The sequence below is a fragment of the Sorex araneus genome, chromosome 4 (assembly GCF_027595985.1).
Source record: "Sorex araneus isolate mSorAra2 chromosome 4, mSorAra2.pri, whole genome shotgun sequence".
NCBI classification, from domain to species: Eukaryota; Metazoa; Chordata; class Mammalia; order Eulipotyphla; family Soricidae; genus Sorex; species Sorex araneus.
This window is the reverse complement of record NC_073305.1, coordinates 37,700,877-37,816,219: the sequence shown is the minus strand read 5'-3', so window position 1 is coordinate 37,816,219 and position 115,343 is coordinate 37,700,877. Positions and strand designations below refer to the sequence as shown.

The window sequence follows — 115,343 nt, the reverse complement described above, 5'->3', positions numbered from 1 at the left end:
GGAGGGATAGCACTGCGGGTAGGGCGCTTGCCTTGCATGGGGTCGACCCAGGTTTTATTCCCAGCATCCCATATGGTCCCCTGAGTACCGCCAGGGGTAATTCCTGAGTGCAGAGCCAGGAGTGACCCCTGTGCATCGCTGGGTGTGACCCAAAAAGCAAAAAAAAAAAAACTGGATGCTTAAATGAGGTAAAGTGGAATGCATACCCTTCCGGTAACAGTATTGCAAATTGCAGTGTCTAAAATGGGTTGTGGGGGAGTGTCTGCCATAGAGGGAGGCTAAGGGGAAAGGGAAACTGGAGGGAACTGGACACTGGTGAAGGAACCAGTACTTTAACATTGCATGACAAACTCAAATTGTGAGCTTAGCAATCATGGTGACTCAATTAAATTTTTAATTTAAAAAGGTTTTTAAATAAAATTATTTCTCAAGGGACCCTGGGGAATGGCACAAAGGTCTGGAGCACCTACTTTCCATGCAGGAGCCCCAAGCTCCTTCCCTGAACCACCTGGTCCACAGAGCGGTAGTGGGTGTGACCCCAAACCAAACTAATGTACCCACTCTACCTCACAAAAGTTGTGTCTAGGGGGCTGGAGCAATAGCACAGCAGGTAGGGTGTTTGCCTTGCACGAGGCCAACCCGAGTTCGATTCCCAGCATCCCATATGGTCCCCTGAGCACTGCCAGGAGTAAATTCCTGAGTGCAGAACCAGGAGTAACCCCTGTGCATCGCCAGGTGTGACCTAAAAAACAAAAAAAAAGAAAAAAAAGTTGTGTCTACACTAAACAAATAAAAGAACGAGCAAGTCCCAGAAGACATCACATCACTGATCTCCTAGACCCTGTACCGAACCAATTCCACCCGGGGCATCTCAGATGGAGCAGGTGTGCTCTCCCCACCTGCTCCAGATGAAACCCAGGTGGCCACGAGCTTCCAGAAGCAAGGTCCACGTATGAGGATTCCAAGATTGACTCTAGGCGGCATGGCGGTCGCAGAGAAGTTGGACTGTCCCTCCCTGGCTTCCCACCCGCTTGGGATCTTGGCTGTCATGCCCACAATCTCAGCACACCAACGGCCTCGGTCCAGAGACTCCCAATTGAATCCCAAAATGGATTAGCACCCTACAGAGATGTCTCTGGAACCTCATCATTTACAATTTTAGAATTCCAGAAGCATGCAGCCATGAAAGTGGCTGCACAACCTCTGATGATATTCAAAGTGAGCAATAGAAAATTATCTGTCTGCTTCCTATGACGGGCAGACTTGAATGATGGGAGAACTCAAGCAAACTATAATGCCCAAAAGTAGAGGGAGAGTATGGGGGATATTGTCTTCCATAGAGGCAGGGTGAGGACTGGGATGGGAGGAGGGTGAGATATTGGGGACATTGGTGGTGGAATATGTGTACTGGTAGAGAAATGAGTGTTCAATAATTGTAGACTGAAGTTCAAACATGAAAGCTTTGTAATTGCATTTCATGGTGATTCAATAAATGACTTCAAATAATGCTAAAAAAAAAGAACAGGCCAGAGACTTTTCAGATGTATAAAAATGAGAACATTTTTCCTGTGGAAATATGAAATATGCTTTATAAATCACTGTAAAGTGAGTCCCAGAAGACATTGCTGAAGATCTCTCTAGACCCTGTACTGAGCCATTATATTATTTACCATATAAAATCATTATCACTTGTATCACTTGTCATTGATCTTCGATTTGCCCAAGCGGGCACCAGTTACATCTCCATTTGTCCCTGTCACGTGCTAGTATAGCCCAATGATATCTGCTTGCTCCAGAAACAGGAAGAGCCTCAAATCGTTCATTCAGGCTTTTGTCGAAGAAGTCTGACCATCTTTTTTTTTTTAATAAAAATTTTATTTTATTGAATCACCATGTGGAGAATTACAATGTTTTCAGGTTTACGTCTCAGTTATATAACACTAAAACAACCATCCCTTCACCAGTGCCCATATTCCACCACCAAAAAAAAAAGTACACCTCTCCTCCCACCCCACCCCCAAACTGATAAATTTCACTTTACTTTCTCTTTACTTTGGTTACATTCACTATTTCAACAACAACAACAAAAAACTCACTATTATTGTTAGGAGTACCCCACTAGAGTCAGTTCTGTTGTGAAGAGATATGAGGTCATGCGGCCGCGCGGTTTTGGATTTCTGTACTTTAGCAACTAAGTCCAGGGAGATTTCTTCCAGATATTGGATCATTGCAAGCTTGTAACTCTCATCTGTGGTCGTCATAATATGGCGGTCGCCACGCCCTTCATGCCCGGCAAGGAAGAGGTGAGAGAAAAATACCCTTCCCCTCCTGGGCAGGCATGGGGCCATGGCTTAGTTCTCAGTCTGGAGACATTCTGCAAGGGCTGCACGCGTGCGGCCCCTGCCCCAGGATCACATCTCGGCAGCAGGCAGGGCAGGTGCCGCCCACCTTCCCAAGAGCACCCTCCCATACTATTGCTGCCCTTCGTAACTCCCATCTGTGGTCGTCATAATATGGCGGTCACCACGCCCTTCACCCCCGGCAAGGGAGAGAAATACCTTTCCCCTCCTGGGGAGGCATGGGGCCGCGGCTTAGTTCTCAGTCTGGAGACATTCTGCAAGGAGCTGCCCATACCAAAAGTAGTTTAGCTGGCCTCTTGGAGTCATGGTCGTGCAGCTGCAGAGAGGCCGCACGCATGCGGCTCCCTGAAGTCTGACCATCTTGTTGGTGAGCGGCCATGCGGTCTTTTGACATCCTGTGGAATCCAGTCAGTAACAGCTCTAGTCCAGCAGTTGTCTCTGAATCACATTACATGTCTGGCCCATCTGATTTTTGACACCTTGGCAAACGAGACAGCATCCCTGATTCTTGACTGTCGACGGAGGTCGGAACTCTGGATTCCTTCTCACTTGCGTGAAATGTGATATTCCTAGTATAGCTCTTTCGATTTCTCTTTGGGATACTTGAATAGCGTTCTCATCCTGTTTGCATAGGGCCCAGAACTCTGAGGCGTATGTTAGTGCAGGAAGAACCGTGGAGTCGAAAAGATGTGCCCGGAGCTGGAGGCTCTTCATCCTCTTAGCCATTTCTTCAACGCTCTTGAAGGCATTCCATGCTGCTCTCTTTCTCCTGCACAGATCTGGCGCCAAGTCATTCCTCATGTTGAGTTCTCGATCCAGGTACACATAGCTACTGCATTCAGAGATGTTCATTCCATTGAGAGCAATGGAACATCAGGGACTAGTTCGTTTTTCATGAACATCGTTTTGCTGAGATTCAGCTGCAGTCCGACCTTTCCACACTCACGGTCAAAGTGAGCACAAAGCCAGCATTTGTGCCACTTGACTAATGTTTGGCGGTATGAGAACAATGTCATCAGCGGAGCGGGGGTGGTGTAGTTGCCGACCATCTATCTTCACTCCCATTCCTTCCCATTCCAGTAGTCGCATGATGTTTTCGAGGGTGGCACTGAAGAGTTTCGGTGAAATTGTATCACCCTGCTGCACCCCTCTCTTTATATCAATGATCACTTCCTTGTAGAATGTTGAGATCCTGTTGGTGAATCCACAATACAGCTTGCAGAGGATTTTGATATACTGAATTTGAACGCCTTGTTTGGCTAGAGCTTCAATGACTGCTTCAGTCTCAACAGAATCGAAGGCTTTCTTTAAGTCGATGAAGGTTAGACAGAGCGGCATCTTGAACTCTAGCGAAACTTCAATGAGTTTGGTCACCATGTGGATATGGTCGATCGTGCTGAATCCTTTTCATAACCCAGCTTGCTCGCATGGTTGTCCTTTGTCTAGTGTTCTGACTATTCTATTCAGGATGACTCGAGTGAACAACTTGTAGACAACGGATAACAGGCAGATTGGGCGATAGTTGCCGATGTTGTGGATGTCTCCTTTCTTGTACAACAGAACGGTCCTGCTGGTTTTCCATTGGGACAGAACCTTGCATTTGGGCAGGTAGCATGTGAAGAGCCAAGCCAATGTATTGACGAGTATTGGCAACAGATTCTTCAAGTGTTCAGGTCTGACTTTGTCTGGACTGGGTGCTGTATGTGTCTTGACTGACAAAATGGCATGTCAGATTTCAGAAGGGAGGACGTTGAAAATGACATATCCATCCTGTGGAATTTGGTATGAGGGCAGATAGATGTGGCTATCAAAGAGATCCAAGTAGAAGTCGTGAATAATCCTCTCCGTTGCTATTCTAGAAGATGTGATAGATCCATCAGGATGTCGAAGGGCAGTCATCTTGGTCTTGTAGTTGGCGAAGAACAGGCGAGCATTGTGAATACTTTTCCCAGCTTCTGGTAAATAATGAACTTTCAAATTAATTGAGACATTCATTTAAAATTGTTTTCTTATTAATCTTTCAATCCTCACTTTTAAAGCAAAATGTGTCTCCTCCAAGACTTTGACCTTGATCTTACAGAATGTTCGTTCCATGGTCCCCAAATATCAATAATGACTTGAACTATTTAGCAGGGTTGCAGGTGACTTAAGTGGGGGGCAAGAAGCCTCAAGGTAACAGTGCTTCCCTCTCTGCTCGACCCACCTCGACAACCCGGAAACACCTGCCTTGGGAAAGTCTGTGACAAACACCTGTGCACCAGGGATGCACCCAGTCACCCCACAAGGCAGCTGTCAAGCAATGGCCCGAAGTCAGCTTTCTGTCCAGCTCAGAGCCATCCCCCTGATGGATGAGGCTGGAGAGAGGAATTGCTCTTTGATGGAAAAGGAAAGTCAGTCCAAACCTTGGCACGAGAATTCCAGGAACATCACCTTCCCTTGCAGAAAAGAATTTCAGGAGGCGGCAAAATAGTAAAGCAAAATAACAAAAATGCAGGTAGGGCATTTGCCTTGCATGCAGCCAACCCGGATTCAATTCCCAGCATCCCATTTGGCACCCCGAGCACCTCTGGGAGTAGTTCCTGAGTGCAGAGCCAGGAGTAAGCCTTGTGCATTGCCAGGTGTGACCCAAAAAGAAAAAAAAAAAGTTAAATCTGGGTGTTGGGTCAGAAAGTTCGTACAGTGAGTAGGGTGCTTGCCTTGCACACATCTGACCTGCATTCAATCCTCAGCATCCCAGAGTCCCCCAGGACTGCCAGGAGTAAGCATTGCTGGGTGTGCCCTCCCTCAAAAAAAAAAAAAAAAAGTAAAGCTGAGTGTTTTCAGAAAGCCTTGGCCTCTTGACGGTCTTCTCATATTCTTGCCTTTAGGTCTTATTCCTCTGACTGTGAAAGAGCCTCCAATGCAGCACCGCTGGGAAGGACGAGTAAAGAGAGGCTTCTAAAATCTCAGGGCTAGGACGAATGGAGACGTTACTGAGACCGCTTGAGAAAATCCACAGTCAACGGGATGATGATGATGATGACAAAGTCTCTCCTATAGCTTCTCCTTTCTGAGGGTAAGGGGCCCACCCTTCTCTGGGTGGTGGCGCAATTTCTCCATCCCAAAGAGTATTTGTATCTCAAAGGGACATGTTCCTCATGCCTTCAGTCTGCTTCCGGGTGAGGCATTTTCTTTTATTATTTCCCAAAACTCTTAATTAGGGCCCCTATCAGCCTGCAACAAATGACTGAATATGATAGCAAGGGTGCTGCCAGCCGCTCAGACAAAGCCTTTGTGTATTTCTCAGCTCCACACCCAGTGTCTCACTCTCTCTCTCCCTCTCTGCTAGGGCCCAGTCACAATTGTGTTCTGGCCAGTGATGGCCTGTGTAACAGTGTACATCATGTTCCGTAATTAAGGATCTGGGTCTTATTCAACTTGCTGGGTCAAAACCCACCCTGTGAAAGACGTGTTTCTGCTATTCAGCTTTCCAGGCCCAATCCAGGGAGTTTAGCTCTTGCAGGATCACCACTAAACTGGGAGAGGGTGGACATGGCATAGCAAGACACAAGAATTCTATCAAAAAGAGGGACCCAGACCAAAATTTCTTTCATGTCAGAAACATGTTCTAAGAAAACCAAAGTGAACAAACTGCTATCACAGTTTAATGTTACAGGGCTCAATTCCAAATACAAGGACAAGTGAGGGCTTATGGTGCAGGGATGGTTAGGGGGAGTGAATCAACGGAGATCTAAGGGGAAATATTAGAAGGCAAAAGGTAATTTCTGGTCTGATATACCTGGCAGGACTGTTACCAAAAGTGAACCAGCCAGTGGGGGTAGCATCACCCAGAATTGAAGCAGGGCAGGAAGTTGAGTCAGATAACACAACCATTATAGGATCCAGACTAAGGGGTCCTTGCTAAATGGATTTAGCAAGATTCTTATTAGAACTGATGAAGCAAAGAAACCTCAAGTCCAGGGACCAAAGAGACAGTACAGCGCACTTTTAATACAAGTGAGACAGAAGCGGCTGTGGCAGTTCACTCCATGAGTTCATGATTCCCAGGTTCCTGCGCACTTTTTAAGAATGAAAATATTGAGTAATAAAGATGCTCAGACTCAGACTTATTAGAAAGGAGAAAAGGTTATTGGAGAGCCAGAGCAATAGTTCAGCGGGTAGGGCATTTGCCTTGCACGTGCCCAACCCTAGTTCAATCCCCAGCATCCCATATGGCCCCCCAAGCACTGCCAGGAGTAATTCCTGAGTGCAGATCCAGGTGTAACCCTTGAGCATTGCTGAGTGCAACCCAAAAAGAAAAAACAAAGGAAAGAAAAGTTTATTGGAAAGTAAGAGAGAAAAGAAAAGCTGCTCCCCAAGTCAGGAGGAACTTAGTATAGGACTAAGTTAAAAGGGAGTTTTGGATGTGCCCCCTTTAAAGGCTCCTTGCATTCCTTACTAGTTGACAAGTATTTACAAAATATGCCAGAAAATCACCAGGATGTCTAGCTGGTCTCTCTCCATATATAATTGCCCATTATCTTAGTTTTCTCATCAGCCTGGGCTCCAGGGCAGAGTTTTATGTTCCTGAGAAACCCCAGGAATGCTGAGACAGAACCTTCAGGATGAAAGGTGTGTCAGGTTAATGAGGGAGAGAGGTAACATCTGAAGAGAGAAAACTGCTTTCTCTCTCACTGGCCAGGAGAAACTGAGGCTTCCTCTTTCACTTTCATGTGCACAACCTGGGTTCAATTCCCTGACATCCCATATGGTCCCTCGGCAAGACTTAGTAATACCTCGACATTCTCATTCTCTTGCTTTCCCTCTCTCTCCCTCTTCCCCTCCTCCCCTCCTCTCCTCCCACTCCCCTCCTGACTCCTCTTGTGTCAGGCTCCACTAGGCAGATTTTCCTGAGGGCCAAGAGCACATCATGAGTCCCTCAAGAGCTCTCTTTCATTAAAAATATCTCCACCTGTTCAGAGTGGCCACGCTAGAGTTTATTGCTGGTGAAGTGAGTCCCTGATTCCCCGAGGAGTTACGTGGACCATTACTCCTAAAGAGCTTTGTGGGGGAAATATTCTATCTTTGGTAGCTGGAATCCCTGCTGGTGCCACCCTGTTGAGTAACTCTCTGGGGACTCTCCTCAAAGGTTCAAAGACACCACTCCAGAGATGGGGAAGAACAGCACCAAAAAGGGGAACCATCTCCCCATAATTTGTATTTGCTGGTGGCTCAGTTATCAGAATTTACTGAATCATTGCTCCTCCAGTTCCCAGCAGTTTAGGCTTGACTTTGGACCATCCTCTCTCCCTCCAGAGAGCTTATGTCAATGGAATTACCTATCACCTTGAAACCACTGCCGTGCTCTCCCAAGACACTCCCAATTCCCCAGTGCTTTGTGTTTATCTTTTATGTTTATCTTTTCCTTTTCCTGCACATAACACAGTTTCTCTTTCCCTATCTTAGAACTATGTGATCTCAGAGTTGTCACTGGCTATCAGCCTATTGACGCATTCTTCCATCCATCCACCAAGGCAATGACTTTCAGTGGGGACATGGCCACCACGGTGACAATCGGTCATAGACTGTGGTCATTACCTCATGAGTTCACATCTTTACCATAACTTTAAGGGATATAAAAGCCAGATTCTCAGCAAACTACACATTGAACTCATTCAGTTAGTGTTTCAGGGCAGGGCAGGAGTGATAGCACAGCAGGTAAGGCATTTGCCTTGCACATGGCCAACCCGGGTTTGATTCCCATGTGGTCCCCCAAGCACTGTCAGGAGTAATTACTGAGTGTAGAGCCAGTAGTAACCCCTGAGCATCACCAGGTGTGACCAAAAAGAAAAAAATTAAAATTTAAAAAAATTTAAAACCGAGTCTCAAGGCCCAAGAATTGGCTCAAAGGGCAGAAACCACATGGCGTTCGTGAGGGACCACTGGTTGAGTCCCTAGCACTGCATGATCACCCAAACACCACTGGAAGTGGGGCCCAGCACTGTTTCAGGAGCCCTTCCTCCTCATAAAACAGACAGACAAAAAACAGTAGTGTCACATGATATTTGAAGCCAAACGTGTAAGGCCTTTCCTTTTTCTTTCTTTTTAAGTGTCTGGGAAGGCAGGGGAGGTGGAGAGAGAGTACAGAGGATAGGATGTTAGCGTTGCATGTGGTCAACCCAGATTTGATTCCCATGTTCCCCTATGGTCCCCCTTGAGCCCCACCAAGTGTGATCCTTGAGTACAGAGCTATGACTCAGCCCAGAGCACTTCTAGGTGGGTCCAATTCACCCCCTAAAAAAAAGAAAAAAAGAAAAAACCTCTTTAAGCCCTAAACATTTATCATAAGCATGTTACTTGTTTAAGCCTCAATTCATTCCAAGGAAAATGGTGGGAGATTAATTTCTTTGCTTTTGTCTGTTGAGTCAATATCCAGTGGCATCTCTCATGCACAGGTTTGCAGTGACAACAACACACGGAATTCTCTTCAGGTTCAGAACACTGTTAGACATGCGTGCATATGCAGCTGTGTCATGTCATCCTCTCTTCATTGTAGTGTCTGTGGAGTTTCCTCCACTTTTGTCAACCTATGCAGCACTGAGTCGCAATACTAAATCTCTACTAACATGTCTACACACAAAACTGATAGTTCCCAGACTTTCCCAGAGTCCTGGTGTGACTCAGCAAGCTGACAAGGCACCAGAGAATGATTGACAATTTCAAGAAAAACACCACAGTTATAAACCTCTGTCCAGTGTCTTGTCCTCCTACAGCTTGAGAAAGTACACTACCCCAACAATAGACTTCTGTGTGCCTTCAGATGAAGTCAGATCTCTGCAAAGCCAGGTGTTCAGATGTTGCTGGAACAAATGTAAGAGATGCAGGAAAATTCGTAGAATGGGAAATGAGGAAGATCTCAAAATCTGATCTCCATCTTGAGGTGTTCAGTGTCCAGAAGGTGGTTTCATTCTATTAGTCACTTTGGCTATCTCAGTAAAATTGAAGTATTATTGTTTCTTTCTGTTTGTATTTTTAAGATCACTAATTAAAACATAAATGCTTAAGGCCAGAGAGATAGTACAGAGTGTAGGTTGCTTATCTTTCACTTGGCCAACCTGGATTTGATTCTTGGCCATCTGATTCCCTGAGTTGGCCAAGAGTGATTCCTGAGTGGAGAGGCAGGAGTAACCCCTGAGCACCGCCAGGTGTGGCCCAAAAACAAAAAACAAAATAAAAAAACAAACATAAATACATAGTTCACAATTTGTTTTCACCACTCCAGCCCCTATCTGGACTGGAGCGATAGCACAGCGGGTAGGGCATTTGTCTTGCACGTGGCTGATCCGGGTTTGATTCCTCTGTCTGTCTTGGAGAGTCCGGCGAGCTATAAAGAGCATCCACCCGCACAGCAGAGCCTGGCAAGCTACCCCGTGGCATATTCAATATGCCAAAAACAGTAACAACAAGTCTCACAATGGAGACATTACTGGTGCCCGCTCGAGCAAGTTGATGAACAATGGGACAATAGTACTACAGTGCTACCCCTCCCAATCTATAGTTTCTGAGATTCTTGAATTTTGTTGTTGTTGTTGTTCTATGGCAAGAGTGCGTTTTTTTTAATAAACATTTTATTTGGGGGAAAAGAAAAAAATCAAAATTCAATAAACTCTGGGACTTCCTTTATAGGAAAAGACTTGCGCTTTCTTCAGATGTTGTCTTTTTTCCAGGAGTATTTAAGCAGACTTTTTAGAAGCGCTTCACCGCTGGTGCTGGACTTCTGCCTCTTCCTGGTTAGCGCTCATTTTCCCACCCACTTCTGATAAAAAAAATTGATAATCCGGGTAGCTTAGATTCTTTGTCTGCTTCATTAATACTCCCAGGAAATCTTTGACATCAGTTTCACAGTTCCTCTCAGTCACTGTGTTGAGGTAAGTCTAACTGTCTGCAGGTCCAGAGCTGTCTGGACAGCACCTGAGCTAGTCTCCCAGGTCTGTCTATCAGGTCTCTCAATTGCTGCAAGGGAGATTTTAGCTTTATGATATTTTTGGCATTTTACGAGCTGCCTTACATGTTCTTTCTTCACCTCAACTTGGTCGTCCAAGAATGGAATAAAATGAGGCCCCTCTGTATCGCCAGTGTAACAAAAGGCCATCGATAAATATTTAGACATCACTGACACTCAGCTCCAAAGATCCTCTATGATTTAGGAGCAAGTCTGCACTCCTCAGATAAGGAGCTCTTTGATGCCATGTAAGATTTTGGCAAAACAAGGCAAAACAAGATGTTCAGGACCCTCTGATAGACTTCTCACAGCGTGGCAGCATTCCAGTTGGGTAGTCACGGTTTCAAAGTTGTTTCTTGGGGCTGGAACGATAGCAGAGCGGGTAGGGCGTTTGCCTTGCACGCGGCCAAGCTGAGTTCGAATCCCAGCATACCATATGGTCCCCCAAGCACCGCCAGTAGTAATTCCTGAGTGCATGAACCAGGAGTGACCCCTGTGCATCGCCGAGTGTGACCCCCCCAAAAAAAAGCAAAGTTGTTTCTTGCTTGTGGAAACCCTGGAAGCATCTCTAAGGAGCCTCATGTTTACTCAGAGGAGAATATAGGAAACTAGCAAGCGTGGCTTTTCCTAAACTCTTGATCCAGACCTCAATCTCACCAGTGACATGGGGGCCAGGAAAGCAATTGCAAAGGCCAGCACTCCTAGGAAGAAGTGCCCGAACCTCCCCATTACCCTCCTGGAGCCTCTCCACTTTCACTGTCACCTTCCCTTCTCCTCTCTCAGTGCAGTGGCAGACGCACTCGGCTTGTTAAACAACCCGCAGAGGGCCAGAGCTGCAGCTCAGGTGACAGAACACAGCCCTTGCGTGTGTGAGGCCCTGGCCACCCTTGGCAACACATGCCCCCCAGTCCCCAGAACAACTGCTTATGGCCCAGCAACTATTAAAACCAAGGGGTTGGCTCCAAGGCTTGGAAGCTGGCCCCACATGCTGGAGGAAGGGGCAGCTCGCATAGAGAAGGGAACACCAGGTAAAGCGTGGTTTGAGGACCCGCACGGGATGGGAGATGCACTCTGAAAATAGAATATAGACCAAACACGATGGCCACGTAGTGCCTCTGTTGCAAACCACAACACCCAAAAGGAGAGAGAGAGAACAAGGGGGAATGCCCTGCCACAGAGGTGGGGTGGGGTTCGGGGGATGGCATGGGAGGGTGGGAGGGATACTGGGAACATTGGTGGAGGGGACTGGGCACTGGTGGAGGGATAAACAAAATGCAAACATGAAAGTTCATAAGTTTGTAACTGTAACTCATGGTGATTCATTAATAAAAAGAAGAAAAACAAAGAAAAAAGAAACAAGAATAAGATACAATAGAAAAAATAGATAAATAAAACCAGAACCGAGAATAGCAAAAGAACCTGCGCAGACATACACACTGCCTCCCTCCTCCCTTGGCGATGACTGATGACTCGGAGGCAGAAACCCTGTAGACAGGAGGAGAGGCTCCTTAAGGGGCTCCAAAAGGGAACACACTCCACTGACAAGTCCTTCCCCCACCCCCGTCTTCCTGCCTGCAATAGGTGGTATTTCAATGGCACTCTAGTTCATTCAGGGGGAAAAAAGAAAATGAAGGAGAGCAGAGAGTTCGTAGGGGGGAACTGGACTTCCCAAAGCACTGGAGCCCCTGGGCTTCCTCTGGGATGCCTACTTCTGCAAGTCACTTTGTGAGAGAAGAAACTCATCTTAATGAAGGCTCTGTGATTTTAGAGTCCAAACCCTCATAGCCAAATAAATTCTAAATGATAAGAGTTGTTCTCCATGATACTGGAAGGGAAGCAGCAGAGCTGGAACTGACTTCAGTTGGAAATAAATATTCATGCCATAACATACACCAAGGATCAAATCAAATGTAGCTAAGCCAAAACTCTTGTGGTCACGTCAATAGGCAGTTGATAAAAATGCAAACATCTTCAATACGTGTACAAAGTGATTTTCCTATATTTAAGTATTATATAGGTTAGAATGCATTTTACATGTGTATATGTAAAATAGAGTCCAGCTAGCTACTGAAAGTATCCTGCCCACATGGCAGAGCCTGGGAAGCTACCCATAGTGTATTCGATATGCCAAAAACAGTAACAAGTGGGGCTGGAGTGATAGCATAGCGGGTAGGGCGTTTGCCTTGCACGCGGCCGACCCGGGTTCGAATCCCAGCATCCCATATGGTCCCCTGAGCACCGCCAGGAGTAATTCCTGAGTGCAGAGCCAGGAGTAACCCCTGTGCATCGCCAGGTGTGACCCAAAAACCAAAAAAAAAAAAAAAACAGTAACAAGTCTCACAATGGAGACGCTACTGGTGCCCACTTGAGCAAATCGATGAACAACAGACGACAGTGCTACAGTGCAGTGCTATTGCTATGCATACATAGTATTTTATCATGTGGTTAGGAATGTCGAACAGGAGCACAGCAGGTAGGGCATTTTGCCTTGCACACGGCCGACCCGGGTTCGATTCCTCCGTCCCTCTCGGAGAGCCTGGCAAGCTACCAAGAGTATCCCGTCCCCACAGCAGAGCCTGGCAAGCTACCCGTGGCGTATTCGATATGCCAAAAACAGTAACAAGTCTCACAATGGAGACGTTACTGGTGCCCACTTGAGCAAATCGATGAACAATGGACGACAGTGCTACAGTGCAGTGCTATTGCTATGCATACATAGTATTTTATCATGTGGTTAGGAATGTCGAACAGGAGCACAGCAGGTAGGGCATTTTGCCTTGCACACGGCCGACCCGGGTTCGATTCCTCCGTCCCTCTCGGAGAGCCTGGCAAGCTACCAAGAGTATCCCGTCCCCACAGCAGAGCCTGGCAAGCTACCCGTGGTGTATTCGATATGCCAAAAACAGTAACAAGTCTCACAATGGAGATGTTACTGGTGCCTGCTCAAGCTAATCTGTGAGCAATGGGAGGACAGTGCTACAGATTAGGAATGTATTAATATATTTGTTGCTTTAAAGTGCTGTAAACCTTGAGACTTAAAGCAACACGAATTTATCATTTTACAGTTCTGGGAGTCAAAATGTCAAATAAGATTGGTTTTACTGGGCCAAAACCAACATGGCAGCAGAGCTACCATCCATACTCTTGGAGACTCTGGGGGAGAATATGTTCCCTGATATTTTCCAGCTTGAATTTCTTGAGAAGTCTGCCTGCATTACTTGTGTAAGGACAAGTTTTAAATGAACCTTTAAAACAATCCCCATTGAAAAATCCCCCGTGGCACACCTCTCCAAGTTTCTGAGGGAGAATAAGACCTTGACTTCAGGAGGCCCCTTACTGCCAGAGGCCAAACTACCTCCTATTACTCATAGAGCCTCCTAGCTCCGATCATACAAAAAACAAGAACTTTGTTCTTTCCTTTGGAGAAAGCCAAATGGCTAACACCTATGGTCGGCCCAATGACCAGGTGAATTTAGGGTAAATCATGCATGACAGAGTTTGCAAGCAAAATATCTTCATGATGTATTTCGAAGTTCTGTGACAATGTCTTTTTCTCTCTTTAAAATAAATAAGGAACCAGCCCGCAGACAGCTCTCACGCGGTACTGCAGTCCAGGCTTCCCCCAGCCCCTCCCCCCGACCCCGCTTTCCTTCGCCACGCCTCCCTGCTCGCTCTCTAAAGGCGCCCGTCCTGCAGGTAATCAGCAGACCCTGAACCCCGCCCACCGGCCCGCAGCCGGGGACCCACCGTCCAGGCTTTCCCCAGAGCCCCTCACCCCACCCGGCTTTCCACATCCCAGAGTCCCAAGAGGCTATAGGGGCGTGGCCTGGTTCTCTGGCGTGGTCTCCAAAAAGGGGCGTAGCCTCCTGCTGGAGCTGTGGCCACTCACGGGGCTGCAGTTATTATTCTTTTATTTAAGCATAATCTGTATAACCTTTTTCTCTGAAAAACACACTGGCCATCTCAAACACTCTATGTCAAATAGTCCACTAGCTTGTACTAACTTGTCAATAACTATCAGTGAACAATAGACTTTGCACAAAATCTTCGTAAGTAGAGCATAGCCTTAAATCCTTCACTAGAGGCCCCACATAAATCCGGAGGAGCGCCCGAGTTAAGGAAGAATCCTAGAACAGGAACAAGGCTATCATCATCAATTTAGCACTGCCAGAGCCCTGCCCTCCCCCCCCCCCCCCCCCCCGCAGCAAGAGGAAATAGGGACAGACAATTAGAAGGATCCAACTTGATAGATACTTCCATAACAATATGAAGAAACAGCAAAAATCCCCTCCACGAAGAGAAGATGAAGAAAAGATCCCAGAAACCTCAACAGGGGCTACCCACGTATATGACCTCTCAGATAAAGAATTCAGAGAGGAAATCTTGAGGAGAGTCAATGTACTCCAAGCAATCATGGAACAGACATCCAATAAATTAAGGGAGGATATAAATGAAGCATTGGACTGGTCCACCAAGAAAATGCAGGAAGAAATGAGAGCAGAAATTTCAAAGCTACTAACAGAAGTCACACAAATAAAGGAATTGGTAGATGAGTTAAAAATCTCAGTAGGAGCCCTCAACAGTAGAATGGCTACAGCCGAAGACAGAATCAGTGAGCTTGAAGATGAACTGCACAAAGCTTATAGACAACAACAAATAATGGCAAAAAACCTCAAAATGGCTCTAGAGCAAATCAGAGTCCTAGGGGATGACCTCAAGAGGAACAACATAAGAATCATTGGAGTACCAGAAGCTCAGGGAAGTAACCCCAGTGAAAAAAACACAGTTAAAGACATCATTGCCAAGAAATTCCCAGAGCTGGAGAAGGCAGGCATCCAGATACAAGGAGTCCAAAGAGTACCAGGAAAAAGAGACCCGAATAAAAAGAATCCAAGGCATATCATAGAATGATGGATGCTGTGGATAGAGACGGAATACTGCAAGCAGCAAGGTCAAAGAAGGAAATCACATACAAAGGAGCACCCCTTAAATTTACAGCAGACCTATCAGAGGAAACCCTCCAAGATAAAATATATACATATATAAATAAACTATAATAAAATTAATGTAAATAAATAAATAAGGAGTTTGATAGTACAGCTATAGGGTGCTTGCCTTGCACGTGACCGATCTGTGTTCAATCCTGGAATCCCATATGGTCCCCTGAGCACCACCAGGAGTAATTCCTGAATGCAGAGCCAGGAAAAACCCCTGAGCATCACTGGGTGTGGCCCATAAACCAAACAAAAAATTAAATTAAATAAATAGGCAGGGAGAGGCTGATGGTGGCTCAAAGGGCTGGTTGGTGCACATGCCTGAATTTGGTGGCCCTGGGTTAGATCCCCAGTGCTGCAGGATCTCTGAGCATCATTCAGTGTGGTTCTGGGGTTCTCAGCACCCCTGGGTCAGAGCACTGAACTGTTAGGCCTACACAACCAAGTATTGCTGAGAATGGCCCCCAGGGCCTCAAGTAGAGCTGGAGAGGCCCCCTGAAGTCAAATTAAATATATGACAGGTACTGCTGTGTGTGTGTGTGTGAAGACTTGTATCTGCTCAGCTGTTAAGAGACTGTAGTCTGGCTGAGACAGAGAAGTTGCTGGAAGTAATCACTGGCCAGGAGGTTAGTGGTGCATAGCACAGAATAAGGAACACTTCCTCTTGCTGACTAGGCCAAGGCATCTTCCTCCACTTCATGCCTAGTGGCAACTGTGAGGTAAGAACTCAGCTATCCCCAGGTTCCAGCCCAGCTCCCATGCCCATGTGGCTGGGTAGCACACTGAACTGACACAGAGGAGCAAACAACCCCAGGTCCCTTATTCCTTGACACAGAAACCTGCTGGAATATAAAAAGTCCGACTTTGCCCTGGGTCCTCCTGAGCTTTGCTAGATTTAGGCACGTTTCTACTTCTGTTTGCTGCTAAAGCACCTGCCACTCCAGTCCTGTCACCAACTTCTGCTCTAACTTCAAACCACTGCTGAAATTCAGAACGCTTCCAGTAGTGCCATTAGTTTTTATTAGTAACTTCAGAAATGTTCTGTCTGTTAAAGAAATGTGAACAGATTGCACAGATAGAATACTAAATTGTCCAAATGGGCAAACCTCATTGATAACTGAAGGAGAACAACTTGATACTTGAACATTTGGAAAATGCAAATAAATGTATAATCAAATACAGGCTTTGAGTAAAGCTGTTAGGCCTCACATATGAGAAAGAACAGTGAGGGAAAAATATTAGCACTGAAAGACCAGGCATTCAGGCATTGCAAATAAGGAGCCTGTTGCATCTCAGCTTGTGCAGTGTCTTTGTCGGCCACACAAAGTGTGCTTTTGCGTTCTAAGTACAGATGCCCTCGGCCTTGTACAGATTTGCACATAGCTGTTCACAATCATAGCTATTTTATACCGTGGGATTCCAATCTCTTCTTCACAAATTATGAACATTTTGAATCTTTTTCTTGCAGTTGATAAGTTTTAAAAACACAAGGTCAGAAACATACTTTGGTTGAAAATAGAACCTTTATTTTAGAAAACCCACTGTGGAGGCTGATTTTTTATGGTATTTGATATTCATTTCTGTCTAGTTCTCAATACAATTTAATTTCAATGTTCAGGCAGATAACTTGGTAACTTTTATAATGAAAGAAATTAAATGTACACAAAGTTGGGGAGAATATTTTTTAACCTAGTTTTACTAATAATCAACACTTTCTCCTTTGGGGGGGGCGTGTCCTCACAGTACTCAGGGCCTACTCCCGACTGTGCTCAGGGATCACTTTTGGTAGTGTCAGGTATCCAATCAGCACTGATTGCATGTGCAAGAAAAGCATCTCCATCCTTGTACCTATCTCTCCAACCCCAACACTTTCCTGATTTCATTTATTCCTTATCCTCATTCACCTTTTCCTGATCCATAAACATTTTCCCTGGTGTGGAAATGGGAGTGCCAAAAGTTTTCACATCAAGCCTCAAGTATTTTTTTTCACAGCCAAGATATTTAATTCACGTCAATACATGAAGCCAACATACATGAGTAAACTGACCCATTTGGGGGCTGGAGAGATCCCCATACTAGGGGTATGCTAGTAAGGCACTTGCCTTACACATAGCCAACCCGGGTCCAATCCCTCACACTGCACATGGTTGCCTCAAGCAATTTTACCCACAGATCTTCTCTACATATTGCATGCATCTCTAACAAACCATGATTTTTTTCCCAGCCATATTCAGCTATGCTCAGGGGCTACTCACATCTTGGTACTTGGGAGAGAACCAGGACTCCTGCACTTTGCAAAGTCTGCTATCTAACCCAAACTCAGCACAGTGGTACAATCCTCTTAATGCTGACACACAAATGAATCTTGGACCCGATAAACTTGCTGCAGAGATGGCTCTGGACTTTGCAATAGGCCATTTTTTTCAGTAGAGGATGTATTTTTTGGGGGGAGGGGGTGTGTGTTTAAATGGGTAGAAAGATTTTTTTTAATTTATTCTTTTATTGAATCACCATGTGGAAAGTTACAAAGCTTTAAGGTTTAAGTCTCAGTTATACAATGCTTGAACACCCATCCCTTCACCAGTGCACATATTCCACCACGAAGAATCACAGTATACTCCCCCCCACCCCCCTACGTCCCCAGCCCCCCACCCCACCTCTGTAACTGATAAATTTCACTTTACTTTCACTTTATACTTTGATTACATTCAATATTTCAACAAAAAAACTCACTATTATTGTTTGGAGTTTCTCCCCCCTAAAGTTGGACCTGCTGAAAAGGAAGCATTTGATAATTTGTTTTCCATTACTGAGAATAAAGAGATATGAGGTCGAGCAGCCGCACTAGTGGCCGCACAGTTTTGGATTTCTGTATTTTAGTGACTAAGTCCAGAGAAATATCTGCCAGAAATTGCATCATTGCAAGCTTGTACCTCTCAGCTACTTTATATTCCACATACAAGTGCAATCTTTCTATGTCTGTCTCTTTCTTTCTGACTCATTTCACTCAACATGATACTTTCCATGTTTATCCACTTATATGCAAATGTCATGACTTCATGTTTTCTGACAGCTACATAGTATTCCATTGTGTAGATGTAGCAGTTTCTTTAACCAGTCATCTGTTTTGGGGCACTCTGCTTTTTTTTTTTCAGATTCTCAGTAGAAAGATTTTTAGTATCTGAGACTTTGATCACTAGAAAGCAAAGTAAAACAAATTCCCTAAAACTGTCTTCTTTAACAATATGGAATTATAATTTGTGTGTGTGTGTACTTAAGTAAAACATCTTTTGTGCAAAGTTTTTTTAGTTCTGAGGAGGGTTCAATTAGTGAGCCATGCTTGACATGTATTAATGACTCACTGGTAAACATAACAAATGGAAGTGAAATGAAAACCTATCTTAATAAAAATCATAAATATTTAAAATAGGGGCTGGAACAGGTAGGGTGTTTGCCTGGCACATGATGGACCCAGGTTTGATCCCCAGCATCCCATATGGTCCCTGAGCACCACCAAGAGTAATTCCTGAGTGCAGAGCCAGGAGTAGCCCATCTGCATAGCCAGGTGTGACCCAAAAAGCCAAAAACAAAAAAAAATATATTCAAAAACAAATAAATTGCATATGATTTATTAGAGAGAATGTTAAAAATGTATGAAGGGGCTGGATCAATAGTACATCAGATAAGGCATTTGCCTTGCACAAGGCCAAGCTGGGCTCAGTCCCTGGAATCCCACATAGTCCCCTGAGCCCCACCAGTAGAGATCCCTGAATCCTGGAGCATACCTATGGAATCCTTGGAAATCTGCCACCGTGACCTGCCTTGGGTGTTCATCGGCAATTCTCACACCCCTAAGTCTGCATGGGGACCCTGGAGCCTACAAAGGGAGCCCCTGTGGAGAGGAAGATTCCTCCCAAACAGCTTTCCTCTCAAGCTCCATTTCTTCCCTGCTCCTCACGGGGAAGTTTATATTTTCAAAGTTACATTTTAGTTCTATTCTCAGGAATTGCAAAGACAAAACCCATTATTTTTCTAACCACATAAGAAGGGAATCACTTTACTAAAAGCAGTACAGTTTGAGGAGTGGAGTTAAGTTTTAAGTAACTGAAAATACAGTAAAACATAATTGTAATGGTTTGAACTTTAAAAAAAGCTGAATTACTATGAATTACTAACTTACAAAGATATTTGTGATTTGAGTTTCAGGCGTACAATGTTCCTATGTCAATCCCTTCATCAGTGCCCACTACTCTCCACCCATGTCCCCAGTTTCCCTCCAACCCCCCAGCCTGCCACTGTGGCAGGCGCCTTTTCCCCTCCCCATTTCCCCATTTCCCAACTTGTTCCCCCTCACCGCTACCTCAGTGGCAAACTTCCTCCTGAAGACCAGTTCTCTCACTCTTCATTTCTATTGCCACTGGGCATTTGATATTCCCTTAGGGACCGTAGATACAAGGGCCAAGGGGATTTCCCCATAGCTGGAAGCCTGCTTCATGAGCAGAGGGGAGAAGGCAGATGGAATAGAGAAGGGATCACTAAGAAAATGATGGCTGGAGGAACCAGTTGGGATGGGAGATGCATGCCAAAAGTAGATCATGGACCAACATGACCACCTCTCAGTGTCTGTGTTGCAAGCCATAATGCATAATGCCCCCAAGTAGAGAGAGTATGGGGAATATTGTCTGCCATGGAGGCAGGGGGAGGGTGGGAAAGGGGGAGTATACCCGGGATATTGGTGGTGGGAAGTGTGCACTGGTGGAGGGATGGGTGTTTGATCATTGTGAGATTGTAACCCAAACATGAAAGCTTGTAACTATCTCACAGTGATTCAATAAAATTTTGAAATTAAATATATATATAAATATATATATATTCCCCTAGGAAATTTCTTTTTATCCCACATATGAGAGATAATTATGAGTCTGTTCCTCTCCCTATGACTGTTCTCATTCAACAGGTTACTCTCCAGATCTATCTATATTGTAGTAAGCTGCATGACCTAATTTTTTTTGCGGGGGGGGAGTTTAATAGTATTTCACTGTGTATCTGTACCATACCTTCTTTCTTTGTGCATTGTGCTTTCTTTTCTGCATTGTGCTTTTGGGGCCCTTGGCATGTGTTCCTGGGAGTGGAATTGTTGGGTAATTTGGAAGTTCAACTCCTAGTTTTTGTGGTTTTGGGGTGAATGGGGGAGTTGGGGGGCGGGTTTTGTTTGTTTGCTTTGAGGAATTTCCACAAGGTTTGGAAACTTGAAATGGTCCTTAACTCCACCAGACTGAAAGTACCATGCGAGGAAACTCAGCTCAAGGTTGAGCAACTTCGCACAGGAATTTGTCCTTGCAAAGAGCAAATGTAGAAAAACCTCTTATAGTGCAGTGGTTAGGCCCAGGAAGCTGGTTGGGTAGGCTCCTAAGAAATTTGAACATATCTCTAACCTCCTACTTAGGAGGCGACTAACAATCTGGGTAGAATTTTCTTGTTCTTGAGGATAAAAGACAAACTGGAATGGAGGGGATTTGGACGGTGATGGCTGAGGAACCGACCTTCTAAAAGAAACCCACAATGGTGTCTTCTGGTACTGCCGAGGGAGAGAGTCTTTGCACCAATACCAACCAACCCACCATTCCTAGAAAAATGTCCACAGGGAGCTATTTCAGTAGCAGGGAAGACAAATCCAAAATGGAGTCAGTATCCCCGTAAGGAAACAAAGTAAAGCTCTGAGATCAAGTCTTCCACAGCTACATAGTCAGTGATTCTGAGGAGAAGCAGGAAACCACTGCAGGTAGATAAAACTTACAAGAGAGGAAGAGGGGCTTTCCTCTAAACAGTTTTTCCACGGTATGGAATCCTCTAATTCTAATGCCAACTGCGTCTACACGCTGTCCACTCTGGATAATAACCAACCCAAAGTGAGCACAGCCTCCACAACTTCAAGATCAAGTCCAAAGAGCTTCCCCACTTAAAGCCTCCCCACTTAAAGATGCACGTTTCTAGAACATTTCACTACCAGTGACCTGGCTTCTCTCCTGTCCCCCCACCCCAGGTCCAACAATTCACTAGAATGACTCATAGAACTCAGGATGAACTTTGTTTATGGTTACCATAAAACATCCAGCAAAAAGGTGTGAAGCAGAGGAAAGAGATACATGGGGGATGAACAGTCTCCCCCACCACCTACCCCAAGCTTCCAGAGACTACCACCTTCCCAGAATATTGATGTGTTCACCAACCCAGAAACTGTCCCAAGTACATAAGGATTTCATCAAAGTGTCATTACCTACGCATGATGAAATTATCAATCCTTAGTCACGCAACTCAGTTTCTAGCCCTTCTTGCTTGTTATAAAAGGTGGAGTTGGAGATTAGGGATAGGGCTGGAAGTTTTATGCTGTGGGTTTCCTAGTGATCAGCCGCCATCCTGACCTAACCCTCTTCTACCTCTCAGGACAAATCCTTTGTGTCATTGCCAGGCACAAAGATATCTATTCTTTAGTATAACACCAAAAATGAGTAGAAAGAATTTCCTATTGGCCTCATTCATCCACATAAATATAGGCTGATGGCTCTTCTACACATACTAACTTTGGGCTGGTTATTATCAGGAGTGAACTGAGTGAAAACAATGTGCATATGCATTCAAAACATCTAATGTGAAGAGGAACAAGAAACCAAGGCAGGATTACCACCCCCAGAGGTCCAGCACATAAAAGGGGGAAATGACAGTGAGACACACTCACTCACTGAATGTTATTTGTGCCTCTGACCTGACCACTCTGTTCGCCTTAAGTTCAGATCAGCAACCAGGGCCTGCCACAAGGAGCACACTTCACACTCTCCTTGGGACCCTTCCTGCCCAACTGGGGTCTCAAGAAATGGGAGAGAGTGAGACTGTCATAACGCTTTCTTCATCAAAGTTTCCTTTAAAAAAAAAAGGGGGGGGGTCCAACCCAGGTTCAATCCTTGGCATCCCATATGGTCCCCCAATCCCCCTACTAGTAATCTCTGAGCATCACTGGGTGTGGCCCAAAAACTTTTATAAAATAAAAAATAACTGTCACTTTGCATCTTTAAACCCATCATTTTACATTGGCCTTTTTCTTTTTAAACCAGGCCCTTGTTGGAATAAAAACCAAACGTGTTGCATTGCCTTTAAGTGACTCTGAGCCTATCTCCCTGTTAAAAGACTTACAGCAAATCTTAAGAGATCATAAACACCCTTATATATTACTCACATGCGGGCTCATACAGGCCTCCCTGGCCCTTTAGCTCAAGGCAATGACAGAGCTGATATGTTGGTTCTTTAGCAATGACTGCTGAAAAGTCTCACAATCTACATCATCAGCATGCCAGTGCTTTAAAAAATAAATTTGCTTTTACTTGGAGGCAAGCTAAAGTATGTTCATTGAACATTGACGCTTATTCTCATTGTCGGGAGGCCACTGCACTATCTTCAGAAAAGGCAGGAGCAGTGACTACTTGTCTGTCAGCAGCTTTCACTATCACGGGCATTCCAAAAATTATTAAAACAGTAATGTGCTTGCATACACGTCAGCAAAAATGCGTGCCTTTTATTCTGCTTATGCTGTTAATCCTATTACAGGAATTCCTTATAATAGACAAGCTATTATTGGAAGAGCAAATCGTTCACTTAAAGAAATGCTCCTTAAACAAAAAGGGAGAATGTACACGGATTCTCCCAGATAGCAAATATCCAGAGCATTGTTTAAATTTTTTGAACCGGTCTGATAACATAACTCCTGCAGAAAAACATTGAGAAGTCCAAACCAACCCAGAAACAGTAATATAATTAAAAATAACTCAGAAAAAGTTCAGAAACATAAAGTTCTTTATAAAGACCCAGTTTGGGGTAATTGGGTGCCAGGTCAAGTAGAAAGGTAGGAGCGAGGTTTTGCTTTTGTTTCCACAGATAAAGAATGCCTCTGGTGCCCCACCAAAAGACTTAAACTTCTTCATGAATCCCACCAAGAGGAAACTGATACAATGACTTCAAAAACGGATGAAAAACTCCGGATCAGTCATCAGAATCTGGACCAAAACACACCCCCTGGACGCAGAAGTCTTCTGACAACACAGCCAGCAGCGATTCCAACATGGGGAACCACCAAAGCCCTGATTAACTGTGCTGATAAGGTATTGCACGACACAAACTGAAGGCATTTTTGAGGCATTCCAGGACCCTCAAAACCTTCCTCATATAACTGAGCTTGGCAGGACGCAGCTCTCCAGCCCTTTCCGTATGCTTTTGCTGTGTTTGTATCCCTTTTTTCTCGGGGGATTGTGTTCTCACAAGGTGTAGCTATGAACGTGTGCGTGTGTGCACAGGTACACGCGCACGTGTGCACTTTTAGCTTTGTCAAGCAAAGTCCTTCAGCCAATTCAGATATGCAAATTCCTGTTACTGGGAGAAGTTACGATTCAGCTGCACATTTCTGGGCTTTTTGCTTCAGGGCCTGAGTGCCTGGGACCGAGCTCTAGTGAGGCAGAATCCGTGACTGCACTTCAAACTCCTACCCGCTGGTGCTAAGCAGCAACCAGCAGGCTGTCAGATGGCTACTCTTAAGTTCTGCACCAGACACCCTTTCCTTCCCCACTGAAGAACCCCTCATCCTCTCCACCTCTTTTTCTGGGCCCACTTTGTGCTGGTGGATACCAGTCAGGGTCACTGCATTGTTCTGAGTTGCCAAACGTTTATTCCAACCCTATCCCCAACCCTGTTCTTGTCATCAGCCTTAAAGATTCACTTTGGACTTTTCATTTTCTCTCCTTGAACTTCCTCAAGATTCATAAAAGGTCTTGTCTCCTTCCATTTCGGCCTTGAGATAGGCCGTCAGATTTGAGTTCTCTCCTCTCCTTGAGTCCTGTGGCTCCCCACATAAGTACTGATTCCAGCACCACCCCCACCCCCCACTCCCTTCTCCAGACCCAACAGCCCTGTGAGCTCCAGGACGGACCAGAGCATCTGTTGAAATCCGGAGAATCTGCCCTCTGGCCCCACCAGGCCACTCTTCCTCCTGCTTCCTGCATCCGCTAGGACAGTTCCAGCTAGTAAACTCAAGCACCTTCACCCCTGGTTCTGTTTCCACCTCTCTGACAAGATTCTCAACTTCGGTATTTAAAAAAAAAAAAAAAAAGAACGAGGGGGCTGGAGCAATAGCACAGTGGGTAGGGCATGTGCCTTGCACGAAGGCGACCCAAGTTCAATTCCCAGAATCCATAGGGTCCCCTGAGCACCGCCAGGAGTAATTCCTGAGTGCAGAGCCAGGAGTAACCCCTGTGCATCGCTGGGTGTGACCCAAAAAGAAAAAAATTTTTCTTTTTTTTTTTTTTTTTGCAGGTACAGAAATCCTCATTTCTGTACCTGCACCTAATTTCAGGTCATTTCCCCTGCCCCCTCCCTTACTCAGACCCCCCCGGCCCCAGATCCACCTGAACTTTGTCCACTGGCCCCACACCCTACATCCTGCAGCTGTCCACCAGCCACGCTCTTCACAGGGTATGGGGGGGGCCCTGGGCCCTCTGCTTCCTCACCGAGTATCTCTTCCTTCCCTCTACTCTGGTCCAGTGCCCCAGACTCCCAAAGTTTAGGCTTCCCCGCATCCCTCCTACCCAACATCCTAGCCTTTCCCCGCAGATCCTCCTCCCCCAGCTGCCCCTAAAACCCTCCCAGGACCCTCCAAACAACTCCTTTCTCCTCCCGGAGCCCCGCAGCGCCCACAGGGCCACCAGGGACAGGGCGGGCAGTCTGGGGTCTGCAGCAAGGGATACTGGGATGCCGAGGGGGAGGCGTTAAGCCAGGTGGCTGGAGGCCGTTGGCAGTTGGCTGGACCGTTGGGAGGGGGGTGTGGGGGTGTCAACGGCTAGGGTTGGGGGCGGGGTCAAAGTGAAGGTTCTGCAGGCCTGGAAACAGGAGGAATCCCGCCAGAATTCTGCATCTCACGGGCCCACCGTGGCGACGATCCACGCTGATCAGCGAGAGCCTGGACGGCCCCGAGCAGCCGGGACAGGAACTGGGCCAAGCGCACAGCACAGGCCACTTCGGCGGCTGCCCAGAGAGGCCCTCGCATGGAGGCCGGGCCCCCTGGACTGTCCACGGCGCCGTCCAGCAGTCGGAGGATCCGACTCACCCCCAAGTCCAGAGCCACCACCTGGCACCTGGCCTGCCCTCCCCCCGCCCCCCCGCCTGGCTCTGCAGGGACTGGAGAGGCAGTGGGGGCTCGATTGCACGCAGTTTCCGGTGCTGCTGTTGCAGTTTCCCGACCTGTTCGAGCACAGGTTCCGATTTTAGAGGCTCCGATGATGGGCTTCTTGGTTTTTTATTTTGTGATTGACTGCCTTTGGTCCTCTTTCCTCCCCCAAGGGCCCAGCTGAGTGACCAGCTCCTGCCACCTGCCGGCTCAGCACCCCTGTGAGCGGCCCGGCCCCCAGAGCCGTCCCGTGGTGCCTCCGGAACCTGGTAGCCCAGGGAGACGACCCCCTCACGTGCCCACTTTCACACATCACACACTCAGAGCTCCAATCTCAGTCTTCCCTCTGCGCGCCTGTGTCCTGGTCCTGACCCTCTTACTCTGGGCACCCAGACTGGGGATGCTCCCCTACAGTTTCTAGAATTTGCCCAACCTTGCCTGGGGAGCCTTCAGCAAAGAACTGAGTCCTGGGAACTACAGAATCTTGGGGAGCACAGAATGAAACCATGGATGGGGTGGCCCCAGCTGCTGGCACTTTTCAATGGTTCTCTTTCCCCACCCCCACACACCCATCCACAGTTGTGCCAGGCGTGTCCTGCCCTGCCCCCTCCCGATGAGCTCGGAAGAGAGCCTGGACTGGGCAGCAAACAGTATAGAAGAGCTGTCCCCTCTGAGCCACTCCAGGGCTGCCCACTGATCCCCACAGACAGGGACTTCTGACACAGCAGTAGGTGCAATCAAGATGCAGGCTCAGAAAATGATCTTGAGGGGGCGGAGCAATAGCACAGTGGGTAGGGCATTTGCCTAGCACTCGGCCAAACCAGATTGGATTCCCAGCATCCCATTTGGTCCTCTGAGCACTGCCAGGAGTAATTCCTGAGTGCAGGAGTAACCCCTGTGCATCGCCGGGTGTGACCCAAAAAGAAAAAAAAAATGATCTTGAGTATGAGAGCTAGTAGGGGAATAAGGCACTGACTGGCCTTGCATTCAGCAGACCCAGTTGCATCACCAGCATCGAATAGAGTTCCCACCCCCCCCCCTTAGCACAGCCAGAAGGGATCCCTAAGCACGGCACAGGAGCAGGTCCTGAGCATAGCCAGATGGACCCCTCCCTGAGAGAAAGTGAGCATCTCACAGTTGACTTTGCATTAGAGAGTTGAGTAAGAGTCACAATCACTTGATGACAGTGATTCCCTCTTGCCTACTCCTCAACTCACTTTTCTAAAACCTGGAGGCCTGCAGAGATTACACTCAACTGTCTCTTTTTGCCTCTGTCACCCTCGCCTTCCTTACTTAGTCTTCCCACCCAACCCCCCCACCCCACACCAGAACCTCCAGGAGTGATCCTGGTAAGCCCGAGATTCTGGGTTCCCAAGTGGCAAGGCGGACAGAGACATGAACACGATAATACAAAAGCAGTAAGAGTTTTATTCCAGCATACCGGGGTCAACTATCTCACCCACACAGTGGTCTCTTGATAGCAACCCCGACTTCAGGCAGCAAGCAGTTTATATAGGGTTGGATTACATAAGCAGTACATGCCTTATTATTTCAGAAAAGAATCTTACTTAGTTACCAAACAAAGGTGTTTTGGCAAGTGCCTTGGGTAACAGTGGTTAGGCAACAATTAAACAATAATTTTTAGTATCAGCACCAATTTTATGATTACGAAGACTCCTCGTTCTTTGAGGGGTAACAAAAAGAAACATCTGGGGCATTGTGAGATTTATTAATTGAGCCCACTTGCTGAGCCCAGGAACTTTCCCAGGTGGGTTCAGGTTGGCTTTGTTTATTGCTGGGAAACTGAATCTGTTTCAGTTCCAGGAACTAAACCTGAGGCCTACCTGATTTTTCTCATTTCTGACGCCTGTCATGGCATCAGTTTTGCCCTTACAATCCATGAATGGTAGAGCAAAGAGTAAGGCCCTGAGCACCATTGCCCCAAAATAATAATATATAAATAATAAATGGAGTAGAAGGAGGAAAAAAAGAAAAAAGTCTCTGCCATAGAGGCAGGCTGGCCGGGGGTGGCGGTGGGGGCAGTAGTGGGGGGAAGTAGACACTGTTGATGGAATTGGTGTTGGAACATTGTACACCTGAAATGCAATCATCTCTTTGAAATTCATGGTGATCAAATTTTTTGATTATTTTTAAATTTGGGGGGTGCGTGGGGGCCAGATCCAGCAGTATTCAGGGCTGAGTTCCACCTCTGAGCCCACCAGAGATCACTTCTGGTGGGCTCAGAGGATCATATGTGGTGTCATGGATAAAACTGGGTGTGCTACATGCACGGTGATGCCTTATTCTCTGGCAATCTCTCCCCACTCCCGATTCTTTTAAATACACGTATACATGAAAGTATATGAGGAAGATAGAATTGATTAAGGCCTATAGTGAAGGTGTCTGGGCCAAGGAGCCCCTTTAAATACGCATAGGTGAACCCAGAGGAAATGACCTACCCTAATCCTACCTGCCTCAGTTCTCTGTCCAGATGAAAAGAGAATCTTGCTGTCTGCTTCTTCAGATCATTTTTCTTTAGCTACTAAATGCCCTCAGCCGAGACTTTGTTCCATTCAACACCACGCTCATTTTCTCCCTAGCAGTGATGTGGACCTCACAATAGGAGAGCCCACAGCTTAGCACTATTTCTGAAGATCATTCATGCACACCCACCCTTGAGTTTGGTTAGACAACAGAAATTCAGAATAAGGACCAAATGGTGATTTTTAGGATGTGCAATCTGAACCCTACGGATGTTCCTAGTTTTTTTTGTTTGTTTGTTTGTTTTGATTTTTGGTTTTGGGGTCACACCCGGCGATGCACAGGGGTTACTCCTGGCTCTGCACTCAGGAATTACCCCTGGCAGTGCTCAGGGAACCATATGGGATGCTGGGCTTAGAACCCGGGTCGGCCGCGTGCAAGGCAAACGCCCTACCCGCTGTGCTATCGCTCCAGCCCCTGTTCCTAGTTTTTAAAAAAGGGGTAAAAGGAAGCATTTCCTGTTCCCAGGTCCTATGCCACACCCAGTGTTGGCACATCCCAACCTTGGCCTTGTGTTTGAACACTCGACAAACTTGCAGTCCCTAGTCATGGAGGACATTTTCCCACTAGACATGATGGCCAGTTGGTGTCTGTGGGGTTGCAGGTGATTTTAATAGTTGTGGTGTCAACCTAGTTCCAGCTCTTTGATCTAGAAGATCTTCAAAGGCTGTCCTAGTTTCGGGTCTCCTGCTAGGTGACTTAAGACTGAGCAAAGGGTAAAAGCTACACAATAATGGGAGACTCAGCTAATTACTTCTTCCTTATAGGTGTCCCGCCCAGGATGTCGCTCTGCAGAAGAGAACTTTCCCTGCCTGTGGGAGGCCCACACTTGATCTGTGTCACCACAAAAATTAAGAAAAGGAGGGACCAGAGAGACTGTACAGCAGGTAGGGTGCTTGCCTTGCACACAGTCAACCCAGGCTCGATCCCCGGCACTCCACATGGTCCCCCCAGCCTGCCAGGAATGATTCCTGCGTGCAGAACCAGGAGTAAGCCCTGAACACCAAGAGGTGTGGCCCCAAAACAAAAAAAAGAAGAAGGAGGAGGAGGAGGAAGAGTGGAAGGGGGAAGGGGAGGAAAGAGAAAAGGAGAAGGGGGGAGAGGAGGAGGTAGAGGAGAATAGGGAGGAGAGAGAGAAGGAAGGGAGGGAGGAAGAAGGAGAGAAGGGGGAGGAGGAGAAAGATTTACTGGGTCAGAGAGATAGTACAGTTAGGAGTTAAGGTACTTGCCTTGCATCCCACCTACCCCTGTTCAAATCCCCAGCACCACATACAGCCCCTTGCCTACTGTTAGGGTCACTTCTGAGCCAGGAATAGCCTCTAAGCACTGCCAGGTGTGGCCAGCCTTTAACTTTAATTTAACATCTTATAGGGATCAACTCCACTCAAGAAAATCTTTTGTTTCCTCTTCTGCACTTTTATTTTCCCCAAAGTTTTTAGTAGTAGTTATTCCAAGGAGATTATGTTCATAGGAACTATTGGGCCATTACAAAAGCAAAAGCTATCTGTTGGCACAGTTCTGGGGAAATGTCAGTCAAATTTCATGACTGACTCTTTGAGATAAGACTTGCCCAGGTGTAACCTTTAGTCACTTTGAAAAGTAAAATGTGGGTTTTTGAGCTATGCCATCGTGGCTCAAATATATTTAGGACCCCCTCCCTGGAAAATGTCCTTTGTGGCCATCCTGAAAGTCATTATAAATACTTGGTCTCACTTCTATAGGTCAGTTTTCATTTTCTGTCTCAAAAGTGATTAACCCTTTTATTCTCGTCATTGATTTCATATTTATTTCAGTATGGATGCAAAATTCAGTTCACTCTCAAGTATTTTCACCTCTTTCACCATCCCCCCACCTCCCAACTGCCTGGTAATCTGTTTTGAAATCAAAGCCCAAGGGTCTGACAGCATCTGATACTATTCCTTTGTTTTGTTTCTCCCTCTGCTACAAATGAATAACATCATCCCTTATTTGTTGTTCTCCCCGACTTACTTTGCTTAACTCTATGTCCTCCAAATCTAAGTTAGAGAAAACAGCAAGACATCATCTTTCAGTTTCATAGTATTCCATTGTGTATACGTACCATTACTTCTCTATTCATCTGTCATTGGACATTTGGGTTCTTTGGGACATTTGTCCATATCCTGGCTATTGTACTTAGTACTGCAGTGAACATAGGTGTGCCCAGATCTTTTAAAATTGTTTTTGTGTTTTGGGGAATTCACATGACTGGAATTGCTTGGTCATTTTAGAAGCTGTATTTTTAGTTTTTTTTTGAGAAGTCTCTAGACTGTTTCCCATAGAGGCTCAACCAAATGACATTGTGCCTAAGGGGATTCTTTACAAGGCAAGAATCAGAACTCAATTGGATTTGTCTGAATTGTTTCACAAAAATAGGCTTTTATCTGGGAGGTATATGTTATGCACCAGGTTCCCTCTACAGAATTAAATTAAGAGGTCTTGTCAAAAATTTTGAAATCTGGCATTAGATTGTAAGATTCTGGAGCTGGAAGATGACTCAAAAGTCTGAATTTTTGTGTTATGAAGGAGTTCTGGTATCTGGTCCCCAGGGCATTACTGGGTGTGAGCTTCTGTCCCCTCTCAACAACCCCCCCCCCTCGCAAAAAGAATCTGGTTTCCTGGGCAAGAGTAGGTTTGTTTTGTTTTGTTCCAGTAGCATGTTTGGGTCTGTGCAACACTAAATAACGTTCTAGCCTGGATACAAGAAAGTAAGAATAAAGTGAGTACAAGGAGAAAAATGGAGGGCTGGAGTGATAGCACAGCGGGTAGGGTGTTTGCCTTGCACGCGGCCAACCCGGGTTCGATTCCCAGCATCCCAAATGGTCCCCTGAGCACCGCCAGGGATAATTCCTGAGTGCAGAGCCAGGAGTAACCCCTGTGCATCGCCAGGTGTGACCCAAAGCGCAAAAGAAATAATAATAATAATAATAATTTTAAAATAAAACATAAAAATAAAATCTAAAAAAAAAGGAGAAAAATGGAGCAGGTGGTCTGAAGACATAAAAATCAGTGGAAGAGGGACTGGAGTGATAGCACAGTGGGTAGGGTGTTTGCCTTGCACACGGCCAACCCGGGTTTGATTCCCAGCATCCCATATGGTTGCCGAGCACTGCCAGGAGTAATTCCTGAGTATAGAGCCAGGAGGCATCACCGGGTGTGACCCCAAAAGCAAAATATAAATAAATAATTTTTTTTTTTTTTTTTTTTTTTTGCTTTTTGGGTCACACCTGGCGATGCACAGGGGTTAGTCCTGGCTCTGCACTCAGGAATTACCCCTGGCTGTGCTCAGGGGACCATGTGGGATGCTGGGATTTGAACCTGGGTCGGTCGCGTGCAAGGCAAACGCCCTACCCGCTGTGCTATCTCTCCAGCCCCTAAATAAATAATTTTTTAAAAAAATTTAAAAAAAAAGAATCAATGGAAGAGGGACCAAAGAGAGAGAGAGAGAGAGAAAGAGAGAGAGTACAGCAGGCAGGGCACTTGTCTTGCAAGGGACCAGCCTGGCTTTGATCTCCAGCATCCCCCAGTACCAACAGGAGTGATCCCTGAGCACAGAGCCAGGAGTAAGCCCTGATCAGTGATGGGTGTGCTCCCCCCACCCCCTTGCCCCCGCAGGAAAAAACAAAACAAAACAAAACCGAAGAACTCAGTGGAAGAGCACAGGGCTAGTGTGCTTGAGGAAGCCCTGGGTTGGATCTCTAGCACAACTCTTCCCTCTCTTCCTGAACACCGCACTCGCTCCCACCCCCCAACCCCACACACACATACTCAACACACCAAAAAACTAAAACATAAAAAGAAAGATGAGAGGGGCTGGAGCGACAGCACAGCAGGTAGGGCATTTGTCTTGCATGCAGTAGACCCGGACCGGGTTCAATTCCCGGCATCCCATATGGTCCCCCCAACACTGCCAGGGTAATTCCTGAGTGCAGAGCCAGGAATAACCCCTGAGCATCGCTCGGTGTGACCCAGAAAGCAAACAAAAGAGAGAGAGAAAGAAAGGAGCCAAAAGGTTTTTAATGTAGACAGTGGGGATAGGGTCTATTCCCAAAACAGAAGCTGCAGAGGCCAGGACAGTCCCCTTGGGCCTGGGCAGGGAAGCGCTCCAAGAAAGACTTTCTCTCCTGGGACTACAGGCAGAGTACAGCTGCCTTGCACGTGGCCGACCTGGGTTCAATCCTTGGCATCCCATATGGTCCCCTGAGCACCGCCAGGAGTAAGCACTGGGCATCCCTGGAGTGGCCCAAAAAGCCCGCTCTCCCACTCCCCCCAAAAGAAAGACTTTCTTCCCTAGAGCTGGCCAGATGCAGGGGGGCTTCTCTGTGATCTCCTGTCGCAAAGCTGGGCTTCAGCCCGCCTTGTGCAGAGAACCGTGCTTTCGATGCTTCTCAGGGATGGAGAACAACACAGAGGCTGCCTGAGCATCATCCCATCCCTCACGGCGGCTGGGGAAGGACCAGCGAGAAGGCGCGAGCTCCGCCCCCTGGCGGTCCACAGGGGACACTGACGACGCTGGAGCTCCTTTCCGCTTTGTTTCTTCAGGGAACCCAGCAGGCTTTGGGTCTTTGATCTCATTGATGAGCCCTGCTGGCAGAGGGGACCTTTCTCTGTCTCTGTCTCTGTTTCTCTGTCTCTGTCTCTGTTTCTCTGTCTCTGTCTCTCTGTCTGTCTCTGTCTCTGTCTCTTTCTGCCTCTGTCTCTCTGTCTCTGTCTCTGTCTCTCTCTCTCTCTCTCTCCCTCCTTCCCTCTCTACCTTCCTCCCCCCTCCCTCCTCCTCTCTCTCCCCCAAACATAAACAGGCTAGCCCTTGAGGTCTTTACTGAAATGCAATTTTCCAAGTAGTTGACAGATGTTGGTAAGTACCGTGGGTGGTAATGAGTTGGAAGCTGCAGAGTCTTTTTGTCGTTGCTGTTGCTGCTGTGGCAGCTTAAAAGTGCAATTTGGGGGGCTGGAGAGATAGCACAGCAGGTAGGGCGTTTGCCTTGCACGCGGCCGACCCGGGTTCAAATCCCAGCATCCCATATGCACTGCCAGGGGTAATTCCTGAGTGCAGAGCCAGGAGTAACCCCTGTGCATCGCCAGGTGTGACCCAAAAAGCAAAAAAAAAAAAAAAAAAGTGCAATTTGGGAGGGCTGGGATGTAACTCAGGTGGCCCAATACCTGCTCTGCTTCCATGAGGCCCTGGGTCCAATCCCTCATACTTTCTGGTCCTCAGGGAATACCTCCCTTCCCACCCACCCACCCTCAGCTCCACAATAATAGAAAAGACAGGACATAACTTGAGGAAGATGGAGTAATTTTGTATTAAAATCAAAGTGCCCCTGGGGCTGGAGCATTAGCACATCGGGTAGGGCGTTTGTCTTGCACATGGCCGACCCAGACTCGATTTCCAGCATCCCATATGGTCCCCTGAGCACTGCCAGGAGTAATTCCTGAGTGCAGAGCCAGGAGTAACCCCTGTACATCACCAGGTGTGACCCAAAAAGCCAAAAAAAAAAAAAATCAAAGTGCCTCTCTGGGATCCAGAGGTAGAGTGGCTGCCTTGCAGGCGTGAGGCCAGGCTGTCGATACCCAGCAACCCCCGCCCCCTGCCAAGTGATCCCAGCAGCACTGGCATCTGTGGTATCTAGTGCCACAATCACAAAGTATCATATCCAGCACATCCCAACGAAGTATGTGCATACACACACATCGCTACCAAGGCTACCTGTCATGGAAACAACAATGAGAAGGGAAGGGAAGGAGGGGAAGCGGTTTAAAAACGTTTAAAGTAAGTCTTATTTTTGTTTTTTTGCCACACCCAGCAGTGCTTAGGGCTTACATCTGGCTCTGGGCCCAGGGATCATTCCTAGCAGGGCCCAGTGGACTATATGGGGTGCCAGGGCTCAAACCCATGTCAGTCAGGTGCAAGGCAAGCACCCTACCCTCCATACTATCTCTCTACCCCCTAAGGAACTTTTTTTTTTTTTTGCTTTTTTGGGTCACACCCGATGATGCTCAGGGGTTACTCCTGGCTCTGCACTCGGAATTACTCCTGGCGGTGCTCAGGGGACCAAATGGGATGCTGGGAATCAAACCTGGGTCGGCCGCATGCAAGGCAAACGCCCTAACCTCTGTGCTATTGCTCCAACCCAAACATCTCATTTTTTAAAAGTTGGGTGTGTGTGTGTGTGTGTGTGTGTGTGTATGTGTGTGTGTAATGTGTGTGTGTGTGTAATGTTCCTACTGGGCCAGGGTGATAGCTTGATAGCTCAAAGGTCTGAAACATGCTTTGCATAAATGAAGGCCTAGGTTCAATTGCCAGCTCCGCATGGTACCCCAAACACCAACCCCAATACCAAACTGGGAGTAACCCCCAAGCACCACTGGATGAGGGTGGGGGTGGCGGGGCCTGAGAGACCCACTGGCTTGTTGAAAACAACTACTAAATCATAGGCATGATGGCATCATGTCCGCAATTTACTCTCCAATGGTCTGCGAGAGGGGCTGCAGCGATAGTACAGGGGTCAATGCCCATGCCTTGCGGGCAGCCAACCTGGGCTCAGTCCCCAGCATCATACTTGGTCTCCTCCCCGAGCACCACAAGGAGCGATCCCTTAGGCAGAGCCAAATGGGAGCCCTGAGCAATGCTGGGTGTGGCCCCAAAACAAAAAACAAACTCTCATGGTCAAATTTTCCATGAGGAAAAAGTTCTCAACACTAAGTTTTGGAACTTTTCTCAATTTCAAAACTGTTACAGAAAAACAAATTATATCACTTGGAAAGTCTTCAGCAAAATTTTCTGACCTCCTTTGGCAGATCTCCTTTGTTTGGGAGAAAAGGCCTATAAATCAGTGCTTTAAATCATGTATAATAAGTTTTATGGCACAGTATCAGTTCTACTTCTCAACATTGAAAAGTAGCATAGTAGCAATAGGTCTAAATCAGTCTAAATCTTTTAAGTTCATATACTGTGATAAAAGTGAAAAGTACAGGGCCAGGAATGTGGTGCAGTGGTCAGTGGTCAAATGTGTGCTTTGCACCTGAGTCCCTGGGTTTGATCCCTATACCACAAATAGGAACCTGAGAAACGGCTCAATGGGTAGGGCACAGGCGTCACATACAGGAGTTCCAGATTCAATTCCCGGCACAGCATGATTCCCTAAATCCCACTGAAATAAATCCCTGAGCACTGGGATGGGAGGACCCCAAAACCCCCAAATAATAAAGCTGGCAATGCTACTAAAGTAAATAATGACATGGGGCTGGAGAGCGATTACAGGAGGTCATGTGCTTGCCTTACATGTGGCTGACCCTGATTTGAGTCCCTAGCACTACATATGGACCTCCTGAGCACTGCAAGAGTGCCCTCTGACAGAGCCAGGAGTATAATCCTTCTGAGCACTGCAGAGTATGACATTAAAAACCCACAGTAATGGGGCTGGAGCGATAGCACAGCGGGTAGGGCGTTTGCCTTGCACGCGGCCGACCCGGGTTCAAATCCCAGCATCCCATATGGTCCCCTGAGCACGGCCAGGGGTAATTCCTGAGTGCAGAGCCAGGAGTAACCCAAAAAGCAAAAAAAAAAAAAACCCACAGTAACAAAAGTCCAAATGGCAGCTTGGTTATCTGGGTGCTTTTTAAACAATTCGCGTTTGATTATGTAAAACTCTCAGTAGTCCTGGTTTTCACTCCCAAAATCCACATAAAATTTATATGCCAAAAGTTTAAGTTTTCATCAAACATACTAAAAAGTTTTTCACATCACATGTTAAGTGGGAATCAATTGAGATGTACAGAGCCCAGCAATTTATCTTTGAGATTTTATAATTTCCTTTCAGAATCTCTGCATATACCTGCAATGCTTTCAAATGCAATCTTGGGAACAGAGGGGTGCATGCAACCAGTGTGCCGGGTCCAAAACTCAGCGATCAGTGGATCGAGGAAAAAAAAAGAAATCTTCATTTCATCGATAGGTCTCTATGATTCAGATTCTGATTTAGTGGCAGCAGCTCCTTAACCAGGTAAGCCTCCATGCTGTTATTTGAAGACTGGGTTTGAGGTTGGCATCACTCTAGAGGCAGGATTTCTATCAAGGACCAGAAAGAGTACAAAGGACCGGTGCATATTCTCTGTATGCCAGAGACCTGGGTTCCATTCCTGGCACCACATGATCTTCCAACCACCACCAGGAGTAATGCCTGGGCAACAAAGTCAGGAGTCGCCCCTGAGCACTGCCATGTGTGGCCCCAAAACAAGTGATTTCCAAGGTGGTAGGGAGCTGAGCCCAGAACAGGCTTGCAGTTTCAGCACATGAGCCTTGACTAGGATTGTCTCTGCCAGCTGTGCCTCCAAAATCTTTACCAACTCCTTAAGACTAAGTGCATGGATAGTCTTACTTCTGGGTGCCATACACACGCCCTGCCCTTGGTTGGAATTCTTATCCACAAATCCTAAGGTCAATGTGTGTGAGCGGGTGGTACCCCCAAGAAAGATAGCGCAGATGCACGGGTTACTAAATGCTGACAGAACCGGTTCCCACTCATGCCAATTCCCTTTAAACGTCCTGTTGTTGTTGTTTTTTTCTTATGGATGGTAGGTTTGCCGTGGGAAACAGCACCGTTAGTCTGCCCTGAGGAGCAAGTATAAGATCTTCAGAGCCAGCCTCTTCAGAGAGCACCCACCACTGAGAGCTCCTCAGCATGGTTGCGCCGGCCAGGCAAGGCGTTTGGCCAGATGTACAGTACACCAGACAGAAGGCACCTGTGTGAGCAGGACTACACTTCTGTTTGCAGGCTGGTCAGATTTAGCTGGAATTCTTGTCTCTTACCAGGCTTTGCACAAAGTAATCAAAGATGTCACCCAGCATTCTGGATCTTTCCTACCATCTCCTGAATACCCAAAGGTCAAATGGTGGTCTGCCCTCCTCCCAAGTATTGAAGTATTGCAGGCCTCGGAACCTAACTGAACATTCCAGCACGGTTACACGGGGCACCAGCTCTGCAGTCAGGACTTACTGCTATGGAAGAAGGGAGAATGTACAGCGATGGACCACGGCCCTCAGCCAGTGCTTCCTTCTCTTCATGCCCCATCCCCACCCTGCCCCGCCACCTCCCCGTATTTTCTAGAAAAGTACAAGGTCCTAGATCTTGGGTAAGAGGACTGGGTGTTAACCTTAGTTTGCCTCAGCCTACTGGGGCAGCAGCTGAGGACAGTGTTGGTAACAGGGAGGAGCAGGGAGGGGTCCCTTTCCCCTGGCCTGCTTGCCAAATCTTCTGTCGTATTCCTACAACTCCTCAATTATTCAGAATTTCCAAAAAAAAATTTTTTTCCTCATATACTGACATTCCCATTCTCTTCTCTTCCCTCTAGACTTCTTGGGGAGCCAGGGGGGCGGGCTACACCTGGCAGGTCTCACTCCTGGCTCTGTTCAGGATCACTCGTGGTGGTGATAAGGGGACCACATGGAGCGCTGGGGAACAAACCAGCATCAGTTAAAAGCAAGGCAAGCACCTTAACTCACTGCACTGCCTCTTCAGGCCCTGAATGTTTCTTTTTTTATCCTCCTAGTTCAATTCTCCTTGCAATATTTTTTCTGTATCACACCTGGCGATGCTCAGGGATACTCCTAGTTCTGCACTCAAGAATTACTCCTGGCAGTGCTCAGGGATCAAACCCCGATTGGCCACATGCAAGGCAAATGTCCTACCCACTATATGATCACACCGTTGCTCCTTGCAATTCCTTCATAACTCATTTTTCCAATTTAGCAAACTCCACACCGCGATCTCCCCTTTTCATGTGTATTAAAGTGACTTCATTTCTAAATTGCAAGCATGCAGGGTATTAATGTTGTTTTGAACAATCTACTTGTCTATGAAATATTTTAAAATTCAGAGATTTTGAGACATCACAAAACCATTCATACATTACTTAGGACTTAAAAGCCTTTGAAACCCCACTGAAGGGTTATATTTGGCACTGATGGTCTAGGAAGTTGGAAGGAACTGCAGAAGTTAGGCTGGAGGGATTTGCTGCTGGATGCTGGCAACAATGCTGGATGCTCTGAGCTGGCCCCCAGGGGCGGAGAGGGCTGCTCTTAAGAACTTGTCTTTCAGGGAGGGTGCTGCAGAGAGCAGAAATGCTGACTGTACCCCTGGAGTTTTCTTACATTCCCTAAGTTATTTCCTGAACAATTAAGATCTGCACTCCTCACACAGCTGAGAATTAAGAAATTCTATGCCTCTGGTTAACTCAAAACTTAAAATGAAAAACAAAAAACAGCACCCAAAGATGGCAGAATCTCTAGCACCTCCACTAACTTCGTGGGACTGGGCCTCCCTTGTCTATCAGATAGCCTGATGTCTGCATTTCTTGCTTTACACAAGCTGACGTGGGGTGTTTCCATCCTCACCTGTATCCGTACTCAGAATGTAATCACCACACGGTATTCACTAACAGCTCTCTGTGCTTAAAAGTCTGAGTACTTAGTATTTGTTAGATGAAATCCTTGCCAAGGTAGAATAAATTTGACTAATCCAGGTGCTTGATTTATCAAATCAAGTATTTCCCAAGGACGGGAATGTCCGTCTCAGCACTGCTCTGAGCAGTTTAGCATGGGGGCTGGAAATTTAAATATTGCGGAGGGAGCAAAGTACAGGGGCTAAGGTGCTTTGCCTTGCATGTGATCAACTTTGATCAACTCATGGCATTGCATACAGAACCCCCAGAAGTTAACTCCAGAGCACTTCATACACAATATAGCCAGAACTCCCTCCTCCCCCTGAAAAAAAAAAAAACCAAACATCCTTACCACTCTAGGTTGCAGAATACACCTATCTTTTTAGTTGCACTACACTGTAAGCTAAAATGTATGAAGAGTGGGACTGGAGCCAAAGAACAGCAGTTAAGGAACTAGCAAGCAGCTGACGGGTTCAAACCCTATGAGCAGACCCAGAAATAGGCTCTGAGCACTGTTCTCTGGTAGACTGGGAGCAAATAGGGAGATTTAGCTTCCAGTAAGCAGAACAGTACTTGCCAGGGAATCCACTGGCAAATCTCCTTTGAGTTAAATGGTTTGAAAATAAAGAGGCAGAATTAATAAACTACTTCAAGCTAGCAACAAAAGCTGCCCACTTCAAAGTGAGATGCTCTAGAGATCTCATGAATGTTAATAGAGGTCAAGATTAAGACTCCAAACCACTTATATACAAATACTTCCATCATTCACCTATAGAATAAATTTAAGAAAATGGGACACACTTTTAGAAACTCATTTATTTTCCGTCAACCTTATTCTCACTTTCCGTTTGAGTCTAGAACAGCTTAAGACCACTCGGTGGTGGTTCCAACCCATTCCGTGGCCTGGGCCGTGGGAGCTGCAGACCAGTCTTCTGTGGCAGGCTGGGCGCTCCAATCTTCTGTGAAGAAAACACAGTAAAAACAATGAGCTCCTCCCAGAAATTAAGTCTTTTCATCACTTCTCCCACACACCCCCCAATCTTCCCTGCACTTTATCAGAAACACATTACAAAGGGATCTTTTCAAAGATACCTGAATTCAGCTTTGGACAGAAGCCCAGATATCTCACACAGGGAAAATATGACCAAGAACACTCAACTTGGATGAACACTTGTTCCACACCACCACTCGAGGCACCAGCAACATACATACCAGTAGGGAACTGCTGAATGGGCACAGAGGGCACCTGCACCCCTTCAGACCAGTCTGCAACCTCGGGCTGAGTCGCAGTGAACTCCGGCGCTGGGGCGGTCCATTCACCCTGGAATTCCTCCTTGGTCACGGCCTTCTCGGCAGCAGCCTGCTCTTCCTTCTCAATCTAGTTATAAAGAGGAAATGTTACTGGAATGGCAAACCTGGCACCCAAGGAGCACACATCTAAGCATGCAAGTTCCTTATGTCACCCCAAGGTAGTGAAGAAAGCTCACCTCCTCGGGATCTCTGTAGAAGTAGAGATCAGGCATGACCTCCCATGGGTGTTCACGGGAGATGGTGCCTCGCATGCGCAGGACCTCCCGGGCCAGCATCCACCACATGAGACCCACAGAGTGAGCTCCCTGCAAAAGTGACACGTCATTTAAAAAGTGACAAGACCAAGGGCATGCTTTTGCATACACGGGATCCATTCCATCCTTATTTTTGGGCCTTCGTACCGAGCCATCTAGCCTGCTTGGCCAATCATCACTGGCATTGGCGCTCCCAAGCACTTCCCCGCATTCTGAACCACACACCATCTAGCTAACTCTGTGAGAGAACAGACATGTACTTTGCAGTTTGCAAGTGTTTATGCCAAGACTATTCTATAAATGCAGGTTCTTGGTTTTCAACTCCAAGCAACAAAACTGTAATCCCTGGGCATCTCTTAGGCGCAACCAGACTGCTCAGTTGGCAACTCAAGCCTGCTTCATACACACAACCCACCTTTTTGGGATCTTAAAGCAGGATTCACCAAGTTGGTCTAAAAAGGAAGGTTACATCATCTCTAAGAAAGCAAGTCGGGTAACAACACATAAGAAATCAGGACATTTTTCCGTGCATTCATCATTCCTAAGCTCACAGATCAAAAATATTTGTAGCAAGAATTACTATCAAACCCCACTCATCGGGCCAGAGACCCTCGTGGTGCTAGCGAAAGACTTGCCCCTCGTGTAGCACACTACCTACACTTGAGAGTTCATCGACCATTCAGTGGCCTCAACTCCAAGCTCTAACAATGTGCAGAATCACACACCAATGATCTGTAGAAAAACCCCTTCTCAAACTCAAGTGCAGTCCACAAATTACCTTGTTGTTGCAAGGGATGGCAATGTCCACATAGCGCAGAGGAGAGTCTGTGTTACACAGAGCAATGGTAGGCAGGTTCACGTAAGACGCCTCTGTGAGGGGCTGGTGGTCAGCCCTGGGATCAGTAACCACCAGAAGTCTCGGCTCCCGGAAAGCCGCCTGGATCTGATTGGTGAAAGTTCCAGGAGTGAAGCGGCCGGCGATTGGAGTGGCACCCGTGGCAGCCGCGAACTTCAGCACAGCACGCTTGGAGAGAATTAACAGTGTGGAGTCAGAGCTCTTAAGTGTACATGTTGGTTCCCAGTCCTGCTACACATCTAGTGGAAATTCTACATTAAGCTTTCCCCATCCCCTAAGAATAAATACTAGGGCTGCCAAATAAGATATGGGGTGGTTGGGGATTGAACACTTACTTATCCCACTATTTTTTAAAAATCATGCAATTAAATTAACAAAGATTCTTATGCTGCTCCTAACTTAAAATTGTGAAAATTTTTAAATTTTTTTTTGCCTTTTTGGATCACACATACCAGGCAATGCTCAGAGTTAACTCCTGGCTATGCACCCAGCAATTAATTCTGGCAGTGCTTGAGAGACCATATGGAAAGCTGGGAAATCAAATCGGGGTTGGTAGCATGCAAGGCAAACCACACTGCACCTGCCCTCTGTACTGTCAATCCAGCCCCAAGGGAGAAGACCTCGTAAGTACCCTAACTTAAGTCTCCAGTTGGCCAATTTTCGGCCCACTTATTTCAAATATAAAAATTGGGAGACTGGAGAAATACCATTAGGTATGGGACAAAAATCCAAAAATATAAAACTCTGTTGAGAAAATATCACTAGCATTTTAAAGGGGGGGTGTGTTGATATTTGGGGATAAAAGGTGACAGATGTTTAAGACCAACTTAATCACATGCTAAATAAGTGACATATTAACCATAGTACTGGCAACTTGGGATTCTGAAGTGGCATCATTATTTTTGGTTACTCCTACACATCACTCAAGTCTATAAAATGTTTTTTGAAATAAAAAAAAAAAAAAGCTTGAGAGAGAGACAGTACAGGAATTAAGGGATTTGTCTGCATGCGGCTGTCCTTGGCTCAAACCTCCATCACTGCATGTGGTCCCTGGAGCAGAGACCCAGGACCACGGGCATCCGAACCCAAACCAAAGAGAAGGAAGTTTGTTACAAACCTGGCCAGTATTCCTGGATGAGATCACACTGACATCAGCTGGGTTTTCAATGGCAACAATGGCACGAGCTGCCAGCAGAAGCTTCTCCCAGGTTCTCTTCAAATTTATGATGTAGATGCCTAGGCGACAGGAACCCTTGTAACATCTAACACAGGCTGGTAAGCTGACATTCTTCTAACAGGCTGGAATGTGGCAGCGAGTACTATCAAACTCCAGTCATCGAGACAAGCTCTACTGGTGTTAGCGAAAATCCTGCCATTTATATAGCACACTTCCGACACTCAGAAGTTCATTGGCCAAAACTGGCCTCCACCCTGAGCTTTAATAGTGTGCAGCTTTGACCCAATAGGCAAGATCCATTTCCCCTTCCCTTCCACCCACTGGTCCCTGTTGTAACCTTAGGGAGCTGCTTCCTGAACTCTCCCCTCATGCCAGTTTCCCCCCCTGAACCTAAGACCCAGGCTTTACTCTCCCAATTAAGAGTAAACTGAAAGCTACCTTGGCCCAACAATGTTTTACACATTCTTATCACAACCATCTCTCCCAAGCCAAATTGCTTATTCCCATCTTTCTTCAAATTCAGCACAAACCCAACCAATACTTTATGCCTGATATCAAGACTTTTAACAACCGCGAATTTTGTGGTGCAATCTTCACTTCAAACATGCATTTTGTTTTTAAAACTGTCTTCTAGGCTGCAAGAATAGATAGTTAAGGTGCCTTGCTGAGCTTGCATCTGGTGCTATGGGCACCACCAAACATGGCCCCATAACACATACACTCACAAAAAAAAATCAAAAACAAAAACTATAACCTAGGAATGGAGTTTTTTAAGAAGCAGAGAGCTGCCCAAAGGATACTTAAAAACAACACAATGTTCTAAGAGCCACGAGAACAGCAGGGCCAGATTTTCCCTCGGCTATATAGGTAACGAGTCCAGACTTACCATCACTTTTCCTTTTGTAGATGTACTGTTCCATCTGGAAATCCAGGTTGGTGCCACCTAAGTGGGTGCCTGCTGCAAGGAATTTGAGGACATCCTCCTCCTTCATCTGCAGGACATCGAGGGCTCCGGACATTGTGAAATTTCCCTTTAAGTTACGACGGGAATCTGGAAAAAAAAAATCCGATAAATTAAATCCTTTCATTCCTCATCCCAGTAATTCAAGTGGAAATGTTAAATAAAGCAAGCAAGGGTGGGCGTTGCGTATGTGTGTGGATGGTGGTCAACAGGTGCATCACGACAGACTGTGTCAAACTCCTGAAATGCAATCAAGACCTCTACATCCCAGGGTCAGGCATGCAGGTCACGAGTGGGGAATGTGACTAGGGACGCAAATCACTGCTTTCAAGTGCAGCAAATCTTGCTGAGAAGCGAAGAGCCGGGCGCAAAGACGTTTAAGAGAGCCCCGGACGGGCCACCACGGCAGACAATGTAGCAAAGTAGGCACGTAAAAGCCAACACTGAGCTTCAGTCCAAGCATGCGGGCAGGGACACGGTTTGTTCTCCAGGTAGACTACAGGGGGGCGGCTCGCTAATCTCCCTAGGTGGCCGTGTCCCCGAACGCCTGCCTCGGGACCCCAAGCAGGTCCGGAGAGCGACCCGCAGGGCGGCGCGGCGTGGAGCCCGCTGCCCGGGCTCGGCGCCATCTCCCCAGGGCCGCGCGGGCCGCGCAGGCCGCGCCACGTGCGGGCCACCCCGGGTCTGGGCGATCCCGCGCCAGCCGCCGGCCGCGACCATCCTCGTCCCCGCGCGCCCCCCGAACAATGCTGGAAGTTCGTTCCGGCGTTTGGCGAACCCAAGAAACAGTAACACACGCTCACCGTGAACAACGCCGTATGGATCCCTCGCTGGGCAGCGCGGAAAGGAGCGGCGGGCGGAAGTGACGTCCTTATATGCATCTCGGCCAGCCAATGATAAAAGAGCTCTGGCGGAAGAGGGGCGGGTCTTCAAGGGCGCGCGCGCCGCAGCGGGCTCGCCCCTTCCGGTAGGGGCGGGCCTGCGGCGCGCGTGCGCACCCGCGCGGCCTTCTCGGCTGACTGACAGGTTGCCCGGTACTCTGGGGCTTCATTTACTGTTTAGTAACCCTCTATCCAGGTTCGAGGTTCCAAGCCAGGTTTGTGTATTTGTACGCTAGGGCCTTCCCCGACGTTGCCTTTTTGATCATGGAGTGTGTATGAAAAGTGCTCGAAAACCAAAGCTGCAGAAATGTTCTTTTCTTGTAAGGCACTTTAGCAATACTAAATTCACTTATGTGATGTGTCCCTGAAAAAAATTTAAAGATCGAGACGGCACGGATGACATGTGTAGGCAATTTTTTTTTTAATTTGGTGGGAAATACTTGCATTATTAAAGGTTAGTCAAGATTTAGTCCATCCAATTCAATAATCTCAAGCCATTTTATACTGGAATAAAAATGGAATAAAATGGAATTTATTTTATATTCCATTTTACAAAATGGAATAAAAATATTGCAACTTGAGGGCAATCATTTTCAGAGTATGGCTGTATTCACCAAGATTGTGAAGGACTAGCCAACAATCCGGTTTTTGCTTTTAAAATTAGATTTGCAAAAATAGCTCTTGGAATGGTTTTGAGTACATTTTGAGTAAGAATCACTGTGGATGGATTAAGTTTGGGATTAGGGGCTTTGTTTTGGTCTTTGCTTAACTTTCTGAGAAACAGATGATTTTTAAATTGAAGTAAAACCAACCCATTGCATTTTAACAGCTCATAAAGGAGTCCATGCAGCCAGGTTTTCAGCATTCACAGAAACTGCTGAAAATATCTGCAGACATTCTGGCTCTCAAAAAGAGAAAGATTTTAAATACTTGAGGGGCCTATACAGCGTGTAAGACTCTTGCCAAAACCCAAAAATAAATGGTTAAAATACTTAACTGAAAAATGCATGGCTGGTTTTTTATGGTGTTTCACTCACTGCAGGATTTCTCTGCCTGAACATTCTAGAAGCTCTCCCCCACAGTGCCATTTGAAACCTAAATACTTTGATTATTATAACAAGGAGGGCATTGTACCATATACTAATTAAGGTGTTGGATTTTTCTTTTTGTGATAAGCTTTTGGCTGGGAAATTAACTGAGAAACGTTCAAAGGTGAAAACTAGGAAACTGAGCTTAAGTGCTCTGGGCCTCACAGCCCCCTGTGCAAATCTCTCCATTTTTTTATTTGTGGCCACTTTGATAGGAATATTTTTCTGTGTTTCTCCAACTGAAGGGGGGCACTACACACTCCACAGCCTTGTCACTGAGAGTGACACCCCTGCACACAGGTTTCTGGGGGAGAGGAACACACAGTTAGGACTATGTTCACCACCAGAAGGTGCACTTGCCACCCCCGCGCTCATCTTCCCAGCTCACTCGCCGGCAGTAAGGGATCCAGAACAGCAGAGGCGTCAGGAATGCACTTGGTGCAAGGGGGCCACCAGGACCTGAACTTGCGGACATAGGCTTGCAAGGCCAGTGTTCTAAGCCACTCTCTGTGCCGCTACACTGTTCATCAGACCCACGCCCACTCTTGGTAAAAGCTTCAGAGACCGGTGTCTGTAAACTTTTATATGTAGAGTTTGTATTCATAAATAAACACGTGGGAGCAGAGAGAGAGGCTCAGTTGGCTAGAGCGGAGGCTTTGCATGCAGGAGGCCCAGGCTCAATCCCCGGCACCTCCTAGGCCCCCAAGCACAAGAAGTGACTCCCGAGCAACATCAGATGTGGCCTCGGATTTCAAAAACAAAACGTGGGCTTCAAACTTTTTTTTTTTTTAATGTAAAGTTGTGCTAGGGACGACAGGGAGCGTCAGAGGCTGTGTATATGACATCAAGTGGCAGCCATCTGTTCTTCACTCAGGATCCAGTGTTTTGTTCTTTGGGGGTTTGGAGGTCACATCAGGTAGTACTTGGGGGACCAAGTGGTGCTCAGTATCAAACTGGGGTTGGCCACATGCAAGGAAAGTGCCTTATGATCTCTCCAGCCCTTAAAAAGTATTTAGTGGTGGGGGAGTGTAGAGGGAAGAACCCAGCTCCGCCAGCAAAAGAATCATCAAGATCAAGTTTCTGTGCCGCACCTTCCATCTCCCCTTCTAACAGAGCTCCTCTTTTCTCTGCACCTCCCTGCTGCACAGCTATCTTACAGTCCACAAGCTTTACCAGCAGCATTGACCAGTATTAAAAAAGTTTTTCCAGGGGCTGGGGCTGGAGCGATAGCACAGCGGGTAGGGCGTTTGCCTTGCGCGCAGCCAACCCGGGTTTGATTCCCAGCACCCCATATGGTCCCCTGACCACCGCCAGGAGTAATTCCTGAGTGCAGAGCCAGGAGTAACCCCTGTGCATCGCCAGGTGTGACAGCCCCCCCCAAAAAAAAAGTTTTTCCAGGGGCTGGAGACATAGCACAGTGGGTAGGCTACTTGCCTTGCACACTGCTGACCCAGTTTCGATCCCCAGCACTGCAATATGGTCCTGAGCTCCACCAGGAAATCCCTGAACATAGAGCCAGGAGTAAGCTCTAAGCACCACCAGATGTGGCACAAAAAACAACAACAACAAATACAACTTTTCCGTACCAGAGAAAGAGTTCAACTCCCTGAGTACATACTTGCATTCAGGAGGCCCGGGTTCAGTCTTCAGCACTGCTGAGCACCACGGAGAGTGACCCCTGCTCACCAGCAGGTCTGGCCCGAACACCCGATCTTTCCCTCCTTTGCTCCAAATTCCTCAATCCCCAAACCCAAAGGTGCGGTCTCTCTCACCCACAGCTTTGCTCTATCCCCTGGCGCTGGTGTCTTGTATTCATTCCCGCATTAGAATCCCAGCTTTAACACATGGGAAATTGTGGCTGACTGAACAAGTTCACTTCAATAAACAGCCTTCCAAGAAATAAGAACTAATAATAGTTCAAGTTGCTGGTATCTCCCCTGAAACGGCCTTTGTACCCAGAAATCCTATAGGATGCGAATGAATAGAGAAGACATACACAATGTTTGTATATTACAAATCAATTATATTTTAATGCTCTATTTTAAAAAAACTTACATATGAACTTCACAGAAGAGCCTGGCAAGTTTCCCGAGGCATATTCGATATGCCAAATACAGTAACAATAACAGGTTTCATTCCCCTGACCCTGAAAGGAGCCTCCAATCGTTTGGAAAAATGAGTAAGGAGAGGCTGCTAAAAGCTCAGGGCTGGGATGAATGGAGACGTTACTGGAGCCTGCTCAAGTAATAATGAAATGACAGTGACAGTGACATATAAACTCAAAAGTATAAAAACTAAATACATGTGTATGTATCTATCTACATACATACATATGAAAATTACAATAATTGAAAAAGAACAGTTATCTCTGAAATGAAAAATGTGCAGGTCCTGGGTTGCTTCAGGCCAGCTGGCCCTCAATCTTCACAGCACTGTCACCAAACTATCTTCACACAGGCCCAGCGGCCACAGGCAACTGCCTGCAGCACCCCCAAGTTCAGAGACAGTCACAGATCCAGGATACTCATGAGAAGCTTCACCAAGAAGTTAGAGTCCAGCAGTTCACGCAGTCGGCAGCACTACATCTCCTTATATACAAAAGGGAGGACAGATCCCAACAGCCTCCCCAAGTTACACAGAGAGCGAACACACGGTGAGTTCATAGTTTGTTACTCTAGAAACACTACACACAGGTTTCCTTTGTGGCGGGACGGGAGCTGCATCTTAAAAATGCATGAAACAAAGGAAGCGCAGGAGGGAGAATGACGAACACTGCAGACAGAAGGGCAAAGTCAACAAGGATGGCACGGCCAAGAACATTCACCCAGCATTCATCAAGGCCCCCCGTCCTGTGAGACAGTGGTTTACAGAGAGGGCAAAGGACCTGGAGCAGTCAAGACCCAGGACAAGGGTGAGAGAGATAGTACAGCTGGCAAGGCGACACACCCAACCCGGCTTCCATACCTGGCACTCCATATGGTCCTTCACCCTGCCAGGAGTGATCCCTGAGCACAGAGCCAGGAGTAAGCCCCAAGCACACCCTGACACACACACAGAAAAATAAATTCAGAACAAGCAGGTAGTACATGCACAGTATGGACTAAGGCCTGGCAGGGACAGACTTGGAATATTCTCGTAAGAGAGTCTGGAGTTGTGCCAGAGCGACAGTCCCACAGGTAAGGTGCTTTCCTGGCACACAGCCAACCCAGCATCCAATATGGTCCACCAGACCCAGTCCTGAGCATCACTGGGCATGGCCCAGAAATGTTTTTTTAAAAAGAGAGAGTCTGGGGTATATACTATGAAGAGTGAGGGGTCAAAGGAATCATAGGCCGGGTTTTCTGAATCCATTAAGGGGAAACTCAAAATTCCAACTTCTTAAAGTTCAGTTGGCCACAGGACATACAAGTCAGTGGGGATGACTAACAGGTGGCCGGGTAGGTAAGAAAGATTGAGGGGAGAACCGATAAAATATTGAAAATTAAAGATAATGCAAAATGAGAACCATCAGGCTCAGGGCTTCTCTGTGACTTAAGGCACAGACCGGAGCTGGGATACAGCAGTGAACATGGCATATGCCGGTACCTCTTGGAGCTCACAGGGGAACTGGAGAGGAACTGAGTAGCTCGTACTCTGCACAGTACTCAGTACTTAGTAGTGTGAAATGCTACGTAAGAAAAGCACAGGGTCTCTGAGCACTTCAAAGAACTGACTTAGGAGAGGGGCTAAGAAAGCTTTCCTGTGCCTGTGACACTCTAACCCACCAGCCTGGGTCAATAGGCGGCAGCTGAGGAATGGGTAAAAGTAAAAACAGGAGGTATATCAGGGGCACAAACAGAAGTCGAGGTATGCTCAGCAAGACTTTAGTCAACAAAGCAAAAAAAAAAGAAAAAAAAGAAAGGCCACTGGCTGGCTGGAAACAAGGAAATAAGGACACGGGGAAACAAGTGGACACACCAAGGCAGTTCTCAAATACTCAGCCAAGAAAATAAGGCCTATTCACAGCAGCACCAAGCAGAGTGGGAGAGAGTGTGGGATCATTAACGGAAGTAAGGGATACACACAGTATACAAATAGAGCTGGACTTCTGGGTTCTGATAACAGTCCAGGAATGACGTTTTAGAAAGCCGCAATTTTAGAAAAGAAGTCGAAACTATTTACAAGTATCAAATACATGTCATAAATCCTAGAAAAACAAATCCACAAAACTGGAGATGTACAGCAAGTGACAGAAATAATGCAAAATAGAACCATTAGTAATATGCTACAAACCCTCACAGATCTCTGTGAAGTCTATCTTAAAGGAGTCCTTGTCTGAATCTTCCTGATGTCAAAAGTACACAGACTTAGTTAAAGTTGATTCCATTACGAGTGATACTTTGACCGGTTCCTCGCGTAGAGAGAATTCCCTCTGCACCACTCTCCTATTCACCTGTAAGACAAAAGCAAGCAGGAGAATGCAAAACTCGGAGGGAACACTTTCAATAAGCCCCGCAGAAGACATCAGAATCTCAATGGGAAAATACAGACAGCGTGCAAAGGAGCATGTCGCACCTGGGCTTGGGACCCCGCACCTGGGCTTGGGACCCCGGGGATATGGTTCACGGCGGTGGGGCACTTGCCTTGCATGTGCACATGAATCGATCCCAAGCACTGGGTGTGTGGGGGGGTGGGGGGAAGGAAATAAGAAAAGAGATCCAAGAAAAAAGTTTCTTTCTTTGACAGAAGGGGGTGGCAGAGGAGGCAGCACACACCCAGCAGTGAGCAGGAGCTATTCCTGGTTCTTCGCTTAAGAGTAACTCGGGAGACCACAGGCAATGCCAGGGATCAAGCAGGGGTCGGCTACATGCAAGGCAAATACCTCACCCTTTATACTATCTCCTTGGCTTAGAAACTAGTTTCTTTCTTTTTGTGGGGGAGAGAGGTGGGAAGAGAAGAGTGAGGTGGGGGCACACCTACTGGTATGGGCAGAGTTAGGGCTTACTTCTGACTCTGTGCTCAGAGGTCACACCTTGTGGATCTCAGGGGACACATTATGTGATGGCAGGGGTCAAACCCAGTCAGCCGTATGCAACGTAAGCACCATACCCACTGTACTATCTCTCTGTCCCTAGGAGCCAATTTCTTCTTCTTCTTCTATTTTTTTTTTCTTTTGGGTCACACCTGGCAATGCTCAGGGGCTACTTCTGGCTCTGCACTCAGGAACTACTCCTGGCAGTGCTCCGGAGACCACATGGGTTGGGGAATCAAACCCAGGTCGGCCACATGCAAGGCAAGTGCCCTACCCGCTATACTACCGCTCTGGCCTCGAGAAAGCAATTTCTTAAAGAAAAAAATTGACAATATAAGATATTTGGAAATATTGTTGTTATGACTTAAAATTGTCCATGTTGGGACCAGCAAGATAGCTCAAATGGCTAAAGCACACATTTAAATACAGGAGGCCTGGGCACCCCATCCCTGGGACCCTAGGGTGCCCCAAGCCATCACCACAAGAAATCCTGAGCAATGAGCTGCTGGGGGGAGACCCAAAGCACCACGAATTGGCCCCAAAAGGTATCCTGATGTAAATTAGATGGCAACCAGTCTCGATTAAGAAAATACAGGGGCTGGAACGATAGCACAGTGGGTAGGGCGTTTGCCTTGCTCGTGGCCGACCCAGGTTCGATTCCCAGCATCCCGTAAGGTCCCCTAAGCACCACCTGGTGTAATTCCTGAGTGCATGAGCCAGGAGTAACCCCTGTGCATCGCCGGGTGTGATCCAAAAAGCGAAAAAATAAAATAAAATAAAATAAGGCTTAACTCTTAACACGTTAGTAATCTTCTACAAGGACTTGATGGCCCCATGGTGAGATACAACGATATTCACACACCTTCCTCTAAGGAAATATGTTTTGATCATTTTTAGTGAATTCTAACAAGTAATATAAATTAAATTATTTAGGCCTGCTACAGAGGCAAGCTTGAGTGGCGATTGGGGAAACTGGAAATAACAGTAGTGGGAAGGTGCGCTCATAGTGGGACTGGTGTTGGAATATTGAATAACAAATCAGGAACAACTTTATAAAAACAAATTAATTTTTTAAAAAAGGTATCCTGAGATTTGTGATAATATGAGCTGTGATCACCTTAACAAACTGTTATTCCAGTGTAGTTGTAATTATACTAATATTAGTTCTTGTTAATCTACCACTGTGCTTAATTGAGAAATTAAAACTTTTGCATAGTGGGGGCTGGAGCGATAGCACAGCGGGTAGGGCGTTTGCCTTGCACGCGGCCGACCCGGGTTCTAATCCCAGCATCCCATATGGTCCCCTGAGAAACGCCAGGGGTAATTCCTGAGTGAAGAGCCAGGAGTAACCCCTGTGCATCGCCGGGTGTGACCCAAAAACCAAAAAAAAAAAAAAAAAAAACCTTTTGCATAGTTTTTGTATGTAAGGGGGAAAACACCATAGTATATACAGCACCAGTGTGAGCCACAATTTCAGGCATACACGGGGGAGTGGCCTTAGAATATAACTCATGAGGACATGGTGGAAACTGTTATATCCAACTCACTCCCTCAAGCACTTAACGGCGTGTAGCTATCACTTTTCCGAAGTATCTACTCAGTCGAATCTTCTAAATACTACAGTCCTGGAATCACAGTCCTCTGCCCAGAGTTCTCAAGCAACCTGTCACCATCACTTATGTTTCATTGCAAGAAAGACTCTCCTCCTGGAGGCCTTTTCACTGGGAGCATCAAGCAGAGAGTAAACGGAACACACACACACACACACACACACACGGAATGGCTTACTTTGGTGAAGAAGTCTGCGATGTGCCACCGATTCCCATACTCCTTAAAGACTTCGATCATGGCCTCAATCATCACGGAGCCCGTGAGAGGGTGCCGGAGAGCTACATGATCTACAAAGGGGGAAAAAAAATGTTTTTTTTAATTGAATCACCGTGAGATAGAGTTACAAAGCTTTCATGTTTGAGCTTCAGTCATACAATGATCAAACACCCATCCCTCCACCAGTGCACATTCCCCGCCACCAATATCTCCAATGTACTCCCACTTTTCAACCCTCTCCCTGCCTCCATGGCGGACAATTTCCTCCATACTCTCTACTTTTGGGCATTATGGTTTGCAATACAGATACTGAGAGGCTATCACGTCTGATCCTTTATCTACTTTCAGCACACATCTCCCATCCCAAACGATTCCTCCAACCATCATCATCTTAATCCAAAGGAAAAAATCAAGTCCATCCATTTCTTCCTCTTTTTGGATCTAACTTGTTCTTCTACAGGTGATTCTAGAAATGACTTGGAATCCCAGAAAATGGCTTATTTTGGGGGGTGGGGGGGTGAAAGCTATGGAGGGGTTAATTTCTGACCTGCGCTCAGAGGACTTGGGGGACTATATGTGGTGCCGGGGGATTGAACCCAGGTTGGCCACGTGCACGGCAAGCCCCTTACCCACCATACTATTGCTCCTGCTGCCACACAATGGCTTTGAAACAAGATCACAAAAGCAGGAGTACGTCTGGGGCCCTCACAGACACTGAAGGGGCCAGAGGAACCACAGTTCCCTCCCAGGGCTGCAGCGAGCACAGTTCAGGACTCAGTCTTTAGCTGTGGTGCTAGCTGGGGCTGCACACCAGGCCACCGTGCCTGCACCTCTACCTCGCTGCCATGCTCCCAGGAGATCACACCTTTGGCTGCGGCACTGACACACACCTGGCCGCAGTGTGACCAGAGTGGATGGTGGTGCCAGGGTGCAGGGGATCTCAGACAGCAGGGCTGCCAGGATGGTGTTGGGTCCTGGAGGCATCACCCCGTGTCGAACTCACAGCCTCATGCTTGAGAAACACTTAAACCTCTGGGCCAGGTCCCGGCCCTCCAGGAGGGCATTTTTTTCCTATTTTGGTTTGGGGGCCACACCCGGCTATGCTCAGGGCTTACTCCTGGCTCTACACTCAGGAATCACACCTGGAGGGCTGGGGAGACTACAAGGGATGCCGGGGATCCTACCCGCTGTACCATCACTCCAGCCGCATAGGCACTTTTAAAACAGAAGTTTTCGTGGCCCATGCCTCCGCAGCACCGTGAGTGTGACCCCAGTGCCACAGTGAAAAAGTGTGTGACCCCAGGGAGTCCCACCATTAAGGGGGTGAGCAGCACCATCAGGTGTCCATGCCCCAGTGCACAAGGAACCAAGTGCGCCAGGACCCCAACCCCAGCCAAGGGTGTGACCTCACCCTCACAAGAATGACGGGAGGGCCAGAGAGAAATGCTGGGCTTAAGGCACTCACCTTGCATGTGGCTGACTCAGCTTCGATCCCCAGCACCACCCAGAGTGATACCTGAGCAAGGCCAGGAACAGCCCCTAAAGCACCGCTAGATGCGGCCCAACACCCCTCAAAAAATTTTAAAAATTAAATTAAATTAATTTTTTTAATATATAATATATATGGAAAGGAAAAGGGGAAAAATAAAGCCTTCAAATATAAAACCAAAAAAAAAATTTTTTGCTCACTTCAACAGCACATATATTCAAGTATAGACAAAAATAGAAAAATACAACAAAGACTCATTTAACCATCCCCTATATGAAATAGTTATCAAATGTTTGCTAAATTTGCTCCATTTATCCCTTTTTTTACACTTTCAAATTTCTGCTTTTCAGAATTCAAATTCGAAGCCAAATGCTCTTAAATATATTCATATATGGGACTTTCGGAGTACTCAAAAGGTTAGTTACTGAAATTATTTGTATTAGTTAAATCAAATAACATGGTACATGTCTGTTCAATGTGGAAATTGAGTGGGAATATCAAAATCACACCCTCCAGAGTAAATCTGAGTTGAAAAGGAAAAAGGCCCGGGAATATTTTGCAGTCTTGAGGCTGCATATAACATAAATAAAATAATAAATAAGTGGCCAGAGAGGTGGTACAGTGGGTGAAGTGCTTGCTTTGCACACAGTAGACCTGGACTCAGTCCCTAGCACCCAGGATGTTTTGGTCCCCCAAGCCCACCAGGAGTGATGCCTAAGCTCAGAGCCAGGAGTAAGCCCTGAATTGGGCATGACCCAAAAACAAGACAAAAAATAAATGAATAAGATTTATCAAAACTAAGATGTTTTGACAGAATCAAGACAATTAAAAAAAAAAAGCGAAACGGAGAGAAAATGTGACATACCAAAGGAGTCTTTGGGGGTGGGGGTGAAAGCACACCTAATAGCGCTCATGGCTACTCCCAGCTCAGTGCTCAGGGGTTGCTGCCTGTACCTGTAATGCTTGGGGAACCATGAGGCACAGGAATCAGACCTGGGCCTCCTACATGCAAAGTGTGTGCTCAGTGCTATTGAGCCATCTCTCCAGGCCAGACTCCAACAACTTAGATTTAGAAAACTTACATTGGAAAACAAACAATCCAGGACCGGAGAGATAATATGGTGAGTAGGGCACATGCCTTTAAGGGTTTGAGGGCTTGCATGTGACCGGCCAGTTGAGTCCCAGTACCAAACAGTCACACGAGCACTGCTGAGAGTGATCCCTGAGCACTGCCAAGTGTGTCCCGATATCCCCCCCCAAATAAAAATAAACAAGTAAATTAAAGCCAGTGGGAAGCTCCTAAGCCCTTACACCTCGGGTCTCTCTCACTGGGGTGCTCCTCATGGCTCACCTGGCTGGGTGGGGTAGATGATGAAATAATCACTGAACGTGGGCAGCCGCCGCTTCTCACAGATGTCATCAGAATCCATGGGCTCGTCATCCGTCTCAACACCACAGTCTCTCTTATCTGTGTTTCAAGGGGGAAAAAAAAAAAAGACAAACTCCCATACATTACCTGGACACGAGTAACCCTTCCTCAAAGCCCTGCCAGGCGTGTACCTCCAGAGAGAGAGAGCCTTACAAAAGCTGCGTCAGCCCCATGCCAGTCCCACCGTCCTCTGAGACACGCGCACAGCTGACCTGGCCTGGGAACCGGCCACCCGGCTCTCAAGAGTCCGGGCTCCCAGCACCATCCTCAGTCTCAGGTCACGCTTCTGCCCCGAGCGTATTTTTTCTGCCACCCTTTCTTCCCAGTTCCAAGTCCCGAGAGTCCTACACAGCCAGTGTTCCTTACATTAGCTTAGGGCCGCAACTACTTCAAATAAATATCACTGTTATCACTGTCACTGTCATCCCATTGCTCATCGATTTGCTCGAGCGGGCACCAGTAGTGTCTCCGCTGTGAGACTTGTTGTTACTGTTTTTGGCGTATCGAATGAATATATAAAGAGCTAACGAGAGAGTGCAGGCGTCAAGCTGCCTGCCTAGCACATGATTTCCGAGCACAGAGCCGGGAGTAAACACTGAAAACGGCCAGGGTGTGGCCCCCAAACGAACTACGTGCACTAAATTAATTACGCACGTGCTTCCTTATTTCTCCCTTTTCTCCATCATCAACGTGAGATTTTCCAAGCAACACACTAATTGCAGAAAAGTCCCCCACGTACCTCCCCTGCAGGCCTGAATTATGAAGATCTTTGGCTTCTCCTGAAGAGCAGGGCAGTTTTTATTGTTGAACATTTCAAAAATGAGTTCCAGGCTGACTTTCTCACCATCTTTCGTTTTAATAAACCCTTGCTCGCCATGGGACATGAGAGTGACAATGCAGCAGCCAATTTCGTCTTTAATTTCATTGAGCTCATCCCGAAATAATGTTATTTGTTCAAGTAACTCCTGTAAAGCAGAACAAAATTTCAGAGGACGGAAGGTGGGTAAATCTGACGTGCTAGAGATGGTCTTGTTCCTGGGCAAGCTCGGGAGATAAATAATGAATTGCCGACATTTCCAGCAGAGCTAGCATGACGTGAGCACTAATTCTTTAACTTGTTGCTACATTTTTGGTTGCTCTCAGAATTGTATTTCTCTTTGTGTCACTGGCTCTTGACTAACAAAATTAGGGCATTTATGATTCTCCAACATAAAATACAACAGAATGATACCTCCCCAAAGGGTGCATTTACCTAAATTGTATTGTAACTTACAAGTTCGAAACAAGCTATTTTCTAAAATTAATACCCCCTATAATCTAGAAATGAAAGGGAATGAGGGAATCTGTCCAATAATATACACCTGCCTGAATCAAGAATAGCCACTAGAAGGCAGCTGACTGAAAAGATAGGAGGGCTGGACAGATAGCTCAGCGGGTAAAGCCTTGCACACAGCCAACCCTGGTTTGAACCCCAGCACCATATAAGTTCCCCTAAGTCCTGCCAGGAGTGATAATTGAGTACAGAGACAGAAATAAGCCCTGAACACCACCAAATATGAAAAAATAAATTTTTAAAGAGCAAGAAATACAAGTATGTTACAATTACTGCTACCAGACATACCATAACCTTTGTTATGATCCAGCCATTTCTTTCCTTTTTTTTTTTTTTTTTTTTTTTGCTTTTTGGGTCACACCCAGTGATGCTCAGGGGTTACTCCTGGCTCATGCACTCAGGAGTTACTCCTGGCAGTGCTCAGGGGATCATATGGGATGCTGGGAATCGAACCCATGTCGTCCACGTGCAGGGCAATTGCCTTACCCACTGTGCTATCACTCCAGCCCCTGATCCAGCCATTTCAATAAAATCAAAATTAAGCTTCACACTCAAAGAGACAAAAATTATTTATGTAAGTCTAGAACTGGATTAGAGAGATAGGACACGAGTTGGGCATTTGCCTTGCATGTTTCTGATGCTCATTCTACTCCCAGCACCGCATATGAGCACAGAATCAGGGATAGCCCATGAGCACTGCTGGTTGGGGGATCCCCCCAAAACTAGAACTATAAAATAATCCACAGAAATTAGAAAGAACAGTAAATTGATCAGATATGGGATTAAATTACAAATCAGTACCCATGCCAATCAAAATCCCAAAGGAATTTCACCAGATCATAGAGATCTCTGAGAACAGATAATGCTCAAGAAATAGCCAAAAACAGGGGGCCAGACAGACAGTATAGCAGGTAAGACATTTGCCTGGCACATCGCTGACCCGGGTTCAATTCCCGGCACCCCATATGGCCCCCCAACCTCTACCAGGAGTGATCCCTGAATATAAAGCTCTGAGCACTGCTGGGTATGCCCCCCACCCCAAATAATAAATAGCCAAGAACAGTCAAAAGAAAACCAAAAATGAAGGGCAAAAGGTCCTACAGACATTAAAATGTACCACAAAAATCACAGTGAATAAAACAGAACAGTGGAATGCGCATAGACACATAGAATACTTAAAAATCGGGGGCCGGAGCGATAGCACAGCGGGTAGGGCGTTTGCCTTGCACGCGGCCGACCTGGGTTCGATCCCTGGCATCCCATATGGTCCCCCAAGCACTGCCAGGAGTAACTCCTGAGTGCAAAGCCAGGAGTAACCCCTGAGCATCGCTGGGTGTGACCCAAAAAGCCAAAAAAAAAAAAAAAAAAATACTTAAAAATCCAGGAGTTGGGGCCAGGGAGATAGTTCAAAGCACTGCAGCACATACTTCACATGAGGGAGACCCTGGTTTGATCCCCAGCATTGCATGATTCCCCCAAGCACTACAGGAAGTGACCCCCAAATCAATCCACCAGGGGAGACCCTTACGCACCACTAAGTATAGCACTGTAGCACTGTCGTCCCGTTGTTCATCAGTTTGCTCAAGCGGGCACCAGTAACATCTATATTGTGAGACCTGTTACTGTTTTTTTGGCATATTGAATACGACACGGGTAGCTTGCCAGGCTCTGTCGTGCGGACGGGATACTCTCGGTAGCTTGCCAGGCTCTCCGAGAGGGACAGAGGAATTGAACCCGGGTCGGCCGCGTGCTAGGCAAATGCCCTACCCACTGTACTATCGCTCCAGTCCAAGAGTATAGCACTAAAACAAAAAAATAAATAAACGAAAATCCAGAAGTTGATCCAAATATTCACTGGGGTGGCAGGGGAACTGCTGTAAGTATGCACCCGAAGTTAATTCATGATAAAACAGGAATTCCAAATATGTGGGAGAAGGAAACATCATTCAATAAATGTCAAGACAGCCAAGAATCCACTTGAAAACTGTCCCAAAATTAAAATTCTAGCGAGCAGAAGACTAATCTTAAACTGAAAATATTACAGAAAAGCCATTTTTAAATGTTTGAATATTTGAGAGGATCCCTGAGCACAGAGCCAGGAGGGGCCCCTGGGCACAAAATCCTAAACACATAAATTAATATGATTAAGTGGGGGGCTGGAGAAAAATACAGCAAGTAGGGTACTTTCATTGCATGCAGTCGGCCCAGGTTCAGTCCCCAGCACCATATATGGTCCCCTGAGCCCCACCAGGAGCAGTCCCTGGGCACAGAGCCAGGAGAAAGCACTGAGCTCAGAGGGTGTGACCCAGCAACAACAGCAAAAATTAAGTGAGGCAGGCCTAGGTTGCCTTGCCTATGGTACAATAAAGACACGCAAAAAACAAGAAACTGAAAGTACAAAGACAAGTTTACTCACAAGAATGAAGGTTTCTGGGGCTGGAGCCATAGTACAGTGGACAGGGCATTTGCCTTGCATGCGGCTGACCCAGGTTCAATCCCTGGCAGCCCATATGGTCCCCCAAGCACCGCCAGCAGTGAATTAGCTCTGAGTGCAGAACTAGGAGTAACCCCAAAGCATTGCCAAGAAATGAGAAAGAGAAAGGAAAAAGAGAAAGCAAAAAAAAAAGGAACGAAGATTTCTGTATGACAGGCTCACAAAAGTCAAAAGGGAAGCAGGGAAGATGGCACAGAGGCTTACGTGGGCGTAGGACAAACACCAGGCCAAGAAAGAGGAATCTGACATCCCCAGTCTGTGATCCCACAGTGAGAGGGAAAAAAGTGAAGCCCTAGGTTCAATCTCTGACATCACACAAAAAAAATAAATAAATAAAGAGAAAAAAAATGTCAAAAAGTAGGAGTAAAATAGATCCTGTATTTTGTTAAGTGAATAATGTTCAGGAAAAAAGAACTATAGAATTAGATAAAGGAATCCAATGAATAAAAGGGCAAAAGGAGGCTGGGTTGTGGCTTCAAAGTTGAGGACAAGCTTTCTTGCATGTAAGGTTTGATCCCCAGCTCCAGGGGAAAAATGTGTGGTTGAGTAGATGGGAGTGTAAGCTAAGAACACAAAGGTAACTTACAGAAAGGGGAAAAATGGCCAAAACATGTGCAATCAGGGCTGGAGGGTTAGCACAGGTTTTAAGGCACTTGTCTTACAAATGACTACCCTGTTTTGATTCCCAGCGCTGCAAACAGTCCACCAAGCACCGCCAGGAGTGATTCCTGAGCAGAGTCAAGAGTAAACCCTGACCGGAGCGATAGCACAGCAGATAGGGCATTTGCCTTGCATGCGGCTGACCCGGGTTCGATCCCCGGCACCCCATTTGGTCCCCCAAGCACCGCCAGGAGTAATTCCTGAGTGCAAAGCCAGGAGTAACCCCCGGGCATCACTGGGTGTGACCCAAAAAAGGAAAAAAAAAAAAGAAGAGTAAGCCCTGAGCATAGCCAGGTATGTCCAAAAGCAAAAAATAGACAAAGAAATAAAACATTTTCAACCAAACTAATAATCAGGAAAATAAAACCATGAAATACTTTTGCCAGTAATATTACCAACAACTTACAAATAAATATTGACTGAGAATATTGGCTGAGATAGAGAAAAACTCCAAGAGGACACTTCCGGATTCTAGGAGGAACAAACTTCTGCCACAAACTGGACTGAAAATTGAGCCAGGCAGTCAGGCAGTGACAGTCAGCCAGTCCTCTGGAGAGATGAAAAGCCATTGAGGGGCTGGAGCAACAGCACAGCGGGTAGGGAATTTGCCTTGCACGTGGCCACCCGGGCTTGATCCCTAGCATCCCATGGTCCCCTGAGCACCACCAGGAATTATAATCAGGAATAATTCCTGAGTGCATGAGCCAGGAGTAACCGCTGTGCATCGCCGGGTATAACCCAAAAATCAAAAAGAAAAAAAAAAAAGTCATCGAATGAACCAAGACATGTCTGAAGAGGCAGATATACTCTGAACAGAAACACACAGCTGCATCTAAGGAGAACCAGACAGTTGGGCAATAACTGATAGGCAGGACAGGAGCCTGATAAGCCTGAGAACAAAGAAACTGCCAAGGTCAAAAGTCCTTCTCGGACCAGAGAGAAGAAGGGGCAGAGATATAAACAACAGGCACCCTAGCACCAGGTGGTTCCCTAAGGGCCACCAAGAGTGACCACGGGAACACAGAACTGGGAGTAGCCCCTAAACACTGCCAGGTGAGGTCCCAAACAAAAACAAAAACAAGTCCTTCTCCCTGACAACTCCCTAGAAATGACCCTCAGCCCCAAGTGAAGCAGTTTAGGAAAATCCTATAAAATCAGCTCTGCAAAGCAACCCTGTTTTCTGGGGTTACAACTTTCTCTCTCTGCTTGAGGGGGCACTCCATTCTGGCCTCGATTGCCCCGTCTTCCTTTATGATGTAAAGTTCCTTCCCTCTGGAAAGAAATTTTTTTCTTTCTGGAAAATCCCAGCCTCTCCCAAGTCCTCTTTCTCAAAGGAGAAAACGACTTTGCTCCACTGTCTTTTCTGGAAATTCCTTTCTGCAACATAAAGACCTTGGACCCAGACTACTTCTATCTGCAGAGAGCGAACCTCCCCTTTAGTAGAGCCTGAAAACCACAACTCCCCAGCAATCTTTGTGGTAGAGGCTGAAGAGATAGTACGAAGTTAAGGCCAACCCTGGTTCAATCCCCGGTCACTGCATAGGGTCCATTCCCTAGCCCCCCGCCCACTGCTTCATTACTGCCAGGAGTGATCCCTGGATCAGAACCAGGAATTGTCCCTGAGCACTGCTGGGTACCAATATACCCCCCCCACACCAAATATTTCCCCCTTCCACCATCACCCTTGGTCTTTGCTTGTCTGTGTTGTACTTAAATCCTAATGCTTCTGCCCTGGGCATGCAGGCTTCTACAACTATATAAATTTTAACATGTCTCCAAGTTAAGTCCCTTAAAGACTTTTCTGGGGCTGGGGGTAGGGGTGGGGTGTGGAGTGGCAGGAGGGAAACTGGGGAAATTGCTTGTGGGAAATGTTCACTGGTGGAGGGATGGATGGTGGAACACTGTATGACTAAAACCTAACCATGAAGAGCTTTGTAACTGTGTGTCTCACGGAGATTCAATTTAAAAAAAGAAAAAAAATTTAAGATTTTTTTTCAAATCCAGGGCTGCTGGGCTGTGTGTGGCATGGCACATGCTGACCTCTCAAAGCTATTTCCGTGGTCTACCCTATTCCCAAGGGCTCTAGAACTTGCTCATTCTGGACTCACCACGGCTCATCCTACAGCCTCCTTGCCCGCCTTGCTGGGACACATTCTCTTTCTCTAGTCCACTGTTCCTGTCCTCTAGTCAGGACTGGAGCCCCAGGTGATCCCTGCCAGACAGGAAGGGGGGCTGGGATGTCACCCCGCTAAGGAAGAAAGAATAGAAGTGGCTGCACTAAGCAGATCACTTGGGCGTTACCATTTTGTCGGGATCGATGCAGGTGGTGTGTTCAAACCGGCACTGGCCAAGCCACTCCTTCATGAGCAGGATGTCCTGGCGCGCCCCTGGCCTGTGCTTCTTCACACACATGAGGAAGGCCTTCCGCTTGCCGCTCAGATCGTAGCAGTCCTGTAGGCAGGGGAATAAAAGACACGACTGACCCAAACCCAATATGGGAAGTCAGATATGAGGTGTGTGTGTGTGTGTGAGTGTGTGTGTGTATGAAATTATGTGCAGGATATGGGAAGTCAGATATGAGATGTGTGTGTGTGTGTGTGTGTGTGTGTGTGAGAGAGAGAGAGAGAGAGAGAGAGAGAGAGAGAGAGTATATGTGTGTATGAAATTATGTGAATTATGTGCAGGATATGGGAAGTCAGATATGAGATGTGTGTGTGTATGTGTGTGTATGAAATTATGTGCAGGAAATTATGTACTTGGTTTTGTTACTGTTCTGCATCCCCGCCCATGCTCAGGACTCTCTCCTGGCAGTGTCTGAGGACCATGTGGTGTCAGGGATCAAACCCGGGCCTCCTGCACGCAAAGCACAGGCTCAACCCAGTGAGCCATCTCTCTGGCTCTCAAGTGCTGAGTTTTTCCTGAGATAAATGGTGTGTGTATGGGGGTAGGGGGATGGGGGGGTGTCTCAGTTCTGAAAAGGAACAAAAAAACTGCCTCGGTCATCAGGGCTGGGGAATAAGGATTCATGACGATTCTCTCAAATATCTCAGTCTAGCACTGACAAGTCAAGTCAACCTCATTTTTATTTTTACATTTTTGGTTTGGGGGCCACACACGACCATGCTCGGGGCTTACTCTTGACTCTGTGCTCAGGTGTCACTCTTGGCAGGGCTCTGGGGGCCATATGGGGTGCTGGGGATTAAATCCGCCCTGGGCCACTATATTATCGCTCCGGCCATTCGATCTCTCTTTTAACTTCCTAAATAGAGCTATAGCTACCAGTCTGGGGAGATACAGCAGAGGACAGTGGTGAAGGGCAACAGAGGCTGCTCCTGTGTCAGGGTGCAGGGCCCCCGCCACACCAGGGCTCAAGCATGAACTCAATCCTCTGAAATCCCTCCTTGGCCCACCCACACCTAATTTCTTTTCTTTTTTCCTTTTTGCTGCCCTCCCACCTTTTTTTGGTTTTGGGGCCATACCAGAATTGCTCAGGGCTTACTCTTTACTCCTGGCTCAGTCAGTGCTCAAGGATCATACGAGGATCAAGCCCAGGTCGACCATATGCAACAGAAGTTTAATTTCACATTTACCTAATTGTACTTTTTGCTTTGTTAGGGTGCCACCCTAGCTGTGCTTCAGGGTGTTCCCAGTTCTCAGGAGACCGAATTGTAGTCCCAGGATCAAACCTGGGACTATAGCGTGCAATGCGTGCACTGTAGCCCTTTGAGCTGTTTCCCCGGACCCTTAAATCCAGGTCATTTTGTTTTGTTGGCTTGAACCCGGGTCAAATGTATATAAGGCAAGTGCCCCGCCCACTGTACTATCTCTCCAGCCCCCTCCAGGTCATTTTTCAAAATCAGAAATAACTTATGGGGAGAGCAACAGTACAGCAGTTAGGGCGCTTGTCTTACACATGGCGAACCCAAGTTCTATCCCTGGCACCCCACATGGTCCCCTTAGCTTCCCAGCACTGATCCCTGAATACAGAACCAGGAGTAAGCCCTAAGCACCACCAAATTATTTTCTGTTTTGTGTGGCCCCAAAACAAACAGTAATTATTGGAGCCAGAGTGATAGCACATGGTGTAGGGCATTTGACTTGTAAGTGGCAGAACTGGGTTTGATCTCCAGCATCCCATATGGCCCACCCATGCACTGCCAGGAGTGATTCCTGTGTGCAGCACCAGGAGCCACCCCTGAGCATCGCCAGGTGTGACCCAAAAAGTCTAGAAAAAAATTATTATTAATATAAAAAAGAGCAAAAGAAACCAAATAAAAATTAAAATGTCAAAACAAAATATGAAATAACTTGACAGAACTAAAACCCAAGTTTTATCATACTAATGAATGTTGGTAGGAAAAAAGAAATGGGCCAGGAAATGCTTCGAATCACCTCTTTAGCTCATGATACTTTAACTAAACATATAGTTAATATAACCATATAATGATATAGGACTGATCCTTACATATATGTCTAACACATTCAACAAGAAATGCCACTGTAAGCACTTTTCGATTATCTGTGCTTTATTGATAAGTGAAAGCCATACAATAGATCAGCATTTCTTCAACAGGGGCAGTACGGTCTCCTGAGGGTCCTTAGCATATTCTCAGGAGGCCACAGGTGAAAAGTTCATAAACATGAGGGCTGGAGTAGGTACAGTCTCACACTAGGGGGCTAATCAATAGGACAAAGTGGTGACAGGAAGGAAACAAGATCAAAAGGGGCCACAGTCAGTGAAAGATTGAGAAACACGGGACGAGATCAGGTCAATACTCAAGGTAAAAGAAATGAAACACACCAAGTAAAAAGAAAATGTCCTGGTCATTTTTAGTTTTACTTTTTTAGTGAAGTACGACAGTTTTTATTGAATGAAACTTGCCTAGAAAGATGTGAGAGGAGAAAAAGAAGGAAATTGTGTGGAAATAAGCAAGTGAAGCAACATATAGACCAGCAAGCAAGATGAATGTTCAAGGGAGAACACAGGCTCGAAGAGTGAGCTGTCCTGGCTATTTAGTTTGTTTGTTTGTTTGTTTGGGGGCCATACCCACTCATGCTCACTTGGCTCTGCACTCAGAAATTACTCCTGGCGGGCAGTGCTCAGGGGACCATACCTGGGATGCTGGGCATTGAACCCCTGGGTCAGCAAGGCAAACATCCTACCCGCTGTACTATGGCAGTCACCTGTGCTGGCCATTTTAAGTTCATACAACAAACCCTATATGGGGGCAGAGAGATAACACAGAAAATAAGGTGCTTGCCTTGCATGCAATGGCCAGGAGTGATCCCTGACTACAGAGCTATGAATAAGCCCTGAGCACTGCCAGGTTTGGCTTCAAACCCCTCCCCTGCTCCCAGCCTGAATTAAAAAAAAAAAAAAAAAAGCCACTGCAATATAAAAATATTATATAAAATAATTTGACAAACTAACATTCAAGTTTTATGATGAAATACCATGTCAGAATCCTGATTTAATTAAGCAAGCCACCTGGAAAGACAACAGGAACCAGCTCAGGAAATCTCCATACTAGTCATATCTCTGCCAAGCTACAGATTTGTTTTTAAGGAAAATCATGGCACAGCTGTTTGGAAAATTTTTCTTTGGGGTGCTGGGAGGCAGTACAGTATTTAGGGCATTTAGCCTGTGCCTGACCAGGGTTTGATCCCCAGAACCCAGCGGGGTGTGGGTCCCGGGCTCTTTACTCTGCTGGCCCTCAGCACAGCAGGTCTGCAGCAGCACCAAGGGTTCGAGCCCCAGCATTGAACCACTAGCTGGGAGTGGCCCCGGGGCTCCTGAGCACCACTGGGAGACTTCCCCCAAAGACAGAAGCCTTTCTCATAGATAGAGGCTATAAAGAATGTACAGGCAAAAGTGATGTGCCTGGATTTGCTTTAGAATGATTGGGAAGGGGGAGCTGGGCAGGAAGTCTAGCCATCAATACCGACTGATGAGGCAGCAGGTAAGCACATCAGGCTAGAGTCTGGGAGATGCAGATCCTATTCTGCTTTATCCTATGCTTTAATTTTTTTTTTTTTTTTGCTTTTTGGGTCACACCCAGCAATGCACAGGGGTCACTCCTGGCTCATGCACTCAGGAATCACCCCTGGCGGTGCTCAGGGGACCATATGGGATGCTGGAATTTGAACCCGGGTTGGCAGCGTGCAAGGCAAACGCCCTACCCGCTGTGCTATCACTCCAGCCCCATCCTACGCTTTAAAATCCACAATAAAACACTTAAAAAAGGAGGGGCACCATACCGAGCCAATTTAGACAGGGCACCCCAGATGGAGCAGGTGCAGTCTCCCTATCTGCTCCAGATGGAATCCTGGCAACCAAGAACTTCCACAAGCAAGGCCCAAATAGGCGGGTTCCAGGATTAAATCTCCGACCCGCATGGCGGCAGAAGGGCTGGGCTGACCCTCTCCAGCTCCGGGCCTGCTAGTTGGCCTGGCTGTCACGCCCACAAGCTTCTGCCTGGCACCATATTAGCGCACCAACAGCCCTGGTCCAGAGACTCCCAATTGAATCCCCAAATGGATTAGTGCCCTACAGAGATGTGTCTGGAACCCAACCATTTACAATGTAGGATTCCAAACTCTCATGATATTCAAAATGAGCAATGCAAAATAAATTATCTAGCATCTGCCCCTGGCAGGCAGGCTTGGATGGTGGTGGGAAAATTTGGGCAAAACATAATGCCCAAAAGTAGAGAGCGAATATTGGAAAAATTGTCTGCCATAGAGGCAGGGGGAGGGCTGGGATGGGGGTCGGGGGGATACTGGGGACACTGGTGGTGGCAAATGTGCACTGGTAGAGGATGGGTGTTCGATCACTGTATGGCTGAATCTCAAATATGAGCTTTGTAACTGTATCTCATGGTGATTCAATAAAATTTAAAAAAAAAGGGGGGGCAGGAAAGATAATACAAGGGATAAGGCTCTTGCCTTGCACAAGGCCTTCCCTCATTCAATCCCTGGCATCACGTATGGTCCCCCAAGCACTGCCAGGAGTAAGCTCTAAATACCACTAGGCATGGCCGGCCCCAAAACAAAAAACAAAGCAACAACAAAAAAAGTCCTGTGTAGGCTGGAAAGATAGAACAAGTGTTAAGGTACTTGCTTTGCATGGGCCTAACTACCCCACATTTGAACCCTTGCACCACATAGCACCAAAGCACTGCCAAGTGTGGCCTGAACCCCTAATTCCAAATAATGAATTTTTTTTTCAATTATGTAAGGCTTAAGAATCAGCTCAATAGGTGAATGCATGCTCTGTCTGTAAGATGCTTGGGTTCTAGCCCTGATTTCACATGTTACCCAGAGTTTCTCTGGGAATGACCCATGAACACATAGCCAGGAGCAGCCCCTGAGCACTACAGGAAGTAGGCCAAAAACAAAAAAGGACATTGGGCCAGCTAAACAGTCTAGCTAATAGAGTACTTGCTTTTTGCTTTGTACAATGTGGATTCGATCACTGGCACCCCATATGGTCCCCCAAGCCCACCAGGAGTGAGCCCTGACCACAGCTGGCGGCGACCCAAAATATAACCCCCCCACCTCCCCACTTTCAAAAAAAAAAAAAAAGAAAGAACTAAGGAAACAAAACAAAATCCTGCAGGAGACTGAGATGCATCTCAGCAGAAGGCTACATCTTACACAGGTGAGGCCCTTAGGTTCCATCCTACTAAGAAAAACTAAAAACAAAAATCCTTTTTTTCTTTTTTAAACCTTGCAACTGACAATTTTTAGAGTTGCTCGAGGCCATCCCACTAGTCTTTGCATCTCCAGGGCCTCACTTTCCTTGATTTATAAGGAGGACATGTAACAGTCTACCAGTATGCACAGTAGTTATTACTGCCTAATTTTAGCTTTTACTACTGGAAAAGATGGCATCAAAATCTGGAGTGGGAGCACGCGGGAGTGTGTAAGGCGCTTGTTCAAGTCCCAGCACCCTCTATAGGTACTATCCGAGCCCACTGGGAGTAATCTCTGAGATTACTAAGAGCCAGGACTAAGTCCTGAAAACTGCCAGGGGTAGCCTCAGAATTGAATAAATAAATCAATAAATAAAACATCGAAATCTGACCACCTGAGACGACCACATAGACAGTCCCCTATAGGAGAAGCACATAACTGTCCCGGAAGTGCCTAAACACCGTCCACTAACCCAGGTGTACTGTTGGGGCTGAGTGAAGCTATTTCTATTTTAGCAGTTCAGGAGGAACACGGGAAGGGAAGGACAGGGGTTAGAAGGAGGATTCAGAGGATTTATCTCAGTGCTTCCAACTGCCTCTTTATATATTTATTTACATAGTGGGGGGTGGGAGAGCAGGATACTCCCTGCAGTGCTCAGGGGCTGTTCCTATCTCCTCACTAGATGACCACTTGGTGGCACCCAGGAGATCATATGCAGTACCCGGGATCAAACTGGGATTAGCCATAGGCAAAGCAAGTGCCTTATCCTCTGCACCATCTCTCCAGCCCCCCAAGGGCCTAGTTTTCATTAATTTTGGTTTTGGGGTCACACCTGGCAGTGCTCAGGGTTTACTGCTGGCTGTGAGCTCAGGGATCATGCCTGGTAGTGCTCGGGGGACCACATGGGGCACAAGGGATTGAAGCCAGGTTGGCCACATGCCCTACCAACTGTAAACTGTACTAGCACTCCTTTTTTTTTTTCTTTTTTTGTGTTTTGGGTCACACCCAGCGATGCACAGGGGTTACTCCTGGCTCTACACTCAGGAATTACTCCTGGTGCTGCTAAGGGACCATATAGGATGCTGGGAATCGAACCCGGGTCGGCCACATGCAAACTCTACCCACTGTGCTATCGCTCCCGCCCCTGTACTAGCACTCTTTAAAGAGAACTGACCCCCATCTGTGACCCTGGCATACTTCAGGAAGGATGCACAGCGGCGGGGCTGAGCGCTGCTTCTGTCCATCTGTTCCTACATTCAAAAGCCTCCAATGTAAGCCAAGTGGCTCAGGCCCCCTCTGGCTCTCTCCGACCTAGAGATCCCCAATGTCAGTGTCTTCATAATGGACCCTTCTACCTTTCTTTGACTAAGGCTAAGAGCCACGGGGACCCTCACTTTGAGCAGTTGTCCTCAGGACTCTGACTGCCCCTGATGAGGTCTTTAGCCTCACCCAAGAGGAATGGACAGAAGTTACTAGTCCCCTCTCAGAGAAACTTCCAGAGATATGCTGCAAAAAGAACTACCAAAGCCGGAGGACAGTGGACCCTTCAAGAATGGGCACTGCAACTTAAAAACAGACTCAGCATTCTGCTCACTTAGTTTTGGAAAGAAAGCAGCTGGAGTGGGAGCGTGCAGGAGCGGTTTTGGCTTGAGATGGGAAATAGGAAGGAAGGGGGGAGGGAGGGAGGGAGGGAGGGAGGGAGGAAGGGAGGAAGAAAGAAGTGAACAGCCATGCCTTACTCCACACAGAGACATCCCATTCTCATGGGGTTGCTTATAGAGATAATCAGAATTTTAAAAATGCTTCCTTGCTCTAAACAAGTCCTCTACGGGAAAAAAAATTTTTTTTCACTAAATTTATTACACTTACTCAATATACAAAAGAAAAGTTAAACAAAGTGAGATATTTACCAGGTCACCGTCCACACAATCATAGCTTCTCTTTAGACTCTTTCTCGGAATCACTGAATTTTCATGAAAAAAAAAGAATAAAAGAAAGAGCATTATTTTCCCCACTTTTTAAAATCAAGATCTGCTGTTATTCCTGTGACCTGGAAACTTCTACCAAGCAATTCTGTAATCTTTTATGGTTATGGATCTGGAAAAGTTTCTGCCTCGTTTTATTCATTTTGGGTTTGTGGGCACCACTTGGCAATGCTCAGGGACTACTCATGCCTCTGTGCTCAGGGGACACGCCTAATGGTGCCAGGCATGGAACCAGGATTGGCTGCATACAAGACAAACAACTTAACCTCTTCACTCCCCACCCCCATCCCATTTAAGAACTGGGTTCTGCACAGCAGAGATGCACTAACAGGCTGGAGTGGCTGAGTTTGATCCTAGGCACTGCCTAGTCCTCCAGCATTACCAGAAGAATCCCCAGAACCAGTCTGTAATCCTGGGGAGCACCCTGGTGAGACCCAAAAGGCAAAATAAGATTCCTCGATGGGAAAAACCTGATACTGGAAACCTAAAAACAGAAATCCCTTAGATGACCATCAGGAGCAAGGGCTGAAAGATCCCAGGTTGGAGATGGGGAAAAAAAAAAAAGGGAATAATTGCCATGAGAACACACTTGCTCCCTGAAGGGACCAAGGGGCCAAAGATCCACAAAGGGAAGGAGATAAAAGAGACCCGTTTTTACTTTTTGTCTCTGATTTCTCAATATTCAATTACCTAATGGGCATCTGCAGTGTATAGTCAAAAAATGTGAAATTTTGATAATTCTGGGGAGACAATGTTTTGTCAACAGCAAGCGACTCCTATTTGTGGTGACAAAAACTTGATACAGAAACAACTTAAGACGGGGGAGAGGTAACAAGTACCCGCAGGGGTAGTGCAAGAGGGCAACCCAAAGCGTCTGGGCCTGCGTACAGACTCTCGGGGGCTCTGATCATGTCAGCTCTCATCCGTTACAAATAAACTCAGCCACCGCAACTTACCTCTGGACTCAATCAGATGCTGAACGCGCTGGGGGCAGGGATCACCAACAGCGCACAGCGGCTACCCCAACGCCTTGCATCTCAGTGCTACTTCCTCTTTGTAGGCGTATACACACTACATATACTCATTTGGGGTGTTTGCTTTTTTCAGGGGGAGAGGGGTGGACACCCGCAGTACTCAGGGCTGACTCCTGGTGGGACTTGGGAAGTGGGGGGGAGGGGCGGGCACGGTGCCAAGCCGCGTGCAAGGCAAGCACCCTACCCGCTGTACTATCGCTCCAGCCCCTACAGAAGCTCGTATTTACCTAATTGTGGAGCGGGGAGAATCGCCCTAAGCTCCCCCTCCACCTGTTACTGCATTTCTTGATTATAAAGCCCACATCTCCCCCGATTTCTGGCAAACGGTCCGATGGATGGAGAGCTGGGGGCCTCTTTCCCACGATCACACTCCCTAGAGGTGGCCTGGAGGATTCCAACCGTTTTCGCGCCGCCGCAACCTTCTAAAAATCTCGCCTATCAAAATCACAGGCCGGGCTTCTCTCTACAAATGCCCCACTCGGGCCGGCCGAGCCAATCCGAAGTCTAGGCTCACCCCCCTGCCCGAAACGAACTGGCATTCGCCGACGGTCTGCGCGCTCGGGACTGCGTGCGGGGAACCGCGATTCTCGAGCGGGCTGGGCGCGGATCCCACCTGCCGACGCCCGGATGCTGAGCGCCGGGTCCCCGACGGCCCGGCCTAGCCGCTCCATCCTCGCGCGGCGCCCCTGGGCGCCTCCCTTTGCGCCAAGCGGGCCTGCGGTGCCCATCCCCGCGCCCCCAGCAGACCTCGCTCCCGTCCCGCCGCCCCGCTCTCCGCCTACCGCTCCCCCAGCGGGCCCCCCCACCCCCGCGGCCCGGGAGTCCCCGCGTCCACTCACCCGCGCCGTCCGGGGCCGCACAGCTCTGCCAGCGGGGCAGCAGGTCGGCGCGGCGCAGCTGCTGCAGCACCTTGACGACAACGCGCGGCGCGGCGGGCAGACAATAGTGCCTGGCCAGCAGGCTGGCCAGCCCCGAAGCGCTGCCGCCCTCCAGCTCCAGGCGCAGCGGGCTCACCCGCGGCTCCTCGTCCAGCCCCTTAAGGATGAAGCGGAAGCTGCTCAGCTCATGCGGGCTCAGCACGTCCAGGGTCTCCTGCAAGCGGCTCTGCAGCTCCTCCACGTCGGAGCTGACCTGCGGCCGCGCGCGGGATGCCTTGGAGCCCGAGCGCTGGCCTCGCGCCGGGCTGCCCGCCATCGTCTCCTCTCCGGAGGTGGCCAGAAACGCTGGGAGGTCGCAGGCCCTGCGGGAGTGCAAGCACCACGCACGCCTCCCGCTTCTCTTTGTTTTGCAGAGAGGAGGCGTTTCCGTTCGCCCTCCAGAGCCCGGGTCCACAGGCCGCCGCGGCCCCGGCGCTCCCGCCTTCGCCACAGACCACGCCCCTGACAGGCCACGCCCCTTTCAGGCCACGCCCCGGCCGAGCCTGCGTCCCCGGCCGAGCCTCCGCGTCTGGCAGACCACGCCCCCTTCTTCGAGGCCACACCCCCTAGAGGCCACGCCCCCGCCAGTTTCCTCACCCCTGGGCTAGGCGCTGCAAGTCCCGCTGACTAATTCCACCTTAACCCTTTACATCCCAGGACTAAATCTGCCCCTGCGGTGGTTCTCTGCCGCGGCTGTGCGCGAGGCACCTAGGATTGCACGATTCAGACCTTCATCCTAACGGTGGATTCCCACTGGGATATCTGTGTCGGGGTGGGAGGGAGACCCAGGCACCAGCAGCAGTTTTTAAAGCCCTTTAAAAAGTGATGCTTCCAAGATGCAAACCACGTTTGAGACCCATGGAGCTCAAGCGTCTGGTGTGTTTATATTTCTAACCCAACCAGAGGGTTCTCAAGAGTCCGAGGAGAATTTGGAAGTGGAAATAACCCCCCGCCCCACCAGGTGATTGCATAAGGCCAGCCTTGGGGGAGACAAGCGTGATGACCGAAAAAGAAAGTGCAGGGGGCTGGAGCAATAGCACAGCGAGGAGGGCGTTTGCCTTGCACGAGGCCGACCCGGGTTCGATTCCCAGCATCCCATATGGTACCTGAGTGCCGCTAGGGGTGATTCCTGAGTGCAGAACCAGGAGTAACCCCTGTGCATCGCCAGGTGTGACCCAAAAAGCAAAAAGAAAAAGAAAGTGCAATCAGCTTGGAGTTGGAAAGACGCCGTGCTCAGCCTGGGGGGTGGGAGATGGAGAAATAATGCAGCGGGAGGCGAAGGGGGCGTCTCCCGTGAATCCCGGCACCACACAGGGTCCTCCCAGCCCGCCAGGAGCGATCCTTGAGCGCAGAGCCAGGAGTAAACCCTAAGCACCGTCCGGTGTAGCCCCCAAACCAAAAGACTGGGTGTGGGGCGGTCCTTGAGACCGTGAGGGATCTCAGCTCTAACACGCACCGGAGCCGCAGCTCCAGCGGTCCCTGAAAAGGCTGAAGGCTCCAGATCTCAGTCTGCACGTGGTTTGCTTCCAAATGACCTTTTCCAACAGCAGATGGGTTCCGCTCCGGATTTCTTCATTTCTCTGCCAGAAAACATCAGAGCCAGGGAAATGGAAAGTTTCTCAGGCTCATCAATTAACCAAATGAGAACCGCTTAGATGCCTTTTAATGCAGTCCTGGTCTTTTCAGTGCTAGCTAGGAGGGGTGAGTGTGGATTAAGAACAAACAAACAAAAACAGGCAGCTCTGGGACCCCGCAGACCCCTGCTTCACTGGCTTCCATTCCACTAGAAGATCTGTCCCCCTCCCTCAACAGCAGCATCCCTTGCAACTCCTCCCCGCCCCCATCACCTCAGCACCACAGGTGTGGACCACACAATTATAAAAAAGAAGAAGCAGCAGAAACAGAAACAGTGGTAAGAGCGATTATCCTGCCATTACCTTAATCATTTGTGGGAGGGGGCTGTGGCTCAATGGCAGGGCTAGTGCCTCAACTTTGGGTGAGAACTTGGTTGACTCCAGACAATGCAAACATGGTGGGGAGCCTGATCCCTTCAGCCTTCTGTTTACCGAGCCAGAGAGAGAGCGCTCTGAGGGCAGGAGTTCATGCTTTCATGGAAACAAGCCCAGCACCAGGATGGACCCTGAGCACCTCCCTTGTGGCACTTTAAAAAAAAAAAAAAAAAACCCAAACCGTTACTTAAAAAGTGCAAGAACTTTGGACTTAGAAGTTTGTAGATAGTTGTCTTCTAAAATGTATCACTGTATCACTCCAATGGGCACCAGTAACATCTCTATTACACTCAGCCCTGAGATTTTAGCAGCCTCTCCTTACTTGTCTTTCCCAATAATTGAAGGCTCTTACAGGGTCAGGGGAATGAGACCTATTGTTACTGTTTTTGGCATATCGAATACGCCACGGGTAGCTTGCCAGGCTCTGATGTGTAGGCGGGCTATGCTGAGTAGCTTGCTGGGCTCTCCGAGAGGTATGTATATATGTTACTGTATTTTGGATATGAATACGCCACAGGGAGGCTTGCCAGGCTCTCCCAAGTGGGCAATAGACTCTTGGTAGCTTGTCAGGTTCTCTAAGGAGAAGTAGGCTATTAGATGTCTGGGAGCTTGGTTTTAAGTCTCTGAATGTTGGCCATTGATGGGATTACACACGGGGGTGGGGGGGGGAAAGCGGGCAGTCTCTGGGTGTGACTGCCTAGCTACTGGGCCCTGGGTCCCGCACACCTGAGTTCCTCTGCCAGCTCCCCCATGCCTGAGGCTTGTCCAAATGTGTGGAGAGTGGCCTGAGCATGGCAGTGGCTGGGTTCTGGAGGTCCTCAATCTTGAGGTCAAAATTGAGGTGCTCAAAATTGAGGTCCTCAATTTTGTCTTCTAAAATGTACCACAGAAAAAGGTTAAGGGGTGGGGATGTGGATTCTTTCCCTTTATCAACTTCCTGGCACCACTGTGATTTTTTGTTGTTTGTTTGGGGTCCACACCTGGTGATGTGATGCTCAGAGGCTACTCCTGGCTCTGCACTCAGGGATCACACATGGCAGTGCTCCAGGGAATATATGGATGCCTGGGATTGAACCCCAGTGGGACACGTACAAGCCAACACCTTCTCTGTTGGTATATGATTCCAGCCCACCACTGGGATTTGATGGCACATCTAGCCCTGCACTTGCTGTGCAAAGATGGAGCTACCTTGGCAGTGCCACGACAAGAGCAACACTAAGCTGGCCTGGGTACAGGACTCTCTCCTGGGCGAGAGACAGAAACATCCATTAAAAGTCAGAGACATAACACAGGGGCTAAGACTTGCATGCTATAGCCATGTTTGATCCCAATTGTATTATATTCCCCCCAAAACCAGAAGGAGTGATCACTGAGCACAGAAATGGGAGTAAGCCCTGAGCACTGCTGGGTGTGGCACAAAAGGGAGAAAAAAAAACCTTAGAAATACCTGAAATTCTGTATCAGATGCTGAGGAGAGACCAAAAATGTGCTCTGGAATCAAGAGTGACAGATGTGTGTCCTCAGGAAGGTCCTAAAAACAACCTTTGTAGATACCCACCTGCCTTGTTATGATTGAGGGGGCTTGGGGAGTCAAGCACATATGCCTGACCGGGGTGTTCACGGGGCATCACCTATCAGGTGGTGGTGCCTAACCTTAGCCGGCTGCATGGCTGGTTGAGGTTGGCATGGCTTAGTTGTGGTGCTTGCACATGTGATCTGCTCTCGGGGTTCTCAGTCTTAGCTCAGGCACAAACATTACGGTAGTGGTCACTTTAGGGGTCCCTGCCGTGCCACCCCTGCTTGTCCACAGGACCACTTCCTAGCCTTAGTGCTCACTCATCCTTTTCTTTTTGTTGTTGTTGTTCTTAGGTCACACCCATCAGGGCTCAGGGATCACTCCTGGCTCTGTGCCCAGGAATTACTCCTATTGGGACTTGGGGGGGGGGGGGGGAATATGGGGTTCTGGGGGTCAAACTCAGGTCAACCACATGCTAGCCAAGTGCCCAACCCAGTGTGCTATCCCTCTAGCCCCTCACATGTCCTTTTCAGTTGGGGGTTGCACACTTCAGTTATGGGCGCCAGGGATTACAGCCAGCAGAACTGCCAGGCTCAAAGGCAGAGGCACCAGGATAGCACTGGCACATGGAGCAGCACCAGGGCTTGAACTCAGAACCACAGGCTGCAACACATACATGCCGCCATTCTCCCTGAGCCACACACCTTATTTTTTGGTCAACTTTCAAGGGTGGTGCTCAGGGGCTCCTCCCAGTGTGGTGTTCCTGGGGTTACTCCTGGCAGTTTTGGGGGGACCATGTAGCACTGGAGATCAAACCAGGACTCCTACTTAAAAATCATCACTCCAACCCACTGAGCTATCTGCCAGCCAATAAAGTTTTACTATTGTTGAAGTCTCCACATATCATGCTCAGGAGAGTTTGGAGGCTCTCAACAGCTATACTCAGCCTATTGCTGAGGCCACCAGGGGCCACCAGGGCCACCCGGTGGTGCTCCAAGGACCATGTGCAGCTAGATAGCAAGCCCCTGTCTCTCTCATAGAAAGCATGTGCTCCAGCCCTTTGAACCATCTTCCTGACCCCTTATATTTTTTGTTTGCTTTCTATTTTAAAAAATTTAAACACTGATTCAACGTTCATACTACAGTTGTTTCAGGCGTTTAGGCATTCAATGTTCTAACACCAATCCCACCACCAGTGTGACCTTCTCTCTACCCATGTCCCCAGTTTCCCACCCTCCCAAGACTACCCTCTTAGCAGACACAAATTTAATTCATATTGCCATTAAATCAAAATAGTGGGGGCTGGAGCAATAGCACAGCAGGTAGAGCATTTGCCTTACATGTGGCCGCCCCATGTTCAATTCCCAGGATCCCATGTGACACCCCCCCCAGCACTGCCAGGAGTAATTCCTGAGTACAGAGCCAGGAGTCACCCCTGAGCATCGCCGGGTGTGACCCAAAAAGCAAAACAAAAAACAAAACAAAACAAAAAACCAAAAAAAAAAATGAAAAATGGGATTGTCAGAGAGCAGATCAATAAAAGTCAGTTTGTGACAATTGTCACCTCTCGAAATGGTGTTACTAAAGTCTTTTTTTTGAGGATATACTGAGCTAGTTGTTGCTGGCTGGGCCTTCTGTGTTAAGGATTTTGCCCAGTGAGCTTGATATGCTGTTAGTACTGTGAAATATGGAGATATTGTGTGCTCACAGACATAGCTGCATGCTCCAGGAGCTATGGAACTGGGTCACTTATATGCCAGAGGAGGTTAGGGGTGGTGGCTGCTGGGTCTCACTGGAAGGGAGGGTTATCTTCCCATCCCAATTCAGAAAAAGCTTCAGTGTTTTCAGCCCGAAGATCAGTATACTCAGGTTGATTCAGTACCAAAATTTCCTTCCCCCCGCTCCCCGACTTTTTTTTTAGAAGAACATAGCAACCCAGGGGAGTGATAGTCCCAACAAGGCCCTCCTTTCTCAGGAATCTACATGGGGGTCTAAGGCACAGCCCTGCCCCCTGCAGTATCATGCGATGTTCCCCTGTGTACCAGCCCCACTCACCCACTTGATGATGAGCAGGCTGATTCATTCTCAAGGACATGACTTTGACCCCCTTTATCAGTGAGCGGATGGGACATGCATGATATCCCAGTGATTTCAGACCATCTTGGCCCCTCTCTCGTGTCAGGAGGACATAGCTGCCATCCCAGGAATTCTCAATGAATGATTACTTAAGCAGGAATAAATAAACAAACAAACATCATGTTTGTGCTAGTTTTGTGAAAACCTTAGAACCTGAATTAAAATGCATGCAAAGAAAGTACAGGGTGGTAAGGCACTTGCTTTGTATACGGATTCTCCCAGACAGTAGTTATCCAGAGCACAGTTTTCTTTAAATTTTTTTTTAATTGCTCTGATAACATAACACCTGCAGAAAAACATAGGGAAGTTCAAAATAGCTCAGAAGAAGCAAGTTCTAATAAAAACAGAAATAACTCTGATAAAACTATTCAGAAATGTAAAATTCTTTATAGGGACCCAGTCTCTGAAAATTGGATACTAGGCCAGGCAGAAAGATGGGGGTGAGGTTTCGCTTTTATCTCCACAGAAAAAGAACATTTCTGGTGTCCCACCAAAAGGCTTAACTTTGTCGATGAATCTGATCAAGAAGAAACAGATGAGGGGGCCGGAGTGATAGCACAGCGGGTAGGGTGTTTGCCTTGCACGCGGCCGACCCGGGTTCGATCCCCGGCATCCCATATGATCCCCCAAGTACTGCCAGGAGTAATTCCTGAGTGCAAAGCCAGGAGTAACCCCTGAGCATCACTGGGTGTGACCCAAAAAGCAAAAAAAAAAAGAAGAAGAAGAAGAAGAAGAAGGAAGAAGAAGGAGGAGGAGGAGGAGGAGGAGGAGGAGGAGGAGGAGGAGGAGGAGGAGGAGGAGGAGGAGGAGGAGGAGGAGGAGGAGGAGGAGGAGGAGGAGGAGGAGGAGGAGGAGGAGGAGGAGGAGGAGGAGGAGAAGGAGAAGGAGAAGAAGAAGAAGAAGAAGAAGAAGAAGAAGAAGAAGAAGAAGAAGAAGAAGAAGAAGAAGAAGAAGAAGAAGAAGAAGAAGAAGAAGAAGAAGAAGAAGAAACAGATGAATTGGCTATGAAAAAAGATGAAAAAACTCAGGATCAGTGATCTGAGTCTGGATCAGAATGCACTCACTCAACTTAAGAGGCCTTCCAACAACACAGCAAGAGGGGATTCCAACATGGGAAGACATTAAGGCCCTGACTAACAATGCTGAGAAGGTATTGTACAACATCAACACAAAGAAAACTCCTGAAGCTTTTGTATTTGTTACCTATCATATCTCTAATGAAATAATAAAAATCTAACCTATTTGGTTTACCTTCCTAGTTTAACTTTATTGAGGGATGTGTCTTGATAAGACGAAGTATTACCTATTTAAATAAGGAAATATTTTGGCTGCAAATATATCTATCTGGAGAATATAGAAAAATTTATGTTATTGGATTTCTTAGAAAAATTGTAGAGGATTAGTTGCAAAAATTTATATTGTGATTCTGTTAAATTTATTGATTGGAGCCCTAAAAGTTATGTTATTCATACAGACAAAAGAGTAGAAATAAGCCTGGTATGGCAATTTAAAGATAATCAGTGTATGGATGCAATGGATTTTCCCTTACTGCATCATTTTAATTTGGATTTTTAAGGTAAATTTAGTGATGTAAAATTGGCCTTGCTCTGTATGAGTATGCCTTATGGCAGGGAAGCCAAACTAAGAAGGATACTATTAACCTGATGTATTTCAACAGAAATTTAATCCTTTCTGTTTTAGCTTGTGCACCCTTTTGATTTCCTGCAGACAGTGTTCCATGTATACTTGTATTAACTGATCTATGAGATTCCTCGAGGAAGGAAGCTTTTATTTTTCAGAGCCTGAGTAGGTGTTTGAATGTTGGCAACTTTTCATCGACCATGGGAGAAGAATCCAACGACTGAAGCACGTTGTCAACTGATCCTCTATCTTCTCTGATGGATCAAGAGATTTCTTAGCTTGCTCATTGCTGCTATCATGGGGATCATCGCAGTACAACAACAATGGCCGTGGCAGACATAGCTCTGAAGTAAGGAACATAGACTGTGGAATTTATCCAGAAATGGTATGAGAGCTCTGAGAAATTCTGGATTGTTCAAAGACAAATGGACTCTCAACTACAGTCTGAATTGGCTGATGCTCCTTGAACTGTTGCTTTGCTTGGTGACTGGTCAGCGAGTCGCCACTGTAAAATGTGATTGAAATACTGCTTTATTCTGTATAACATCTGTGCTGTATAATGTGACTAAATTTTTATGGGATAATGTTAAAAATCATGTTAGCGTATAACATATATACATATATGAACAGCTAGAATAATAGATTTGTAAATTCGTGAAACCTGTAATAACTATCCTTCTGGTATTGGGTTTTAAGATATATAGCAAAGCATTTTTGATGAGTTAAATCTAAGATTTTATATGTATGAGTGAAATATTGTCTTTCTCCTTTCTTTATGTCTTTGGAATAGTTTACTTTAAAGCAATGTCCTTTTTGTATGGACAAAGAAAGACAGCTGTTAATATGCTTTTGTAACTTGGGATTTAATTGGCTTCAAATATTATTTATTCCCAGGCATCTGCTTTCTTGACTGTGCCCTCAGTTCCTAACCCCCCAAAAGCAGGGTCCCGACGAGGGACGGGACGGACCCAGGGCAAGCGGTAAGTTTGTGCTACCCTGGCATCGAGATGGGCCTGGCCAAAGTGCCTAATTCTTAACTATAAGTTAAGAGCTTGATCATGGACAAGTGCTGCCATGATCCTAAAGTAATGACAAGACTAGGACCCTGCTATGGATAGGACAGACTAATCTGGCCTGAGCACTGTAGTCTGAGATTGAGATGGCCCCAGGAGAGCAATTCTAAAAGCTTAATGCATTTCTTGCTATGCCCATACAAAATGATTAATATTATGAATGCTTATATGTTTGCTGGACAAGGAGAGGAGAAATACAACCATGGGATTTCACCATTGGATGGGTCCTGCTGAAAGAGAATTTGTCCTAGAGAATAGGTGCTCTGCTATTGTTATTGAACATTTTGTGCCTAGCATTTTATTTTAAGCTTGAATTGTTATGATGGTTAAAATCTGTGCTAAACAAAAAGGGGGAGATGTTGGGGATGGACTGAGCTATCAGGGCGAACCCATGTACAATGTACTACAGACAGGAATATTTTCCCCATTTTTCAGCTGCCTTCAGAAAATAATTTCAGCATATTGAAAGAGGCAGTTTTTCTTTCTCTTACAGAAGTCTGGCTGGTCTTTGACATGCAGATCTCAGGTGTTAGCCAGGCCTGACCTTTGATATTGTAAATTGTAGGTTCTGGCCCAGCCTAGTCTTTGGGATGTAAATCCAAGTGCTTTTAGCCCAAGGAAGGATTGATTCAGTTTTGGTTTTGTTTCTTCTTTCCAGAGGCCTAGATTACTGGCCTGCAGATAGAAGGAAATAATGCTGCCTCAATGTTCTTCCTGTAACATCTTTTGATGCCTTTGGTGACGTCACTGTATTGCGCCCTTTAGAGGTACCATGATCAATAAAAGGAGATCCAGGAGACCCTCTGCCTTTGCCAAGAGCCAGAGCGAGCTTTGGTCCTCCACGAGACATAGTTCTTCCGCATTCCTTATCTCAGCGCCTCTGACAGAACGAACGTTCACGCAACAGCTTTGCATGAGGCCAACCTTGGTTCAGTCTTCAGTACTACATATGATCCCCAAGTACCAAGAGTGATTCCCGAGCACCATATGCCCACCCCTTCTCCCAAATAGGAAACATAGAGAAATCAAGAACAAATCGCAGATATAAGCCTGGATACTTCTTAAATGTCTAGTCATGAAGAAAGGCAGAGGGAATTTCTAGATGAAATTCTCCAGAGACATAATGACTAAATAAGCGAAAGGGAAATTGACCATCTAGGAGAATAATTGAAAAATCTGAAACTACTGTGATGAGGGGACTGGGGGGATCTGTATGACTTTCTCTTAGTACTGGGGGTAAGGCACTTGCCTTGCCTGAGGCCAACCTTGGTTTCATCTTCAGCACGACCTATGATTCCCCCAAGTACCACCAGGAGTGATTCCTTCCCTGTGGCTGAATCATGAGGTTGAGCAGAGCAGCCCTGAGGGGTGGCATGGCCAGCTGGGAGGCTGGAGGCCCAGCAGAGAAGATGGGGTATGCAAGCTGAGGGGCAGCCCAGCGGAGGTGCACCAGCCTGGAGAGAGGGGGTATTCCAGAGGGGGTGGCATTATACTGCTGAACTATATGCCTGACCCACCGAGAGGACTTTTTTCTGGAGCTTGTCTAAGCAACTCAATCAGTCTATTTGCTTTTTGGGTCACACCCAGCAATGCACAGGGGTTACTCCTGGCTCTGCACTCAGGAATGACTCCTGGTGGTGCTCGGGGACCATATGGGATGCTGGGGATCGAACCTGAGTCAGCCATGTTCAAGACAAACACCCAAACCACTGTATTATCACTTCACCCCAAGTCCATGTATATTTAAAAAAATAAGTCACGGTCACTGCCACTGTCATCCCATTGCTCATCGATTTGCTCAAGCGGGCACCAGTAATGTCTCCATTGTGAGACTTGTTACTGTTTTGGAATATGCCACAGGTAGCTTACCAGGCTCTGCCGTGCAAGGGAGAAATTCTCGGTAGCTTGCTGGACTCTCTCCAAGAGGGGCAGAGGAATCAAACCCAGGTTGGCTGCATGCAAGGCAAAGGCCCTGCCGCTGTGCTATCGCTCCAGCCCACATTTTAAAAAATAACAACAACAAAAAATTTAAGGTATTAGAGAGATAGTTCAGTGGGCAGGGCCCTTGTCTTGTACGAGGTCAACATGAATTTGATCCCTGGCACCCCATACAGTCCCCCAAGTCCCACGAGGAGTGAGCACAGAGCCATGAATAAGCCCTGAGTACAGCTGGTGTGGCTGAAATCCAGAAAACAAAAACCAAACAAATAAAATAATGGAGCTTTTAGGTCCTGGGGATTTCCTGTTGCTGTCAACCAAAATTACACAAACCAGCTGCGAAAAATTCTTGTCTGAGATATTGCAGGGACCGGATTTGACTCTAGTCATCAGAGCAAACATCTATTTGTTGAAAATATTTAAGAGGACCAAATTAAAACCACAAGAAAAACAGGTTTGACATAATGCATAAAAGGAAAAAGAAAGAGGAAGAAGGAAAGTGCCTCACAAAGAGGGAGGCTGGAGATAGGGGGTGGGGGCTTCAGGGATGGTGGTGGGGAAATGGGGGACATTGGTGGTGGAGGGGTGGGTGCTGGATGTACACTGGTGGAGGGGTGGGTGCTGGATCATTGTATGACTGAAACCCAATTATGAACAGCTTTGTAATAGTCTATCTCACGGATATCCACTTGAAAAATTTTTTTAAAAATGTAATGTGGAGTTCATGCCCAATTCAGTCAGCTTAATCAATGGTTGAATAAAGAGCAGTAGTTCTACATTAAAAAAAAAGAAGAAGAAAAGAAAAACAGGGTTGGAGAGTTAGTGCAGGGATTAAGCCTCTTGCCTTGCACACAGCTGACTCTGGTTCTGTCCCTGACACTGGCACCGCATAGGGTCCCCTGGCAGGCAAGACAACTGAGCACAACCCGGTGGCTCTTGGGCACCACCAGAGAAGGCCCAAGGGAAAAAAACAAGGGATAATAACAATCACTGTCACTGTCATCCCGTTGCTCATCGATTTGTTCAAGCGGGCACCAGTAACGTCTCTCACTGAGAGACTTGTTGTTACTGTTTTTGGCATATCCAATATGCACGGGTAGCTTGCCAGGCTCTGGCGTGCGGGGTCAATACTCTCGGTAGCTTGCCGGGCTCTACAAGAGGGGCGGAGGAATCGAACTCGGGTCGGCCCCGTGAAAGGCGAACGCCCAACCGCTGTGCTATCACTCCAGCCCAATAACAATAATAACAATAGTAAAAATAGTTATGTGAGGGGGGAAAAAGCCTATAATTTGAGATGCATATTTAACTAGGGAAGGCTCTGAGGTCTGCCCTCTGCTTTCATTTAAAATTTTAAATTTACATAGACTCACACAACCTCTGGCTTGGTACCCCGGCAGTCCATCCTGATAGTGCTGCTTCCCTAGTAGGGGAACTACGGGCTCCAGTCCTGGGATCTACTTTTAAATACTTTGTGATGGGGCTGGAGTGATAGCACAGCAGGTAGAGCGTTTGCCTTGCATGGGGCCGACCCGTGTTCGATTCCCAGCATCCCATATTGTTCCCTGAGCACCGCCAGGAGTAATTCCTGAGTGCATGAGCCAGGAGTAACCCCTGTGCAATGCCAGGTGTGATCCCCAAAAAAATCAAAATAAATACTTCGTGAAAGCAAGATTGAGGGGTGGGGTGGAGAAGAGAGAAGGCTCAGGGGTTCTGGTGCTTGCTGTGCCAGTGGAGGCTCCCAGATCAAGCCTGGCACTGCCTATGGTCCCGGGAACAACCTCTGAATGCCAAGAGCCAGGAGTAAACCCTGAGCACAGCCGGGTGTGACCCCAAAGCAACCCCCAAAAAATTGTGGCAGGAGAGAAATGAGCTAGAGTGAGCCCTGCCGACACCCTGATAACAAATGGCACCGGCCACTGGACTAGTTGCAGTTACTGGAAATATTTCATGACAGAGTTTAGAAAGTGAGTATAATAGCAGCTCGATTGCTACTGTGTTTTGACTCAAGCACCTCTAGACTTTATCTCTACTTCCCAGATGGCTATTTTCCACCCACAAGACCCAGCCTGTAAATTTGCCTTAAGTCCGAGGTAGCAAAGAATGAATCATTTGTATGTTTTGGGTCACATCCGGAGATGCTCAGGGGTCACTCCTGCCTCTGCTACTCAGGAATTACTCATGGTGGTGCTCAGAGGGCCACAGGATGCCGGAGATTGAACCCGGGTTGGGCACGTGCAAGCCTTATCCACTAGACCATCTCTCCAGCCCTGAATCAATTTTTTTTTTTTTTACTTTTTAAGAATTTTATTTTATTGAATCACCATGTGGAAAATTACAATGCTTCCAGGCTTAAGTCTCAGTTATACAATGCTGAAAAAACCATCCCTTCATCAGTGCCCATATCCCACCACCAAAAAAAAAAAAAAAAGCACACCTCTCATCCCACCCCCCACTGTCCCCCCTGCCCTCCCGCCCCCCCCCCGCCATGTAATTGATAAATTCCTGAATCAATTTTTAAAAGGATGAAGTGTGGGGGAGTGTGGAGGGGGGGACCCCGGCAATGTTTTCACAGCCAGCTGAAGCTTACTAGCCACTCCCTTTTCTGAAGTGTTTTAATACTTGTGTGAGCTTGAAGGAGAGGAAACAAATTTGGGGGCCTGAATATGCCTTGGGGCTGCTTGCCCCCTAGCGTTAGGGTTCACCAAGGCAAATAGCAGTTTTATCCTGTGTTTAGAGAATATTGGGAGACCATCGCCCAGCCACACATGGAGACTCAGCGTGTGCCTTACAACTCTATTCCTGGCACCATAGGAGAAAAACAAAACCAAGCGGGCGGACCCCATCCTGTATGCAGGGATTATTCCAGGCTCGATGCTCAGGAATCGGACCAACAGTGCTCAGAGGACTATGGGTCGACCCCGGCCTTCCTGCATGCAAAGCATGTGTTCTGTCAGCTGAGCTCTCAGGTCCACCACCCATGTTCCTCTCTAGGGCCTGAAGGTGGTGGTGGTTTGGTGCCGCCCCTGGTAATGTTCACGAGTGCTAGAGCCCGGGGATATGGGGTGCTGGGATTGAGTACCTTCGTCCCTGTACTATCAACTATCTCTCTGGTCCCAGGATTTTTTTTTTAATTAAATCCCAGTTAGATACAGTCACAAAGTTGTTCACTATTGGGTTTTAGTCATATAATATTCCAACACCCACCCAGTTCACCAGTGCACATTTCCCACCACCAGTGTCCCCAGTTTCCCTCCCATCACCCCCTCCCCCCAACCTGCCTCTACAGCAGACACTTTTCTTTCTTCTCCCTCTTTCCTTTTGGGCATTAAGGTTTGCAATACAGGTACTGAAAAATTGTCATATGTTAACTCCTTTCAGCACTCAGTTCTTGTCCAGAGTAATGAACGTTTCCAACTATCATTGTCATAGCATCTGGTTCGTTATCTCTTCTTCTCTCTACAATTCTTCCCTCTCTCACCCTGTACTCCCTAGAATTAGTATTCTCACACAGTCAAACAATATTTTCACTGTATCACACTATCATCACTGTCATCCCATTGCTCATCGATTTGCTCGAGCAGGCACCAGTAACATCTCCATTTGGAGACTTGCTGTTACTGCTTTTGGCATATCGAATACGCCATAGGTAGCTCACCACGCTCTGCCGTGCGGGAGAGATACTCTCGGTAGCTTGTCGGGCTCTCCGAGAGGGGCAGAGGAATGGAACCTGGGTCAGCCGCGTGCAAGGCGAACACCCTACCACTGTGCTATCGCTCCAGCCCAAACAATATTTTACTTCAAAAAAATAAAAGAACAAATTAGGTGCCCGGAAAGGGATGCTGGGTGTGGGGATTCATCAGTGAAGTTCAGGGAGCAAATTTGTGATTGTACAGCGGGTAGGGCACTTGCCTTACATGCGACCAACCCAGGTTCAATCCCTGACACCCTATGTAGTATCCCAAGGACTCCCAAGAGTGATCCCTGAGTGCAGAGCCAGGAGCAAGCACTTTGGGACTGGGTGTGGTCCCCAAACCACCATACACGTACATCTATTCTGGTGATGCTCAGGGGTTGGGGATTGTCAAGTACCCTCTGGTACTGAAAACTAGGGTCTGTTTATTAAAGCCCCCCTTCCCATGCTGGAAATATTGTGCCAATGACTGGGTCTCACACACATACTGGTTGTAGTTTCTGCCAGGGGTCACACCTTAGTGGTGGTATGGCAGTGAAAGAACACTTTTCACTTTTCTTTTTTTTGCCTTTTGGGTCACACCTGGCCATGCACAGGGGTTACTCCTGGCTCTATACTGAGGAATTACCCCTGGCGGTGCTCAGGAGACCATATGGGATGCTGGGAATCGAACCCCGGTCGGCCACGTGCAAGGCAAACGCCCTACCCGCTGTGCTATTGCTCCAGCCCCGAAAGAACACTTTTCTATGGCACTGAAGATCCTAAAGCCCAGAGCCACAGGCCCCACTCAGCACAAGTGGACAGCACCGGAGGGCAGGTCTGTTTCCCTAGGAGCCATCCCTATCTCCCCGCCCACCGCTGCCCCAGGTTTTTCACCTCTAGAATCACATTCCACTTCCGCAGCTCTGCTGAACAATGGCTCTTTCCTCTCTGAAAAAAATCTTGGTAACCACTGAGTGGCTATAGTAAACAAACCACACTGCTGGGGGGAGAGAGGGCTGACTCCACTCACTGAAAGTGAAGAAACAAACGACCCACTTGAAAAACTGGCTACACCCAAGGCGGAATAATTCTCTAAAAGATATGCAAATGACAAGGGGATAGTTATCAGGAAAATGCAAATCAAAGTTCTAGCAGATTCCACTCCAACAAACAAGAGTGGTTGGAATAAGACAGATAAAGAGGGCCTGGAGAGATAGACAGGAGGGTCTTGCCTTGCATGGGGGTGGTCCTGGCTTGATTTCTGGCACTGCATATACCCTGGCCTGCCAAAAGGGATCCCTGAGCAGAGCCAGGAGTAAGTCCTGGGCATATCCAAAGGCTCCGCCCCGCCCCCCCCCAAAAAAAACCCACTCGTTAGAGTCAGCCCTGAGGGCTGGGAAGAGAACTCAAAGTGCTGGATCACTTGGTTAGCATGCAGGCTTGGGCTGTCTCTGCACCTGAGTACCCTGGGTGTGGATCTCTGCAGAAGCCTCTCCCACAAAAATATCAGCTAGAACCTTATGTTTCCATAAGGTCCTTCATCGGGCTGGAGCGATAGCACAGCCAGTAGAGCATTTGCCTTGCATGTCACCCAATCTGGGTTCGATTCCTTTGTCCCTCTCAGAGAGCCTGGCAAGCTACCGAGAGTATCTCGCCCACACGGCAGAGCCTGGCAAGCTATCCGAGGCATATTCAATATGCCAAAAACAGTAACAACAAGTCTCAAAATGGAGGTGTTACTGATGCCCGCTTGAGCAAATTGATGAACAATGGGTTGACAGTGATACAGTGAAGGTCCTTCATCAAACTTTGTCAGGGTAAAAGAAAGTAAACCATAATAACCAGTATCGGTGATGACTAGAACCCTCTTATATCACTGGTATGTAAAATGGTTTAGCCAGCTTAGCAAACATGATCTGACAATTTTATACACAAGAAAGATGAAAATTTAGGTCCATACAAACACACATACATCAACGTTCAGAGCAGTATCCTTCAGTAATGCCAAGATGTGGAAACATTGCAAATATGAACAGTTAGGTAAAAATACGGAATGGACAAACAACAGCGTATGTTTTGAGTATTAGAGACACTGAATATGAACCTCAAAAAAAAAAAGAGTAAAAGCAGACACAAATGTTACATGACTTCATATTTATCAAGTGTCTAAAAAGGGGCAGATTTAAAGGTTACCTTTGCCTGAAGCAGAGACTGTCAAAGGGTTCGTTACAGGTGGATTAAAAGTGATACGGCTCTTGGGAGAGCAAAGATGAAGCCAAACAGGTAAAGGCGGCAAAGGAAACCAAAATAAGCTCGGAGGACTGTGAGGGTTCAAGAACATGGCTGAGTACAAGCTTTGCTCGAGGGAGGTCAGGGTTTGACACCAGTACCACATGGTCTCCAAGCACGAAACCAGGAACAGTACCCAGGCACTGCCAGCTGTGACCTCCAAAAGGAAACAGGTACAGAGGAGGCTGCTCGGGGTCCTAGGGGGTTCAATCCCCAATACTGCATGACCTCCAGCATTTCTGGCCTAAGCACTAAAACCCTGGTCTGGTTAGCTGAGCATTACCAAGAATGGACAATAAAACAGGTACATCTAGGGGACTGGGGACATAGGTCAGTGGTAGAGTGTGTGCTTTGCATATGAGGCCCAAGTTTTATCTCTCACAATACGCACACACACACACACACACACACACATACATAGAGCTATGATGTAATGTACAGTATATTAACCTAAAGATAAACTATTGTGCATACATTAACATCTTTTACAGGTTCTTAGAAATGTCCAGACCTTGTGACTGGAGTGATAGTACCGCAGGTAGGGTGTTTGCCTTGCATGTGGCTGACCAAGGTTCAGTTCGATATTCAACATCCCATATGATCCCCGGAGCACTGCCAGGAGTAACCCGAGTATCACTGGGTGCCTCCCCCTGTGTGTGGGGGGGGGCGTCTCCCCCGCCTCACCTCCCCAAAAGAAATGTCCAGATCTTAACTAAGGTCTTCAAACGATGTCCTGGGCCATGATTTTCTCCCTCCTCATCAACGTTAAAGCCAAAAATGTTCAGGAAAGGAGAGAATAAATTTGAAAGCCGCTCAGGGTAGATCTTGAAAATTCTCATCATAGGGGAAAAAAAACATGTGAGCTCTACATAGGAATAGGACTGAGTTAACTAGACTTAGTGTGATCGCTTCACAACATACACATAAATCATACTGATATATGAAATATTATATGTCTCAGTTTAATAAAAAGGGGGGGCTAGAGAGAGCACAACAGGTTGAGCACATGCTTTGCATGTGAAACACTTGGGATCAGTCCCCCGGTCTCTTGAGCACTGCCAGGAGTGATGTCCCAGCATGGAGAGGGGGAATGGCCCAGTGTGTTACTGGGTGTGGCCAAACCCAAACCATCCAAAATAAACAAAATAAAGAGATCTTATTGGAGAATGAATGTGTCCTAGTTCTGACTGGTATTGATGGATACAACACTTAATAAAGATATGAAAAAGCAAAGCTGTCTGGGGGCTGGAGAGCTAGCACAGCAGTTAAGGCACTCGCCTAGGACTCAACTGATCATGGTTTGACCCCTGGCACCACAGATGCCCCTTCTATTTGTTTTTTTTTTTGGGGGGGGTCACACCCAGCATTGCACAGGGGTTACTCCTGACTCTGCACTCAGGAATTACTCCTGGTGGTACTCAGGGGACCATATGGGATGCTGGGAATCAAACCTGGGTCGGCTGCATGCAAGGCAAACGCCCTACCCACTGTGCTATCGCTCCAAACCACAGACGCCTCTTCTAAACCCAACAGGAGTGATGCCTGAGCACAGAGCCAGTAGTTAAAAGTACTGAGCACAGCACGGTGTAGAGCAAAAATGAAACAAAGAAAAATCAAAGGTAACTAAAAATATTTTAGGTCTGGGCATGTGGCTCATCAGTAGAGTGCCTTCCTTGCATATCTGAGGCCCCAAGTTCTTGCTACAGCCCACTTCTTGGGGAAAAAAAAAAGAGATAAATCTAGGGGGGTGATAATTAGAAGCCACGTAGGTTAAGAGTCAACCAACATTTGCTATTTTAGAGCAGTGATAACACTCTTAGGTCTTCTTTCTCTCTTTTTTTGGGTGGTCACCATCAGCCTCTCTCAGAAGCTACTCCAAGCTCAGTGCTCGGGGTGACTCCTGGGGGTGCTCAGGGACCATGTAGTGCCAGGAACAGAACAGCTCTTCGATATACGGAGTCTGTGCTCCGCCCTTGGAGCCATCTGTTGGGCACACTGCTTAGGTTTTCGGGTTTGTTTGCGTTACACCCAGTGGCGCTTAGGTCTTCTGGCTCTGCTCTCAAGAATCGCTCCTGGTGAGGCTCGGGGAGGCCATATGAGGTGCCGGGGATTGAACCCAAGTTGGCCGTGTGCCAGTCAAGTGCCCCACCTGCTGTACTATGGCGACACCTCTCCCTTTCCCCGCTCCAAGCCCTGCTCCCGGACTACTGAGGTGTCCTATACAGTTTCCAATGATATAAAGTGCTTCAGACTTACCTGTGTGAGCCGCAGCAACATGTCAGAACACTCAGAGGCTAAGAAACCACTCTAAGTTTGCCAAATCGTCGGAGTTTATTAAGAGCCAATGAAATAACACCCTTGCTTCTTTCTCCCCCTAACACCAGACTTGGCCTGGTAACAGCGACTCCTCTCTCTGATGCTCCAGCCCCTCCGGAAGGAAGCGTCTCTGTTACAGCTTCCTTGGGTTCGAGATTTCCTGGCCCAAGAAGGGGTGGCAGGAAGCCATGGGGCGGTAGGCAGAGTCGCCTGGCAGTGCTCCCTCTGGAAATGCCCATCGGGCAGCCTTGCTGCACTCCCAACTCCCCAACGTGCTGCGTGTTTACATGAGCCTTGGGGAGATTCCAAAGGCCTGACTCAGACCCATCTATTCGCTACTTGAACTGGGTCACTGAAGGTCACCTAAGTGCCCGGTTCTCCAGACAGGGCTCTGTCTTACTCCTGCACGGGGATGCGACGTCAAGCAGGGCTAAGGATTCCATCCTCGCCTGGCCCCCTTCTGGCTCAGGACTTGAGGCCCATCTTGGCCATCATCGATTCGTATACTGTCCAGGCCATGGCTGCCATCAGAGTTCTGCGGAGGGCCCGGGGGACACCGCCCTGGAAGAAGCCACGAAGCCCATAGTCCTGTGAGGAAAAGGGAAAAAAGGAAAGTTCACAGCTCTGGAAGCAAAGCAGCGGGGTGGGGGGATGGGACGGGGGGATTCTGTACCCAGAACCAGAGAGAGCATCTCTGGTGTGAGCCTAAACACCTAAATTTTTAGGCTCTGATTTTTATTTTCTGGGGAACCAAAGGCAACATGACTCAGGGATCACTCCTGGAGGTCTGCAGGGCACCATATACGGTGGCAGGGATTGACTAGGGTTAGGTGCATGCAAGGCAAGTGCCTTAACCCTTGTACTATATCTCTCTGGCCACACAGACATCTTTTCTTTTCTTTTCTTTTGGGGCCACACCCAGCGGTGCTCAGGGCTTACTCCTGGCTCTGCACTTAGGGATCACTCCTGGCAGTGCTCAAGTGGCCCCAGAGACTTATTTTTAAAATGCCAAAACTATGAGTAATGGGTCCAAGGAGACCATGCACTTTAAAATGGTGGCTATGGTTGAAGACATTTGTCTAGCACATGGCTGATTCCAATCTCTGGCACTGCATATGGCCCCTAGGAGGGACCCTTGAGCAAAGAGTCAGGAGTGACCCCTAAACACAGGCAGGTATGGCCCAATGCACCAACCACCAACCCAACCAAATTAAGAAAAAAAAAAAAAGTCTGAGTTGTCTTAAAATTCAACAGGGACTATGCAGTGCCGGGGATTAAACCTGGGGCCTCGTGCATCAAGTGTCAGTGTGTGTACCAGCCCTGTGCGCCTCCGGCCTGGCCCTCAGATTTTTAAACAGAATTTTAGCAGCCCTTGTGAGTGACTACACTCTCTATTTTCATAATGTCATCTGTGTATTTGCATTAGAGCAAACTGAGAAATAAAGCATGTCTATTTTTCTGCCTACACTTCCTCTTAGGCTCTTGATTAGATTGCTCGGGCCTCCTGCGTCACCTGTTAACAGTTTGCAAGCTTAACAAACACCTTGCTTGTCCGAAGACGTGACCCTTCCCCGCAAAACAAACAAAAAACTCAAGAGACTGTAGGCTTTCATTAATGGTTCTCAACCTTGGCAACACATGAAAAATAGTAAATGAGGGGCCAGAGAGATAGGGCAGTGGGCAGGACTCTTGCCTGGTGTGCAGCCAACCCAGGGTCAGATCCCTGGCATCCCCTCTGGTTCCTTGAACCTGCCAGGAGTGATCTGAGTGCACAACCAGGAGTAACCCCTAAGCACCACCGGGTGTGGCTCAAAAATTAAACAAACAGAGGCTGGAGGATAGCACAGCAGGTAGAGTGTTTGCCTTGCACACGGTCAACCCAGGTTTGATTCCCAGCATCCCATATGGTCCCCTGAGCCACACCAGGAGTAATTCCTGGGTGCAGAGCCAGGAGTAACCCCTGTGCATCGCTGGGTGTGACCCAAAAAGAAAAAAAATAAAATAAACAAACAAAATCCCCAAATAATAATAAGTGAAAGACAGATGAGAGCCTCTGCTTTAGAAAGCCAGAAACAAGAAAACCTGTTTGTTCAACCTGCTTACTTTGAAAATGAGCATCACTGCCTGCCCGATCCACCGAAATTTCCCTGGAGAGAGCTGCATATGCGTTTTAATGACATCTGCAGGCTGAGTCACCAGGGAGGCCAGAATACCAGCAACTATCCCGCAGCTGAAATTCACAACAGGAATAAGGGTTGTATCCAACTGGTCTGAAAGAAAACAAAGGCAACATTCACTGAACGTTATAAATAAATAAATCTCCCATTCACAGATAAATATCAGTGCCAACTTGTCCAGTAATTCTCCCCCCAGTGTCAGAAGGGTTTGGATTCAAACAAGATTAAGGCACTATACACTGCCTGAGGGACAGGAAATAAAGTGAGCAACTGTCCTCCTCAAAAAAGAATTAAAAAGTAATATCTGGGAATGATCTCCCTGGACAAGATCTAAGGGTTAAAAGTAGGTAAGGGCTATTCTTGATAATCTTTCAGTAACAATATTGCAAACCACAAAAAAAAAAAAAAAAAAAAAAGAATTAAAAACTGAGCACCGGACAGAAAGATAATTAAAAGGGCAAAAGTGTGTGCTTTGTGTGAAGGAGTCTCTGTCCATCCCCAGCACTGCGTGGTGCCCTAAGTGGCTTCAAGTATACCAACCACACTTAGCAAAAGAGACCTCTGAGCACTGTCCTAAGAGTAACCTCTGAGCACTGACTAAAAATTGAAAGGAAAGATGCAACTTAATAAATGGAGTGGAGGGGGCTGGAGCGATAGCACAGCGGGTAGGGCGTTTGCCTTGCACGTGGCTGACCCAGGTTCTATTCCCAGTATCCCATACGGTCCCCTGAGCACTGCCAGGAGTAATTCCTGAGTGCAGAGCCAGGAGTAACCCCTGTGCATTGCCAGGTGTGACCCAAAAAGAAAAAAAAAAAAAAAAAAGGAGTGGAATACTGAAATTGGAAATTTACTTCTGTACAACCATCATTAAATTATTATCTTTGCCTGAGCAAGAATAACCTAACTGATTCAAAATCACTAACACATGCATCAAAGGGACAGGATGTTGCATATGAATTCATATTGTTCGAGTGGGCACCAGTAACATCTCTCATTGAGAGGCTTATTGTTACTGTTTTTGGCATATCCAATATGCACGGGTAACTTGCCAGGCTCTGCCGAGCGGGCTCCATATTCTCAGTATCTTGCTGGGCTCTCCGAGAGGGGCGGAAGAATCAAACTCAGGTCAGCTGCGTGAAAGGCGAATGCCCAACCGCTGTGCTATCGCTCCAGCATGAATTCATATTAATTTAAAATATTGGCCTGGGATGTAGCTTGGTGGTGAAGTACTTGCTTTGCTCCTTTGCAGGTCCTGGGTTTGATCCCTGGGACCACCCACACAGACACACACACACACACACACATACACAATCTTCCCGCAGATGTATTTATAAATTATCAAAGGAAAAATAACTGTTTTCAGTGAAAACACTACCTTATCCAAATAATTTTTCAAAAAAATGGTTGAACTCTACCACAATGGTTCAAATCAATGTCCTGAGCTTCTTGCTAAAAAGGGATGGGGGGGGGCTGGAGCGATAGCACAGCGGGTAGGGCGTTGTTTGCCTTGCACGTGGCTGACCCGGGTTCGATTCCCAGCATCCCATATGGTCCCCTAAGCACCGCCAGTAGTAATTTCTGAGCACAGAGCCCCGAGTAACCCCTGTGCATCACCAGGTGTGATCCAAAAATAAAATAAAATAAAATAAAAAGGGATCGGGGAAACTACCACAGCCATGATCCTTGGGCAAAAACTGCACAATTGAGTCTAATCAAAAGGAAATGTCAGAATAGCCCGTTCCAAGGTAATGCAACTGGCCCATACTCTCGAAGATAAAAATGATGACAAAGTACAATATTGCAGGCCAGCCAGACTGGCAACTCAGGGGTTAAACCAACTGCCTGCCTGGGGCTAACCCAGGGCCCATTCCTCTGGGTGGTCACAGGGCTGGGTGTGGTCACACCGCTCACCCCCCCAAGCACAAAACCAGAAGTACATTATTGGTACAATGGGGAAACTATGAATATAGATCAAAGATTTGCATCCATGTGAAGTTTTCTAGTCTGATACGCTGGTAAAATAAGGAGATCCCTGTCTTTAGGGAAATCATGTCAGGAAAATGGGCAGCATCTTTGCAACTGATTTTTTTTTTTTTAATCTTTCAAGTTTTGGGGCCACATGCAGTGGTGCTCAGGACTTCCTCCTGGTTCTGCCTGCACCGAGGGATCACTCCTCAGACCACACCTGGGGACCACAGGTAGTGCCCGGAATCAAACCAGGGTTGGTCATGTGCAAGGCAAGCGGCCCACCCACAGTATTATGGTTCTGGTCCCTGCAATTAATTTTTTTTAATTTATTCTTTTATTGAATCACCATGTAGAAAGTTACAAAGCTTTCAGGTTTAAGTCCTAGTTATACAATGCTCGAACACCCATCCCTTCACCAGAGCACATATTCCACCACCAAGAATCACAGTATACCTCCCCTCCACCCCCCAACCTCCCCAGCCCCCCACCCCGCCTGTGTAACTGATAAATTTCACTTTACTTTCACTTTACTTTGATTACATTCAATATTTCAACAACAAAAAAACTCACTATTATTATTTGGAGTTTCTTCCCCCTAAAGTCGGACCCTTGCAATTAATTTTTAAAAAACTATCTCACCCCTCTAGGGGGCCGGAATGGAATGATATAGTTCAGTGGCTAAGATGCTTTGTATGCGCCAACCTGGGTTTGGGCCCCAGCATCCTAGATGGTCCCTTGAACACCACCAGGAGTAATTCCTGAGCACAGAGCCAGGAGTAATCCCTGAGCATCACCAAATGTGGCCCCCAAACAAAAAGCAAATAAAAATGATTGTCCCATCTTACTCTGAAATGGTTTGGGGGGAAATTACATACAGCCCTGGAGTTATCTGTATTATTCTTGCATCTTTTTGTTGTTCTAATGTGATACAGAGCCAGGGATAGAATGCAGGACATCGTACTGCAAGGTATGCACTTTACTAAGCCACAAACCCCAAGTTCATGTGATTTCTGAAACCAAATCGGAAAGAAATGTCAAAGACAAATTGAGACGTCCTAGAAGTACCTATCCAAGTTATTTTCTTTTTCTTTTTCTTTCTTTTTAGGGAGGACTGTAAGAAGCATACAGCAACTTTATTGCAAAGCTCACTGATTTATATAGTATGCAGTAAACAATTCGTGGGAACCAAGTTCTTTTCTTGCCTTAAGTTTCTGCAATAATATTTAGGTAAGAAGAGGTAGTATCACCCCTCCCGGGGCTTGGGGAGAAGCCCCTGATCTCCCGGAGTTCCCAAACTACAACCTCTGCCATGCTGAAGGCATCTGGGTGTTCCCAGACAAAGGATGGATGTGGAGGTGCAGTCCGTGCTTCAAGTACCACTGACTCCTAATTGAACACAGCTTCGTTCCACAGGGAACATGTCTGTCCATGCTGGCTCTGCTTTGGGGGGTCTTTACTGCCCATCGGCTCTGCACTTTCTCACCACCCAAACCAAGGGTTCAAAATCACCATACCAGAGAGCACAGCGAGGAAGGCTTTCCTTCCAGATGCCGACCCGTCCATGTTTCCCAAACCTGTCTGTTGAGAACAGTGTCAAGTACACCAGGAAGCAACAGGCGCCCAGGCTTACCCCACGGCTTCTGGTTTAGGAGGCCGGCAGTTCACAGAGCAGAACACTTAGTGAAGTATTACTGCGGAACTTAGCAGGGGCAGCCTTAAGTCCACCCCGCCCCAGCCCAAGAAGCTCGCTGGCAGTTCTCTGAATTAGCAGGCTGATTCCACCACACACCACCAGCAGCTCACACTAACACTACGGCACCCAGGCCCCAGCCCCGTGCCGGCAACAACACGGATAGGGCTCAGTTCCGAAAACCACTCAGAATGGGACACTGCCCAGAACCAGGGGTCTCGCCCACAGAGAGAGGTGAGGAGGGGATGACTCCAGAGATCCAGAGAACTCTACCACCCCCACACCTCCCACTCTCTCTGTCTCTCTGTCTCTGTCTCTGTCTCTGTCTCTGTCTCTCTCTCTCTCTCTCTCTCTCTCTCTCACACACACACACACACACACACAGTCTTTCTCTCTCTCTCACATCTCTTCCTTTACCATACCGTGGGGCACAATGTTTTTGGTCTGGTTGTAAAACATCAGGTAGATTCCAGAAAAGGGAGCGTCACGGAGGAGTGTGGCCGTGAGGCCGCTGAAAAGGCCCCGGTGGCCCTCGGTGCGATAGATGCTCCTCAGGGCCGCGTAGATGCTCCCGTAGCCATATCTCCCGCTCTGCCAAGGAAGCACAGAACCAGCGAGGGCGTGGGTGGAGGCCCCGTGTCCGAGGAACGGAGACCTCCTCAGGGAAGGTGGCCCGTGCACCGGGGTGCCTGGCCTCTGGGCCTGCCATCCCGCAAGGCTCTGACCACAGCACCTCCACGCCCAGCTCCCCGGGGAGCTCACATCAGCAGCCACGTGGCTCCAGGGCCCCGTGGCCTTGGTCCCCCGCCCCGCCTCCCCCGACCTCCAGGGCAGGGCCTAACGCGGCCAACTCACCTCGTACCGTGTTTTGATCACTGTGATGGGCGACATGCAGATCCCCGCGACGGAGCGAGAGCCCATCCCCAGCATGACCGACTCCAGGGCAGTGGGGGGGTGGCCGCGGAGGAGGTACTGCTTGGAAGAGTAGAGGGTGCCGAAGTAGATGCCCACGCCGGGCACACACCTCACGATGGACTGCAAGAGAGCGGCAGAGGACCGCGACATCACAGACCTGACGCTGGGCGTCCCGGGAGAAGACCCAGGTTTGTAGGCGACTGTGGATCCAACTTCACGAGTGGAGAAGGCAGGCAGGGGAGGGGGTCCAGGAAGGGACCAGCCGCAGCGGGAGCAGCTGCGGCCCTCTGGGAACTCTGGGACTCCACACAGACCAGGCCTTAGTTCTGTCTCCGACGGAGTTGGAGGGTATTTTCATTTCTGCATTTATTTGGGGGTGGGGGTAACGAGTGATGTTTGGGCCATACCCAGCGCTCTTCAGGGCTTACTCCTGGCTCTGTTCTCAGAGGGTCTCACTTGCAAACTGACCCCCGTTGGATCCCTGGCACTACATTTGGTGCCCTCCAGCAGTGCCAGGAGTGACCCCTGAGCTCAGAGCCACACAGAGGCAGGAGTAATTCCCTGAGCGCCACCCAACGTGGCCCCCCCAAACTAATAAACGAAAGAACTGGGATTGGTCTCCTGCAAGCAAGTGCCTTAAGCCGAGTAACTCTCTCTCCAGCCCCCTCACGCGCATCCACAGGGGCCACAGGAGGTAGATGAGAAGTGACAGGTGCTGACAGACCCCACAGGCGACTTACAGGCGACATCCCCCTCCAAAGGCCCCAGAGACTCTCCGTGCGAACCACCTTCAAGAGCAGAGCCAACATGCCAACACGTCTGGATCTGAGGGCAGATAACACAGAGGCAGGGAAGACAAAGGTCACTAAGAGTGTCCTCGGGGCCAGGGCGCCCCCGAGACCTCTCCCCACGGGCTCTTTCCTCCACACGCATCCTGGAGAAACTCTGTGCCTGGGTGCTCGTGAGTTAACACGCGTGAGTCTCTCTGTCCTCTGTCCCTCCGCAACCCGCTGCTCCACACATCCGCACACTCCCCACAGTGCGAAGCCCAGCACTGGGGCTCAAAAAGGGCACTCAATACTTTTCTTTGTATTGTTTTTTGGTCCGGCAAGCTACCGAGAGTACCCCGCCCACACGGCAGAGCCTGGCAAGCTACTGTGGTGGATTCAATATGCCAAAAACAGTAACAACAAGTCTCACAATGAAAACTGTACTGGTGCCCGCTTGAGCAAATCGATTAACAATGAGACAACAGTGCTACAGTGCCAGTGTGTGTGTGTGTGTGTGTGTGTGTGTGTGTGTAGGGGAGGAACACACCCAGTGATGGTGCTCAGGGTCGACCCGTGGTTCAGTGCTCAGGGATCACTCCTGGAGGTGCCTGGGGGACCATATGGGGTGCCCAGGGATCAAATTCAGATCAGCTGCAGGCAAAGCAAGCACCTTACCCTCTCTGCTATCTCTGTGGCTGCCACTCAATACTTCTTATTCCAGAACACCCTTGCTCCCCAAACACAGGTACATACACAGACACATACATAGACACACACACACACAGACACACACAGACGTACACGCACACATACACCCCCCCTCCCCCCCCACACACATACACTCCCTGCTATATCAGACACCAGTAAGAACACTTATTAGGCAAAGACAATAAAATGCCAGTGCCCCGAGACAGGTCCCAGGAGGTGCCCCACCTAATTAACAAGCCATGCCTAGCAGGGAAAACATTCACAGAACATGGCTGGGCCCACATGCCCTTTGCTGCTCCATGAGCACCCCCAGGGCTTGGTGGGCTTCACGTGGTGAAATGGGGGGCTGAAGGGGCAGCGGGCCTTACCCATCGGCCGGGGGCTGTGCGGTCTGCAGGCGTGTTTTGAGGAGATCCAGAGGTTGGAAGAGGAGCGTCGAGCACGTGCCACTGATGGAGCCACAGAGGAAAGCTTTGATCACCGGATGCAGCTGCAGGACAAGCGGACACAGCGTGAGCAGCTTTGCAGGAACTGTGTCTCACCTCTCTCTCCGCAAACTGGGGGTGGGTCGTTCCCCCAGTAAGGATCTCGAGAAATGTACCTGGTGGCCCCCCAGATTTCAGTAGCAGGTCAGAGGAGGGAAAGGGGTTGTTAGCCAGGAATGAACACGGTCAGAATGTTGCTGAGCCAGCCCAAACTCCAAATGGCCCCGGCCGCCACAAGTCCCGCCCTCCCACCCTCGGTGCCATTTTGCCACATTGAACAGAGAAGAGGCCAGGCCGTCTGGTGAGCAACGCGGCCGGAGAAATGCTCCGGACCAGAACCCGGGCCAACAACACCAGGGATCCAGACGGAGGAGGTACAGCTGGGACGCCTCCTCCAAATGGAGCCCTGGCGACACTGAGCAGCAACTAACACGGCTCCGGGTTGCGGGACTGGAACACATCTGAACCGCGCTAGCGGCCACAAGACCTTTTCTAAAAACTGAAAACATACAATTTTTTAATGGAAAACCAACTATCAAATGCTTCCTTAGTTAGGCTGTCTTTCTTGGGGGGAAACTCCAACAACAGTGAGTTTTGTTTTGCAATATGGAACATAATCAAGGTGAAGAGAAAATGAAGTGAAATTCATCAGTTATACAGTGGGGGGTGGGGGGCGGGCGGTATACTGGGGATTCTGGTGGTGGAATATGGGCACTGGTGAAGGGATGGTGTTTGAATATTGTATAACTGAGACATAAACCTGAAAACTGTGTATCTTTCCACATGGTGATATAATAAAAATTAAAAAAAAAAAAGAATGTTGCTGAGAAAATAGTACACAGAAAGGCGTAGCTCACCAGTCTTGGGATTCTGTTATTTGTTCTGTTGTATGGCCCTGGGAAGGAACCTGGAACTCTTGCAGGAAGCATGCTCATCTGCCCTTTGAGCAATCTCCCTGGCTTCCCTCTCTCTCTTTGGGAGGTCCATACCTGGTGGTACTCAAGGGTTATTCCTGGCTCTATGCTCAGAAGTCACTCCTGGCAGTGCTCAGGGGACATGGGATACTGGGGACTGAACCCAGGCTGGCTGCTTACAAAGAAAGAGCGCTAAACTGGTCAGTGGTTGGAAATTACCATAAGTGTGGGGGGGCCTGAGGGTAGATAAGTTAGAAGAAGGTCCAGTATGATGATAATAGTTGGAAATGACCACTCTGGACAAGAATTGAGTGTTGAAAGTAGGTCAAGGGATATACATGATAACCTTTCAGCACCTGTATGGCAAATCATGCCCGAGAGAGAGAGGGGCGGGGGAAGGGGAAGACAGAGAGAGAGAGAGAGAAGAGGGGGAGGGGAGGGGAGGAGAAGGGAAGGGAAGGGAAAGGGAGGGGAGGGGAGGGGAAGGAGGGGAGAGAGGAAAGGGATGAAAGGGGAGGGGAGGGGAGGGGAGGGGAGGGGAGGGGAGGGGAGGGGAGAGGAGAGGAGAGGAGGGGAGAGGAGGGGCGAGGAGAGGAGAGGTGGGGAGAGGAGAGGAGAGGAGAGGAGAGGAGAGGAGAGGAGAGGAGAGGAGAGGAGAGGAGAGGAGAGGAGAGGAGAGGAGAGGAGAGGAGAGGAGAGGAGAGGAGAGGAGAGGAGAGGAGAGGAGAGGAGAGGAGCAGACTGGCTTGGGGGCAGTTGGGGGGGATGGGAGGGAAACTGAGGACATTGGTGCTGGGAAATTACATTGGCTGAGGGTTGGGTGTTGGAATACTGTGTGACTGTATTACAGGTTAGAGGAGTTAGTGGAGCTGGAGTGATAGCACAGTGGGTAGGGCGTCTGCCTTGCAGAGGCTGACCTGGGTTCTATTCCCAGCATAGAGAATCAACAGCTTTGTAATGCTCTATACTCACAGTGATTCAATTAAAAGAAAGAAAAGAAAAAAGCAAGGCAAGCGCCCAACCCACTCTATTATCACTCCGGCCCCTCCCCAACCTTTCCTGTCTTAACAGAGCAACACATCTGTTTCCATCATGAATCAGGCCACCAACCACACTCCCTGCAGTCCCTGACGATAAAAGTCATTGCCCTGGGATCTCCAGTCTTCAAGAGAGACAAGAACAGAGCTTTAAGGAGGAAGTGTGGGTTTCCCAGAGCCCAGGCGCAGTTGCTATAGACAGCAGACAGCGACAGCTTCAAGGCAAAGGAAGTGAAAGTGTATGTGCTGTGCGAACAGTTGTCAAGAAAACACTGCCACTTCCTGTCAAGTCCACAGATTATCTTAACTTAATCCCATCTTATAGTCATGCATCTCCCCGGGGACCTCAGCAGGCCGCAGACAGAAGTGTCACAAACCAGTGCCCACTGCTGGTTTGCTGGGTCTCCGTTAAGCCAGACACAGCCACACTACTGGGTTATCTTGGGGTACTACCCAGAAAAGCAGGATTCTCAGAGGCAAAATGTACCCCCGCTGCTCCCAAGCACGCCTGGGAAACCTCACAGCAAGCTCCAGAATCCAGCCAGGAAGCACAAATGACTGGGATAAGGCACTTAAAACTTTTTTTTTTTTCTTTTGCTTTTTGGGTCACACCTGGCGATGCACAGGGGTTATTCCTGGCTCATGCACTCAGGAATTACCCCTGGTGATGCTTGGAGGACCATATGGGATGCTGGGAATCGAACCCTGCCAGCCTTGTGCAAGGCAAACGCCCTACCTGCTGTGCTATCGCTCCAGCTCCACTTAAAACTTTTTAATAACTCCACCCCCTCCCCCCCACAAAGTAAAGCTCTCTTCTTTATTGAAGATATTTGAAAATCCCATTTAAGAAACAAACATAAAAGAACCCAACACCAAAAGAGTACCACAATCAAGGCACTTGCCTTGTTTACAGCTGGCCCTGGTCAGAGCCTGGCACTGTATATGGTTCCCCTGAGCACTGCCAAGAGTGACTCCTGGGCACTGCTGGGTGTGGCCCCCCAAAACCAAAAACAAATTTCTCCCCATCCATTAAATGGCATTTGCGCTCTTATTTTTAGTGTTTAGTTTTTTTGGTTTTGAGGTCACACTGAGCAGTACTCAGGCATTACTCCTGGTCAGGAATCGTCCCTGGTAGGCTCGGGGGACCATGTGGGGTACTGGGGATCAAGCCTGGGGCAGCTACATGCAAGACAAATGCCTGCTGTACTATCTTTCTGGGCCCTACACTCTTTTTTTTCTTTTGCTTTTTGGGTCACACCCGGCAATGCACAGGGGTTACTTCTGGCTCTGCACTCAGGAATCACCCCTGGGGGTGCTCAGGGGACCATATGGGATGCTGGGAATCGAACCCGGGTTGGCCGCGTGCAAGGCAAACACCCTACCCACTGTGCTATCGCTCCAGCCCCTGGCCCCTACACTCTTACCATAAATAAATGGTATGCTATTTTCGTACAACCCCATTTGGATGAATATGAAGTTGTCACCTCACCTACTGGAAATAAGTTGTTGCGATCTCTTTGATGGAGAAGAGAGATAGCTCCAAATTCCACCAGAGGAGCAAGCCTCCAGTTACCACCAGAATTACTTTGAAGACTACTGGGAAGGTCCCTGGGGCTGAGCGCGCGTGTGCAGAAGGCCCGGCCCTGCGTAGCCCCACTGGCATCGCCTGGTCCCCTCAGCTGGGAGAAACCCCGAAACAATACTGGAGAGAAAGACCACAGGGGTTCAGATAATGAAGTCCAGCGTTCACAACCATTCAAAAAGCTTGTGAAGCACACAAGACTGTACAAGTGACAAAGCAATCACAACCCAGCAAGACACGCACACAAGGACAGGCCAGGGCCAAGCGCCCAAGGCCCTTTCCCCCAGGGGAAGTGCCCAGCCTCTTCGCTGACAGGTGTTCACTGACTGCAGGGCCCCGACCTCTCTCCTTAGTCTAGCGCCCCGGAGTGAAACTGCCCGCAGCTCACCCCGGCGCCGCCCGCGGCCCCTCTCCCTTCTGTGGCTTTCTCACGGTGCCGCTGGAGCATCTGAGACGCTGCCTGCCGCTCCTCTCGGTTCCTCTGGGCTCCCTCTCCGGCCACCCACAGACGTTTCGGTTCTCCCTTATCTCCTCTGCCTGTACCTCCCAGGGCGACCGCATCACGGCTCAGCATACACACAACACGCCGGCAACGCCCACCTCTCCGGCCCCATGCCCTGCCTCCACCCCATCTCCAGGGGCCCACAGGCGGCTCTCACTCGCAAGAGGAGACCCAGGGCGGGCGGACAGACGGACAGACACAGACAGACAGACACACACACATCTTCCCAGAATCTGCCCCCAGCCAGTCATCCCAGTGGCCTTCGTGGGTGTCCAGGGAGCCTACCCACCCTCCAGGAGGGCCCCCAGGCAAGGCAGCCCCTTGTACCTCCTCCAACTCTCAGGACAGGACACTTTTGAGAGCTGGGCACTGTTCACAGATGAATCCAGAGCCCAGTGGCTTCAAACGTCTTCACCACATCTCTACTTGTCTGTGCCCCCCACCCCACACTCTACCCTTTTTTGCAGCGTTGGGGATCGAACCCAGGACCTCACCCATGCAAGGCATAGTACCACTGAATACCCAGGCTACTTCGCAGACCCTCAGCAGTAATCCACACTCGGTCCATCCCTGGCTCATCTAGAAACGCTCTTCCTTGGCCTTCGGGAAGCAGTTCTTGACGGGCTCCTCCCAGCTCTCCCACGGCCTCTGGAGATCTCTCAACACTTGCAACCTCACCCCATAGCTACACGCCCACAGGGCCCTCGGGTGACATTTCCTAACTGAAGCTGGGCCATCTCCCTTATTTCCTTAAAGAAGAAAATCTTCTTGAATGAACAACTGAGCGCCAGAAGGTTCAGAGGGCGTTTTTATTGGGGGGTTTGGGATGGGGGGTGCAGGTAAGGAGATTACTCTGGAATTCTGTGTCAGTGACTTTCTGACATAAAGACCTACAGGCCTCTAGGGGTGTTGGCGGGGACAGCAAGTAAGGGGTTAAAGGTGGCAAGGAGTTAGCTGTCTCAATCAAGGACAGGCAAACGACAAGCCCTTAGGTTAGTATTAACAGCAGTAGCTATGGGAACTGTGGGGCGATGGGGCCCACAGGGGCTTGGGGTATCAAAGAGTTAAGTCAAGCAGGGGATACAGGAACAGACATTGCAGTACAAGTTTAAAGAAGAAGCCAGTAAAAGTGAGACTAGAGAGGTAATCCAAGTGGATAAAGAGCTTGCCTGGCACATACCCGACCTGGGTTAGGTCCCGGGCATCTTGTTTGGTCCCAAGCTGGCCCGGAGTAATCCCTGAGCCCAAAGTCAGAAGCAAGCCCTGAGCACAGCCAGATGTGACCCCCCCAAAAAAAAAAAAAAAACAAAACAAAACGAAACAAAGAAACAAAAAGTAAATCCAAGAAACCCATTTCCTAACAGGCTACACATTCTACAATGTTCAGGTGTAATCGATTTTTCTCACATGTTTTCCTTATCATTCTCTCCTGGGGAATGCTCCACCCGACACCTGAGCCACCGCACTGCAGGGTGTGGTCCCTACCATCCCCACCCAAGTAAATTCTAAAATTTTTAAAACAGCAGTAAAAAAAAAAAAAAAAAAAAAGTAAGAGCAACATGAAATTAAACGTAACTGAAAAAAAGTCGTTTTCATCTTTTGGTCTCGGGAGTCACACTACCCTGCAGTGATCCCCAGCCACTCTCAGATGGGTACTGGGTGGGGGGTGGGGGGAGGAGCTATTCGGTGATCCAGAACTCCTGCACCCAAAGCACACATTCTAGCAGTGAGCTCTGGCCGGTCCTTTAATAGTGTCTTTTAAATTCAAATTAACAGACTAAAAAAAAAAAAGAGAGAAAAAAGAAAGTTCCTCTAAGTGTTCTCTTTTCCTTAAAATAAAGTCCAAACCACTAGCTTGAGAGGCCTTTCTCTAATGAATCCTGAGGCTCCTTCCCTCCACTCCCCGCTCCTCCACACGCCTGTGTCTAATTCATCCCTGCACCCTGCCTCCTTCGCTCCCGGGGCAGAGTGGCCCGAAGGTGTCCGAGTTTCTGGCTCTCAGCTTTTCACAGGGCTCCAGACTGCAGGCTCAGGATGACTTGGTCACGTCATCCTGAGGCGGCAGCAGGGTGCCTGCAGCCCAGGGCTTCCAGCAGGAATCCAGACCTGACGTGTCATGACAGGTCATGCCACACTCTTGCGAAGGTGGGGCTTGTCAGGAGAGTCTGAGACAGACTGACACGGCTGAGGCAGACATCAGTATGGACGGAGATTTTCCTTTAAGTATAAAAGGGTCTCTTACAACAAGGCTGTCTCCAGCTTTGCCCAGGGGAGCAATAGCACCAGAGCTGATTGCCACATTATCTATAATAGATAAACAATGGAAAACATCCAAGTTCTCATTGGGTTGACTGGGTTGAGATGTGGACTCCCCACCTCTCTCTCTCTCTCTCTCTCTCTCTCTCTCTCTCTCTCTGGAATACTGTTTAGCAATAAAAAAGATAAAATTTTACCATCTGCAGCAAAATGCAAAGCATTTTGAGATCACGGATCAGGAGAAAAACAAAATAAATCAATGGGTTACCAGAGGGAAAGAGACTGGGGCTGGGTTGGTCCAGAGGTGAAGAGGGTCTAAATTTAAAAGATAAAAGAATCCAATGTTTCCTGGCATGGTGAGTAAAGTTAACAAGGGAAGACTGACTGGTGAATCTTCAAGGTAAATGAAATGAAAACTAAATGGGAATAAATATAAAATCATTAGCATATTTCTTTAAAAAAGAGATAAAAATCCTTCTGAATACTTAAAATAGAAATACAAATCTATTAACTTGTTTGGGGGTTTAGTCTTCATAACCCATTTGTAATCAGTGGCTACTCCTGATTCTGGTCAAGTGCCTTAACCTCTGTAGTAGCTCTTCAGCCACGAATGGAAGTTAAGGGTGGGGAAAGGGGAGATGGGGTGGAGAGAGAGTACATCGGGTAAGGCCGACCCAGGTTCAATCTCCAGCATCCCACAGGATCGATCCCCCTGAGCACCAGAAGAAATTCCTGAGTGCATATAAGGGAGTAACCCCTGAGCACTGCTGGATGTGACCCCCAAACAAAGAAACAAAATGATGGGTTGGAACTAGTGCAGCAGGTGAGGCGCTTGCCTTACATATCGTCAATTTGGGTTCAATCCCTGATGCTCCATGTGGTCCCTGAGCACTTCCAGAAGTGATCCCTGAGTGCAGAGCCTGGAGTAAGTCCTGAGTACCACCACCGGTGCCCACCAAGCAAAAATAGAACAACAAGGACGACAAAAAGAATGAGTTATCTAACAGGGTTAAACACTATATTTCATATAGAGCCAGAAGTCTATATGCAGGTGAAAATGAAGCTTTTATTTATGGTAAAGGGAATTGCAACCTGCAAAGCCCACTAAGGGGCAGAGCAATAGCACAGCGGTTGGGGCATTTTCTTTGCTGCAGCCGACCCGGGTTTGATCCAGCAACCCTATGGTCTCCCAGCATCACCAGCAGTGATTCCTGAGTGCAGAGGCAGCCCTAAGCTTTGAGCATCACTGGCTGTGACAAAAAACAAAACAAAACAAAAAAAACGAGAAACACCACTAAAGTGAGGCCGCATAACTGCTTCAAGGTGCAGAAAAAGTAAAAAGCTTATAAAGGCAGAGCTGCCTCCCAGTGGCAAACTATAGAATTTCCTTAAAAAGGAAGATTATGGGTCAAGGATGCAGCTCAGTGGCAGAGAGCACTTGCCTTGCATATTTGGGTACTGGCACCAAAATCATAATAATAAAAGGGAAATGAGAAGTCCAACTTCTAAGATCTCCAGAATCAATAAAAACAAACAAATAAGAAGACACTGTAGTTTTATTGTAAACAGTCTTAAAGAATTTCAGTTTTCAAGAAACTTTTTTTTTTTTTTTTGCTTTATGGGTCACAGCTGGCAATGCACAGGGGTTATTCCTGGTTCTGCACTCAGGAATCACCCCTGGCGGTGCTCAGAGGACCATATAGGATACTGGGAATCGAACCCGGGTCGGCCGCGTGCAAGGCAAACGCTCTACCCACTGTACTATTGCTCCAGCCCCTCAAGGAACATTCTTAAATGACATAACTCTAATATAATTTTGAGAGAGAGTAGGGGGAATTGGGTCACACCCAGCAGTGCTCAGGACTACTCCTAGTCGTGCTCAGGGGACCACATGTGATGCTGGGGACCTAAGGGGGTCTGGAAGCATACAAGTATACCTTAATCCCTGTTCTGTCTCCGCTCCAAGATCAATGTGATTTTTTCCCCCCTAAATAGTGCTAAGCAATCTGCGGCAAATCCCCAAAGTCCAATTTTCTCTTAATACAGAGCGGGCAGAGACAGCCAAATAACAATTCAGGCACAGTGGCAAATACAGCACTTAAATAGTTGGAAAAATTGGCTTCACAGTAACACCTACTCTCCTCAAAACAAAACAACTTAAACACAGTTTAGATCTTGAAGACAGAGAGGTATAGCCAGATTGAGAAAGAGGTTAAGTGTATTCTTCAAGGATGTATGTGTGGGGCAGGAGAAATAGAACTCAATGTGCCGAGTTGGATGCTTTGCGGTGGGAGATCTGGTTCTATTCCCAGGCACTGCAGGTCACCTCAGGAGGTGTTCCCTACAAAACCCCCAACCAACCAAGTAAACAAAGATGTAAAAGTAAAACTGCAACTTACACCCGGTGATTTTGCTTGTTTTGAGAGACCACGGGGGAGGGGGGAGAGGGAGGCAGAGAGACATCTCAACTTCCTCAACTTCCGGTTTTTCAAAGAGATTTACTTAGCTTACTTTCACACCCTGCCACTCCCTGAGGGTCACCCAACTATGACCTTAGAGAGAACTGGCTATTGATTCCTGGTCCTCCCAGTCAAATGCCAGGTCACACTCAGGTCCCTTCCTCCCCTCTCTGCAGGACCTTCCTCCCTGGGGACATTCCTACAGATAAAGCAATGAAGACCAAGTGGTGCTGGGAATCAAACCCCGGGGCTCCTGCATGCAAAGCTTGTGCTCCAGCCCGATAAACCATCTCTCCATTCCCTGGGTAAGGATTTACAGAAATAAAGTTTGCTTCGCACCCTGTCACCTGCCGCGGGTGGCCCGAACTATGACCTTCGGGGTGTGTGGGGTGAAAGTGGCCACCGTCCCGGCCTTCGCAGCCCAATGCCAGGCTGCGCAGCGGCCTCCACCCACCCCCAGCTGTCTGCGCCAGATCCTCCTCCCCGGGACACACCTGCCCAGCCCCGCCTCCGCTCCCGCCAATGGCGGCGCGGCGGCCCGGCCACGGCAGCCAATCACGATGCGGGGGCGTGTCTCCGGCGGCCGCGCCCGGCGCCGAGCCGCAGGGATGCTAGCAGCTTCCCGGAGCTGCCGGGCATGTCGCGGTCCCAACACGCGGGAGCACCGACGGCATCGCAAGCTTGGAGACGGCCCAAATACCTGTCTAGATGTGTCCCCGCCACTGGCCACTTCAGACTTCTAGCTCAAAACAACGTCCGGGAGCGCTCTGTCACCTGGCTCTAGGCGGCGCGGGCACAATCCCTAGGACCCTCCCACGTCCGCCCCCCTCTTACCCCCTGGGCCCCCAGTAATTCCGTCCCCAGGAATATCCAGTTACTAACATACTTGGCCGGCCCAAAGGTTAAGTGGCAACTGCTCTCCTCCCTGTCCCGCCCCCTTCGAAGTATTTAGCCAAATTTCTTTCCTCTCGCCACGTCACTAACCGGTTCCGCACGGGTCCAGGATGCGGGCAAGTTTCCCCCGAGGGCAACCCCTGGACTTGTCTCGAAGTCCCCTGTCCCAGCCGGAGGTTCTGGGGCTTCCCCTTCCCCGCAGTTTACCACGAGCGTTTCCACGTGGTCCCCAACATCTTGCGGCTGCAGCAGTGCCGGGTGCGCCTTCTGAATCATTGGAGAGGAGCCCGCCAGTGCACGAGTCGGGGAGGGGTGTGGTGTCAGGGGGCGACCTTGGAGCTGCAGGCTACTTGGGGGGCTGGAGACTCGCCACGCGCTCCCGGGCAGGGCTCTCCGCCGTCCGCGCCCGCTGCGGACCTGGGGCTACGTGTCCACCGCCCGTGCGGGGCCCCGCCGAGCTGGACGTTCCCGCACCCGGGGACGACGACTCGCGGCCCTTCACTCGCTCCGTGCACGCCGCGGCGCCTCATCCCTGCAGCCCATCCTGCCGGGGAGCAGCCTGAAGCCCCGAGCTGCCGGGGGCCGTATCCGGGGTGGAGAACGTCGGAGGAACTAGATAGGAGGCGGGGATTGAGCTTCCGGGGTTGGGCCCTCGTCACGTGACGGCAAGGGCGGGGTGGGCTCTTTAGCGCCACCGCGTGCAAACGTACAGAACTGCAGGAGCCGCGCCTTTTCGACCTCGGCCGGGCTTCTTTCTGGAGCGTGCGCCCCAGAATTTTGTGCTCAGGTGCAAAGTTTGGACTCAAGTACTTACAGCCCACATTTGCTGTGCTCAAAGCACTAAGTTAATAGGTGACGACGGCCATTGAGCACTGGAACTGTGACTAGTATCACGGAAGGACAGAAGTCTAGTTTAGTTAATCTGTATCAGAAAGGGAAGCAGTGTGAATATTTCTCGGTGTAACTCCACTTTACTAGAACCACAGGTCCCTTTAAGAGCTGAAATTTAGTATAGGAATTGACATGTGCCGTCAGTTATCCACACACCGGATTGTTCATACTTAAAATATTTTATTAACCATTTCTACTATTGTTAAAATGATATTTTTGCATGTGTTGAGTTCGGTGATATGAAATTAGTTTGATCTGTATCTTTCAAAAATTTGGGGGCCGATGCAGTGCCTCTGTTGCAAACCACAGCACCCAAAAAGAGAGAGAGCAAAAGGGAATGCCCTGGGGGACGGAGTGATAGCACAGCGGGTAGGCCGTTTGCCTTGCACGCGGCCGACCCGGGTTCGATCCCCAGCATCCCATATGGTCCCCCAAGCACTGCCAGGAGTAATTCCTGAGTGCAAAGCCAGGAGTAACCCTGAGCATCGCTGGGTGTGACCCAAAAAGCAAAAAAAAAAAAAAGGAATGCGCTGTCACAGAGGTGGGATGGGGTGGGAGGGTGGGAGGGATACTGGGACCACTGGTAGAGGGGACGAGGCACTGGTAGAGGGATGTAAACAAAATATGAAAGCTCATAAATTTGTAACTGTAACTCATGGTGATTCACTAATAAAATAAATAAATAAATAAATAAATAAATAAATAAATAAAAATTGGGGGTCGTACCCAGCTGTGCTCAGGGCTTACCTCTGTCTCTGTGTTCATGAAACCGTGTGGGGTGCTGGGGATTGATGTGAGCCCAACTGACTTCAATCTGAGTTCAACTGACCTGTTTATTTATTTATTATTTTTTTATTTTTTATTTTTTTTTTGCTTTTTGGGTCACACCCAGCGATGCTCAGGGGTTACTCCTGGCTTTGCACTCAGGAATTACTCCTGGCAGTGCTTGGAGGACCATATGGGATGCCGGGGATCGAACCCGGGTCGGCTGAGTGCAAGGCAAACGCCCTACCCGCTGTGCTATCACTCCGGCCCCTGACCTGTTTATTTTTAATGTACTACAGAACATTTAAAATTACACTGTGGGGTTTGCATTACATTTCTATTGGACAGCACTAATCTAGAGGGTTAAGAAGGTTAACCTGTTCTGCTTAAGGTTTGTCTCTGCTCTGGACTCTTGTTTACCTAACTTGTTTATTTCCGTCTTTGTGGGTGTTAGAAAAGCTTTTACTACGGGGATCCTGACACTTCACCTTCAGTGGCCCTGGTTATAAACTTTCTATATTCTCTACAATCCATTCTAGTTTTTTTTGTTTTATTTTTGCTTTGGGGCCACACCTAGCTATGCTCAGGGCTTTCTCCTGGCTCTGAGCCCAGGGACTGTGCTGGTGGGCTCAGAGGGTCACTTAGGGTTCTAGGCCATACATTCTGCACGTAGGGAATCTAGGTTAGGAAAGAAACTGACAATTTAACTTAGCATTGCAAACAGATCTGGGGTGGGGTTGGGGTTGGGGTTGGTGGGGTTTACTTATTTATTTATCGAAAATCGATTTGGAGATGACTGCTGGACTAGAGCTGTTACCGACTGGATTCCCCTGGATGTCAAAAGAATGCCTGGCTGCCAACCTACGAGATGGTCGGGCTTCTTCGTCAGGTCCCTGAATCAATGGTTTGATGCTCTTCGAGTTCCTGGAGTGAGCAGACACCGTTGGGCTACACTAGCATGCAACAGGGATGAATGGAGACCTTACTGGCACTTGCTTGAGCAAATCAATGAGCAATGGGATAACAAGTGATACAAGTGATTTTGGAGCCAGTCTTTTTTCATTTTTTTCTTTCCTTTTTTTTCTTTTACTTTTTATAAAGGTAGTAGTATTTTTTTAATTAAGATAAATTGACCTGTTACATTATATTAGTTCCAATTTTTTACTTATTATTATTTTGTCTCTGCACTACACTCCATGGTGGTCAGGGATTATTCCTGGCTCTGTACTCCAGTGATCACTCTTGGTGGGCTCAGAGGATCATACGGGATGATGGGTATTGAACTCTGGTCAGCCAAGGGCAAGACAAGTGCCGTATCCACTGTGTGGTCGCTCTAACCTGTGGTAACGTATTCCTGTAGCACTGTAGCACTGACGTTCCGTTGTTCATCGATGTGCTCGAGCAGGCACCAGTAACATCTCCATTGTGAGACTTGTTGTTACTGATTTTGGCATATCAAATATACCACGGGTAACTTGCCAGGGTCTGCTGTGCAGGCGGGATACTCTCGGGTAGCTTGCAGGGCTCTCCAAGAAGGATGGAGGAATCGAACCCGGGTTGGCCACGTGCAAGGCAAACACTCTACCCGCTACACTATCGCTCCAGTCCAATGTACTCCTATAGCACTGTAGCACCATAGCGCTGTCCTCCTGTTGTTCATCAATTTGCCCAAGTGGGCACCAGTAACGTCTCCATTGTGAGACTTGTTATTACTGTTTTTGGCATATCAAATACACCACGGGTAGCTTGCCAGGCTCCGTCATGCAGGCAAGATACTCTTGGTAGCTTGCCGGGCTCTCCGAGAGGGACATAAGAATCGAACCCAGGTCGGCTGTGTGCAAGGTAAACACTCTACCCGCTGCGCTATCACTCCAGTCCAATGTACTCCTATAAAATAATAAAACTTAAGAAGAGATTGCCTAGTCCTGAAGTAGCCCAAAGGCATAAAGACCACATACCTTTGAAATACAAATTCTGATCTCTTGGGGCCAGAGTGACAATACAGCAGGTAGGGCCTTGCACACAACTGACCCAGGTTCGATCCCCAGCATCCCATAGAGTCCTCCCCAGCACTGTCAGAAGAAATTCCTGAGTGCAGAGTCAGTAGTAACCCCTGAGAATCACTGAGGTGTGACCCCTAAACAAAACAACAAAAATGAACCCTGAATTATTTGGAGAGGAGAAATTGAGACACCCCCGCCCCTCCTTGCCATACCTAGAGAAGGGTGGGATCCTAAGAAAAGGAGAAGATAGAGAAGAATCTGTGAGATTATGAAAAGTTGGCAGCTATGCCCACTTCCCCTAGCCACTGCCATTTTGACTCACTGGCCTGGCTCTCCAGACTCAAAATTAAATCACCTACGGGGGTGTATGTAAACCAAGTGACTACAATTGATGGATATACTGGTCTCCTGTCTGAAAACTCTGGGGTGTCCTGGGGAGGGCCCAGGTCAAGTCCCCATCCTGTTGAAGCTTTGGCAGCCACACCCACAACCCATAGTTGCTGCTGCACCAACCACCCAACCCCACTTCATCATAAAGAAACTCTTCAGAGACACCGAAACTGTGAAAAATTCCAGGTACACACTATTTTTTCAGGCTGAGAACTCTGGGGTCTTCTTAGACTGGGGGTCCCCCATGCCCCTATACTTCCAGAAGCTCAACAGCCATGTCCACTTCCCACAGCCACCACCTTGTCAACTCAAGGTCCAGTTCTAGAGAGCCTGAAGTTCTGGACCTCACTGATCCATATGCAGCCACATGACATCTAGAAAATCCACAATACTGACAATCCAACAGGAGCAAGCACACCACTTTCGATGAGAAAGTCACACAGAAGCCAGCTAACCTCAACAAACAAAAACCTGTACCAGTGGGGGCAGAGTGATGGTGTTTCCAGGCTTCCTGATACCCCAAAATTGCTGCTGTACCTCTGGCCAGACTTCAACAACTTGGGACCAAGTTTCCCAGGAAATTAAATGGCCAAAAGTTAGGCATGTGGGAGTCCCGCCCACTAACCACCTCTGGCTCAGCTATACAAGCTCATTTATTGGCCTTGCTTCAGAGACCCACAAATAAAACTCAAAAGAGATCAAAATCAGGCCATTTAAGCACATTAACGGCCGTGATTCAGAGACTCACAAACGAATCTCAGAAGAGAGCAGCACACTGCAGAGATGCCTCGGACCCTAGATATTTTTTAAAAATTTAGAATTTCAGGAGTGCGTGGCCACTTTCATGGCCACATGACATCTCATACTATTCATAACAAGCAATACAAAATAAAGTATTTAGCATCTGCCAATGGGACAGGCTTGGATGGTTGTGGTAAAATTTGAAAACATGGTGGTGGGAAGGCATAATGGTGGTGGGATTGGTTTTGAAATGTTGAATGTAAATAATTACTGTGAACAACTTTGTGAAAATAAAATTTAAAAATTAAAAAAAGTAATATGGAGTTCATGCCTGCTTCAGTCAGCTTAATCAGTGGCTGAATAAATAGCAGTACTCCTATGTTAAAAAAAAATAATAACATAAGGGTCAGCTAGCAACAAATAGCTAGTTAAATGTCAGACAAGGATTTAAAGACCCCAGAGTGAGATAGAACAATGATCACAAATTTTCCTTTATTGAAATATCACTGTATCACTGTATCATTGTCATCCTGTTGCTCATCGATTTGCTCGAGCAGGCACCAGTAACATCTCAATTGTGAGACTTGTTGTTACAACCATGGTGGGAAACAGTATTGAGAGTTCTCAATAAACTTAGAATTGAACTGCCATGTGACCCAGCAATTCCACTCTGGGCTTCTATCTCCAGGACATAAAAGACTCTCTCTCAAAAGGACATATGCATACCATTATTCATTGCTGCTTACAATAGCTAATATATGGAATCAACCTAGATGCCCAATGACAGATGAATAAATTATAAAGATGTGGTATATAAGCACACTGAAATACTATGCAGTGGCAAGGAACAGTGAAATCGTGCAATTTGCTGCAACACGGTTGGAAGCGGAAGATACCATGTTGAGTAAAATAAGCCAGAAGAAAGACAGACACAGAATGATCTCATTTATCTATGGAATGTCGACTACTGGATGGGGAAATGTAAAAGGAGAATGCCTAGGTTACCCTTGACCCCAGTGTTTAGAGAGATTGGGCTGAAATGATAGTACAGAAGGGAGGGTGCTTGCCTTGCATGCGGGTGACCTGGGTTCAATCCCCGGCATCCTATATGGTCCCTAGAGCACTATCAGGAGTAATTCCGGAGTGCAGAGCCAGGAGTAACCCCTGAGCATTGCCAGGTGTGACTCTTTAAAAAAAATAAAAAGAAGAAGAAAAAATAATAGAGAGGAGACAGACAGAGAAGGAAAGAAAACAAGAGGGGGAGAAGAGAACAAGAAGTAATGGGTGAACAGGCACCAGGGCTCCAGTTATACAAATGATATGAGTGAGGGGTATAGGTCATATAGCCAACAGAACTGAAAACATGAAATCTAAGCTGCAAGCACCGAAACTTTGTAATGTGCCTGTCAAGTGGGGGTTGGGATGAGGAGGGAATCTGGAAACACTGGTGGAGGGAAGTTGACACTGGTGTAGGGATTGGTGTTGAGTTATTGCATGCCTATAACTCAATCCAGGGAGCTGGTGGTGGGGGTGGGGGAAACAGGCCTACATGCATATGATCCACTGATAGCACTCTCTCCATCCTGTGCTGTGTTTTGTTTTTTTTTGAGGGGTCACACCTGGCAGCTGGGCTCAAACCTTACTCCTGGTTCTGCACTCAGGGGTCACTCTTGGTGGGCTTAGGGTACCATATGCTCAGGATTAAACTTGGGTTGGTCATGTGCAAAGCAAGCACCTTACCCCCTATACTATCTCTCTAGGCTGCCATGCATGCAGCTTTTAAAATTTTTTTTAAAAAAATTAAATATAGGAATACTGCTATTTATACAGCCATTGATTAAGCTGATTGAATTGGGCATGAACTCCACATTACTTTAAAAAACTTTTTAAAATTGAATATCTGTGAGATAAACCATTACAAAGCTGTTCATAGTTGGGTTTCAGTCATACAATGATCCACCACCATCCGTCCACCAGTGTACATTTCCCATCACCAATGTCCCGTTTCCCTTCCACCATCCCCCCACACCCCCACCTCTCTAGCCTCCCTCTATGGGAGGCACTTTCCTTCTTGCTCTCTCTCTCTCTTTCCTTTTCCTTTTGTGCATTATGACTTGCAATACAGATGCCAAGAGGTCATGGTGTTTGTTCAGGGCGTTCAGTATTTTTATCGGGAAGGTAAGGCGCTGAGTAGCTTTTCAACTGGGTGGCAGCTTTGGGGTGTGAATGTGACTGCTGAGGCTTCTGGAAGTACAGGGAGGTGGGGGGGAGGTAGCCCATCTCAACCCAAAAACGCCTGAATATTCCAGTCACAAAACCCGCATACCCAAATTTTCAGCAGATTATATATTGACGAGGTCCATCCTGAGACAGTGAAGTCAGGCCAAAGGTATGGTGGCGATTTTGGATTGTGGAAGCAAGCAACTCCATGCCGCTTTTTATTTTATTTATTTATTTATTTTGCTTTTTTTTGGGTCACACCTGGCGATGCACAGGGGTTACTCCTGGCTCTGCACTCAGGAATTACCCCTGGCCGTGCTCAGGGGACCATATGGGATGCTGGGATTTGAACCCGGGTCGGCCGCGTGCAAGGCAAACGCCCTACCCGCTGTGCTATCTCTCCAGCCCCTCCATCTCTCCAGCCCCCCTGTGCTATCTCTCCAGC

At 47.7% G+C, this 115,343-nt stretch overlaps 3 protein-coding genes and 2 non-coding genes across 8 annotated transcripts; all 5 read right to left on the bottom strand.

Moving 5' to 3' along the window:
• Positions 1-39,334: 39,334 nt before the first annotated feature.
• On the bottom strand, positions 39,335-43,977 carry RPSA (ribosomal protein SA). 2 transcript variants are annotated; one of them, XM_055135681.1, is made up of 7 exons: positions 43,901-43,977; positions 43,023-43,187; positions 42,077-42,195; positions 40,882-41,127; positions 40,026-40,154; positions 39,751-39,916; positions 39,335-39,497 (listed from the first exon to the last, which is right to left on the bottom strand). In XM_055135681.1, the coding sequence occupies exons 2-7, from the start codon at positions 43,153-43,155 to the stop codon at positions 39,403-39,405; spliced, it is 888 nt and encodes a 295-aa protein (XP_054991656.1). In that variant the 5' UTR covers positions 43,156-43,187; positions 43,901-43,977; the 3' UTR covers positions 39,335-39,402. The 2 variants fall into 2 exon arrangements, with proteins under 2 accessions (XP_054991656.1, XP_054991657.1); XM_055135682.1 differs by having other exon boundaries at positions 39,335-39,494.
• On the bottom strand, positions 40,666-40,819 carry LOC129404623 (small nucleolar RNA SNORA62/SNORA6 family). The gene has a single exon (XR_008630004.1). It is a non-coding gene; the product is annotated as a small nucleolar RNA SNORA62/SNORA6 family (small nucleolar RNA).
• Positions 42,262-42,412, bottom strand: LOC129404624 (small nucleolar RNA SNORA62/SNORA6 family). The gene has a single exon (XR_008630005.1). It is a non-coding gene; the product is annotated as a small nucleolar RNA SNORA62/SNORA6 family (small nucleolar RNA).
• A 3,101-nt stretch (positions 43,978-47,078) lies between the features above and the next one.
• LOC101556818 (caspase-14-like) lies at positions 47,079-71,382 on the bottom strand. Its single transcript, XM_004614615.2, has 7 exons — positions 70,863-71,382; positions 68,915-68,967; positions 61,611-61,760; positions 55,562-55,787; positions 54,745-54,861; positions 51,866-51,975; positions 47,079-49,498 (listed from the first exon to the last, which is right to left on the bottom strand). Exons 1-7 carry the CDS (start codon positions 71,215-71,217, stop codon positions 49,397-49,399), a joined length of 1,113 nt encoding a protein of 370 aa, XP_004614672.2. The 5' UTR covers positions 71,218-71,382; the 3' UTR covers positions 47,079-49,396.
• Positions 71,383-89,527: 18,145 nt separating this feature from the next.
• Positions 89,528-108,504, bottom strand: SLC25A38 (solute carrier family 25 member 38). Of its 3 annotated transcripts, none has more exons than XM_055135567.1 (7): positions 107,979-108,498; positions 98,128-98,249; positions 97,022-97,106; positions 96,222-96,401; positions 95,789-95,957; positions 91,635-91,801; positions 89,528-90,119 (listed from the first exon to the last, which is right to left on the bottom strand). In XM_055135567.1, the coding sequence occupies exons 1-7, from the start codon at positions 108,162-108,164 to the stop codon at positions 89,997-89,999; spliced, it is 1,032 nt and encodes a 343-aa protein (XP_054991542.1). In that variant the 5' UTR covers positions 108,165-108,498; the 3' UTR covers positions 89,528-89,996. The 3 variants fall into 3 exon arrangements, with proteins under 3 accessions (XP_054991542.1, XP_012789532.1, XP_054991543.1); XM_012934078.2 differs by having other exon boundaries at positions 108,096-108,498; XM_055135568.1 differs by lacking the exon at positions 91,635-91,801 and having other exon boundaries at positions 108,096-108,504.
• Between the last annotated feature and the right edge of the window lie 6,839 nt (positions 108,505-115,343).

Bases quoted from the DNA above. Each gene is read 5' to 3' on its own strand.
- LOC101556818 (XM_004614615.2), bottom strand. From the start codon at position 71,217: ATGGCGGGCAGCCCGGCGCGAGGCCAGCGCTCGGGCTCCAAGGCATCC. The intron at 68,968-70,862 runs GTGAGTGGACGC...ATGAAAATTCAG, and splicing joins TGCGGCCCCGGACGGCGCGG to TGATTCCGAGAAAGAGTCTA. The intron at 51,976-54,744 runs GTGAGCCATGAG...CCCCCTTTGTAG, and splicing joins CATCTACCCCACCCAGCCAG to ATCATGTAGCTCTCCGGCAC.
- SLC25A38 (XM_055135567.1), bottom strand. From the start codon at position 108,164: ATGATTCAGAAGGCGCACCCGGCACTGCTGCAGCCGCAAGATGTTGGG. The intron at 98,250-107,978 runs GTTAGTGACGTG...CTTGTCCTGCAG, and splicing joins CCTGGACCCGTGCGGAACCG to CTGCATCCGGTGATCAAAGC. The intron at 97,107-98,127 runs GTAAGGCCCGCT...ATCTGCCCTCAG, and splicing joins GCACAGCCCCCGGCCGATGG to ATCCAGACGTGTTGGCATGT.
- RPSA (XM_055135681.1), bottom strand. From the start codon at position 43,155: ATGTCCGGAGCCCTCGATGTCCTGCAGATGAAGGAGGAGGATGTCCTC. The intron at 40,155-40,881 runs GTAATTTGTGGA...TCACTTTTGCAG, and splicing joins CCATCCCTTGCAACAACAAG to GGAGCTCACTCTGTGGGTCT. The intron at 39,917-40,025 runs GTGAGCTTTCTT...CTTTATAACTAG, and splicing joins TCTACAGAGATCCCGAGGAG to ATTGAGAAGGAAGAGCAGGC.